Source organism: Leucopleurus acutus, assembly GCF_964270905.1.
Source record: "Leucopleurus acutus genome assembly, chromosome: 6".
NCBI classification, from domain to species: domain Eukaryota; kingdom Metazoa; phylum Chordata; class Mammalia; order Artiodactyla; family Delphinidae; genus Leucopleurus; species Leucopleurus acutus.
This window is the reverse complement of record NC_139149.1, coordinates 7507913-7652091: the sequence shown is the minus strand read 5'-3', so window position 1 is coordinate 7652091 and position 144179 is coordinate 7507913. Positions and strand designations below refer to the sequence as shown.

Here is a 144179-nt window from a genome sequence, read left to right as displayed (position 1 = left end):
AACCATAAGAGACAGAACAGACAAGTGAACAGCGATTGCCCCAGCTTACTGCCTGAAGAGCACCCCCAGGCCTGAGCCTGGAGAAGAGGAACCCAGGCAGAGCTGAGAGAACTCCCGTAAAGAGATGCAGCAGAGAGCCCAGGGAGACAGAGGCAGCTGGACTTCGTGGGACTGGATCCTGGGAAGGAGAAGGTTGCACAGAGAGAGAACCCCGAAGATCAGAGGGTCCGCCTCAAGCACTCAGCTGAGTGCTGACAAGCACGTGCATGTGAGAAACTACTCCCTCGGGGAAAACCACTGGAAATAGCGCGAGGAAACAGTGTCTGGTACCTTCACGGGGCCAAGAATAATGCCGATTTCCACCAGCCAGACTGAGAAATCCCAGGATGGAGGAACGTAAACTACCCAAACTGAACACAGAGGGATAGACTGAAAAAAATGTAGAGAACCCCAGGAACCTGTAACACTATTACAAAATGGTAAAATGTTGACACTGGTGGACTGTGCCTAGGTTATGTATATATGACTGTTTAGAGCAAGTACTAAAGATCTATACAAAGAGGCACACCAAAAACACAAAAACACTACAGATAAAGCAAAGTGGAATTCTAAAAATACGTTCAAGGGTAACATGGGGAGGCAGAAGAAAAAAGAATGATACACACACAGCGTGGACATATCTCAAGAGCATTATGCTGGGTGGAAAAAAAAAGCCAGTCTTAAAAGAGGACATACTATGCAATTCATATAACATCTTTGAAATAACAAAGTTATGTTATAGAGAAGGAAAACAGTTTAGTGGTTGCCAGGGGTTAGGAATGGTTGGAGAGGGGGTAAGTGTGACTCTAAAGGAGTTTTCTGATCCATTAACATGGGTTGTCTCTCCATTTATTTAGATTTTATTTAATTTCACTGAACAATGTTTTGTAGTTTCCAGTGTACAAGTCTTGCCCTACTTTAGATAGTTTATTCCCAAGTATTTTATTCTTTTGGGTGTGATTGTAAATGCACTTGCTTTCTTAATTTCCTTTTCAGATATTTCCTTGTTAGTGTATAGAAATACAATTAAAATTTGTACACTGATCTTGTGTCCAATAACCCTGCTGAACGTGTTTATTAATTCTAATAGTTTCGTAGGGGATTCCTTAAGTTTTTCCACATAACAGATGTCATCTGCAAATATAGTTTCACTTCTTCCCTTCCAAACTTGTTGCTTTTTATTTATTTTTCTTGCCTATTTTCCCTGGCTGGAACCTCCAGTACACTGTTGAATAGAAATCTTGTTCTTGCTGTTAGCCTGAAAGTATAGTCTTTCACCATTAAATATATTAGCTGTGTTTTGTAGACCTCTTTTATCATGCTGAGGAGTTTCCCTGTCTTGCTTCGTTGTTATATATGTTTTATCATGAAAGGGTGTTAGATTTTGTTAAATGCTTTTCTTGTATCTATTGAAAGGATCATGTCACTTTTGTCCTGTATTCTATTAATGTGGTGTGTTACATTGTTTGATGTTCATATATTATTCCAATCTTGCATTCCTGGGATAAATCCTAGGGTAATGGTGTGTAATCCTCTGTACGTGTTGCTAGATTTGGTTTGCTAGTAATCAGCTGAGGATTTTTGTGTATATTCATGAGATGTTGGTCTGTGGTTTTCTTTGTTTTGTGATGTCTTTCTCTGGTTTTGATATCAAGTACCTGATCTCACAGTATAAGTTGGGAAGTGTCCCCTCCTCTTCTATTTTTGGAAGAGTTTGTGAAGGATTGGTGTTAATTCTTTAAACATTTGGTAGAATTCCCCTGTAAAACTTCTGGTCCTGGGTTTTCCTTTGTGGGTAGCTTTTAAATTACTAATTCAATCTCTTTGTTATGAGTCTTTTCAGATTTACTATATTTCCTTGAATTCGTTTTGGTAGTTTCTGTTTCTATGAACTTATCCATTTCATCTAGATTATCTAATTTATTGGTATAGAACTGTTCATAGTATTCTTTTTTTTAATATTTGGTTGTGTGGGGACTTAGTTGAGGCAGGAGGGCTCCTTAGTTGCGGCATGTGAGCTCCTTAGTTGCAGCTCACCGGCTCCTTACTTGCGGCTCACTGGCTCCTTAGTTGTGGCACACAGGCTTCTTAGTTGTGGCATGCGAACTCTTAGTTGCGGCATGCATGTGGGATCTAGTTCCCTGATCAGCAATCGAACCCGGGCCCCCTGCATTGGGAGCATGGAATCTTACCCACTGCACCACCAGGGAAGTCCCCCAGAGTATTCTCTCATAATCCTTTTATTTCTGTTAGCTTGATAGTGATTCCTTTCTTCTTTTTTTTTTTTTTTTTTTTTAGTTGTGGCATGCAGACTCTTAGTTGCAGCATATGGACTTTCTTAGTTGTGGCATGTGGACTTCTTAGTTGCGGCATGCATGTGGGATCTAGTTCCCTGACCAGGGATCAAACCCAGGCCCCCTGCATTGGGAGCATGGAGTCTTACCCACTGGACCACCAGAGAAGTCTTGTGATTCCTTTGTTTCATTTCTGATTGTAGTCATTTGTGTGTGTGTGTGTGAGTTTAGCTAAAGGTTTATCAGTTTAGCTGATCTTTTTAAACTTTGGTTTCACTGACTTTTATTTTTCCATTCTCTATTTATTTCCACTTTGCTTTATTTTGTTTCCTTCCTTCTGCTTGCATTGGGTTTAGTTTTCTCATCTGTTTCTAATTTCTTAAGGTGAAAAGATAGGTTATTGATTTCAGATCTTTCTTCTTTTTTAACGTACACTTTAACAGGTACAAATCTCCCTCTGATCACTGCGTTTCCTTCATCCCGTAAGTTTTTGTATATTTGTCTTCATTTTCATTCATCGCAATGTATTTTCTAATTTCCTTTGTGATCTATTCTTTGACCCTTGTGTTCTTTAGGACTATGTTAATTTCCACATATTTGTAAATTTCCCAAATTTCCTTCCGTTATTGATTTCTAATTTCATTCCATGTTGTCAGAGAACATATTTTGTATGATATTAATCATCTTAGATACTTTGAGGTTTGTTTTATTGGCCTAGCATATGATCTATCCTGGAGAATGTTTCATGTGCCCGTGAGAAGAACGTATATTTTCCTTTTTTGTTGTTGTCGTTGGCTGCACCATGCAGCATGTGGGATCTTAGTTCCCTGACCAGTGATCAAACCCACATCCCTTGCATTGGAAGTGCGGAGTCTAAACCACTGGACGGCCAGGGAAACCCCTGTATTTTGCTTTTGTTAGGTGGAGTGGTCTGAAGATGTCTCCTTCCCTTCTCTGTGTTATTGTTATACACATTACATCCATATATATTATAAACCCAAGAATAAATTCTTATAATCCTTACTTTACATAATCCTATGTCTTTTAAAGATTCTGTGAGAAGAAAGTGGAGTAATTATATATTTATAAAATTATACTAAACTTTTTTTAGCATTTCTGATTCTATTTTTCTTGTGGATTTGAGTTGCCATCTGGTGTCATTACCTTATTCCAAAACAGCTTTGTTCCCACCTCCCTCCTCAGTGCTGTTATTGTCAGATAACATTTTGACAAAATTTCTATAAGTGAAAAGCCTAAGAATACAGTTATATACATATATCCTAGGTAATTACTTTTTAAACAAGAGAAGAAAAGAAGGGAAATATGCAATTATACTGTCTTTTGAAATTATCCATCTTTACTGACACTTTGTTTTTCACATGGATTTGAATTACTATCTTGTGTCATTTGTTTTCAGTCTGAAGAACTTATTTTAGTATTTCTTATGTCAGGCTTGCTAGCAATATATTTTTTCAGGTTCCCTTAATTTTGAAATATCTTTATGTTTTGAAAGACAGTTTTGCTGGATATAGAATTCTTGGTTGACAGGATTTTACTTTAAGCACTTTGAACACCATCTTCTGGCCTCCATTGTTTCTGATGAGATGTCAGCTGTCAATCTTATATGTGATGAATTGTTTTCCTCTTGCTGTTTTTTAATATTTTCTCTTTATCTTTGACTTTCAATGTTGTGACTATGATATATCTCAGTGTGGATCTCTTTATGTTTATCTTACCTGAAGTTCCTTGTGCTTATTGGATGTACAGATTAATGTCTATGATCAAATTTGGGAAAATTTCAGCCATGACTCCTAATAATTTTTATGCCCCCTTTTCTCCCTTTTCTCCATTATGCATATGTTGGTGAACTAAATAGTGTCTCACATTAGTCTGAGGCTCTGATTATTTTTCTTGTTTTTCAGATTGCATTATCTCTATTGAACCCATCTTCAAGTTCACCAGTTCTTTCTTCTGCCAACTCAAATCTGTAGAAAGCCCCAGTGAATTTTTCATTTTGGTTATTGTACCAGAATTTTCATCTCCAGAATTTTTATTTGGTTCTTTTATAATTTCTCTTTATTGGTATTCTCTATCTGATGAGACATTGTCATCAAGTCTTCTTCTTTTTTCTCTTTCTTTTTTTTTTGGCCATGCCGCACGGCTTATGGGATCTTAGTTCCTGGACCAGGGATTGAACCCAGGCCATGACAGTGAAAGAGCTGAGTCCTACGGACTTCTCTGGTAGTCCAGTGAGTAAGACTCTGCACTCCAAATACAGGGGGCCTGGCTTCGATCCCTGATCAGGAAACTAGATCCCACATGCATGCCACAACTAAGAGTTTGCATGCCACAACTAAAGATCCCGCATGCCTCAACTAAGGAGCCTGCATGCTGCAACTAATACCCAGCACAGCCTAAATAAATAAATAAATAAATAAATAAGAACCTGAGTCCTGATCACTGGACTGCCATTGAATTCCCAAGTCTTCTTTTAATTCTTTAAGCATGGTTTCCTTTAGTTCTTTGACAATATTTATAATGGTTGCTTCTTTTCCTATGTATGGGTCACACTTTACTGTTTTTTTGTGTGTGTCAAATAGTTTTTGTTGAAAACTGGATGTTTTAGATATTATACTAGCAACTCTGGATACCAATTCTCTCCATCCCCCAGGAATTGATGCTGTTCTTTGCTTGGTCATTTATTTGTTTAGTGACTTGCTGAACTAGCTCTGTGAAGTCTATTTCCCCTGCAGTGTGAAGCTTCTGATGTCCCTATTCAGATCTTGTCTTGCTTCTCTATTTTAGTCTGGCTTCCCAGGGGTCACCCCTGGGTCAGCATAAGCCACTTATTGGTCAATGGGTGTGCTTAAGCCCCCTTGAACAGTTATATTTTCTACCCTTTACCAGTGGGTGTATGTGTGGTTTGGATGCTGCTGTCACAGCTTGAGGATCTTTTTTTTTCTTGGCCTATGTTCCGCCAGAGACCAGTAGCTTGGATTGTCCCCATCTGATCCCTCCTAAGGATGTTCAGCCTTGGCCATGCACACAGTCTTCCAAACTCCTTTAACTTTTATGTTAAAGCCTGACTTCCTAGGCATTGCCTCTGCATGAAAGTAGCTTATTGTTCAACGAGTGTTCGGTCAGAAGTTCTGCTTAAGGCCCTTGTGCCAAAGAGGCTTCCACATTGTGCTGAGTTTTTGTTCAGACTGGAAAGTGTTTCCAAGACTGCTCACATCCTGCTGTGATTGCCCCTAAGCGGGTGAAGCCTAATGCTTGCATACAGACTTTCTGACACCCATGGTTGACTGTGATCCCTGGTGAATTTTTCTTGGCTATCTCTTTCCCTGGTTTTCTCTATCAAACTTCTGGTTGCTCTGCCGTTTTGCTTGTTGCTACTAGTATCATGGAGCTATGAGTGCCTTCTTAATCGCTCTCAACCAAAATCTCGTTTTCAACAACACGCTTAGCATGAAATTTTCCACCCTCTCCTCCAAATAAAATCAGTCCCCCTCGGACAGAGCTGGAAGCTCTTAGTTCTTATGGTCTGACTCTCCCCTGGAGAGAATCTCTGCACCACCACACAGGATCTAGGCTTAGGGACAGCTACCCACTTATCCTAAACTGAACATGTCTTCTCTAAAAGTGGGCTCTGGGCTAAAAGTAGCTCCTGGTCTTCTTGGCCTGCCCCTCTTGGTGTGGAACCTCCCCCCATAAGCAAACTGGGGTGGGGATTGCGGCCCCAGGATTCTCAGCCTGTGCACCTGGAGTAGAGCCTCTGCTCTACTGGTAGGGTCTGGGGGGGAGTCCCTCCTCTTCTTGCCTGCACCAAGTAGGGTGCCTGGAATAGAGTTTCTGTAAGGTGGAGCCGACAGGGGAGGGAGTGGGTTGTAGCTCAGTTGCCAAAGAAATCTTACTGAGATTTAGGTTTTCTTGAATGAATGTTTCTCCATTTGCTGTATGCCCTTAGGACAATTTCCAGAGGCTTTTAATTATTCTTTTTAATCATTTTCTCCAGTTAAATGGTTGTTTTGTTGGGGGGAGAGTCCACCATGCCCTTCACTCCAACATTCCAGAAACAGATTCACTTCTGGGATTTTTTTACTGTATTTTCATCCAGCAATGTTGAATGCACAGGCTTTACTGGTCTCTCAGCTATTGTGCATATTTCTCTAGTCAAGACTGCCTGATAACTTAACCTGTAAGATGTCCTAGCAGTTTTTTCATATCTAATTTTAAAAGATGGGAGAAATAAATTTGGTCTTTCAAATATTTAAATCATTTAATTCCTTTATATTCAGAATTATTGGTCTTAAAGTGATAATGCAACTTAAGTGGCACAGTAGTACTGAAAATGTTCTATTGCATAAGCTACAACAAACTAAAGTAAGATTTTAGCACTGTGGAAGACAAAATGCACTGGACAGTTAAGGAGATGATTCTATTCAGCCTACTGTGCTAGGGGAAAGGGTTCAAAGAAGTGGAAGGGGGTCTGGGACTTTATAGAGGCAGATAAACAAGGGAGTCATGAAAAAGGGTGGAGGCAGGTCCAATCTGCAAGCACAGGGTGGTCCTTCACAATTAGCCATCTCCCAGAACATTAGGGGGTCAATGTGGTTACTCCCCTCAAATTTCAGTTGTTGCTGAACTCAGAGGCAATCATAAACCTCCTGTGCAGGTGAGGAAGGGTCTAAGTGTTTATATCTCAGGCATTCTTGTTGGCGTTTTGTAAAACCATTTGAACCATCTGTTGGAAGGTGGTGGCGAAGGTCAGTTCTTTCAGGGTCCTAGAGATCAGACTTCTTAAAAGAGGGAAACCTAAATGAAAAAGGAATATAAAAGCTGTATGAAAGTAAGAGCCCCAGATCGAATGCTGAAAGTACCTAGTCCAGCAGATTCTAAGAGATCAGTGGAGGAAAATCTTTCAGCTATGCAGCAGCACTGATTATTCAGCCTCTTAAAGCCCCCTTGCTAGATGTCAATGCTTTTGGTGATGCTGTTCACAGTCTTGGTTGCCTCCATACAGGGCATGTATGACCCGAGCCTTTGGCCCACCTGTCCAGGGAAATCCAGCTCATGAAATGTCTGCTGCAGCAATAACTCCTTCCAGATCTGTAACAAGTCACCAAGCTTCTCCAGATCCTGGGGAAATGGCCAGGCAATCCAGAGACCCAACAGGGATCTAGCTGGTCAGGCTTCAGCCTTCGTGATGCCAAGTTGGGTGGGAAGGAGGAAAACTGGAAACATTCATTTGGAGGGTTGTTGCCAGGTGCTGACACAAACTGGAAACACTGAAAATTCAGTAAGGTTTGACAATTTGGGAAAGGTAGCAGGGTCCAGTTCAATGTGCAAGTAGGTACCAAAACCGATTCTTCCAGTGTCAAGGAAGTCAATTAAATCTCTACCAGATAAGGGCTTCCCTGGTGGCGCAGTGATTAAGAATCCACCTGACAATGCAGGGGACACAGGTTCGAGCCCTGTTCTGGGAAGATCCCACACGCTGTGGAGCAACTGAACCCGTGCACCACGACTACTGAGCCTGCACTCTAGAGCCCGTGAGCCACAACTACTGAGCCCACATGCCACAACTACGGAAGCCCATGTGCCTAGAGCCCATGCTGTGCAACGAGAAGCCACCACAATGAGAAGCCTGCGCACCTCAACGAAGAGTAGTCCCCGCTCACCGCAACTAGAGAAAGCGCGCGCACAGCAATAAAGACCCAACGCAGCCAAAATAAATAAATATATATATATATATATATATATTTAAAAACCTTTACCGTATAAGACAAAGTTTGCACCTCCATCAGTTACCTACAATTTACAAAGGAAGTGCAAAGTGGCTCAAAGGCGATGAACAGGGCTGGAATCTGAATACCTAGAAGAATGTGCAGTGCATAGTTTTCTACTGAAACACAATTTTTGCTCTCGGGTCTCTAATCTCAAAGATACACTAATCTTGCCTGCAAAATAAGTCTGGTCTCATTAGATCTGGCCTGGTGTTTTCACAGATGCAGCAAGAATGGTAATTTACCTTAGGCCTTCCTAAGTTCGCTTTACTGGAAGTTTTCCTAAGGAATCTGAGTGCACTTTTTTTTTTTTTTTTTTAATTGGCTGAGCTGGGTCTTTGTTGCTGTGCACAGGCTTTCTCTAGTTGTGGCGAGCGGGGGTTACTCCTCGTTGCGGTGCGCAGGCTTCTCATTGCAGTGGCTGCTCTTGTTGCGGAGAGCGGGCTTTAATGGTTGCAGTACACAGGGGCTCAGTAGTTGCGGTGCAGGGGCCATAGGGCACGTGGGCTTCAGTAGTTGCAGTACGCAGGCTCAGTACGTGTGGCGCGTGGGGTTAGTTGCTCCACACGGCATGTGGAATCTTCCCAGATCAGGGATTGAACCTGTGTCCCCTGAACTGGCAGGAGGATTCTTAACCTCTGCATCACCAGGGAAGTCCTCAGAGTGCACTTTTTTTTTTTTTTTTTTTTTTTTTTGGCGGTACGCGGGCCTCTCACTGTTGTGGCCTCTCCCATTGCGGAGCACAGGCTCTGGACGCGCAGGATCAGCAGCCATGGTTCACGAGCCCAGCCGCTCCGCGGCATGTGGGATCTTCCCGGACCGGGGCACGAACCCGTGTACCCTGCATCGGCAGGCGGACTCCCAACCACTGCGCCACCAGGGAAGCCCCAGACTGCACTTTTAAAAAAGCTTCTTGAGGTTAGGAAACCAAGCAAAGAACCGCCACCAGATCTCACTGCAGTACCTATAGACTTAGGTGAATTCCTCTCTTCTCAGGGTTCCCAAGATATCTTAAGGTTCCTGGGCCTGCCAGGAAGTGACCTCCTTACTCACCTGTAAGGCCAGGAGACCTGTCAGCCAGGAAACAGGCTGCTGTTCCAACGAGGGTTTTGTAAGCCTTGGCTCCATAAAGTCAACCTTAGCTTCTTAAAAGTGTCTGGTCATATCTGGTTAAATGATCATCATGCTCAAATACGATATTCCAGGCAAGGCTTTGGTTCCATAACCAATATTTCCAGCTACATCCATTAACAAGGAAGACAATCTTACTGAATTTATTATAACAACTTATACTGCTATGAACTTAAGAGAACTCAGTAAGAGTTCCTACAGGTAGGAGTTCCTACCTGTACGGGTCAGGTAGGAAAAACAAGATATTTTATAAACTGCACATTTCTGTTTATAAAATCATAGTCTACTATATTGTTATGAGTTGCAGATAACTTCAAAGAACAGAGGAAGGAGTTCCTTATATATCCAAATAATTTTCAGAAGTTAAAGACTGGATGAGAGTTCATTACAAGAATAGCGCAATTGACAAGGAAATCTGGTTATTTCTGCAGCATGCAAAACAATTAAGTCAACCCCCCCAATTTAGATAAAATAATTGTATACAAAATTAGCCCTATTTTCAAAGAAGAATAAACAAGAACAAATGCTCTGTGATTTTCCAGGTATCCTCAGGGAAATTCAAAGACAGTTTTAGGTGTAGAAGATACCCTGAAGGAACATCATTCTCAAATACGACATTCCAGATGAGATTTTGGAATTTTGTTACTTCATTTTATTATACATTTAGGATTCAATATGAGAACATAAAAATCAAAGTTATCAGATTTAAGATAGGAATCAAATCATGGGTGCCTGAGAAACAATATTTGGCTATGCATTTCAAAGTGACAATAAAACATTAAAAAAAATAGACGGTAATATGATTGCAAAGAACCTTAGCCCATTCTTAAATGAGAAACTCTGTTTTCTACTGATAAATAATCAAAGACATAATAAATGAATATAAACCAAAGAAGGCTATTCTGGTCAGATACAGAATTTTTGTTGTCTAGATAGATTAAATAACAGAATAAGTGATCCTTTGTGTTGTAGGTGAAGGTAATAACCAGTAAACCAAGGAGACAAGCCTATCAAATTGGGCAAACTCTGCCAAGATTTTAACTTCTCAAACTCAGGTATTATAAAGCGAGGTGAAAAAAATTCACTTCCGAACTTAGTCTTTCACTGCACTCTTTCATATTCCGGGACAAATGGACACGGTACTCTAGACCAATCTCAAGGTGTCTTAGCTCATTCAGGCTGCTGTAACAAGATACCACAGACTACGTGGCGTACAAACAACAAGAACGTGTTTCTCACAGTTCTAGAGGCTGGAAGGCCAAGATCAAGCGCCAGTGTGGCGTGGCGAGGGCCTTCGTCCGGGTGGCAGATTTCTCCTTATACATGCACGTGACTGAAAGGGGTAGGGAGCTCCCTGGAGCCTCTTTTGTAAGAGCACTAATCCCACTCATGCGTTAAGCACCTCCCAGAGGCCCTACCTGCTAACACCATCATCTCTGGAGGACAGGATTTCAACATACGAATTTTAGGGGGGCATTTTCAGACCATAGCACTGGAGGTCCACATGGTCAGAACTAATTCTATAATATTACTGAGATATTAACGTGCAATGTGTTCATTGCTCCTACTGTCAAATGAATCAATGAGTAAGCATTTCAAAGTTTTCTCAGTTTCCGCTTCCAGTTTAGTAAACGTCAATAGTTACAACCACAGAGAAAGCTTTTCTCGGTCCTCAGTAAGCTTGAAGAGTGAAGAAAGGGGATGGAGACTAAAAAAAAAAAAAAAAAAAAAAAAATCACTTCTTTAGGACAAAACTACTGTTTTCCTTGAAAAATAGATATATGCACTCAGTTGTATTTCTCCAAAATTCTTTCTACCTAGTCTAAACCACAAATTAATGATACTTTTTAGCAAAGTAACTAACTCCCAGTTGAGAGATAACAGGGTGGACAATTGTGCACTGTCTGTCCCACAGCAGCTCTCTATCGCAGACTAGCAGCACTCGTGAAGACACACAGGACAGCTGTGTGTGGCCTTACACCTCACAAAATGTAAGAAATGAGCGGAAGTGCGCATGTTCATTACAGACCCAAAGATACAGCCCTCTGTAGCAAATAAAAATAAGAAGCAAAAGAATGCAAAATTTAGGGACTTCCCTGGCGGTCCAGTGGTTAGGACTCGACACTTTCACTGCCAGGGCCTGGGTTTGATCCCTGGTCAGGGAACCAAGGCAAGCTGTGTGGCAAATACATAAATAAATAAATTATGCTTAGTAACAACGTTTCAGCATTCTCTTACTTGGAGATGATCTAGGTATTTTTGCTTAATTAACTCAATACACTATAAGTACAAGGATTAAGTTACCTAAACATCTTGGCAATTATCTTCAAGAAAAGTAATTACTGTTGAAATAAAGTTTGTCAGAATAATGATTTGATTTGGTTAGATACAAACAGGTGTTTCATAATCTTCAACACTTAGTATAAGTAATGCTAGCTTATTTGATCACTAAACCTGCATCAATTTAAGAAGAATATACCCAAGTAGAATAAAAATGTAAGCACTTAATGGTCAGAGAAGACATGGCTGTTTTTATTAAACCAAAAATATTAAGCTAGTCTCATTTGCCTAAATAATGTGAACTTATTCTTCAAACATTTCTGAGTTAATTTCTGTAAGAATGTATTTTTTCTTTCTGTTCCTTGAAAGTATTAGAAGTTCCGTTTCCTTAATTTCTGGAAATTTTAAGAATATTGCATTTATAAGGTGCTTATTTATCTCTAAGTCAATGAAAATAGAGCTCCTTTAATTTAAGCAATTTCATAATCTGATCTGGCAATACCACCCAGAGGTAGGAAAACATCACACACTCACATAATGAGAAGTCAAGGCCTTTCTGAATGACAGACACAGACCAAGAGCTTATAGCTCCAATTCTAAAATTTCAGCCCTGGGCAGCAGTCAACAGAGATGAACAGAATTCACTAGTCCACATCAAAGAGCTGTTCTCTTCCCAGTGGATACGAATCTTTAATTGATGAGCTCAAAGTAGATGAACAGAAAAGAGTAACAAACAAGACTTCCTGTCTTCTTTTTTTTTTTTGCGGTACGCGGGCCTCTCACTGTTGCGGCCTCTCCCGTTGCGGAGCACAGGCTCCGGACACACAGGCTCAGCGGCCATGGCTCACGGGCCCAGCCGCTCCGCGGCATGTGGGATCTTCCCGGACCGGGGCACGAACCCGTGTCCCCTGCGTCGGCAGGCGGACTCTCAACCACTGCGCCACCAGGGAAGCCCCCTGTCTTCTTTTACCCAACAGAGACCTGATCTCTATAACCCAACTGGTCAGACCATGAAACCAGGTGAGCGCTCAAAAAGAATCAAAATAAAACCCTTCTGTGCTACTGATGGACACAGTCCAGAGTACAGGAGCAGAAGTCAGAAATACCATCGGTCCCAAATCTACAGTCAGGAATGAAGAGGCTCCCCATGAGGGTGGAGGAAGCAGGGATCCAAGCACAGGCTTTGCTCCTGAACAAGTCACGGCACCAAAACTATTGAACACAAAATGCACTGACAACTAAGTAGGTGGTTTCACTCGGGCGGCTATGCTGGGGAGACTGTTCATTAACGAGCAATGTCTCAAACAGGAAGGGGTCTAGGGTATTACAGAGGCAAGTGGAGAAGGGGTCATGGGGATGAGGGGTGGGAGGGGGCCCTGTCCCAGACATAAAGATTGGATTTGAGACACGGGGATCTCTCAACTGCCACTGCTTCCAGGAGCACAGGGCTCAGACAACGTTCAACGTGGTCAACATCCATAGAGCCGACGAAAAGAGAGCTTCTGTCTTCTTTTCTTTGCTAATGTATAGTTTTGCCTAGTTCTACGGAGCTGACTCCTGTCTTGCAGAGAACAACTCTGCTATACGTCAGTTTCCCTTTTCTGGGATTTTTTTTTTTTTTTTGGTCCGTACCATGCGGCATGCAGGATGTCAGTTCCCTGACCAGGGATTGAACCCGGGCCACCACAGTGAAAGCCCAGAATCCTAACCACTCAAAAAGAAGGGAACTCCCTTTTTCAGCATCTTTAGATGTAGATGGTGCAACTGTAGGTTGAGAAAGCATGCCTCCTATTTTACAGTCAAAAATCCATCTTAAAATATAAAAAATTAGTATAAATGCATTTTGTTTACTTGAGCATAAAATGTTAAATTCTAAATTAGTAACAGTTTTAGATAAAATGTAAATGTACAAAGGTTTCTGACACAATTTTTTTCAATAATACTGCAAAATAAGAAAACAATTTGTATGTACTTGTGTTCACTTAAGCTCAAGGAAAACGTCAGGATTTCACAGGCTATTAATTGGACAATAGTGAGATTACAGAGCTTGTGGCTGGTATACCGGAAGAGGCCTAGGAAGAGCACAGTACAAGGACTGAGACGAACTGAATTAACTGCTCTACGGTCACACATCCACACGCCCAAAGCCCCACCTCAGCAAGTCCTAGAACACACACACACATGCACTCCCGAGCGCAGTCGCTGGCCGCGCAGCCCACTGGGTGCTCCTCTGCCCCTGGCTGCGCCGCGCCTCCGGCAGCTCTGCACCCCGGGGCTGTCCCAGCCGGGCACCGCCAACAGCCACACTGTCACGTCTTCTGCTCCCGTGTCCTGTCGGTGGGGGGCTGTGCTCCTGGTCCCCCGGCATCCTGTGCTCTCAGGCCCCCACACAGATCACCCTGCTTCTTCCGTGCCCACCGAGCCTGGGACACAGGGAGAACCGTGGGCCCCTTCCAGGTGACCAGGTCCCACCTCCACCCTGGGGCTCCGAGTGGGAAATGACCCCCAAGGTCCAGTCTTTGGGATCAGTGGGCGGAGGGACAGGTGGGGAGGGTTAAACCAGCACCCTGACCACCGCCCCTCTGAGCCCTCTGCTGGGCTACAGTCAGACCAAGCTGCAAGTGGCAAATAAGACGTCCTGATGAATCCTTTGACAGCGGCAAGAGGTGCGGTGCACCAGGGCAGCTATGGTCACGGCCGGGCCACAGAAAGGGCCCTCACCTCAGCTTGAGTCTCCCCTCAGCCCTCCTTTGGGACTCGGCAGTGCCACCTCGCTGCCCCATGACACCCAACGAGGGCGCCGGTGCCCAGGGTGGCTACCCAAGGAAACAGCACAAGGATGTCTCTCAGGTCAAGCGAGCTGGACACACAAAGCCCTGCTCAACAGTGAGACACACTGTGATGGGCCCTCATTCCGCACAAGGAACTCCTGAGTAGGAGGGCCTGCTTCCCTGGTCTCCCCCAGGGGAGGGCCCCGACTCAAGTAGCCCTGCCGCGGAGCAGGCAGTGAGGCCTGCAGAGCTAGGCTGAGAAAACACTGTGTTCTCAGATCAGACGGCTCTGCCAGAACCCCTGTGCAAGAACAAGCCAACCCAGCCCAGACGCTCTGACTTTCACCAAAGCCTGACATTGCAGGCACTGTGGAACAAATGCCTCCGGTGCCCGCTGGTCACAGTGATAACCAAAATGCCCATGTTTCCAACGTGCTCCAAGCTGTGCTGTCCAATACAGAAGCCACTGGCCACACGTGGCTCTTATCAATTTGATCATATAATGATGCTATGTTATAATAAATTATATTTTATAAATTATGTTGATAATATAAGTTATAGTATAAATATAATTCATTATAAATAATGAATTAATTAAAATTTAAAATGAAGTTCTTCCAACTCACCAGCCACCTTTCAGGTTGCTCAAACTACATGTGGCTAGTGGCTACAGAACTGAACATTCACCAAGAATCTCTCCCCATCAAATTACCAGGCATTTTTCACAGAACTAGAACAAAAAATTATACAATTTGTATGGAAACACAAAAGACCCTGAATAGCCAAAGCAATCTTGAAAAAGAAAAATGGAGCTGGAGGAATCAGGCTCCCCAACTTCAGACTACATTACAAAGCTACAGTAGTCAAGACAGTATGGTACTGGCACAAAAACGGAAATATAAATCAATGGTACAAGACAGAAAGCCCAGAGATAAAACCACACACCTATGGCCACCTAATCCATGACAAAGGAGACAAGAATATACAATGGAGACAAGACAGCCTCTTCAATAAATGGTGCTGGGAAAACTGGACAACAACATGTAAATGAATGAAATTAGAACACTACCTAACACCGTATACAAAAATAAACTCAAAGTGGATTAAAAACCTAAATGTAAGACTGGACACTATAAAACTCTTAGAGGAAAACATAGGAAAAACACTCTTTGACATAAATCACAGCAAGATCTTTTATGACCCACCTCCTAGAGTAATGAAAATAAAAACAAAAATAAGCTAATGGGACCTAATGAAACTTAAAAGGTTTTGCACAGCAAAGGAAACCATAAACAAGACCAAAAGACAACCCTCAGAATGGGAGAAAATATTTGCAAATGAAGAAAAGGACAAAGAATTAATCTCCAAAATATACAAACAGCTCATGCAGCTCAGTATCAAAAAACAAACAACCCAATCAAAAAATGGGCAGAAGACCTAAATAGACATTTCAGCAAAGAAGACATACAGATGGCCAAGAGGCACATGAAAAGATGCTCAATAGCACTAATTATTAGAGAAATGCAAATCAAAACTACAATGAGGTATCACCTCACACCAGTTAGAATGGGCATCATCAGAAAATCTACAAATAATAAATGCTGGAGAGGGTGCAGAGAAAAGGGAACCCTCTTGCACTGGTGGTGGGAACGTAAATTGGTACAGACACTATGGAGAACAGTAGGGAGGTTCCTTAAAAAACTAAAAATAGAACTACCATATGATCCAGCAATCCCACTACTGGGCATATACCCTGAGAAAACCATAATTTAAAAAGACACATGTACCCCAGTGTTCACTGCAGCTCTATTTACAATAGCCAGCACATGGAAACAATCTAAATGTCCATCGACAGATGAATGGATAAAGAAGATGTGGTACATATATATACACAATGGAATACTACTCAGCCATAAAGAGAAATGAAATTGGGTCATTTGTAGAGATGTGGATGAACCTAGTCTGTCATATAGAGTGAAGTCAGTCAGAAAGAGAAAAACAAATATCATATATTAACACATATATGTGGAATCTAGAAAAATGGTACAGATGAACCTATTTGCAAGGCAGGAATAGAAAGGCAGATGTAGAGAACAGACATGTGGACACGGGAGGGGGGAAGGGGAGGGTGGGATGAATTGGGAGATTAGATTTGACATAAATACACTACCATGTGTAAAACAGATAGCTAGTGGGAACCTGCTGTATAGCACAGGGAGCTCAGCTCAGTGCTGTGATGACCTAGATGGGTGGGATGGGGGGTGGGAGGGAGGTCCAAGAGGGAGGGGAGATATGTATACATACAGCTGATTCACTTCACTGCACAGCAGAAACTAACACAACATTGTAAAGCAATTATACTCCAATTAAAAAAAAAAATCTCTCCCCATCCTCAAGCCAAACTTACTGCTTGGACTCTGGCTAGACTCCCTGCTCTAGGCACTCCTTGCTCATAAATACAGCCCAGCCCAAACCTCAACGGACTCCCTTGTAGCTGCTACAGTTTGCTTTTCCCGAAATGCAATTCCTCTGCTATTCCCGAATAAGTTCAATTTCTGGTAACTTAAGCTTGCCTCGGTTTACTCCTTTATTTAGGGTGACACACATGAGATAACAAATTGGAATGTATTTGAAAAAGCATACTGAAACCAAGCAGGACCCTTCCAGGGAGAGACCTCCCCATGTCTCCACTTCTTGTTTGTAGAAAAGCTTTAGCCTCCTAGGTGTTCCCCGAGTTCCAAAGAGCAACGTGAGAAAATGAAGGAACAAAGGAAGCGGTCAAGCCAGACAAAATAATAATAGTTTAGCCATAAAACAAAGTTGAGGACCTTTACCTTCTCAAGGGCTGTAGATAATATCCTGAACCATACCCTTGAGCTGTTTTGCAGACACTAAAACCTCCACTAGGTGGAGGAAGTTAACTGCATGCTCACCACCAGCACGTAGACCCCAGACCTGTTAGAACCAGAAGGCTGATGACTGAGATTCCTGAAACATCATCCTCTTGACCTCACCATCAACCAGAGAACTGTGCACAAGCTGATCATGCACCCTGTGACCCTCGCCCTCCCACTGTCTTTAAAAGCTCTTCCCTGGGGCTTCCCTGGTGGCGCAGTGGTTGAGAGTCCGCCTGCCGATGCAGGGGACACGGGTTCGTGCCCCGGTCCAGGAGGATCCCACATGCCGCAGAGCGGCTGGGCCCGTGAGCCATGGCCGCTGGGCCTGCGCGTCCGGAGCCTGTGCTCCGAAACAGGAGCGGCCACAACAGTGAGAGGCCCACGTACAGCAAGAAAAAAAAAAAAAAAAAGCTCTTCCCTGAAAGCCACTGGGGAGTGCGGGTCCTCTGAGCATGGTGCTGGGCGCCCTGCAATAAACGCTGCGCTTTCCTCCACCACAATCCAGTGTCAGTGGATTGGCTTTGCTCACATCGGGCAAGTGGAACCAAGTTTGGTTCAGGACCAACAGTAACTGCCAAGATCCAACCAGGAAAACAGAAAGTATTAAGGGGAATTTAATGCGGGAAACAGGTTACACAGGTAACAGGAAGACTGAAAAGTCAGAGAGGACAACAGCAGAAAGCCATTAATATCAACCTTTCCATAGAAGAGAGAACAAAGGGGTGTTACCAGCCTATCAGCAGGAGTTGCCCAGGGGAAGCCAGTACAGCCAAAAGCGGCAGACACGGGGGAGATACCCTGGGTTCACCTCCTGCAGTGCCTCCAAAGCCAGGGATACCGGAAACAGCCTAGAGCGGTCAGCCCTGCCTTCCACTCCCAGTACTTCTGGGGCAAGTAAGCCGAACACTTGTTCTACAAGAGTAGACTGCTGTATTACTTAACTGTATCGCACTTTACAGTACAAAAGGACTTCCATGCCATCATGTTCACGTTCACAACAGGCATTTATAAAGTCTAGCAAAATAGGTTTTTCAACCAATGGCTTCTACATCTACAAAAGAAGTATCTACAGGGGACCTCCCTGGTGGTGCAGTGGTTAAGACTCCGCGCTCCCAATGCAGGGGTCCCAGGTTCAACCCCTGGTCGGGGAGCTAGATCCCACACACATGCTGCAATTAAAAGTTCGCATGCCACGACTAAGGGGCCAGCAAGGGAGCCTGCAAGCCACAACCAAGGAGCCCGACTGCTGCAACTAAGACTCGGCACAACCAAATAAATAAATTATTTTTTTTTAAAAAAGTATCTACAAAGCCTTTCAGGCAGCTTTACTGTACACAAATTGATAACTTGTCAATCTGGTCAACATGTTTGTGCGCTTTTGCGGCAGCCTTCCAGGCCCCAGGAAAAGGGAGATAGATAGAAGAGAACCTGTCCTCAAGCTGCTGGCACTGCCTTAAACCAATAAACTTTCACAACTAGCATAGATGAGAACTCAGAAAAAGTGCACCTAAGCGGAATAGGAGTAAACAGCAGGTGGTGCAGCTCGATCCAACGTCCGGGAATGGGAATTAGGTAGAAACCAGAGGGGGATGAAGCCCTGGCAGAGACCCGGAAAGTTGTGACCTACGTGACCACTGGCTGAAGAACTTCAAGGAGGCTCTGAAAAAGAGCAGGGCTGTGGGAGCTACCTCAGAACACCCAGAAGTGCGAGGAGCACGGCAAGGCGGGCCAAGGATACATGATAAGGGGCCTGAAAGACTCAAGAATATTTCCAGGCCTCTGCTGAAACGGGGAAGAGAAAAGAAGCAAATTGGTGGGAGTGGGGGGGTTAACTCTTCTTCACCTCTGTAGCTTTCCCAAAGAAACCACCTAAGACCTGCAGTCTGAGCTTCTAAAAACATTGAATTCATTGACATAGATTAGCATGTTTTTAAGAAATATGTAGATCCCGTGTACCCATTCCCCATTTTCCCCCAATAGCAACATCTTGAAAAGCTGTAAACACAGTATCACAAGATACTGACATCCATAAGGTCAAGACACGTTAAGTTTCCTTCAAGTTCTTTTATAACCACACCGACTCCCGCCCCCCAACTAACTTTTAATGCTGCCATGATTTATCCAGGCCCTCATAGCGCCTACACCGGACACAGGACAAGGTCCGGGGCTAGGAAGGTAAACGCACAGGGACCAGCAGAGTCCCAAGCCCCGGGTCCAGAGGAGGCAGCTGAAGGAGCGGAGCCGCAGGCCCCGCCCCTTCCGCCAAGGCCGACCAACAGCCGACCGGAGCCGAGTCGCTTCCAACGGCGACCGAGCGAAACCGGAAGTGGGCGGCAGCCCTCCCCTTCCCGGACCCCCCGCCCAAGATGGCGGACCTCCACCGCCAACTGCAGGAGTATTTGGCGCAGGGGAAAGCGGGCGAGCCGGCAGCCGCCGAGCCGCTCCTCGACGCGGGAGAGGCAGAGGAGCCCACGGCCGGGGCCGGGCCGGCGGGGGCGTGGCTCGGCCGCGCGGGCCTGCGCTGGACGTGGGCGCGGAACTCCGCGGAGCCGACGACGGCGGCGGGACCGACGTGCATGCCGAGCGTGACGCGCGCTCAGCGGCTGGCGGCGAGCGGCGTGTGCCTGCTGCTGGCCGCGCTCTGCTTCGGCCTGGCCGCACTCTACGCCCCAGTGTTGCTGTTGCGCGCCCGCAAGTTCGCGCTGCTGTGGTCGCTGGGCTCGGTGCTGGCGCTAGCGGGCGGCACGCTCCTGCGAGGCGGTGCGGCGTGCGGACGCCTGCTGCGCGGCGAGGAGGCGCCGTCGCGGCCCGCGCTGCTCTACGTGGCCGCGCTGGGTGCTACGCTGTACGCGGCGCTGGGTCTGCGCAGTACGTTGCTCACGGCGCTGGGCGCCTGCGCGCAGGTGGCTGCGCTGCTCGCCGTGCTGTTGGGTTTGCTGCCCCGCGGCGCGGGCACCGCGCTGCGCATGGCGCTTCGGCGCCTGGGACCGGGCGCCACCCTCACCAAGGCGCTCCCTGTGTGAGAGGCCTGGGGCCCGCGCCGTCGGAAAGGACGCAGAGTCCGCCCCCGGGACGCGCCGTCGGGAGACCACACGGAGCCGGCCCAGGGGCCCAGCGCTCGCCATGCCAAGGACTGCGCCCGCCTTTCCCAGAGCGCGCGGGGCAAAGGCTGCTCCTTTACTGTGCCAGCGAAATCTGTAAACTGAGCAGCAGTTGTAAAACTGAGACATGAGCTGTTTCGGAAGCTCCTCAAGTTCAGCGTTTTGTGCTATACTCAGCAGCACGTGCTATGAGAACTAAATTTTGTCCTTGAGTTGGTGACATACTGTGAAGCATTTATGATAAATTGCTTTTGCGTTAACCGTGGTCTTCTTAGTTTACACTCAGTTGAAAAAGAAAACGCTAGCTCTTCCGTTTTAATTAACTGCCCTTACTACTTTTCTCAGACTTCTGTTCCACGTTTTGTCACTTTAAAAAAATCCAGTGGTAGACTGTAGTAGCTTAGCTACAGTAAACTTGTTCTCTTCGGCCCTTGGAAATTGTTTTTCCGTATCCTTCAGTGTGAGTGGATCCATAAGAGTTATTAAAATAAATACTGACTTTAGCCACCGGAATTTTTAAAAGTACTTTAGTTAAGACGGTTTATCTCAGTTTTTTCTACTTTTAGTGGAGTTGTAAACATGGTACCTTATAAAATTAAAGGAAAATTGATTCTGTATTAGATGAGGAAAGCGATGGACCAAGAAGCATCCTGTAAGAAATACCCAGTAAGGTGCGTGTAAATGCTGTGAGAGGTCCGTGGGCAGAACTGGGCTAGGGGACTCCTGGGAGACACATGATTCTACGTGCGGTTTCCCTATTCGATGGAAACCATGGATTTCTACAAGGCCTAATTTTTTTCATTCCTAATTTTATGATCTGCTTTTTAACTATAATTTACACTTTACAGTCTGATCTTCATGCAATGTAAGATGCTTTTCACATCTAATTGCCAAATTTCCTTCGTTTTAGGTTTAGCACTTAACTTTTGTTTAGGACCTTCTTACTGACCTTAATTTATTGCCAGAAAATATGGGCTCAATATTCTGAGGAGTCCAGAAAACTACATGTTTTGTCACTAGCTGTATATTAACTAGGAAGTAAACTATTTAAAATGTTTATATCCTACGCCAGTGGTTCTCCGCTCACATGAGAATTACTTGACGACTCAAACCTCAGATCAACTCAGTCTGTCTCTGCGGGGCTGGGGGTGGGAGCCACGCATCAGCATTTTTTTTGAGCTCTCCAGATGATTCCTTTTCCAGCTAAGGTTGTGAACCACTTTTCTGTATGTTGGATTGCACGATTTGAAAATAATTGTCCCCTGGGGCTGGATTCCAGTGTTGCCGAAACTGGGTGTCAGGCAGCAGTCGAGCCTTGCCCCTTTGTCCAGCCTCAAAATTTAGATTTTTATCAGTGTCCTAAGCCCTGCTCCAAGCAGTGGACACTAAAGTGACCGACATCCACACTGTAGACTTACCCCGACGCCCATATTCCCTAAGAATGCGCCCTTGCTCCCCTCTCAGTAAATAGGGTTGCCTGCCTCAAGAGGAACCACCGAGGGGTGTTTGCAAAAGCAAATCACCCCCGCTTCGGGGGGTGATTTTGGGACTGGAAAACTTGTACCATTGGCTGCTCTTTCTACCCCCTTGTTAAATCTGCGTTCTAGTTCTAAATTTCTCTACAGTTTGCACGGCTGAAGATTTCACAGTGTTGACTTTTATGTTCATGCTACTGTATTTTTAAAAATTGTTTTCCCAACATTTTTTCAAGAATTCACTGTTTGGAAATCTAAGCTTTAATAAAATTCAAAGCACAACATCTTGTATGTATTTTGACAGTGAGACTTTAAAATGCATCACTTACTAAGTAATGCATTACTAAGTAATTAATAAATGTATAATCTTGAGTTTTCAGTTTTCTCTAAATGAATTCATTCTCAAAATGTGATCTGGTTATCTGCTTACTGAGGTACTGTGTTTTTCAAGTTAAAGCCTTGGAATGTTATGATAAAGTTCTTACCACATAAATCTCAGAAAAAAAGGAGCCTAAATCTCTGTATGGATTTGCTCTCTGGATCCCTTTTTAGCTTCTTAGAATTTGATTACAACTTCTTTTTAAGCTATACCAGTGGAGGGCAAATAATATCCTCAGGGCTTCCCTGGTGGCGCAGTGGTTGAGAGTCCGCCTGCCGATGCAGGGGACACGGGTTCGTGCCCCGGTCCGGGAAGATCCCACATGCCGCGGAGCGGCTAGGCCCGTGAGCCATGGCCGCTGAGCCTGAGCGTCCGGAGCCTGTGCTCCGCAACGGGAGAGGCCGCAACAGTGAGAGGCCCGCATACCGCAAAAAAAAAAATGAATATCCTCAAACCTAAAGCAATCCTGAGTTTCCTAAACGTGTGTTTAGAGCAAAGTGCTGATCAATAGGATGTTTTAAATCGCAAAGTAAAGAGAAAATCTCTTGTAGTCTCTAGGTTCTAACACCCTAAAAAAGCAGTGTGTGTGGTGTCAACATTTTATCTGCAGAGATAACTTAGCACTTACCATTTTTTACATTAATGGAGAATCAGTTACGAGTTTTTTTATATACTCTCCAATTATGTCAGTATCCCTTTCCTAAGCAAGTACTGACACTTTCCAGCACCACTAAATCTGTCAAGGAAACTTTTCTCCTATGCCAAACTGAAGCTGGCAAAGTAATGAGACGTTAGGGTGGCCACAGGACAGTCCTTTGAATAATAAAAGGTTTCTTTTTATAAAAACAAAGTAAGGGGTCAGTATAGAAAGTATGCTGGGGTTATCTCAAACTGAACTTTTGGCTTTCAATTCAAACTGGGCCAAATGTTCCATTTATTTAAAACTAAAGGAACTTGTTGTGGATGAGAACTTCCTGGCTTACTTTAAGTTGGAACAATCCTCTGCCTTAAACACTGGTGTTTCCACATAGCTAGTGTGGAAGAGGAAGAAATTATTTAAGTTTTTTGCACAACTGTTTTAAGAGATATTTTGATCCATTCCTTTTCAACTTAGAACCATTTGTGAAATGATTTACAGTATTCAGAAGGTATGTGTAGTTGATTTCTGGTTTATGTCAAGTTCCTCTCTTCAGAAAAAGGCAATGCAAGTCTACGGTGTGATTACTAGGAGATGCAGCCAAGGAAGACCCCTACTTGGACATCCAGATTTTTTTTTTCCTCTGGTGTATAATTTTCCATCTGCCAGAGTAGATCTAACTAATTATAAGGCTTTGAATCTACTTCAAACCTTGTTATAGTTTTGAAGTATTTTTCACGCTACTACAAAAGTAAGTGTGACAGAAGGGCTAGATAAGAACTTGTTTAAAAACAAAAAGTTCACAGGTGACTTTAGATGACTTAGAGATTCCCATCAAGTATGCTCACAAATATAAGCAATAATTGTACCCCCCTCAGCAGACCAGATGCAATGGAAGCCAAGGGTTTCCTTAAGGCAAGCACTTGACGACTAGTTGTTTTCTGTTAATTCTTGCGTAAATCACATTCTGTATTCATACAAAAACAACTTTTTCTCTGACAAACTGTACATATAGAAACAAATTTCCAATTGGACATGAACTTAAATTTGTGGAGGTTCCATGTCTTGTGACACTTTAAAAAAAAAAGAAAAAAAAAAATTCCAGCTCTTATCTTCACAAGCCCACATGGGATTTAGGGCAGTGTGGGTGGACAGGACAAAACAAGGCCAGCTACTCTGGGTAGCCAGCTACTGTGGGTAGCCAGCTACTCTGGCAGCAGTCTCTTCACCTTGAAGACATCAGGGGCTCCTGGGATTCAGCTGCCCCAGAAAGAGTTCAGGGCTACACGGTGCAGGTTTCCTTTTGTTTCTCTTGGAAAGTCCACAGACGTTCTTAAATACTGTCCAGAGAGGCCGAGGGGTACTGAGCCCCAACTTCTACCGGCCCCTTCCACCCCCCCTTGAAGCTCCTCGCCTTGGCGGGCCAGAGTTCATGTTACTCCCTCTACCCCAGTTACTGCCACTCCGGCCCCCTCTAGAAGGGGTACCACTGCCTGGAGGGCCCCCAAAAGGTTCATCTCTGTGGTATCCATCATGGTGATCTCCATCCAAGGAGCTGGAACGTCCGGACTTTGGCACTCTCTGAGAAGGTCCGGGGCCCCCTCGGCCTGAAACAAAATAATGGTTTTACATGTGACTTTTTTTTCCATCAGAGACTGTTAACAACTCCTGGTACAAACTTTTACTCTATGATGACAGACAGTGGAACACTTCTTTTTTTTTAAAAAAAAAAACAGAGTTCTGAGGACATGAGCACAGCCCTCAGAGCACTGAAAGCTGTGCCTCTGCTTTTCTGGACCACCATCTCACTCCTGCCCTGTCTTGTGGCTGTGCACCCCTCAGCCTCACCTACACACGTGTTCCCCGAGGCTGTGACGGAACTGACAGGGAGCCAAGAGATAAACACGGAGCACCTCCTGGAGGTCACCGATCATATGGACCATGCCTACAGTCCATGAGATGTGTATCTTCACCCTCCTACGCCACCAGGGGTATTGCAGGGGAAGGTTTGAAAAGCACTGACTTGATTTGGAAGCAACTAAGAAATACAAACTGTTGATGATGTTAATTATTACAAATGCTCTAACCAGGATAAGTGTTTACTATGATTATCCTACAACTATATAGCACTTTTGATTTCCTTTTAAATAATGAGATAAAACATTTCTTGAAAATCAAAAGCACAAAAAGAAAAACACTGGCTTTTAGTGCTTCTCCCAGGGATACTGTTATTTGTATCAGACTTAGACACACAAACCTCTAGGTATCTTAATGACTTTTAAGATTCTGACCTTTAAGATTTTTTGTCTTGAGATGATCGGATTTGGACACATCTCCCATAATGCATTATCAGAAGACTACTGCCAACTTCATCTTAAGTTTTTGAATGGAATTTGAATCCAGCTAAGACAAGGAGGTGAGGAAAGCTAGCCAAAATAGCCAAAGGCATTTTGGCTTCTTTTCTTACAAAGCTCAGCCTAGGTACCCTGGCTGAGTACCACCTGAAGGTACCTTGGCAGAGAATTTGTCAGCTAGGACATCATTTCCACACTAGCCACGTGGCCTCAGCCCTGGACATACAAAGGTGTCCCCAGTGCCCACCCCAACCGGCAACAAAATGAGTGCTTGGGTGGGGGGATCTACTGGTGACACGAGGTAATCTCTGAGGGCTTTGCACTGAGAAGACGGAACTACCGAGAACAAAAGGCAGAACTTTGTAATGAAAGGACTACAGCCACGAGGCAGGTGAACTGAGGAGTGGAGCACAGGTCGAGGCACACAAGTCTTTCCAGCAGCCTCCAAAGTACACCACATGTGCAACGGCCCAGCCCAACCTGAGACCACAGCTGTAGTTAGCATTTGGTGGCTACTGCTCTGGGCTAAAAGTCAGTGCTGCCTCTAAAATAAAGGTCCAAAGTTTCAAGTAGTAGAAATAATCCACTGCTCCCCTGAAAAGAAAACCCCTTCCAGACCATATTCCCCAAAGTTTGTGACTCTGGGCATAAGCCAAATTCCTCCTGGGTTCAGACTCAAAAAAAAAAAAAAAACCACAGAACCTGAGAGAGGACAATTCTTTCTGCCACTGGGGACACCCTTCAAGGTATCAGAGCAGCCACTACCAGAGAGCACAGCTGCCAATTAGAGCGAGAGTCTCACAGATCAGCAGAGAAAGTACTGGGGCAATCTGAAAGAGAGCTGGAGTGGAAAGTGTGAACAAACCAGAGATTCCTGGAAGCAAGAGGAGGAGAACTGCGTAGAGGCTGAGCTTGCAGTCACCCACTGAGAGCTCCAACTGGCTGTACCGCAGCTAGGAACATGTGTCTTTGCACAGTCTAAGCCCTGGAGGGTAGAGTGGAGAAAGGACCCCCAGTACCCCAGTCGGGGACAGACAGAACAGGCACACACTGGGATGGGGCTGGCCCGGAGATGAGGCTCCCCGTGACCCCTGCAGCCTTCTCGGCAGGGCTGTGGCATCCGTAGCTCCTGAGCTGAAATCACCGGCCTCACTTACCTTTGCCTCCTCGATCCTCAGAAGGACCCCCTGGGGCTTCCATTTCTCTATGCTCAGAGGTTCCTGGCCCATCATGCCAGGGGCGCTTTCGGGGTGGTAGGGATGCCATGTCCATGCCTTGGAGAGAAGAGGACCGTTCTCTGCTAGCTGGGGAATGACCGTCGTGAGGGGGATGGTCAGGGCGGGGAGCATCACGGAAATGTTCATGACCTGGCCCTAATATAGAGAACACAGATCCAGAAGGCTAGGAATCTAACCATCTCATTATATCAAAGTACAGCGTGGCTAAAAGCAGACAGGAATTACACAGTTAAGAATAAGTGGCAACTCCAACTACTGAGCCTGCGCGTCTGGAGCCTGTGCTCCGCAACAAGAGAGGCCGCGATGGTGAGAGGCCCGCGCACCGGGATGAAGAGTGGCCCCCGCTCGCCGCAACTAGAGAAAGCCCTGGCGCAGAAACGAAGACCCAACACAGCCAGAAATTAATTAATTAATTAATTTTAAAAAAAAAGAGTAAGTGGCAACTCAAAAACCAATACTCACTCATGCAAGGAACATTTCCTGAACACTAGTCACATCATGAGTACACAAAAAGGGTCAAGATTGGAAATAAACATGCCTCCTGAAATAAGAGGAGGCAGGGAAGGGCCAGAAAAGTGGTTCTCAGACTTTTTAGTTTCAGAGTGTCTTTACACTCTTAAAAATTACTGAGGATCCCAAAGAGAATTCATTTATGAGAGTTCTAACAACATTTGCCATATCAGAAATGAAGACTGAGAAAACTTTAGTTGTTTCCCAAAACGAAACAATTTAGTGAAAAGAGTGGTATTTAGACAAATCTCTTTAATATCTGGTTCAGTAGGAGAAAGCTGGGCTCTCCCATCTGCTCCTGCATTCAGTCTACACTGTGGGTTGAAGATGTGGGTTGAAGACAATGCGGCCTGCCACGGACAGGTGAGTCGCTAAAGAGAGAACCCAGTGGACCCCTGGGAGAGTCCTCAGACCACACTCTGTGAACTGTGGGACCCTAAGCCACACGCAGCTCTACTGCCTTACCTGGCTCTCTATTTCCATCCCAGGAGTCTGGTTTCCGACCTCCTTCAAAGCGAGGGAACTCATCAGGAGTGGGAAGTAAACCCTTCCTTCCTCCTACACAATAGAACACAGCAACGCAGCACTCACAGACTATTTCAGGGGTGTCCACAACAACCTACCTCTCCACCCCTGTCCTTCCCACACCCGGGGTTCTCAGCTCACCTCGTGGGGTACCCCGACCTCGACCTCTGAGATCTCTTCCTCGGGCTGTTTCATCAGAAGCATCAAAATTCTCCTCTGGTCCAAAGTCTTCGGGACCAGGAAAACCATCCCTTCCTCTGGGGGGAGCACGGCCCTCATGTTTCGGGGGGGCTCCTCGTCTGAAGCTGTTAGGGAAAAACAACAGAATATCCACCTAATGGAATACCTTGTAGTCCTCAGTTCATGTTTCAAAGAAGCATAATGATGTGAGAAAATATGATACAATGTTAAATGGGAGAAAGACAAAATAGAAGTCTGTATTTTTTAAAGTACCCATTTTACAATCCCAATATGGCACATAAAAACAGGCAGGAGGGAGAAGTACCAGAATGTAGGGTTATTTTAATTTTGTTTTAGGCTTTTAAGAATAATAGCAGTGAGCATTTTTTAGGTGCTTATATCATGCCAAGTGCTTTACATGTACTATTTCATTTCATTTTATCCTCACAACCACCTTATGAAACGGACACTATTACTTCCCTGGCAGTCCAGTGGTTAAGACTCCGTGCTTCCATGGCAGGGGGCATGGGTTCGATCCCTGATCAGGGAACTAAGATCCTGCATGCCATGCAGCACACCAAAAAATAGAAAGGAAAAAAAAAAAGAAAAGAAACTGACACTACTATTCTACCCATGTGTACATTGGGGCTCAGAGAGGTTAAGTCATTTACTTAAGGACTCACAGTAAGTGTTGGGATTTGAACTCAGCCAGTCTTGACACCCAGCCCAGGCTCTTTACCACTGCCTCCCAAATACTTTTCACATTACCATTTATGTTTTTATAATGAATATTACTTATATAATCAGAAAAAAGGGGGGCACAGATTCATGCCTGCTAACTGTACCCGACTTGTTTTGGGGCATCTGCTCTGCCATCTGCCCCGGCCCACCTCTACTCAGGAGCAGGCCTGGTGGCCATGAACTTCACCAATGGCCCCAGCCCACAGCTGACTGGTGTACTGGTAGGGCCTCTGGCTTATGGGTAGCCCACCTGCTGGCAAGCTGGCAACCTGGTGCCTGGGCTGGTGGACAATTTCACCACCTCTCAGAAATTCTGCACCTGGGACTAAGTCAGCCAGGAGTGTTACTGAAGCAGGACCATTAATGAGGGGGTGCCAGAGCTGTAGCAGAAGCCTGTGGGGAAGCAGGAACAGGGGCCTGCCAGCAGGAAAGGTGTGTGAACACCCAAGAGAGGCCATGGAAACTGGAGAAAGGATCAGAAGGGGGAAAGGGGCTGGGCCATCTGCATGAACTGCCTGCTCGTGGCTTCCTCTCAGGCCAGGCCTTCTGCTTTTTCCTGAGTTTCCACTCAGTTATATTTTACTCCAACATTTTATTTCGAAAAATTTCAAACTTACAGTAAAGATGGAAGTATAGATCAACAAAAGCCCATACATCCCTCACTGCGATTAATCAGTTCTTAAGATTCTGCCACATGAGCCTTTGTCTTTTCTCCATCCATCTATTTATAAATTCATTTTCTAAACCATTTCAAAACCAGTTGTGACATGATGCTTCACCCCTAAATCCTTCAGTAAATTTCTTTAAGAACAAGGACTTTCTCCTACATAATAACACTACTATCACTCTAAATAACATGTAATATTATTTAATATACAGTCCAACTTGAATTTCTCCAATTGTCCTCGAAACGTCCTTTACAGTTGTCTTTATAGATTTCAGTCATCATCACACACTATTATTTAGTGGTCAGGTCTCTTTGGTCTACCTTAATCTACAACAGTCCCCCCACCCCACCCCTCCTGCGTTTTATCTTTCATGACCTCGACTTTACTTATTTTTTTTTTTTAATTTTTACTGAGATAGGCCCCAACATTTTTGAAGGATCCATCCTTCAAAATGGCTCGTTTTACAGAACGTTCCACAATTTGAATTCATGTGATTGCTTCCTCATGATTAGATTCAGGTAAAACACTTCTGGCAAAACGTCTTATACCTTCACAGTGATGCCAGTCTGTCGTTGTTTACGATGCAAAAGTGGTATGGCAACAAAACTTCATTGTTGCAAAGGTACACTTTCTCCTTTGCAATTAAGTAATCTGTAGGGTGATACTTTGGCAGCATGGGTGATTCTCCACAATCTTTTCACTCAGTGGCTTTTAGCATCCCCACTGATGATCCTTGCCTGAATCAATTATGACACTGGGTGTTAAAAGAAGTGATTTTCTAATTCTATCACTCCTCCTCCATTTATAACTTGGTGTTTTACTGTAAAAAGAGCTTTCCTTTTTTCACTCCACCGTTCCAGCTACTAGCTACCTTTTTAATACCCTTCTTGTCCTGAGGTAACTTAATGAGCCATGCTCCTGCAAGCAAAGGGGGTATGACCCAGACGCTGGCTGAAATAACCACCTAAGGTGAGGGTGGAACTGACACGGGGAGGTAAGTGGAGCAGGGAGAGTATCAGCAGAGGGCGCTGTTCCCCCGAGAGGGATTCAGGGGAGACTCCCCACGTGGCAGGACTCTTTTCTTGTCCGGGCAGCCATTATACAACTGCCCTAGCTACAAAAGGACAGGGGGAGTCTAATGTGCCCTAATTAGAAAACAGTTCCTGTTATGGGCTAAATGTTTGCGTCCCCTCCACCAAATTCATATGCTGAAGCCCCATCCCCCAAGGTGACTTTGGAAATGGGCCTTTGAGAGCTATTTAGGTTAGATGAGGTTCTCAGCACGGGGCCCCATGATGGGCTTAGATAAGAAGAGACACCAACAAGAGCCTGCTCACTCTCTTTCCATCATGCAAGGACAAAGGAAGATGGTGGCTGTCTGCAGGCCAGGAAAAAGAGTCTCACCAGAAACCCACCCTGCTAGACCTTGATCTGGGACTTCTAGCCTCCAGTACTGTGAGAAAATTGACTTCTGTTGTTTAAGCCCCCCAGTCCGTGGTATTTGTTATGGCAGCCCAAGCTGAGTAGCACACCTCCTAATGAACTGAACCCTGTCAAATACATCTCCCCCTTTAACAGATTCATTTATTCAACAGTTACTGAGAACCTACAGGGCGTCACCACTACTGCTCTAGTTTCTGAGGACCTGCCTTCAGGAAGCTACCGTGCTTCTGGGAGATACAAGTAATACAGAAATAAGTATACCACTTAATGTCAAGCAGTGCTAAGTGCTATGCAGAACTATAAAGCAGGGTAAAATAAAGGAACAGGAGGAGAGATCTAAGTGGAGTGAGCCACAAGCATCTGGGAGACTGTGCTCCAGGCAGAGGAAAAAGCAAGCACAACGTGAACAGGACACGTTTGGCACACCTGAAGAGGAGCACAAGCTGGACACAGCACAAGAGTCTAGGTGTGGGTCCGTCACTGACAGATGAAATATGACAAACTGAAGCACAGTAAAATCTGAAACTTTGCACAGGATGCAGAGATTCAAGAACTCAATGAAAGTTATGTTGATGCCAAAGCCATTGGAAACGAGGTGCCTGCAGACTTGTGAACACTTGGGATGTCATCAAGAGAGCTCTTAAATCTTTTTATTAAAAACTCCCCTCTGAGAGCTGCTTCCTTTAACCCCTCTAGTTCACCCTCCCTGGCCATTTTATCAGCCACTCTTTTCTAACACACACCGTGAGAACGGAGATCGCCAACCCTTACTTCAATTACCTGCAAGTGACAGTCATGAGAAGTATGATGGGAAAAGAAGACACAGGAGAGAGGACTGAGGCAGGAAAGGCAGGAGTGCTGGACAGCACAGCTTGGGCACTGCAGTCGGATGGCCCAGGCCTGAAGCTGCTCTTACACTTACCACCTATGGGACCTTCCAAAGTCAAGAAACTGCACTGACTCTCCATGTCATCCCTTATCCGTAAATGCTGACGGTAGCACCTATCTCACAACTCACTCTTAACAGTTAAGTGAAGTAACATCTGGCACAAGGTAAATACCCAATTATTATGTCACTGATTACTCTGAGTCTCACTTGAGATTTCACTAATTCTTGTTTTTTTCTCCCTACTACTTCTATTCCTTTTGTTACCCCAAGCAAGTTGAGTGTTCAAGCCTGACCTCAACCTAATTTAACAGCAAGATTATTTTTCAGTTTGATTGGATTTTGTTAAGATCTTTAGGCAATTACACAGAAACTATCTACTCAGTAATTCCTTTATTCTCAATCTAGATATCTGTCTCATATTTCATCATTCTAACCAAGAGAACCTGGAGATTTCTATTCAAATCCAAGAAACTTTACAGTACACTGACCCACCTATCTGTTTAAAAGGACCAAGTAATAAGCAAAAAGAAAAAGATTTCTAAATTGTAGAGACAAAAAAGAACCACATAAATGTTAAAGGCATATACATATTTTTAAGTCTAAACACAAAACCTAGAGGGGGGAGGGTACTCTCTCCCCAAGTGAGAGAGGAAAGAGACTTTTGTGGAGAGAACAGGTGGAAAGCTCCAGGGAAGAAGAAACGGACCCATGAAGTATCCATCCCACCTTTCTTCTCTGCGCCCTCGAAACCGTGGGTCCTCAGGATCCCGGGGGAAGCGCTCGTCTCCAGGTCTGCGGCCTTCCCACGCCCCTGGAGGGCCCCGGGCCGCGCCCCGGCCATCCCCCTCACTGAACTCCCTGTGATCAGGAGGAAACGGAGGCCCAGGGCCCCCACGCCTCCACTTCTCTTCTTGCGGTAAAGGTCCTCCTCGCCCCTCAAATTCACGTAACCGGTGGCCAAAGCGCTTGTCGGGGTGGAAGTCATCTGGTCTGCTGAAGTCATCGGGGAAGTCGGGGTGAGGGCCGCGCCTATCAGGGGGACCCCTGCAGTCCTGGCCGCCCCGGAAAGGACCCCTCTCGGGACCGTGCTCGGGACCGCTGCTCTGCTCGTGCCGTCTCTCTGACATTGGGCCCATGTGATGGTTCGGAGGGCCACGTGAGTCACCTAAAGGAAACAAAACTGATTTTTACCTTGTCTTCCAGGAATCCTGCCGACGTAGGTCTGATTTTCAGCATCTTAAAATTTCAGAATGCATGCTTTTATTAAGAATGTTTTCCCTTTTTGGTTCCCGGCATACTTAAGGAGACAAACGTCCCTAAGGCATCATATGATGAAAAGAACAAGGGTTTTGGGGGTGCAGATTTCATCACTCATTAGCTAAGCAACTCGACCTAGGGCAAATTATTAATCTCAAATGAGATTAGCAACTCAGCTGATATGAAGATTCATTTAGAAAACACAAGAGAGCCTCACCGGTATAAGAACGGGCTTCCCTTCCTGCCCCCATTCCTTCAGTGTTTTTGTTAAGCCCACTCCCCATACCCAGGGAGAAGGCAACAGGGAAAAGCCGGGGAGCCAAGTACAAGGAATTCACCTCTGCGTTTGTAAAAGCCCGCAAGCTCACCACAGGGCCACAGGCCTACACTGCCATGATGGCTCTCCTTTAACTCCTAGTTCATTTAACTTGATTTGTTAACTCATACTTTGATTCTTAACAAAATCCTCTGTAAGGTACATGGAAGCATGGGCCTCTCTAATAACTGCTTTGTGACCAAACAGCCTTGCTGTACGTCAGTTTCAGGGTTTATATAAACACTTTTTCTGTCCCTTTCTATGAATGATATCCCTCGTCTATAATATCATCACCATTCTTCGCAGATAAGAGCTTGGAAACCCACTAAAGATTTTTTTTTAAATATTTTAATATATGTAATATATTCAGAGTACCGAATAAAAATGGAAAGAGGTCAATTACACTGAGTTTAGTCTGAAGGGATTTGTTTTCCTGGCTACTGAATGATTATTGCAGCCATTGTAAATGTACACCTATTTTCTGTCAACATACACTTTAAATCAAATATATTTTTTAATGTAGATGGCAAAGGGACACTCTTGCTTCTAAAACAACTAACTTTTAAAAGTGAAATTCCTCCACTTGCCCAGCTCATGCCTTTTACTGCTTTTCCCTGGCAATCAAGACAAACTTCCTTTCCTTACGGCACAGTCAGCCATAATCCTTACCCTTCTAACAGCCTTCCTCTCTCATTTTTACGCATTTCTCTTGGCCATTTCAATTCCTCCTCACCATTCAACATGTTTAAAATACTTGGAAATCTTAGTATAAAAATACACCATGAGAAGGACTCTCTCTTCTTTCAAGCTTTCTCTGTCCCCTCTACCTTCCCTTCTTTCCTTCCATTAAACCAGTCCTCTCCATGCTGAGGAAAGCGCCTTCGAAGTTGCCTTTTTGTTCAAATACCCCAGGCGTCTTTCCTCCTGGTAAACAGCCCCTCACTTCCCAGTGTGACCCTGCAGCTAATGGCTCCTTCTCTGCCTTCATGTTGCTTGGACTTCGTGTGACCTCAGACACAGCAGACCTTTGACCTGAGGAAGCTGAACACATTCCATTCGAACTTACCTATGAATAATAATCCTCCCATTACCTCTATCTGCTTAAAAGTACCCTGGCTCCTCCAAAGAAAGAAACCCACCACTACAAATCAGAAGGGATGTGGCCCCCGGTGACGGGCGGTGGCGCTGGTTAATCCAGTGGGGGCCGGCAGGGCCACTTTCTCGGCTCTCCCTTCTCCCTTTGGTCCCTGGGAGGAGAAAGGAGGAAGAGAGAGACGGGGGTGTGGTGGGGGTGGGGGTGGTGAAGAGAAAAGGGGAAGAGCAAGGAGGAGAGGGAAGTAGGTGGAGACAGACACAGGGTGGGGGAGAGGGAGAGAGGCAGGCTCTCGGTTTGCTGATGGCTGTACCTTGTGGGAAACAGACTTCTTTTCTTAGGGTCCCCAAATCCAGAATTGGTTCTTGATGCTTTCTTTCTCTTTTTCCCTGTTGGCCACGGCTTCCATAGGATGAGACTAAAATAAACATTTTCCTAATTCCTTTATCTCTCCCTTTCTTACCTCTAGTGACTCATGTAAATTCAGGACTAAGCTTTAAATTCCCAAAGTCCTAGGGCTGAAAATGCTGACAAGGACTTTTCTTAATCTAATCAAATGGGGGCAAGAAACCTAACATGTACCACAAGGTGCTGTGGGCTTAGCCAATTAAAAATTAAAAGGGGTCTAGTTCTTTGTAGTGACGTCTCCACAATGCTCACGATTCTCTGGCTTGTTCCCCCGTGAAAAGGCGCACTGAACGTACAACTCCATCCACCCGCACTCCCTCCCGGTCCCACCCTCTAACTCTCCACCCAGGAGCTGCCCACTCACCGCAGTCCCGCTCCAGCTCTTCCTGCGCGTGTGAGAGCTGAACACCTCGCAAAGCAGGGACTGCGGCTCCTGCGTGTGCCCCCTTCCAACCCTTAGGGGTGACTCAACTTCCACAGAGCCTCACATCTCAACACTGACAATTCTCATCTCTGTGCTTTTCATATCATCGACAGCCTGAGGCACAACACGCTGGTACATGGCTTTCTTCTTTTCAAAGGGTACAGAACAATGTAACCAGCTAAAGAATTCAGTATATGACACAATTTGAGGGGAGGAGGGGGTGATATTAAAAACACCGTCAGGGCTTCCCTGGTGGCGCAGTGGTTGAGAGTCCGCCTGCCGATGCGGGGTACACGGGTTCGTGCCCTGGTCCGGGAAGATCCCACACGCCGCAGAGCGGCTGGGCCCGTGAGCCATGGCCGCTGGGCCTGCGCGTCCGGAGCCTGTGCTCCGCAACGGGAGAGGCCGCAGCAGTGAGAGGCCCGCGTAGCGCAAGAAAAAAAAATAAAAAAAAAACACCGTCAAAATCTCTGAATTCTTTATCCCATCAAAAATTTAAACTGAGCCAGTTCAGCTCTCTGGGATGCTAAAAACATACGCTTGCATTCAGTTAGCACAGGAACCACTCCCATTCCCAGGAGATGAGCAAGGCCGGCCTGTGGCCCAGGCCCTGTTCTTGGTGGTTGTCCAAGGGGTTTCACCGCCCACTTCTGGTAGTAAGCAGCTGTTTCCTCTGGGCAGAATTTGGGCTAACTAAAGCAAATCTACGAAAACAACATAAGACAAAGCTATTGCCTGAATTGACTACGCTCTTATTTTTCCTAGAGGTTCAAATGACCATTCTATCAATTACTTACCAGTAAAACTATTGTTAAGATTTACCCAAAGGAGATAGAATATAATCTCTTATTCAGCCAAGCAGATATTTACCTTTGTTAGGGCCAGGTCCTTGTCCAGGGTTAAGAGGGGGGATGCGACCTTGTGCTCCCTGCTGCCCTAGGCCTGGTATCAAGGGTGGGGGGCCTGCGTTCTGTCCTTCCTGAAAAGATGTTTTTAAAGCGGGGGTGTGAAATCAAAGGCTTGTGCTTCATGAACAGCAATTGTATCATAATGTGACAAGATAAAAACACTAGGTTACCCCAAAGCTTCCAGGAGTAAATATATACCTAGTGACATCATAGCAAAATTGTCATTAAATTGGGGGAAAGGAGATACTTCTCTGACCATAATAAAAGGAAACACTTGTATTTTAAACCTGCTGATAAGTTTTATTTAAAGCTAAATCTTTACTTGTAATGCCAAGCAAGAACCTCAGTGGAAAGTCAGAAATCATAACATAAAACAACAACACTCTGCACACAGGCGGAACTTCTAGCAAAAGTAAAGGCTTGGAAACCCGCCAGGACAGGTAAACTCTGCTCTCGCATCCATGACCCCTTTCCAGCTATAGAAAATATCCATCCTCTCAAGAGGTTATGGCCAGGTTTAAAAGGCGGGGAGCAGGAGAGTAAGAAAGGGGTTCCTGATGAGCAAGGTGTTCACTCACTGCTTTCTCCTTTCACTCCCTAACCTCTACTGTCTAACTCCCCCGTGCTCAGCACCCACTACGCACGCATTCCCAGCTACGTTACCCGGGACATGGGTTCGGGACATGGGTTCATGGGTTCTTGCAGCTTCTGTCTGCAAACCTACTGCTCTGATCCTCTTAACCTCCTTGCTCTGCAACCCCAGCTTGTCCCCAGTCCTAATATTCTGTATTTTTATCTAGCCATGTCTAAATTCAGATTCCCCACACTGCCCAGTGACCTTGGATCTGGTCTCTTGACAAACAAATAATCAAATATATATCTAGTCATTCCTTCATATAAAAAATGCATTTAGTGACTGGACCTACCATGAGAATAGCAGAGTTTCAAAACCATCAATAGCAAAAGTGCTTTCACATTCCAAACTAGCTACAAGAAAGAGCAGCGTTGATGGGACTCATTTATAGCACTGCAGTTAACTTGCCATCATTAAGTCAATACCAGTAATTTCCATATTCCTTTGTTTCTTGTCCCTTTTATTCAAGGGTAGCTCTTATCAACATCTTTCATGCTATCACTGTAACACCTGAAGGCAATTCCATTAAATTTAACCAACTGGTTAAAACAACTGGTTTAAATAACTGACCTGGGGGACTTCCCTGGTGGCTCAGTGGTTAAGAATCCGCCTGCCAATGCAGGGGACACGGGTTCGAGCCGTGGTCTGCAAGGATCCCACATGCCGCTGAGCAGCTAAGCCCTCACCACAACTGCTAAGCCTGTGCTCTAGAGCCCGCGAGCCACAACTACTGAGCCCACGTGCCACAACTACTGAGCCCACGTGCCACAACTACTGAAGCCCGCGCTCCTGGAGCCCTGCTCCGCAACAAGCCACCTCAATGAGAAGCCCGCACACCGCAACAAGGAGTAGCCCCCGCTCGCTGCAGCTAGAGAAAGCCTGCACACAGCAACAAAGACCCAACACAGCCAAAAATAATAAATAAATAAATAAATAAATAAATAAATAAATAAATAAATAGGTGACCTGGTCAAAGTGAAGAAAGTCAGATATCAGTGTAAGAAATATAAGCAAAAAAAAAAGAAAAAGAAATACAGGCAAAGCTTTTTATCAGACTTCTGAGATGTGAAATGCCCTATAATATATTAATCCTCCATTCTCATGCCACCAATATTTCTATAGGTCAATTAAATTTTTAGAGCCACTTTGCTTTTCATGTGTAAAATCTTTTACTATATGATACAATAAAAACTTATTAAATTGTCCCCAACAGACCTGTCCTCTGGAATATGACATGTTTATATAATTTCAGTCACAAGGTGATAGCTAAAGTTCATTATGTTTTTATCCTCCAAAATGAAAACTGTTCATTCACTAACATAAGGTTAGGTAGGTAAATATTATAAACACACACAAATATACTCTGTATTAATAAAACATATATTACTTATAAGTCTTAGGACAGTTCTGGAAGGTAAACCTAGATTTATTAAACATCCTGAACTCTGAAAGTGCCCAATAAGTTCTGGAAATAAACTCAAATGCCATCAGATTCTTCATTGGTATGACATTTTTAAGTTCTGGAAGATGTGCTGAAGAGGAACATATAATCTAGTTATTTTAATTCAGTTGAATCCAATGGTCACCTTCCCATTACAGACTCTCTGAGGTGTTGTGTGTTCTACACACAGCATCCACAGCAGGCCCTCTTCCACAGGAACTGAGTGCCTTGCAACACCAGCTCACTCAGTCACTCACTTCCTTTTGGTCCACGACTGACTTCAAGGACACAAACCCAGTTGTTCATACCCAAAAACGCTTTCAGACTATGAAATTCAGAAAAATGCAGACACCACAGAGCCAAACAGTGTTCAATCCACTCACGCCATGCAGTCTTCTGTAATTCAGCCCAAGCAAACTGAACTCTCATCATACCACCTCTCAAGCACAGCTCAGAGAATGGGTAGAAAAACTTGGCTGACAATAACAGAATCCTCTAAAAAGGGCCAAGAAAATTTCTACAGAAATACTCCCTCCTGTAAACACTTTTATATGTGAGCTAAAAAAAAACAACTTGAACGGAACTTCATCCGAAGGGTCACCATTTGAAAATGCACAATTCTGGACTCAAGAGATCTCTAAAAGCATTCACTGAAATGAAAATAGTGAGATCACAGTCTACAGTATACTCATGAGTTAAACACCCCACACTGTCTTAACAGTAGAGCCGGCAGGCAGATCAGCAGGCAGATAGGGGGTGGCTCAGCTGTCCGGCAAGCCCATGAAACACCAGTCTACGAAGGCAAACCCCAGAAAATAGAGCAGGACAGGATCAGAGCCACCCATGCTCCCTCCTCACCCTCCTCAGGGCCACAGCTCTTTTGGAGCCCTGGGACAATTATGAACTGTATTCAACAGGGACTGCATCATTTCTGGAAGAACCTCTATTCAAAAACATAGGTTGAGAAGTAAAGATTCATATTGCGATGTATTTGGTATCTACTTAATTACTCTTATTTCTTTCTTCAGCCATGATGCTATTCTCAAGCCACCATCACTACTTGAGAGACATCTATACCAGCTGTGACTGCCTTTCTCAGCATTTGGAAGTGCCACCTCAGTGCAGAGTGTATTTTCCCAAAGTGTAATGCCTACAAGTTGGAAAGAAATAATACCTGGTTGAAGGGGGCCCGGGGCCCATCACCTAGCAGAGCTGTTTTCTGCTGCTGGAATGGTATTGGCCCTTGAGATGGATGTGGCCCTCTTGCCGGGTTCTGCTGTCCCTGAGGTCCAGGGGGCCCTTGCATGCCACCCTGGGGTGGAGGTCCCAAAGAGCCCTGGGGCGGCCCCTGCTGACCTTGTGAGCCTGGAGGCCCTCGCAATTCCTGGGGAGGGCCCATCATTGATCCTTGGGGTGGAGGCCCCTGCATGCCTCGCATCTCCTGAGGACCTCGCATCTCCTGAGGGCCATGTCCCAGCAGTCCACTCGGAGGATGAGGTCCTCTCATCTCTTGAGGCGGGTGGCCCAGCATCATCCCTTGGGGAGCAGGACCCTGGTTCTCTCGGGGGCCTGGAGGACCCTGCATTCCTCTTGGATTCAATCCCATCAGAGGTCCCTGAGACACAGGACCTTGGATCCCTTGAGACCCTGGCCCACCTTGCATCCCATGAGGATGGGGAGGTCCTTGCATTCCTCTGGGACCAGGTGGTCCCTGCATACCTTGAGTACCAGGTCCCTGAGGGCCCAAGTGACCCTGGGGACCAGGTGGGCCTTGGGGGCCTATGTGACCTTGTGGGCCAGGTGGGCCCTGAGGACCCATATGACCTTGAGGACCAGAAGTGCCCTGTGGTCCAGGTGGTCCTTGAGGTCCCAAAGGGCCATGAGGTCCAGGATGCCTTTGCATTCCTTGGGGCCCATGCATGTCCTGAGGCCTCGGCAACCCCTGGGGTGGGCCCTGGGGCCCTTGTGGTCCCATGAATCCTTGTGGCCCCCCACCTCCCTGATGCAGTGGAGGACCCTGTGGTCCCATTTGTCCCTGGGGTCCAGGGGGCCTAAACTGTCCCTGTGGACCTGGAGGCCCCATTTGAGCCATGTTCATTGGCATCTGCTGAGATGGATGAGGCTGTTGAAAACCTTGAGGAATCTGAGACATTGGACCTTGTCCTGGAAAGGGCTGGGGTCCCAGGAGAGGGGTGCCAGATGAAGGAGGAGGCTGAATTTGCTCAGCCTGTTTCTGTGCAAGTCTTTCAATTTTAAGTTGCTGGAAAGAAAGGAAGAAAAAGCATGCTGATAAAAATGCCAGAGCCCTTAAAGATGACAATATTGCTATCACTTATTTCATTAGGGGAGTCTCAAAACAAGCATAAGGCACTGAGTGGCCTCTAGAGTCCATATGATATTCAGATGTTCTGAAGGTACTCGGGCTTCCAGACTCTAGAATGCTTCTTTTTAGGTGCTGGGAAACAGCAGTCAGGACTATTTATATCCATCTTGATCAGGGAAAGCCCAACAATTTACTACTGTTTTACCATTCTTGGTAGCTGCCAAAGGTAGGGAAAATAAGAACAAACCACCTGTTCTAGAGCTGACAGAAAGAAATTTTTTAGCCGTGGATAAGTAAATGAATCCAAATTAAAACTATGTTGGTTTATCTTGTCTATTAAAAAACGTATATTCAACTTAGGTCTACTTGCTGCTTGACTGATCTGGTTTTAAAAGTCTAAGAAACACGATTCTTTTAGAAACTAGCTTCCTAATGCAGCAATAAGAAATGATATTGCTCATCAGACCCATCTGAGAGTCCACTCCCTTCTCCTTAAGAGCATATCAATAAACAAAACGTTAATCACTACTTTCTTAGATCATCTCGAATCCCCCAGAAGAGCGTCACACACCTCCAGAAGCTGTGGGTTAGTATACTGTAATGTGGCCATCTCTTGTTCGATTTCTGCTTGTGTTTTTTTCTTCTCTTCCAATTTAATGTCTTCTTTTCTGTCATTCAATACCTCGTTTGGGGCAGGAATTGGGACTTTATTTTGCATCCAAGCCTTGGGAAAGAAAGGAATATTAAAGTATACTCTAAGTGTGTAAATCATAATGACAGAATGAGAAAGCCATTCTATAATGTCAGTGGCTCATTCCAACCTGGTGAATACAAGTCGGCTCAGCTGGTAAACTATCTTTATTTCTAATACTAATTCTTAGTGACACAGGAATGGAGTCAGGCAAGCACATCACTAGGTAGAAATTGTAGTTGATAAAAGCTGCAAGATCTCACATGTTATTAAGATGCAACACCTGCCTGCCTCTTCAAAAGGACACGTGCACTCTGTATTGAGGGAACAAAGTGGAAGACAGACAAAATATGTTGAAGAGGGTCAACATACTCTCCCTGCTCCATGTCTCTTTTTTCCTGCTTCTGATAGCCTGGAATGATAACAAGGAGGTGAGAATAAAAGAAGACCTAGAGAAGATTCATGACAAACTCAGGACTAACTGCAAAGCAACACATGGGAACTATGTCTAATAATGCCTGAAATATGTGAAGAATGCTCAAAAAATGTCTGTAGTACAGAAATACCTTCAACAGATGAGATAATCCAAGAGAAACCTACTTCTGCACTTCAGTTAGACTTACCAAGTGGAGTCTCCCACCAAGTGGGCAGGGGTGCACTTCTAGTTACTCACCTGCTGAAACTGAGCAGGAATAGGTTTTGCATAAGGAACTTTCTTCTGAGGTACTTTTTTCTGATCCTTTTGCATCACCTCCTCCATTCCCCAATCTAAACCTGGAATTGTCATTTCAATTTCGTTTGATTCATCTTTCCCTGAAACCATAAAGAGAAGTAGTTAGCCAAGGAAATAAAAGAAAGTGGTCACTTCATCAATGAACACATTTTCGGAAGAACAGATTCTAAATATCATGCAGTTTACATCACTTTTATCAACATTTCTCAACATACATCATTTTGGCATTTTCAACATAATTTAATATCATGATTATAAGAAATAGGTAAAATTACAGAAAAAGTAAAATTTATAGGTACAACTTCTCTTACCCATCTGTTCTTGTTCCATAGCTAATTTTAGTTGTTCTGGTATTCCCATCCCTGGAATTACTGCCAGGCTATTAGGTTCAAGGTCATCTATACATAGGAATACAGCCAGTGTCAATAGAGATTTTATAAATGTATCAGGCCAATAAAATTAACACTTTATAAAAATGAAAATTATTGCTGGCGATTTATAAATCCATAAACTATAAAACTAAAATTCGTTTTGCAAAATCTTCTCAACACCTAACACTTTTATAACAGAACATCAGATTTCAAAGACAGATAAACATGCAAGAATCTCACCGTATTCCACTCCATCTTCAGACATTCCAGGCAACAGGTTTAGATTGTATCGATCTCGCATTTTATCACCTGGTCGGTTTCGGGTCCAAAATTTGCTGTCAAAATAAAAGTATTTGGAGGGGGGAGGAGAGGAGCATGGTTTCAGTGTATTTCTGGGCACTTAACAGTACTTAGCAGTCCTCTGGCAAAAACAACAAAGTTTTACAATGCCTTATTCTAAACATTTTTAATGTAGAAAGACATTTTTTAAATTAGAAGGCAAAACAAAATTCAAATAAGAAAGTCATATTCAATACCCAATCTCCTTGTAATATACGTATTTATAAACCACTACCAACATGTCCTTAAGAGTAAGTTAGAAAACAAATTAATACATTCCTATATGAATAAAATATACATTTATCTCCTGCTGCTCCATAAATACAGTAATTCCTTGTTATTTTTGACATAAAGCTTACCTAGTATGGTCATTTGAGCCTGAGCAGAGAATATGTCCAAGAGGATGCCAAGCCAGACTCCAAATCATTCCTTCATGGGCCATCTCCATCCCACCCACTTCTTTCTCTACCCTGTAATGGCACCACAGAAAGTAGTCTTTTTCACAAAAGTTACCCAACCCCTCCCCCACCAAGAAAGACATTTTCTTTTAGCGCAACACAAAGCTACCAAAGTCAGTTACTTTAAATCTGGTCAATTCCACATGTTTCAGAGATACTGATTTGTCATCAGGAATACAGTCTTTTATCCAGAGTACCTCAGAGGGGAAATGCTTCAGAAATGACCTCACCACAAGTAACAAGGAAGTTGGTCTTACTCTCCCTTCAAGACTTCCATAGCCAAAAAGAGAGATGCTAAGTTTTCTGTTCCAAACTGGGTTTAGATACAGGACATATGAACACTCAGAAAAAATACAAAACACTATCATTTTTTTCATGTTCAGGTGCTCTCTTCATAAAATTTACAACTTTTTACATAGTAAGTGCCACATACCCAACATGCCAGAATAACAAAGAGCCATCAGACCCTCCACTGGCAAAAAGTCCTTCATGAACAGGATGCCAGGCCACAGCTGTAAACAAAAACACGGAGAGGGACAAAACTATTAGGATCTCAGAACACTACAGGTAATAGTCAAAATGAGAAGCATATCATAGCCGCCGACCTGTAGCTTCTTTCTTATGACCTCGGAAGACTTGAAGCTCTTCTTTCAGGTTTCGGATGTCGAAAAGTTTACAGAGGTGGTCACGTGATGCTGTGAGTAGCCAGTTACCATTGAGATTTAATTTCACTTCCATTACTGTGTTTTTATGGGCATGACTACAAACAAAGTACCGAGAAAATAATCTGTCAGAATTCAAAACAAGTATAAATCAATATAACGGCCATTTTTCTTGAAAAGCACATGGCAGTCAAGATGGCAAGAACTGGGCTTCCCTGGTGGCGCGGTGGTTGAGAGTCCGCCTGCCGATGCAGGGGACACGGGTTCGTGCCCCGGTCCGGGAGGATCCCGCGTGCCGCGGAGCGGCTGGGCCCGTGAGCCACGGCCGCTGAGTCTGCGCGTCCGGAGCCTGTGCTCCGCAGCGGGAGAGGCCACAGCAGTGAGAGGCCCGCGTACAGCAAAAAAAAAAAAAAAAAAAAAGATGGCAAGAACTTTGGTCTAGAAGTAATAAAGCATGTAACATTATAGGACCATGGTTAAAAGTACACGTGAAAGAAACAGGTCAAAGACAGAAAGAAATAATGTCCATTATCTAAGCACAGCTTTCACTAACTAGTTAAAATAGGAGAACTTCAACTGGACAGAAAAGTTTATCTGTGAAGCAGGGGAAGCACTTGAACACATAAATTAATATTCGATAAAGCTCATTCAATTTTAAAAATTCAATGAAGCTTCTCTCATGAAGTCAAAGCAATTTTAAAAAGGACACAAGATAGTTTGAGGGTTAATTTGAACTAAAGACTCTGCAACCGCTGAGGCCTGCACAATGCACATCTCCAAGGAGCACCGTTCACAAGGCGTCCTATTTGGTTGTGGCCACTGGAGCTGTGCAACGAGGCAGCCTTGCTCCAGCCAGCTCACTCTGGGTATGGCTCAATTCCCAATCAGAGGGACCAGGATACAGCTGCTTAGTCAAAAAAACGTTAACAACATATTCATAGAACTGTGAATGTTTACTGATAGTTCAAAGAGAAAATTTTTTATGATGTGGCTGCATCATAACTAAATACCTCAGACAAAAACTGAGAACTGATTCAAATATGAAGGGAAAATTTCTCTATAAGTAGATGTAGTCAGATGGAGAAAGCTGGGCTGTGTCTAACAAATGGCACACGTGTCGGGACTTCCCTGGTGGTACAGTGGTTATGACTCCGCGCTTCCAATGCAGAGGGCGTGGGTTCGATCCCTGGTTGGGGAATATGATCCCACATGCCGTGCAGCCAAAAGTTTAAAAAAAATGGCACACACATCAATTCCATACAAAATGTATTATGATGAGGAAACAGTAAAGCTAGAAGAGTAGCAATAACCACCTCCTCCCCACCCCCGTGATGCCCAAATTAAATTTAGATGTATGTGGCAGAACAAAAATCAAGCCTTATTTTATTAGGAATTTAGAGAGAAATCATATTTAATAAATAAGAAGCCTCTAGGTGTAAGTCCATCTGTTGTCTACACTACTTTTTCAGGAATATATGAGAGGAAAAAAAAGCTAAAAGGTAAAGAATACAGGCAGCTTTGCTCCCCTTGGTTTAGGGACCAAGGTGGGGTTCCTATCACTTACAGTGTTGCAAGACTCTGCCCAGTCTTGGGATCCCAGAACTTGATTGGCTGTTGACTATCTTTACTTCCTGAAACAACTAACCCTTTTGTTGGATGCCAGTCTACACACTTCACATCAGCACCGTGCCCTGTCGGAAACAAGTTAAGATAAAAACCTAATCAGCATAGATATTTCAAACAGGACTCCATTCTAATTTAAACCAAAATAGAGAAACCTATTAAATGTTTTGATCCTAGTATTCAGTCATCTTAAACTTTTAAAACAAACTCTCTTTGGCCTTTGTGTCTGGAAGACTTTTGGGTACAGCAACCTCTCCTCCTATGCCACAATGCACAGGGACCATTCCTCTTCTCCTGGAACTAAGCTCACCTTCTCACGTACTTGCTGGTAGACCGGTCAAGATTTTTGGAAGCCCCTGTAAAGCTGTGCAAACTTTTCATGTTCTTCTATGTATTGTCCTAATTATTAGAAACAATGCTTGTCATTCACTTTAGCTTTCCTGCTTTGAAGTAGTCCCTATAGATCAAAAGTCCTAAATTCAGATTCAGACACCACCACTTTCTAGATGTGACAATACGAAAAGTATTCCATCTTTCTGATCCCATTTACTGAAACGCAGAATGGGAAAAATAATCCCTGCTTCATTCACACATATGTCAGATGAGATGCCAATAAAAGTTAGTCTATCGAGTGCTCACTATATGATAGGCAGTGTATCGAGCACCTCTTTAAATCCTCTCAAAACCCTGAGAAAAGCTAGTCAACAATAACAGGAGCTGGAATCTGAACCCTGTCTGTAGGAATAGAGATAGTTCTCTTAACCACTGTGCTAGAGCATGAGGTTGCTTCAAAAACGCAACAGATTAACCGTTACTAAAAATTACGAAAGTGAAAACCAGAATTTACAAAACTGAAAAAAATGAGCATGATTTTTGAAAACTTGTTGCTGTACAAAAAGAGCCTCAAGAGTATTTTATATAGCAAATGCACTAAGAAGCAGGTGAAGGGGAAGGTAAACAGCATTTGAAATGGCTCCTTCTCTAACCAGGCTCAAATCCAGCTTCTATGGAGTATGAGGTGGGAAGCAGGAAGGATACAGAAGAATAGAAAAACAGGGAAGTAGGGAAGAAGGAAGAGATGGTTCTAGAGGCGCTGGAGAGTGAATGTGCACCATGCAGAAGGGAAATTCGCATCTCAAGTAGGCAAGGACTTATCTAAAGCTCATCCCAGGGCTGGCGCTCGGGAGATACCAACTCTCTGGAGGAGCTTGGCAACGTGTATTAAAAGTTCGGAAAAAGTACGTATCCTGCAACCCGCTAAACTCCACGTCTCAGAATTGATCATCAGGATACAATGGGTGTCCAAAAAGATTGGCATATAATGATGTTGACCGACATAGTTTATTTTTAAATGCTCCTGAATAGGAAATATACTACAGAATAAATTTCAGCATGGCATATGTGCTCAATGGAATATGATGCACCTATTATAAATGATTCTATAGATAATTTAATGGCATGATTAAAATGTTCATGATACTAAGTTTATTAAAAAAAACAAACACCAGTGTGTATAGCATTCCTGATGCCATCACTGTAGAAGGCAAACAAATTAATAACGAGTGACTGTGTGTGCATATCTATATAGAGAAAAAAGGCAGGAAGTCTAGACACCAAGCTGTTATAATACTAAGCTGGATAGGACTTTTGAGGTGATTCTTATTTCTGTGTCTTCTGTTTTTATATTTCCTACAATAAAAATATATTATTTTGTAACTAGGATCTGAAGGTGGGAAAGGGGAAAGAGGTCTCGTTGTTGCCTTAATATTTTATTAAGAACTGAGGATGGAAAAGTTGGACAGAAATATAATTCAGTCCCCCAGCCCCTTGCTTGCCTTAAGAACTTTTAAGGTTATTAACAATTTTATCCTTAAAAGATATGGCCAGGGAATTTTAAAACTTTATGGGCCACTATCACCTGAAATTAAATATTATGTATAGATACGTATGTATTTTTACCAAATTTGAGTACAAAGTGCGTGAGAAAGTATTTTTAAAATGTGATGCACTATGCAAAAATGTTCATATTCTTAGCTGCCACCTCTACCCTCACCTTCTCTGGGACACTTTTATTACATAAAGAAAGTTGAGTTTAGTTTAAAGAAGTATATGCAAAAACAAGAAAACTATCAACCCATAAGAAAAGAACAACAAAATGTATTTTAGCTGCTTCACTTTTGTTTTCGGAAGTTTTCTAAAATATTTCAGTAGAATTCAAAGAAGTGAAAAATCCCATCCATCCCTTTCTGTTAAATGAATTTACCCATCTCCATATATATCACTAATATACATCAAACTGATTGGAACTGATTCGTGGATGTTATTTTATTGGTCACTGTCCCTAATAATAAAAATAATACTACTAGCAAACACATATACTCCTTATGTATGGTACTATTCTAAGCAAAGAATGTATACTGAGTCATCATTTTACATGATTACAAAGCACAGATAGGTTAAAAAAGTTGCCCACGATTATACCGATGATGTGTGGCAGAGCAGACACCTGAATGCAGGGAACCGGCCCCTGAGCCACTGCTCTTAATGCCTATTCTATACTGCCTGATTACGTGTGAAAGGTTACTTTGAGAGTTACAGAAGGAAAACAAAAATATGTACCTTCCTATTTGCTTCTCTGTGCATAAAGACTCACCAAAGGGTGGTACATTGCAGACAGGGTACTGAAATAGAAGGGGGACTATTCAAGCCTTTACATTATTTTACTTTTGAAAAATGTACATGTATTATCTACTTTAAAAAAATTAAATACAAATAAAATAATCTAAGAAAATATGTACAAAAAAGTATGTGCAGGTTGCTAACATTTGTGGCTTAAAAAGAGACACACACACACATACACAGAACACACACATACATTTGCTTAAAAATGCATAAAATAGGGCTTCCCTGGTGGCGCAGTGGTTGAGAGTCCACCTGCCGATGCAGGGGACGTGGGTTCGTGCCCCGGTCTGGGAAGATCCCACATGCCGTGGAGCGGCTGGGCCCGTGAGCCACGGCCACTGAGCCTGCGCATCTGGAGCCTGTGCTCCGCAGCGGGACAGGCCACAACAGTCAGAGGCCCACGTACCGCAGAAAAAAGAAAAAAACTGCATAGAATATGTCTGAAAGAATATGAAAGAATCTGATAATACTGACTGCTACCAAGAAGGGGAATTGGTACCCTTGTACCCTGGGAACAAGGGTAAGGAGAGTTCACTGTATATTATTTGGTAATTTTAAAATATTGAAACACATGAAATGATCTATTGAGAAAAATATTCAATTAAAAAATTTTATTTACTAGATAACAGATTGATTACCTGTATGAAATCTTTACAAGCAGCATATGTCATTTTCATAATTTTTCATGAAAAAGAATAAATAGATTAAGCTGGCATAGAAGCAAATTGATATGCAACTGCTTCCTTCTCCAGGGAAAAAAGTTACTGAATTCCCAATGAAGTGACAAAAACTATTTCAAATGATAAAATTCTACCCTCTCATGTCAATATGATACATTTAGATCCAGAAGAATCTGACTGATAGAAATCTATCCTAAGAAAATAATTTTCAAGGATTTTTAAAAACTCTTATTTTTAAAATATGGTATTTGAAGCCTTGTTCATAAGTTTAAAAGTATAAAAAATTTTAGAAGTGGAATGACTAAATGAACTGTGCCACAGTCCCAAAACAAAAGAAACATACAACTACTACAATGAAGATTCTGGGAACAAAGAAAAACATGCTCATGAAATAAAGGGAACTTTTACAAGCAAACAACACAGGCACAACCTGTGCATATGCTATGAGAATGACTATAAAAATGTACACATATATTTGCAAAAATGTAGATACGAATAAGCAGGAAATGAAAAACATATTGGGATTGTGAGAAAAAAGGTAAAATTTTTCTATCCACGTTTCCTCTAATGTTATACTGTGGTTTTAACCATAAATAACATGGGTTAGATTTGTGTGTGTGTGTGTGTGAACTTTTTGATATGTTTTTAAAATGAGAAAAAAAATGCAAGTTACTTAGCTAGGTAATGTCTTATCCATCAAATTAGCAAAAATTAATTTTGGTGACACCCAGTGTAAGTAAGTTACAGACGCTCTTATGCATAACTGGTTGGAAAGTAAATCAGTACGACTTTGCAGGGAGGCTTTTGGCCCTATCAAAATGTTAAATGCTCACCACCTTTAATTCTGTAATCCCTCTGCTAGGAATTTACCCTATGTTTGTAGCTGTAAAAGCACACCAAGATTTATATACAAAGGTATTTATTACACCGTGTTTGAATTATAAAACTGGAAACAACCTCAATATAAATCAGTGAGGGGATATTTAGAAAAATTAAGATAAATCCATATAATTGAATACTATACGGCTGTTAAAACTGAAGCTGAAACTGAATCTGGAGTGACAGAAGTGTTTTATATCTTGATTATGGTGGTGGTTTCAAAAATGAAGCAGTGAGGGCTTCCCTGGTGGCGCAGTGGTTGAGAGTCCGCCTGCCGATGCAGGGGACACGGGTTTGTGCCCCGGTCCGGGAAGATCCCACATGCCGCGGAGCGGCTGGGCCCGTGAGCCATGGCCGCTGAGCCTGCGCGTCTGGAGCCTGTGCTCCGCAATGGGAGAGGTCACAACAGTGAGAGGCCCGCGTACCGCAAAAAAAAAAAAAAAAAAAAAAATGAAGCAGTGAGAAGGAACTTTCTGGAGGGACTGAAATGTTATGTATCTTGATTATGGTGTATATATTTGTCAAAATTCATAGAACTGTACACCTAAAAAAAGGTAAATGTTACCATATGTAACTTACACCTCAATAAACCTGACTTCTAAATAATATAAGCAGAAAAGCAAGGTGTAATTTAGCCCCATTTGGAAAAAAGAAAACTTAAGCTGTTAATAGTTTTTTAGGGAGAAGAAATGGTATGGGAATAAGAAGAAGTCATTTACTCTTCTGTACTGCTTGAAGTTTTTAACATGCGCTTTTATTACTTTACTTAATGTCAACTGGCTTTGGTTTCCCTCTATTCAAAACTCAAGGGACTGACTGACATCAATTAGCGCCTGTGTTTGTCAATACAGAACTAACCAGTGCCTGTGGTCCCGGGAAGATGTGCTTCAGAACCTCAGTGGGAATGAAAGTTTTCGTTGAAAGCTCTTGGACTCGCTATGGCTGAACTAAGTTTCAAGGATAATATGGGTTTTGTGACCTGGCATGCTATATATAAAAACTTAATCTTATATAAATTATTATCTCATAGAAAAACGACTGAGTCCCAAACACATGGCTTATCAATTTCAACCATTAACCCTAAAGAACGCCTTTACAACAATTTTTATCATTTCAAAGGTCCAGAATTTCAGCATATGATCATTCAAAGTTCTTTGTTACCCCCAAACATGGAAATTTTAAGACTGTAGTATCTGCAGTGCTAAAGCAATTAACACAGACTTAATGGAAAATTCATTCATGTGACAACTGTTTTTTATTGGCCTACTGACCTAGATATTTTAGTGCTAAAAACATCTTTCTAATGGCTCAAGATTTTAGGACTGAAAACTTCTTGCCAATGAAAGACCAAGTATTTTTTAAAGTGGCATTTAAACGTTTCAGAATCAAGCCCATAAAAAATACAAAGATACAACTCTCAACACCACCAAAGCTCCTCCAGATACTATAAAGCCTAACACAGGAAAACGTAGAGCCCTGCAGGGGACTGACAGGAGTCTAAAGGCAGATTGTAGTAAACACATACAATCCTTAGTAGGATGGCAGAGCTTTAAGAAGCCAGTGATGTGGGCACAGAGTTACCAAGTAAAAACTCTAGGATCCCCAGGAAAGGTAACAAGTAGCTCGGCCATACTGCAACTACAACTATGCTTAAAGAAAGATTTCAATATTGAGGTTTGGGGGTACAACTGCCAAATTCTAAAATATCCCAACTGCCAAAATCATCAAATAAAAAACAAGACTGTCATGATAAATCTACACGTGACATTCCCTTTGAATGCTTATAAATATTTAAGAACTTAACCTGCACTGTTCAATATAGTAGCTATTAGCCACCTGTGGCTATTTAAATGTTTTAATTTAGATTAAAAATTAGGTCGCTCAGTCACACTAGCGACATTTCAAGTGCTCAACAACCACCTGTGACTAACAGCTAGCATACTGGACAGCACAAACACAGAGTATTTCCATCATCTCAAGAAGTCCTATTAGACAACACTGATTTAGACTGTAATTAGACATTTTAAAGAAAGTCTCCTTGAATTTCCATAATCACATTATTTTTATTCCCTATCTCAGTTACACAATGAATAGCAACAACAAAAAAATTACCTTCAATTGATACTTGAGCTAGTGAAGACCTACAAAGTTATACAGCCTTGTAATTTTTACAAGAGAAAACTGAGGCCTAAAAGGGTTTAGGCCAGTGGCCAGGTGGCCAGGACTGCCTTCTTCCCGTTCCAATCTTCCCTTCACCTCACTAAATGTAACATCCAACTGAAGTGGCAGAAGAGGTCCTTTTGTTTTGTTTCACTTATCAAATTTTGCTTGCTCAAATGTAACTGAGGGTGTAGAAGGCAAACTTCTACACACCTTTCCATCTCTCAGAACTGTACAAGAAAAGAATTTAAGGGGTAAAATCTAAAGATAAACACATAAAAAAGAATTACTTTTTAACTATCTGAGAAGTAACCAGATTGACTTCGAAGACCAGGGTCCTGTTAAATGTGGCAACCATGACCCAACTCCACCCAAAGAAATTCCAAATTAATCTAACCATACTGGGTTACTCTCAGAGCTTAAGCTTTGAGGGCAATGAGTTCTGCATCATTTCTTTGCTAGCTAAACATTCCCTCAGGGTGCTAGCTAAATGAATAGTGACAGAATTAGCATCTCTGAGACACTGGTGGCATTGCTTTGTGGATTAACCTGTGTCTGACATGCCAGAATTGTTTAGCTTATTATTTCATAATTATTTGCAGAAAGCAACCATTAATTGTGCATTAGAATTTATACCAAATGGAGAGGTAAACAGTAATTTTACTTATTCCACTTGATTATACTTTCACACATTCATCTATCTTTCACTTGTTCACTAATTCAAAATAAGTGTGCTCAATAGCAACATTTATTGGGTTCCTATTATGGGTGCTCAACCTCTAAAATATGTGACCACCAAATGAAATAGAATTGAACACTGGGGAAGTATCTGTGGAATCACACAGTCCAGGTACAATAACTTTCAAAGAAGTTAATACTTAGAATAAATGTTTTCTGAATATAGACTGAAATTAAGCCAGCAAACAATTAATGCAGGTGTTTTAGAGACCCTCTCCACAAAATAAAAACAGAAAAAGAACCTCTTTTAAAAACAATGTTACATGACTATGCTTGAAATAGGAAGGTGCAGAATGCAAAAAATAATAATAATAATATTTTTCCTAATGACAAAATGCTTAATGTGTTGTTGTTTTTAAAGGAGATCCTAGAAATATAATGCAGAGACTCCTTAATAAACCCTAAAATTCTGAGAATAACAGGATAGATGGTTAGGTCCTTAGCTGTTTGGCAAACAGCTCTAGACTTACTTTTGTAGAAAGTGGAGTCTTCCTGTTGATTAGTAATTTCCAATCTCAGAATCGTAAAGTGTAGTGCAGTGAACGCTAGGAGCCAACAAGGGAACAAGGTCTGTTTTTGTACTCTTCCCTTATCCGAGGAGGTTCCCTGGCCTCTGTGAAATTGTATGTAGACTTTGTGCCCCTGTGCATTTTTCAAGAACCTCATCTCTCCTCCACAGCCTCACCAGATCCTAAGGGACCTATCATCCCACACAGGTAAACAGCCCTGCCTTAAGACAATGCATATGCCCCCAAGGCTCGGTGAACAGTCTGAAAATCAAGATACAGAGTTTTATTTGAAGGTCAGAAATAGTGTCCATTTTCCCATTTTATTTTTCCTGGATCAGACCATTATATGAACAAATCTTAAGGAAAATTTCTTTTATACATAGCTTACAAAAAGCACCAAGATTTTCTAATACAGGAAGGAAAAAAAGCAAACAAAATTTAAGCGCCACCTTGTACAACATTAACAGCTGAAGAACTGTTATTCAAGAAAGTGTGTCAAACATTAACAAACTCAAGCTACTTCCAGCCACAAGAACATAAAATGTAACAGATCAGTTCAAGGCAAAGGGTATGTGTAGCCACGGTCCATAGCCAAACACTTCAGTAGGTCAGCGGAATCAAGAATTTAAAAAATTAAGGAGCATAAGCAACTTGTATGTTGGCCAATGAATATGCAATTTATTAACATTTTTACCTTCCTTTTTTGCAGAATGATTTTAAATTTGATCCAACACTGAACATCAACTGGAAGTAATTACTATCTTTGTCATTTAAATCTAGAAAGTTACATTAGTAAAAAACTATAAAATTAAATGGAAAATAAATTTTGGAAAGAGTACACCTCTAGGCAGTGTTTACACAAAGCATATTCCAAGCAACAACAGTGCACAGAATCATGGGGGAAGGGTTTCTCCGGTCAAATAGCTGGGCAATGCTGAATTTTAAAAATTGACAAGTTTCTTTTCATGTCTGAGAGCCTTCAGTGCTTTCAATATGTATTACAAATCTGTAGGTGAAAATCTGACCGCAAGCCTTTTTTTCTCAGAATACTTCCAAGTCCCTCAAAAGACCAATCTGTGAAATTTTGAAATGCTAGCTTAGGATGTGGTCTGGCAATGATGAACCTAAATTCAGGTCAGCAGACACCTCTGGAGCAGGAGAGGAGCAACTAAAGGGACCTTTAACCATATCTGCAATGTGTGTAATGTGTACTTCTTTTTAAAATTCAGAAATAAGTATGGCAAAATGTAAGGATTGACAGAGCTGAGTGGTAACACAGAAAAGTGTTATAAAAAACAGTTAAACATACGGTGTCAGAAAAGCATCCAGTATACAAACAAAAACAAACTCAAATGGCACAGGGGGTAGGCACATCATAAATTTGCCCATCTTCTACTTAACTTATATATTTAATTTGCGTATGCAAGTAAAATGGTTTCTATTTATTTGTACCATGTATTTACATGGTACTGACAAAGGCTGACCTAAATGAAATTGTCAAGTAGGTTAAAAATTGAAATTAAACACACATCTCATAAGATTAATGCCATGTAACTACTTCTGGCATAAAGTGAAAAAAATTATGAATATATGACTAAGTATATAATTTCTGAGTCCAATTAAAAATTTAAAGTATTCAAAAAAGTACAAGGCTATTTTGGAGAATATTTATCAAAGCAGATTAAAGCAAAGGAATGCAACAACCAAATATTCTTTCAGCCTCATTGCTGTTGTACTCCCCCAATTGCTGAATGTTAACAATCAATATATCAAAGCACTTCAGCCATTTGTCTGGGATGGGAGATACCTGGGGTCCCACGCAACGCAGAAACCAGTCACAAAGTCCTTTGTAAGAAAGGGTACGCTGGTGTGTGCGTGTATGTGTGTGTGTGTGTGTGTGTGTGTGTGTGTGAGCACGTGCATAGTTAGTCAAAGTTCTCTAGTAAACATTTCTGCACACATTCATAATTCAATAGTAATATACAGATGACACATATTCTTTTAAAGGATCAAGAAGAAAAGCATATAGCCATTGCTTGAAAAATCAGAAAGAAAATGTAAATCCAAAAAATCCTTTAAAAGAATGAGCAGGGGGCTTCCCTGGTGGCGCAGTGGTTGGGAGTCCGCCTGCTGATGCAGGGGACACGGGTTCGTGCCACGGTCCGCTGAGCCTGCGCATCCGGAGCCTATGCTCCGCAACGGGAGAGGTCACAGCAGTGAGAGACCCGCGTACCGCAAAAAAAAAGAATGAGCAGGACTACCAGAAAGTGCAGTACCTATGCGACATTAATAATAAAGTTATTAGTGCCAGCAGGTACCTTGGCCAAGAATGAACAGAAGTCATGATTGAAACTCCTAATAAAGAAAAAGCAAAACCATTTATAATGATACTTTAGGGTACTTCTAGAGTAAGCCTTCCTTCTGAAAACAAGGTAAAAAATATGGTTCACCCAGTTGGCCATCTTAAGGAGACTGTTTTTTTACACTGAAGTTTAGATACATAAAAGCAACACATAATCTTGGTCAAAGTAGAATTAATTAACCCCATGGCAATCATGGCCATGCACAGCATCAACTGTACTTTGAACCTCTGAGTTTTGCCAGACTATTCTTGGGCATATCTGCACACTTTTGGTAAATGTGGTTCCCTATATAATCCTCTCCAACTGCTACTATTCACCTCTTGGAAGAAAGGAAGGTAACAATGGCAAGATTACAGAAATTTACCTGTACCAGAACAAAAGAGTTATGTGAACCCCTAAACACTGCTGGGGTTAAGTATATATCACATGATTCCCAGCACATTGTGTGATTTCTACCTATAACTAAAACTTTTCCTACAAATGAACATTCTGATATGGCATTACACTCCAACTGGATCTTGATAATTATCTTCATTTCTGTTTCAAAGCAGAAAATAAGATAATGGAGAAAACCTCAACTGGGAGCTGGTCCTATTATCTAGTTTCCATCACAGTGAAAACATATTCCAATAAAATATTCATTAGCCCATACTGATATAAATAAATAATAAATAAGAGGGGGAGAAGAGCTGAATTTCTCATACGTGAAAATTCCAAATAACTTAGGTTCACCCTCAAGGATGTGGAGCGTAATTCCCAACCCCTCTGGTGTGGGCTGTGCTTCACGACTTCCTTTCAAAGAGAACTGTATGGAGAGGGGGAGAAAGAGTAGCCTTACACTGGAGAACTCTGACAAACACTGCTTCAACCTGTTGACCAAAGTCAACATCAAGTCATGTTGATAGCATACACCCTCTTGCTCTGATGTGATGAAAATGGCACTTCACCTCTGTGGTCTACCTCCCCAAACCCCATAAAACCAAAACCAATCATGAGAAAAATATCAGCTAAAACCCAACTGAGGGCCATTCCACAACCACCGTAATACCCATCAAAACACTGGCAGCAAGAAGACAGAGGAACAAAATCTTGATAGTGCTAACGTGGGGGAGAACCTTTGAATCTAGAATTCTGAATCCAGCCAAAGCCTCATTATAAATGAAATGAAGACGTATAATAAGTTTTCAAAATTCTGCCCATAAATCTCAGAAAGAAAAAAAATGTTTGACCGTTCTAGAAATGTGGAAACCAAGTAATACTGATTAGGAAATGTGAAAATCCAAACCAGCTCCAATTAAACTTAACATATTATAAAGAATACCATTATTCCCTCGTGGAGGTGTTTTAAAATCTGCCATCTTCTTGTACTTTGTTGAATGAATGAATGAATATATGATGAAAAGCCCAGAGGAAAAAAACCAAAAAACCAAAATTGTGTTCTTAGGAAAAACAGATCAGTGTTTTAGTTTGCCCTCCTCTCTGAGCAGCGTCGTGAATCACAAAAATTCTCATCTCCACCTACAATCTACCATATACTCCCTCCCTCTGGAAGAAATAACCACGAGACAAAGTGAGCTTTGTCCAACAGGCGCACAGGTACAGTGTCAGAACAGTTTTATTTGGAATCAAGGAAAGGATATGTTAAATATAATTTAATTCATGTAGGTACTATGTTTAGTGTTCATGTGCTATACAATGGTTATTAGTAAAAAGATTTGAAGTGAACTTGATCTGTTTAAACCTCAAATGTCATTTACCATCTTATATAATTTACTTAACCCTTGCTAAGCCTTTATATTTCCATGTGTAAAATGGACTACTCAATCTTTGGATTGTTTCAGGAATTAAATGAAATGTATGAAGCACTTATCATCATGCCTAGCACACATTTTGAATAGTCAAATTTTAAGAACTCTTGTTTTGATCCAATCTCTGCCCTGAAAAAGCTCACCATAAGGACAGCGATTTCCATGTAGAGCTAAGAGCAAGAGCTGTCATTACCGTGAACAGAGTATGGGATAGCAGAAAATGGCTCGATTTGAAAGTACTTCCCAAGTGAAGTACTTCGCTAAGTACTTCGCTAAATTTCAGTCTTCAAGTGACCCAAGATAAAAAGAACAGAGTTCTAATTACCAACATCCAACCTAAGTATTAGACTTGAGCTAACGCCATTTCTCTCTGAGAACTGGAAAACCTACAATGGGGGCCATCACTGCCTTTATTATATTATTTTGACTGTGTTTTAAGTAACTAAGAAAAACACGTAATACTTCTGATGACAGATAATACTGTTAATTCCGCTAGACTAAATGGCAGTCTCCAATACTGAGATAAAACCAATCACTTTTTAAAAATATTTATTAAGTAAATATCTGAAAATTCTCTCTACATTTTTTTCTGTTTTTATTAACACATTTCTAGGAAAAAAGAAACCTATGGGAAAAATACTAGGTTTAACTCAAGTGTCTTTCAGTTATTTTAATTGATCACTTACTCTAAATTCCCCTAAATGCCATGGATTACCTTAAACTAGAAATACATGATTAAAAATTTAAATGTATAATATTTCTTAAGAAATGGAGAAATGACAGAAGTAGGAAGAATACCAGGAGAGATGTAAGGGAAACTGTCTCAAGGTCACTAATGTGAAGAAGGAATTGAGTCTTGGAATAAATCATGATTTTACTACTAAGTTAAATTATGTATGCAAGCCCCTTCCTAAATTACTTTGAAAGATTTACAGTGGATGCACTTATTTCCCACGACTGTCGCTGACCACAAACGTTATGAAAATTTCAAAAAACTTCAACCTAAATGTGGGCAATTCTCCAAAAATAGATGGGCTCAGTGATGAATAAACCATAGCACAGAAATAAAACACAAAATACACAAAGGGCTGTTGGGGCCTTAAAAAGACTCTAGGCTCCAGGACAGCTCAGTGACAAAGGCTGTGATGCTGTAATGAGGGTAATTACAGAACTCTCCACAGAGCAACTTGTCCAGGCCCCTCCTCCTGTCTTCCCATTTATATAGAACAGCTGCACTCAGCTAAAGCCAGACAACGGCTTTCTAAAACAAAGCAATAGTAAGTCTGGGAAGAAATCCCCAAACAGGACTTAAGGCTGGAGGGAAAAGCAGCACAAAGCTTGTGCCAATGCCATACTATGACCCTGGAGGAAGGAAAGGAGAAGGGAGAGGAGAGAAAGAAGGAAAGAGGAGGGGAGATGAGACAGGAGAGGAGGAGGAAAGGAGAGGGGGAAGGGGAGAAAGGAGGGTAGTTCCATCCACCCAAGGGTGAAATAAACTGAGCACTGCATCTCAGAATACAACACACTTACTTTCTTACTTTGGCAATTGTGGCAGGTGCCCGTTTACTCCAAGACTGTCCTTCCCCACACAGCTCACTACACACGCGCACACACATACACACACGCACACAGAGTCCACAGCGAGGTCTATTATTGAGCAGAGAGTCCTTCGGGCCAGTGGACTTACTCAACTGCAAAAGAAATGAAAAACAGCTACTTATACTAACCAACACAAATCTTCATTCAAATATTTGGCCAAGGATCACTGGACATTTGAGAAAAATCAAACAGGAGGAAAGAGAAAGACCAGGAAAAAAACAGATTAAGTGATTCTAGGGAAAACAAATAGGAACAGACTCAACCAAACTAAACACACATATACACTCACACACACACACCTCGATTACTATGGTAAAAGTTTTAAAGGGTATGTGCATTTCAAAAAAACAAACAACAAAACAGGCCACCATGAAAAGTGAAAAGACCAGAGAACCATTAGGGGGTCCTGGAAATTAAACACGGCAGTGGATAAAATAAAAATTTCATCAGAAGGGCTGAATAACAGATTGGGCATGACTGAAGATCATATTCTGGAAGATAAAATAGAAGAAATCTCCCAATACTTGGAGCAAAAGATGGAAACAGAAAATACGAAAGAGGTAATACATGGTAGATACCTCCAAGAGGTCCAACATTCATATATCAAGTTCCATAATACAAGCAGAGACAGTACGAAATGATAATCAAAGAAAAACCCTTTGACTAGAATAAAGATTTGAGATTGTAGATCAAAGTGAGCCAATGAAGATGAAGTTTAAAATCTTATACCTATACTCACAGTAAAAATAATAATAAATAAAATAAGTCCACAGAAAAAAAGAGATCATTTAAAAAACATTCAGAAGGGAAAACTAGGGTACATACAAGATAATGAGAACTGGAATAGCATATGACTTCTCATCAGTAGAACTGACAGAAGATAGTGGAAGCCTTCAAAATCCTGAGGGAAAAGAATTTCACACCTAGAATTTGAAACCCAAACTATGAGTCAAGTATGATGGCAAATTATAGACCTCTCCAGACATCAGAATTTTGAAATTTACCTCTCAAGCACTGTTTCGGGAGGGGGGGGAGGGGGGAGTATATTTTTAACTAAATTGAAAAACAGAACAGAGTGGACTTAACAGGGGAAGGCAAAGAAATCCCAGTATGACTGCGGTCACAGGCACAGAAGACAATCAGTCCAAATTAGAGCAGGAAGTCAGAGAACCAGGTGAAGAATATCTTCAAAAATAAAAATAAAATGCATTTACTATAATTGCAAAATTAAAACTTAAAAACTTGCTACGATAAAGGCTTTTAGTGCCATTAAGAAAGAAGGGAAAGTAATTACAAATTATAAGAAAAACTAAAGCAAACTTAATTATGGCATTACTTTCAACAGTTTATAGGACAATCGATTTAAGAAAACAGAGTCTCACTTGATCGTGATAATCTTCAAGTAGGACAACTTTTAACTGCCACAGAGTTTATTATAAACCTGCTTATACTACTTGTTTCTGAGGTCAACAGGCTCATTCATATTCAAAATTCTACTCATTGGTTTCATTTTTTTTTTTAGAACTGAAACCTTGGTTAAATCCTTGGAGAGATAAAAGGGAGAAAAGTAGAAAAGATATTGAGGGGCATAGATTTCCTTAGGTAACGTAATGGTGAGTCAAGGAACACTGCCTAAAGTTGGTGGCCCCCAAAAGTAAAGAACTAAGAACATTTAAAGCTATATGGGAAACTATCAAAACAACTACAATTCATAACAAAGCCCAGAAGGTAGAAGGCAAGGCTGGTGGTGTAATTACTTGAAATTCTTCACCTTTCATGATAGGTAGTAAAGAGACACTGTGTCAGGTAGATATACCAAGAAATATTTTAAATTCTGATGGTAACCACAGGAAATAAACAAATTAGCTTAAAAGGATTATCCACATTCCATCCCTCTACGGTGCTGGAGAAAATATTTTACCATATGTGCATGTTATTTATAAATTTAAAAAAATAAGCTTACATTTCTAAATGGTGGAAATTTCCTCAAATGTTAAGCCTACGGTATCTCTAGAATTTCTGGCTGGATCACAACATTCTTAAAGTTTATCGTTAATGACTCCAGGATGGTGAGGACAACTCAGAAGTATCTTCCAAAAGTTTGAATGGTCATGCTCTGATCCATCAAGTTTACTGCTAGGATTCTATCCTAAAGGAAAATTTACTTAAGTGGGAACAAATATAAAGGTACAATGAAGCTTAGTGAACAACTTTGTCTTTGTAAAACTTCTTGCAAATCCTAAATGTCTGTCATTGAGAATGGTAAAATAAGCTATGGTAGATACATGCTATGTAATGTTATAGAGCAGTTACTTTAAAAAGACTGGAATAATAATGACACGGAAGAATGATCATGATATACTGTGTTGTGAGAAAAGCAAACAGCAGAAGAATATATGTAGTATAATCCCGTTTCTTTTTGTATATGCGTAAGAGTTGTAGAAACATTCACACCACACTATTAATGGAATAGTGATGACCTCTGAATGTGAGATTGGAAACAGGGAGGGCAAGACACTGACTTGTTTCTTCTAAGTGTTTGAACTTTTTATGAATGTTTATTACCCTTGTAAAAGGCAGAAAATTCTCAAGAAAACATCTTCAACATTAATCCTACCCAATTCTTTCCTTACCTTTCCACCCCTCCATTCCCCCAACACTGATGCATCATAATAGATCTCAGCGTTCCATATGGCACACGGTAGGAATGTGTGAATCCGGACATTACAATTCTCTCCAAATCTCACTTCCACGTGATACACAGAATATACTTGTCGTCATGCATGACTGATGAAAAAAATGCATCTTAAAATGTTGCCTGTGGTCTTCGGCTTGGTTGGTTAGGAAATGGTGCTGCTAATAAAGCCAAGGTTGCAAGTGATATCCACATATAGGTCAGTAATTGTTATGAAGTCAGCCTGCATTTGTACTCATCATCTGTCATCTTTCCGGTGACAGGACACGATGTGGAAATATCAACGTAAACCCATTTGAACTAGTGAGAACACTTCTTAAAAGATACATACGGATAGTGGGCTTCAGTCTCTTGGTTGTATTCTGAACACATTCGTGTAGACGTATGACCGCAGTTTATACATTTCTTTGCCAGTCAACCACACTAAGTTGTGTCATCAGTGTTTCCCAGAGAGAGAATGCCGGTTAACCAGGTATCTGCAGCAACACTGCCTGTCTGTGCTCTGTGGGACCAATGTGATGCTGGGGTGTGTGGGACCACAAAGTTCTCAGTTCCTGGTCTTTAATTCTCATCTTCAGCCTTCATACCAAACACAAAATCAAAGTAATGTGGCAGAGTGAAGGTTTCTCAGCCTTAACCGTGCTTGAAGAGTGATTTTTCTTTTACTACTCGTTTTTAGAAAAGGCAACTATATAAGGAGAAAATCAAAGACTGAAGGAAAACAGAATAAGAACTTCTAATGTGACTGCACTGCTAGAAATGGAGTATGTGATTTTGATCTAACTTAAAATGTCTATTTAAAATGCCCAAATAACTCACACTGCAGAGATTTATCATTTTTCTGGCCGTTATATCCTTTCAAGATATTATAAACCTAGTAAAAAGTAGCAACGGAAAGAAAATTCTGCTGCATCTATAGAATAACTTAGTATAGCTTATATTCACCAAATATGAATCTACCTAACTAGAACTCAAAAAAAACAGCTAGTGATTCTCAGGAAAGATTCAAACGTATTATCTATTCAAAAACCAAACAAGCAAGCAACCAAAAAAAGGAACAGAACTTTGGGGACAGTGCATGGGGAATGGTGGGAGTGAATTATTGCCTTAAGGTAATGCTGTGATTCTGAGATGACAGTGGAAATAAAGTATGAGGACTTATATAAATAAAGCTTTAAAAAATAAGTCATAGTTCCATTTCAATATAATGTTATTTATTTAAATGTGGCTTACAATACAATTAATTTTATCAATGACACATCTAAACCTAAGAATCACTACTGAAATAGGATAATGACAACCCATCCCAATTCTTGATCTAGTAATCTCCTCTTAAATGAACCCTTTATAATATCTTTCCTAATCAATTCCAACTTCCTCTTAAAGCAAATTAACTTATATGTGTTACTTTCTTTACACCCTCCATGCTTTTTGCATCTTTCCTAGCACATATATGACTTAAGCAACATTTACTTCATGCCTACAACATGAGAAGTGCCTTCTTCTGTGTACTTCTGGGACCCTCACAACAACCCTGTGAGGTAGGTACCATTAGCTCCACTTTACAGAGAAGGAAGCGCATACTGAGAGAGATTGACCTGCCCAACAGCAGAGCTGGGATTCAAAGCCATACCTGCTGCTCTCAGATGAGTAATGTTTAAAGTACCCCAGACGAAAAAACAAAGATTGCCCAAGTAGAAACTATGACTGTAGCCAGAATTTTGGAGCAGCTGGAGAAGAGGTTCGACAACATTAATGATTTCTTCTTCCTTGTCACTTAACCACTGTAAACAGCAATTACACTATATTCTCCTATACTTTATTTTAAAAGGAAAAATTTTTTTGGCTGTGCCGCGTGGCATGCAGGATCTTAGCTCCCCGACCAGGGATTGAACCCATGCCCCCTGCAGTGGAAGCGCAGAGTCCTAACCACTGGACCACCAGGGAATTCCTGTATTCTCCTATATTTTAAAGGTAGCAATACACAAACAGAAAATTTACCCCTCCCTTTTTTATAGAAAAAAAAAATGACACATTACAAACAGACTTGCACTCAACATTGACTATAAAAAGACATAGTAAACTGGTACTATTTCACAACAACCCTTATGGTAAGTGGATAGTTACAAAGAAAACATAGATGCAAGTCTACTGGTTATAGTAAATAACAGGAAAAGAGTTTTGTGGGGATCATGAAAATGGGTTGCTGCCCAGATAGATTTAATTTTAAATTACAAAACCTTATCTGGACACTTTAAATCAAGAGAATGTACCACAAACCTTTGTGCCTAAATTACATGAAGATGTATTCTGGCATCTACATTTGGCCCAAATCAACCATATTCTACTGCTACTACTGCTCTACTAAAAGCATCAAGAGTTCAAAAGTTCTGCAATCTAAATCCTTTCTTAAAGGTTTTTGAGATTCTCATGAACACTCAAAGCTATCATGAAGATTTCAATGACAAAATATGATTATATTCTTTATTTCTATAGGAAAATTCTATAGACCAATGGCAAAACCAGTAGTACCACATAAAGAGACTGGTTTGCCTATAGTGTGTCTTGCTTGTCTAATGGAGCTAGACATTTTGAATTCTCTAATCATGTGACACTATCCTAATGTGCTCTATACTTTTAATAAGTACCCATAGTCAAGTCTTAATTACAAACCTAACTTTTCTAGTATTAAAACTTACTCAGTTTTTACCAAATGACAAAAAGATTCAGTATTAAGAATACTCCCAGTTTATTATTCAAGGTAAAGATTCAACAGAAGAAGCCTATCTTGCAGTTTCCTAGGAGACAAATTTTGTTCTGAAGACCCTCACATTTAAAAAACATTATCTCCACCAGACCTGCATGAGCAGATGCTCCACAAATACATGATTTTTAAAAGCTACCACTTTCAAAATCACAAAAATGGTAAGAACTACCTCATTAATCACAGGGATATTTTTCTATGCACTATAATACAATAATACAATGCTTACTTTAGTATATGAAATTAAGATACCATTAAAAGTGATGCTTTGAAACCAAAAATCTCCAGCTATCACTTGTATTGCTCATGAAGACAAGAATAAGTACTTGACTCCCTCCTCCATACCCAGGGCCTGGCACCTAGCTTGGCACACAGTGCACAGCAATTACTTAAATAAATGAATAAATATACACTTCTTTTCAGTGATCTTTGATGCACATGAATAAACTACAGAGTGGAGTTTCAAAACATGGTCCTTTTTTTTGCCTTAAGTCAACCTGAGAGTTCATAAAGAATTTTACAATTATTATAATTATTAATTGTAAGGCTTTTTAAAACAGTGTTCATAGTCTTAAAAACCTTTAAAATCCCTTTGGTGTATACTGCTATGTATTATAATAACAAAGACAACAGAGAAAATAAACAGTTGACTCTTCCCAGATCTAAAGAACTCCTAAAGTATGAAAAAGTAATTCCTAGACACTAAATTTAGTAAAATAAACCCTAAGATCCCCAGAGAGATTAATGAAGCAAAACTGACTCATCTTATTTCTTAAAAAGGACATGTTTTTACCCACTAAAGGTACCCCGTGCTTTTCCAAAGTTCGCTTTACACCACTTTGCTTTTATGAAAGATCTACATTAGTACAGATATACCTCCAAGATACTGTGGGTTCGGTTCCAAACCACCACAATTAAGCAAATATTGCAATAAAGCAATTCACATGAATTTCTGGTTTCCCAGTACTTAAGTTATATTTATACATACTGTATCTATTAAGTGCGCAATAACAGTATGTCTTAAAAAAATGTACCTACCTTAATTAAAAATTAACACTATTGGAAAATGGCGCTAATAGGCTTGCTTGAAACAGGATTGCCACAAACCTTCAATTTGTGAAAAATGCACTATCTGTGAAGTGCAACAAAACGAAGTACAATAAAACAAGGTATGCTTGTACCTGTTTTTGCTAACAGAAAGAAATCCAAAGAGAATTTCTGCTTTTGCAAAAAAAGGCAAAAAGCATTTGTTTTGCAGCAAAACCGAGACAGAGGCAGTGGACACCCTGAGCAACAGGAGTGGCACCACCAAGCTCCTTCGCTAGGAACTACACTCAGCATCTCAGCAGCAAGCCATGGTAGTCTGCGAGCACCTGCACTTTGTCTCGATTTATTTTGTGCATCCGTTGGCAAGCTGAGTCCTACTTTAGGATAGTGGGGGAAAACTAATTACTTCTAGCCAGCTGAAAACTAGCATGATTCCCAACTGCTCTGCTTTGTAAAAATATACCTGTCAGTATCACCGCAGCTTGTTCAAGTGACAGACCCAACAGGTCACTGCTATTAAACCCTGACCTCCCCCAGCTGGTCCCTACATAGTGAGAAGCCAGTTGGACTTAAATGCTATTGCGGTGTGGGGGGGGGGGGCGGAGGGGGGGTGAAGCAGTTGCTGATCTCTGAGAACTAATCTGAGGCTCACAGCTAAGCCTCCATGTTATTAAAAACTGATCCGACATTTACAGCTAAACCATGCTGTTCTCCTGTTGGACAATCTCACTGAACATCTGTATCAAATTAAGTCATTCTGAGATCACGATGACGTGAAACAGAAACAAGGTCCTGCAAAACCTACAAAATACCAAACATCTCTCTTATGCTAAAAGAGTGATAGACCTCACTTCTTTGAACCCTTACCTCAATTACCCAAAGTCCAAATCCTATAATATAATCTTTATAACATCCTCTTACTGAGATACCCCGTGGTTCCCTATGGTCTGTGTTCTTTGCTTACGACGAGTAATAAACCCAATTTGTTCAACTACAGGTATGCTCCTGGTGGTCTCTGACTACAGGCACTTACACTTGTCAATACTAATGGTAGAATAAAACAGACTAAGTGTTCTGGGGTTACAAAATGACTCTAAAACATGCCTTATTAATACACATCTCATAATTCACAGGGAGGGCAGCTTTGGATGATTTTGGCATAAGATTTCTTCTCTTTTGCTTTCAATGTCAAAGCCATGCTAGTATGTGTTGAAGAGTTCAGATAAAATAAAAAGCATTATTGCCAATCATACTGAGAAGGCATAGGAGAAGCCTATCTAGCCAAGATGACCAAGAGAACGAGTTCATCAAGAGTCTATTCAACTGGAGGCATATGCTCAAGTATCTGGGCTACACGCAGATTCAGAAGTATTTTTAAAAAAGGGTTCCAGGAAAATACTCAGCAACAATAAAACCAAAGGTATGTAAGGAAAAGGTGGAAGAAAGTAACTCTGAAAAAAAAAAAAGTGCTCACCATAACTACTGGAAAATCTAGATAATAGGTTAGTATGAGAAGAAAATGAAGATTTTCATATGTACTTTTCCACTGAAAGATTTTTTTAGATGTGCAAAAAATCTCCCAATTTACAGCTGAATGTTACTTTTGTAAGAATTAATCACATCCAGAGGTTAAAAAAACCAAGAATGCCAACTTAAAACAAACAAGTTTCTATAACACAAACAAATCTACTAGACACTAAAATCAGCATTTTGTCAAAAAAAATTTTTTAAAGCTAATCTATTCATAACTATATGTTTAACACAAAAGTTAAAACCTAGAAGTCTTAAAGAACTTGAGGATAATAATTTAAAAAAAGCCCCTCTCTGGCCCAAAGAAAAAACAGAAAACATCTTTTAACTTATCAACTATAAAATCCACTTTAAAAGAAAGAAGGAGGGCTTCCCTGGTGGCGCAGTGGTTGAGAGTCTGCCTGCTGATGCAGGGGACACGGGCTCGTGCCCCGGGTCGGGAGGATCTCACACGCCGCGGAGCGGCTGGGCCCGTGAGCCATGGCCGCTGGGCCTGCGCGTCCGGAGCCTGTGCTCCGCAACAGGAGAGGCCACAACAGTGAGAGGCCCGCGTACCACAAAAAAAAAAAAAGAAAGAAAGAAAGAAAAAAACTATGAAAAAAAAAAATCACCCATTCCTTACCTTCCAGATATAACCGGAAGATTTTCATGTCTAAGGTTGGGGACATGGGTAAATGTATGCTGTTCCCCTAGCGCCTACTGTGTCCTTCCTGGCCACAGAAGATGTAAGTTTGGAGTCTGAGATCCCAAACATGAAAGTCATTGTCTTCAAAGGCACATCATTTCCTAGGAACCTACATTGTGTGGGCATTTTGCGTGAGAGAAAACATTTTTACCACCACTGCCCTCTAACATGTAGCACACAAAGTGCTGCATATATTACAATCTGATTTCCCTTGTTATATAGGCATTACCATTTACTTTTTATGGATCATGAAAACCTGGTTATTCAACAAGTAGAAGGAGCAATGATTTAAACTCATCTTCTGATGCCATCATGCAGTTGAAAACCATGACTTCAATATAGCAATAAAAAATGTTTAAAAGTTTGTTCAAAGACAATATATATTATACCATGTAATGTCTGTGTAACTTACAGTAGGAAAAGGAAGTTTGTGGTAAATGAGGTAATAAAAGATTTTAGGGAACAACGGGCTAAATATTCATAAGTTACATTTTACAGTAACCTCCTCCGTAAATCTCTTCTAAATTTATTTTTTCAAGAAATGCAAATTTATTGCCTGCTGGATGTTAGCACATTTATTTCAAATGTGATTGTAAAATAATGATGAAGGAAACACCACAATACTGACTACTCTCTCTTTACAGTCTAGACCTTAATAACAGTGCCAAGCCTTGTCCTTTACAATTATCACGGTCCTTGGTGAGCCTCCTCCAGGACTGAAACTCTCCTCTACCAAACTGAGTCTTTCAAGCACCTATCATCTCACGGGCTTCAATCTCTAAATATCCAATTCCCAAATCAGAGCTGTGTCAGCATCTTATTTCCTCATGGTGGAAGGATAGCAGATTTTCTTTTTAAAAAAAAAAAAAAGGTACAAAAGCAATTATACCCCTAAAAAAAAAAGGTACAAAATAAAAAGGAAAAAACTACATTTACAACACTTAATTCAAAAAGCTAAAGTATTTTATAGTAACATTTAATGATTTTTCTGCTAGAATTTAATAAACCAAACAAAATGCCTAGTGTACTCTTGAATCTTTGTTTTAATAAAGATTTTATTTTTGCCCAGAAGACCCTTGCTGATTTACATTTGCATGGCACATTAAAACATTAAATCTGTAAAACTAAAAATGTCCTAAAAAATTAGACTAAGCCACTTGAAAAAGATATAAATGGAAGTTTCCATAAATCTCTGAAAACTAAATTAAATGATCTGATTTGACCATTACAAAAAATATGTAAAATATTAAAAACACCAAACTTCTGAAGTATTTCAAAACATTGAGGGCCTACAGAAAGAACATTAGAAGCGGGTGGTGTACTATATGACCTCAAGAAAGAAGCAGGATTTATGTTCAGAAATCATCAAACTTACAATGAATGCTCTTTAACTTCTAATACCTCCTGTAATATCATCCTGTTTGCTCTCAGAATCACTTTATCAGTCGGGCCCATGTCTGCTACATCCTATGTAAGGATTTAGATCCCACCCTGTAACAAACTCCACCAAAGACTTCTGGGATGGAATAGGCTACACGCCCAGCCAGTCGGCTGTCAGCTGGCAAGCTGGATGGGATGGGGACAGAGGATGATCAGGAGGCTGAAACAGTTGATACTAGATTTCTATATTTAAGTCCTGTCTATTGTGATAAAAAATATGTGGAATACACTTTCCCCAAAACTTCTAACTTACTGCTTATCACATTCCTCATCAAAGATGACAAACAGAAATGACATTTTACCAGAGCTATCACTAGCTCACCCAACTTTACTATATTGCTAAATGGAGTCTGAAGTTTAAAACTGTGATCAAATTCAGTCAATAGGAAAAAAATACCTGTTCTTTCCTCAGAGAAAAATAAATGCTGTCCCAAGGAATCAGACTAGACACCAATTACCACAATCTGCTGCAGTGTGATAAGCTGTGAAGACTGCTGGATTTCAGTTATTCAGCACTATTTCACCATAGTACTAGGCCAATTTACAAAACATCTGAAGAAATGAAAGAACTAGGGAAATGCTGAAAATGCTGCTTAAGAGACAAGATCATGCCTTGTAAATATATCAGCAAAAGAATCAAGCACAGCATCTTGACCAGTAGGTAATCATTAAATATTCAATTCATCTAACAATTAAAATAGAATCTTTAAATGTTTCCATATGAGATCTTAAGATCTAAACTTCCCTTTACTCTTTGCCCAATTCTAAGCGCTGAATTTTCTACACCTGAAAACATTGGAAAATCATGACAACTCTGTTTAAACAAGTGTTCATATTTATGGACTACCTGTAAATAAAAACTTGTACTACTGTAAAAACTAATGACAATGGATGAAAAATATTTAAATGAGAAAAGTAGAATACACTTCTGAAATAACCATTTTAATCCTTAAATAGGCAGAGACAGGGAAACAGGCTCCGAAATTACCTTTGGAAATGACATAATAGCTGGCATCCACTGAACACTCTTTATGGCACTAGTTCAGTGCTTCTTATGAATTAACCCATTTATTTCTTGCAACTTAGTAGGTTGGTACTATTATTAATCCCCATTATACACATGAGGACACAACCACAGCAATGTGATTTACATGGCTGCTAACAGCTAAAACTGTGAATCACATTCAGATTGTGATTGTAGTAATACACAATACTATCTCTTTATACACTAACTTCTGTTATGTAACAGGAAATTAGTAAAAGAAGCTAATCAGAAAAAATAGTAAAACATTATTTTCAAAAGAGTAGAGAAGCAAATCAAGGAAAGGAAATTAAGAAAGCTCCACTAAGGGAAAGTGAGATGATAGAAACCACAAAATGACAAAATAAAGAACAGTAGAAAAAAAGGAAAAATAATTTAATGAAAATATCTTGGAAAGTCTAAACTACCTAATAGAAGGCTTAGGTGGAAAAGAGGCAGGAAGGAATCTTTAGAGTGCTGAAAACACTCTGTATCTTGATCTAAGAGGTGGTTAGATGAATGTGTAAATATGTAAAAATACATCATACTGTACACTTAAGATTTGTGTACTTTACTGTATATGCATAATATGATCTAAAAGTATAAATATTTTAAAATATTTTTTATAAGATGAGGTGGCTTTGAGGCTCCATTTATTACTTCAAGCAGTAGGATTAATTAAATGATCTTATGTCTCACCAAAAATATTTTTAGAACAGAAGGTGGCAGTATCTCCTCATGGGATAATATCCCATCCACTTAACCCTTTATAATGAATGTATCCACATGCTTGACTTTCAGGCTTTTGGGTCTGCCTTAAAACATGAAACTACAGTTAACAGACAACCTAATCCACGTTAATTAATTATTATCAAATAGAACCATCCTTCTGAAAAAGGAGTGCGTTCTATAATCTCCGTAACAGTTGGCAAAGCTAAACGTGGCACAACTTCAGCAAAGGAAAGCCTAACAGCTCACAGAATAATAGCCCATTCTCTTTTCAACAAAAAAATTCCATAATTAAATCCAAATATGATGTCCTATTTTCTCCCCATCCCCTTTATTCTAGACATATATACAATAAATCCAATCCTACTTCCATACAAAAGCCTTTAAATATTTGAAAATGACAAAACTTTTCTTCAATCTCTTATCGAAGTTGAATACTAAACTTCCCTTTACTCTTCCTCATGATTTCCAGATCCTTCTCCATTCTAATCATCTCCCGTCAATAATTAAGCCCCATCATTCTGAACATCACTTTTACAAATAGGGGAAGGCATGACACCTCAAGAATTCACACTTATCATCTAACACCCATGATCGTTTTCATATGAACTCTCATAAACCAGTCTAATAAACTCCAGAATTGAGGTTGAAAACCTAAATACAGAACTTTACACTCATCTCTATTTAAAATTTAACATGATACTTTTCTATTAAGTTTAACATCACACTATCTTCTTGAATCCTGATGAGATTCAAGAGGTTCTCTCTAGATGAGAATTTCTGCTTGTAATTTTGAATTACCTGTAAATTTGCAAAGCAAGCCATCTTTAATAAAAAATGTTAAACAGGACAGAGGCCAAGTAAAGGATCTTGCAGCACTCTCTGCACACTTGCCTCACAGATAACAAACATCCAATGAAACTTTTTTGGAAATGACCAATCATGCAGCTATAAAGCCATGATCCTCTACCATGACTCACAGATGAATTCAAAAGATTGACTACGGTTTGACTACAATTTCCTTGACCCCCTCCGGTAATTCTAGAAAAACAGGGTTGTTTTAGCATGACCTATTCCAAACCACCGGTTTTCAATGGAAGCAGTAATGTCCCTTAATGAGCATTTTGTAAACTTTTCTTCTCAGAGCCTGTATGCATGTGCACTGGTGCCTTTTTAAAAAAGTTTAACGTGTAGCAGTTATTATCAATGAAGTTCATTTCAGAAGAGTTAAAACTATTTATTAGAAAAAGCAATTAATAGGCTTTACAGGACCAAGACCAGCTACTCTAACCTTTGATGACTCCTAGTATCAAAAATTACTTTTGTTTAATAATATATAAAAAGTTTCCACTGCAGATAAAATATTGAGCTCCCAGGTATGAAGTTTCTTGGACTCACCTTTGTACTTTGGTTCTGCACTCATGTTGATTTCCCTCAGTACTTCCTAATTGTTTTAATGTGGTAGAATACTTATGGTTTCCACCTTTGACAAAATAAACCTGGAAACTGAGTAGGGATTCCCACAAGCTGTCAAAGGGAGATGCCAGGTGCAGAAAATGCTCAAGGTTTAACTCTTGAACAGATAATTTAAAAAGGAGAAAAAAATACATACATAGCCTGAAAACAGCAACAACTTGGCCACTTTTAAAGCCACATACCCTAAACTGGATCTCTACATGATGTCTGCACTTCTGCCCACTCAGAACTATAGACAAAGGGGCATACACTAGTCGGGGGAGGGCTCTAATAAAGCAGCACACTGGGCTACGGAGAAGCTCCACCTACCCCTGCTCAAAGGCACCTTGTGGTGGCTGGGCCTTCCTTGGGGTTCCCTAGAACCAGTGCAATACTTAAAAACATCAAGTTAAAGCAGGTACAGTTCACTGGGCTAATGCAAGTAACACGATATTCTAAAATCATGCTAAGAAGGTAAACTTCTCTCAAAGAGAACTATATTAAATTATATTCAGCGGAAAAAAACATCAAGAGGGCTCAGCAGATTGATTCTGAGACATAATAGTGTGTTCTGGACAAATTAAGACTATTTTATGACACAATCTGTAAAAAAGGATAAATGACCAAGAAACTACCATTTCTTCCTTTAAATAGAAATTCTTCTAGTCTCTTTATAACTAAAGAGATCACAGCATGGCAGGTGCTTCTTAGAAATTCCTGAGATATGATTTAAATCAAATTTTAAGATGGTTTTCAAATATATAATAAAAAAGTGAGTAAAGGGAAAAAATGACTATGAAAAAAACAATATTTGTTTTGGTACTTAATGTCCCTCACTGGCAAATAACTTATTTGTGGTGATACCATATTTTAATCATATACTTTTATTAAAGGATCTACCCAGTAGAAATGAAGAAGCCAAAAGGGTATTATATATTTATCTACTTTTATCAGCTCTTTCCAAAGCTCTGAAATTTAACTTTAAAAACTATCAAAAACTTGATTAGCTGAGAAGCTCTATAAGAGGGTAACTAATTCCTCAGCAAATAGAAATTTAAGCCTCACTCAAAATAAACTGAAGCAATTACAGAATATTTACTAAATGCAAAGATGAAAACTGACTGCCTAGATTACGAGTCATAGTGATTTGTTGCTGTCAAAAAACTGGAATCTCTATACACAAAAGAATGTCTGGAAATAACTCGACTCTTAATTATAACAGTGGATAAGACAGTAACAGTGTGTAGCACTGGCATCCCAAGAAAGCTAAGATCTATTTTCAACAAGTTTTTGCCACATTTGTGCAATATCTTAAGTGTAGAGTTAGAAAGGACAAAACCCGGCATAAAAATCTAAAACAACTCCTGTAAAACTGTGGATGGATTATATAAAATGACTATTTCAGGACACTACTACACTAATTTCTTCAAATAATTTGCTTTAGAAGTACATATTAAGTCTTCTTCCCTCTCATGATATACCCAGATAGTTATTTATCAATACATAGGAGAATCTACCATGATCCAGTCTGTTCAGTAGAGCAGAGGAAAAAGAGCCTTAAATAAACACTTCCTCAAAATAAGGGATCACAGATAAGAGAAAACAGGTGTCAATCAATATATATATGGGCCCACATGATTGTTTGGATGATTATATAAGATGTGCCTGAAGTACTTTTAATATTAAAACATGCTATGTTAGTGGAAGGAGTTATTCTGCTATAGGCTATTTATTTTAAAGGAAGCTGGGTGTTTTTCGTCTTGGAGAGAACAGAAAGGATTTTGTGGAATGTTCTGTACAAATACATTAGGTCCATTCATCATAAACTTCATGGTTTGCCAATTTTACTTTAAATAAGTAAAATTATTTCCAATGAAAAGCATCAGAGGGGACTTCCCTGGTGGTCCAGTGGCCCACACTTCCACTGCAGGGGGCATGCATTCGATCCCTGGTAGGGGAACTAAGATCCCACATGCCGCAGAGCACGGCCAAAAAAACAAAAAGAAAAAAAAAAAAAAATCAGAGATTTTTTTGAACACTCAGACTTTGTAAACATGTCTTTACACAGTTCAAAAACACACTTTTTGAACCAAAAGATCTTTGCAGAGGAGTTTATCTCATTAAGAACCACAGCCAAATACAATCAGGCACGGATAAGCAGAGATTTAGTAAAAATACTAATAGTATTCTTTTCCATAAGCTGTGTGTACTCAGGTTCATTTCCTCTCCATGAGTGCTATATTTTAAAACTGAAAACAGATCTTACCTCCTGAGTAAATCTCAGTACAACTCCTTATGTCCATGTTCTATTTATATAACCTAGCTTATAACTCATCTGCAGTTTGAACTATTCGTTGTGGTTTAATTTTTTTGGTTGTTAAATATACATTGAAAACCTATAGCCTATATGGACAGCTTTAAAGAAGAATGGTAAAATAAACTTGAGTACCTAAATTCTCTCTACCCACACTTCTCTCCTTTCCCCCCAAAAATCTCGACAATTCTGTCATCACAGCTCAGGAAGACATTATTACATCCATGCTGATGATATTTTTAAAACATAAAAGAGGCAGTTTAACATAATGAATAAGAGCATGAACTCTGGAGTGAAATAACATCGGTTCAAATCTGAGCCTCACCTCTTACAAGTTATATTACCTCGGGGAGGTTTACTTAACTTTCTTGTACCTTGGTTACTGATTTGTAAAATGTGGAATAAACAGTATTTATCTCATAGGGTTACTGGTAAGAGTAAATGAAGTACTGGTTACTGGTAAGATTAAATGAAGTACTTAAAATATGCCTGATACATAGTAAGTGTAATGTGTCAGCTACTGTTGTTAAAATCAAGAAGGTAAAACAAAATTAAAGCATGCTAAAGCTGGTAAACTGGATTCTTTTTAAGTTATATATAATATACATGTTATATAATATATAATTATGCTTCTCATTAAAATTTACTCCGTATTCTTACTGATTCTACATTTTCAATCTTTCACATTTTCATTTTAGTCACAAGTGATCTGCTTCTAACTTTACACTGATAAAACTACATTTTTTTTTTAAACCACTTCTAATACTCTCATGACTCTTCTCCCCTAATATCCAACAATATTGTTTGTGACAATATCTTACCTTTCCTACTAAACTTTAAGAAGCAAGAGGGTAGGAGGTCATCATACCTTATTTTCTTTTAAATTTCTTCTACCTATGATAGCATGCATATAATATATGCTAATTAAATAAATGGATTTTAATGCCTCTATTTCTCTTAGAGTCAAGTGCATAAACACCTAGAGGCTCATTTAGACTCATGTATTCCTGGTGCTTAAATGTTATTTTAATCACAGTCCATAATTTGAGTGCTGCAATTCATAATAGAAAAGGATAAATGTGTATAAATTATGCTGATATGCATATGCTTTGGAAACGGGTGGACACATACATGGTACTTCTCAATGTTGCAGTATATTCAATTTCACAAGTGTTTCCTCTTCCCATCTATGGACCAAACATTACAACTTCAAAGTAGCAAATCTGGCAATAGATCGATGCTCATTTTTTGTTAAAAATACTGATTATTTTCTCTTGTGCAACTTCTTCTTTTTCCAAGAAGCATAAGAATAATCTCAGTAATGACACTAAAAAGCAACTGTAAATTCTGCACTCACAGGGATCCTGTAAGCTTATAGCTGAAATACTGCATTAAGAAGACATGAGAGCTGTCTTCAAATACTTAAAGGGCTGCTATGTAGAAGAGTACAGACTTGATTTTTTGTGTTCCAGAAGGTAGGACAAGTTATAAGAAAGTGGGTTTCTGATATAAAGAAAGAACTTTCTGAAAATCAGAGCTACCTAAAATTGAAAAAGAGATTCATGTGCGGTAGTGAATACTGTATCACTAAAAATGTTTTGTGAGTAGAAAACTGGTTTTGGGGAATGATGTAGAAAAGTATTAAAGAGTTGGACTACGTGATCACAAACATCCTCTTCAATCAAAATGTTCTTGGATTTTCTTAATCCCAAGTGATGGTCTGATGCACAACACTAATATGCCTTAGGAATATGCCTACCTGCCTGGCGTCACACAGCCTATGTAGGCTACATGAACATCACCCCCTTTCTATAGGGCAACTGACATTTTAGAGGCCACCCTATTTGCTTAACTCTGTGATCCACCTTTCTCTCTACGAACAGAACTAAATTAAGTTCACTTCAAATTTTATTTGAAGAATTTCACATCACCCGTTGAGACAAGTGGAGTTCCATCATCCCGTGATCACCAAGTGAAGAATAGAAAAATTATAACAACATTGGTTTCACTATTTTATAATCATCTCTAAAGTTCAGAAAATTTAGAAAAATGAGGCATGATAGAAAATGGATAATTGGAAAAACCCGTCTACTACACCAGATCCACTATCAGAACTACTACTTGGGTGGTATAATTAACTTGGCTTATATATTTATACTTCTCATATACTCACTGAGGTACAAAGAAAAAAATCATGACCATAAAGCAAGTAGAATACTGTTTAAAGGAAGTAAAAAACATGAATAAGCTAGAATACAAATCCTAAAAGTACATGCAAGTTCATTATACTCTTGTGCATGTTTGAAATTTTCATAGTGAAAACTTAAAAAGAACACCCACATAAAAAATAAAATTCAACTCTCAGTATAGACATGATATTGGTGTATTTTTAAGCTAGGAGAAGAACAGGTAATGACCCAGCATCCACATTATCCAAATCCACCTGGACTCAAATCTGAAAATATTTAACTGCTGACTAATAACTCATGTACACTACATTTCAGAAGAAAAGTTCCTAAGCACTATTTAGAAACAGTTTCATTACCAAAACTGAATAACACTTCATTGGAATTTGGGATCGAAAATGCTATCTTATAGTAGCTTTTCTTCTTCTTCTTTATTTAATCCAAGATGCAGAGTGGTTTTGTATCAGACTTTACAGTTATTATAGTCCTAGGTCACTGTAAAATTAATGGTTTTGATCCTTTAGAATTACTTTCAATAAATAAAATTATTTGGTTTCCTCTATATTTCTTAGGATTTTCAAAGGCTAGAAAAAGTTGTTTCCCTTATCACTGTTTAGCAGCTAAGACTTCTACTAATAGTGAGGAAAGATGCAACATTAGTGTAGCATTAGGCCAGCTGTCAAGTGACAGGATGCTAGTCCTGGCTCTGAACTTCTTTTACCTTGAACAGGTCACTTAAGCTTTCTGGGTCATGATGCTCATCCATACAATAACTCAGATTAGATGATTTCAAAGGCTCCACCTAGTTCTGAAGCTGTACAATATTATGACCTCATTGTCAGGACACCCCTTCACTATGACAGGTGAAGGTGCTATATCCTTATGCTAGCTATCACAATACGTTACTGTGGGTAAAACCCACACAAAATGTGCAAAGCCAGGAATGTTTAAAAATTGTGATTAAAAAAATAACACTGGCTTGAAATATGGGTTAAATATCAAGAATACTTAGCTTCTTGTCTAGAAAGCATCGACACTATATGCTGTAAATAAAGCTCTGAAAAAGGTATAAAAAACTTGTAAGTCAACCAAGGTAACTAACTCTGCCGACTCTTGAACAAAAAAGGCAATCTCTGAATAGTAATTGCTTGACACCCAATGTCTGTGGCACCCATTCTCCCACCCTGCATTTATGTGTCAGAGGAAGATGTTACTTTTATGGCATATTGGAATGAAGAGTATGCAACAGAATGTACGCCTTGTTAAATCAGCATAGGTTCAAATTAAGCACTTGAGAAAACTACCTTCCCAATTAATAATAAACTAATGAGATTTAGTTAAAAGCGTAAATGTTTTTTGTTTCAATGTTTGTATTGAATATATAAAACACACAGTTAATTTCCTTAACTTACTTTAACAGCACTGAATTCACATAAATGGTGTCGATGTACTGTGAGTATTTCAACAGCCCCACCTTAGGAAGTCTAAAACTAAGTTAATCCAAGTGAAAATACGGATTTCTTTTCTAGGATAGAGTAATTTATAGATGTTAGTTTATAATTATGAAATCAATAAAAGTAAATAAAAATGCCTCCAAAGCTTAGTAACAAGTGGGCCATGTAGCACAAATGTGGTATACTGAAAAACCACCTCCTTTCAGAAATACCAATACTGAGAAGTGTAGCTAGTGAGACCTTGGTTAATGCATATTGTAAAAGGCCTGCCAGGAGAATGTGAGTTATATAAATAAAATTATCGTGTCAGTATGTTGGTGAAAGCTATCCTGGGTACAAGGCAGGAAAAGGAATATAGCCCAAACAGATGCATACAGATAAGTAAGTAATTGGGAGGAGAGGGGAGAAGAAGGGGAACATGTGTATTTAATTTATAGCTCAAAGAATTCAAAGGTAATATTAGTAGTAAAAATCTACAAAAATGACTGTGAACCAGAGAGTTCAGTTTTCTTTAAAGAGCCTGACTGAGGGGGTGTGTATGTAAAACAACTGAATGAAGATGTAAGCTGGTATTGTGGTATTGTGATGATTTAAACCACAAATGCCTTCCCTATTTAAATATTCCAATCAGTACTGTTAGTACACGTACCTCGGAGAATTCTTTCCTCATGGCAACGAAGAAAGTCCCAGATTCTAACAGTGCCGTCATCAGAGCATGTAGCAAATTTATTATCCGTGGGTGAGAAACTGTTACATGAAGACACACAGCAGGGGAAAGAAGTCAGCATTTAAGAGATTATCTGTGCTTCTCAGACAGGGAAAAATAAAAACACTGTGCTGCGTTATAAACAGGAGAGGGAAGTATCCACAGTGAAGAAGCCCTTAAAGAGAATGTTGTCAGCTAACAAATGTATCTCATCAAAAGAAGAATTCAACAGAGTAGCTGCTTCTTAGTTTTCAATCAGCAATATTCAGAGAACTTTATGAGTGTATTATTAGTACTAATGTTACCCACACTCTCCAGTATAGTATTTCCTATGGTACCAACAGAAAACATGGAGCAGATTTAAGTGGAGAAACTAAACAAATTCTATCTTTGCAATATTCCTGTAAAGTCTTTTAAATCACATAGGAATACTGCTCAAAAATTTAGCATCAGCTTCTGCTTCAAACTTCATAAAAGTTTCAGACAGGCTGTTTAAAGACTGGTTGCTACACATCCCTATATATGATGTTTCTGATTTATGTAAAAGGTCTGTGGAAAACGTTCACACCTTCTTCCAGGCAAGCTATCCCATGAATGTTGCACTTTTTGAAGAAAACTAACATGGGGACCTTCTGACTGTTTAAAGCCAAAGAATATGCTTGCAAAGGAGGAATCCATTTTTTCCTCCCTGTAAAAGACCATCAAGTTTCTCATCTAAGAACTCCCCTGAACTTCTGAACCCTTTGCCTAAGAAAGGACCAACTGCGAAAACTCAATGTATGGTCAGGACAATAAGGCAAAGTCTTTGCAGAAGCGTGTTTATCCAATAACTTTTGTTAAGATTCTGAAAGTAGAAACAAGTGACTGCAGTGGATGATGTTTCTATAAAGATGTCAACCTCCTCCCACACGTGGGTGGCACAACGGTCAAGAATGCTGCTTAGCTTTCTTTATTCTTGAGGCTGCAGCAATTCTTCAGGCTTGTTTTTGAAACTTTTTTTTTCCATTTCTACTATACATATCTCACTGATATGTAAAAATATACAACTCACTGAAAATATTTTAAACTCCCACTTATGATACATTTGCATTACTGATGTTATCAACAGTGAATCAGAAGGAAAGTCTTCTTGACATTGGTCTGCTTACAGTTTCAAAGCTTGAAAGAACCCACTCATTAATCCATTAATGTTTGCCACATCCAGAGTTACTTGTGAGAGTTTTTAGTCCTATACTTTCCTTTTGAAGTCGTGGCATAACCAAGCCAACCAGGGTCTTCACTTAAGCCTTTTTTATCTTGTATTTTGTGTGAACTCTGAAGGTGTTTTCTGTAGTCTTTAGATTTTATTCAGTTGTATAATTAAAGACTGAATTCTTTATTTGGAATGAAATATTCTTGTCTTACATAGTAGGTAATAAAAATGAATAACGTATACACATTATTAACCATAAACGAAAAGAGAAAACCAGTGCAAAATGCGGCAGACAATACATCTCTAACATATTGCAAAGGCTGATACCGGGACAACACTACTTCAGAAAAGTGCCAGCAAAATGGTGAATGTGTGAAAACAAAGAAAAATATTGTGTTTATAGGGTGCAGAAAGTTTCCCAGAATCTGACAGAGCCCATGCATCTCTGCACCCAGAATACACTTAGAGAATAATTTAACCATGACAATAGGGACTACAGAAAATGGTATATTGTGTATAAACCTGGCCTCTCTAATCGCCTCCTTATGTGCCTGGAACATCTTGACGTTGTTCATGTTCGACTGCCAATATTTCACATATCCTCCGTGGTCCGCTGTCAACATCCACATGTCATTATGTGACCAAGTCATGGCTCTTACTGGGCTATCGTGAGCCTGTGAAAACACAAAACATTTGTAAACATTATATAAAAGAATATATGATGGAAGCCTTTACAGGAGCATATATTAACTCATAACAATAAGCTGTCCAATTGTAAGTTTAAAATGCCAAGAAAGTAACTATATATCAAGTTCTTTACAGTAACAAAGGACGATGCTACCATCTGATGATTACTGTTACCTGTAATATTGTTTCAAAATTGAAAGTGAGTCCATTCCACAAGGTGAACTCTCCACTAGAGGCTCCAGTGACTAACCGTCTTCCTTCTGGAGTCCACTGGGGAAAAAAAAATGACATTATACAAGGTCACGAATCCTCAACCTTAATTTTTAAAACACTTAGAAAGTCTTTATTTATAAAATATCCAATAATTGACATTAAGTGGACAATACTGACTTTCACTTAAGACTATAGCTCAGATTTATAAGCAAGTACTTTGTCAGAAAAGAACTTGTATTAACACAGTGCAAGGAAAGCTCTAGCACTTTAGCTCATTAATTAAAATTAATAAGTGCTTTTTTTTTTTTTTTTTTTTGCGGTACGTGGGCCTCTCACTGTTGTGGCCTCTCCCATTGCAGAGCACAGGCTCCGGATGCGCAGGCTCAGCGGCCGTGGCTCACGGGCCCAGCCGCTCCGCGGCATGTGGGATCTTCCCGGACCGGGGCACGAACCCGTGTCCCCTGCATCAGCAGGCGGACTCTCAACCACTGCGCCACCAGGGAAGCCCCAATAAGTGCATTTTAAATACCTGTTAAGTTACACACACCTAGGCACTCTAAAGAGCATTTCAAAACAAAATACGCAAAGACTTAATTTTTCTAGAATACATGGCAGACCAACATAAATAAGATGGTCAGTCACCAGAAAAATTCAAAGACTAAATGTATAAAGGATATGGTTTATTACAGCTGCTAGTGAACCAATTCAGGCAAAAATGTTACCAGTGTCTTGTGAAAAAACAGTATTACATACCAATTTAAGGACATCAAGGCTATCAAACTTTTCCTGGAAACTAAACGTACAATATATACTATATACATGTATATATATTTTTTTAAGTTCTTCGTTCACAGTAGTAGGCAGTGACAGGTCTTATGCTAATCTAGTCTCCAAAAAAATGTAATACAACAGAGGCATGACTAACAGTACCCCAATATTTCAATGTCACAATTTGCACACTGAAGGGAATCTGTGATATATGCTTATCAACTCAAAATGCAACATATTTTTTCTTACTTTTATTTTCAAGTTTCTATGATAGATTACACGTTCATTTTCCTTAGATGTAAATACATGAAATATTAATATAAGAATCCTATTAGTAAAAAGTGTGACACAGAGTTGAAAACTACAAGTGTGTTTACAGGATGAGATACACGAAATGAAGTCTGTTTGGTAAATTTCACAGATATATATGACAAGCCAGCCTTTTACTGTTTACCTGCAGATCATGATTTTGATTTTTATTAATAAAATCCTCCTACTTTCCTAGTTTCTGTTATCTGCTATGGATCCCAACCCAGTAGACACTACAAGCAATCAAACTGCTGACACAGGACCCACAGTCTTTATGTCTTTAATACCTTGTAATTTGGACTTGCCTCTACTACGTGCAAATTTCTTAAGACCTTATAGCTTGATTCCCAAATGAGAAATTTACCCATCTAATAAGATACAGGACACAGAATGCTTAGATTTTATTCATTCCAAAAAGGTTTTGTGTTATGCTAACAAGATATTAAAATTAGCTGCCATCGTACTCCTTTTCCCAAATTCCCTGGCAAGCAAAATTACACTACATACTGGTTGGCTCTCCTAATACAAAAGCCATTCAAATAATGTTTCTTTACTAATGGTTTCTACTCTAATAGGCCTCTGAAGCAAACAGGAGGCCTAAGACTGACTACCACATTTGTATGGAACTCAAGCCAGAGTCTCTTCCAGCCCCTCTCAGTTCTCCCGGCTGTCTATCACAACAACTCCCTAATAAGAAGACCTGCTTATTTTGCTCATTTGCCACAATGTTTGCCATGACTGTTTTTTCTCTGTCCCATTATTTTTTTCAATTCTTATTTGCTCCACTTTGACTATTAACTTTCCTACATTTCTGGACTTGATATACTGCTAACCAGCAAGTGCATTCTTACTAGCAGACCACAAAAAAATGATTATTCCATTATCTATGGAAATATTAACAGGATGCCTGGGAGACAGAGATGGGAAGACTTTTTTATTGCAAACCCCTTCAAATTTTAATAATTTGAACCATGTTAATATATTATTTATTTTTAAATTATATTTTAAAAATTCTAGTGAAAATGTATAGAGTACCTACAATGTACCTTCATGGAGCTGACAATTATGGTCTACCATTGGTCTTCAGCTCTTCTTAGGTGTTTTCCTTCCTAGTAACCCTAAGAGTTTTCATTCGCCTTGAGATGCTGCTCTCTAAACAGTAACAAAACAATCCTATTCAAGAGCAAGTCAGACACCTGCTGCAATATATATGTATCCATGGCCAGCTCAGAGAGAATTCTATGGAAATTGCAACATGAAGAAAAGCAATCCAAAAGTACTACCTTACTAAATGTGGATATAGTGGATAAATGATTGGATATTTCAAAATAAAAATACAAGCAATACACTGATTTTTATCCCAGATATACATTTAAAATAATGTTTAATTTTCTTTGCAAATATATTTGCAGGCTAACTCAGAGTTAATTTATCCAAAAAATATCAAATACTTACCCTAACAACAAATACTGGACACTTTACTTTATTTGTTGATGTTCGAACAAACTTTGTTGTTACGGCATTCATAGGATTATTCAACATCCCAATAGGTGGAACCAGCTAAAAAAAAAAAAAAAATGGGGTTTAAAGATCACAAACAGGGCATAAACCAGGGACATGACAAGGTAATTACTTCAACATTTAAAGACAAATTCAGGACCATATAGGACTTTCAAAACACTATTATAATAGATTACAATTAGTCTATAGTAATTAAATGAAGAAAAAGGAGATACAGGAAAGTTAAATGCCCATAATTACTAAATAAACAATAAAATCAAGTGCCAGATTTCCCCCAATTACTTCTCAAAGTCAACACAATTAAACACATTCATAACAAGCCAAGTTTAAAATTAACTTTCTTGTTACAGAGACTCTGAGGCAGTGCAATCTTTTGCTGGACACTGCTTTAAACCCCAAATCAAAAGTTCATCCGTTACCAGATTAAAAGGAAAATTTAAATTGAGATTTAAAAAAAAAAAACCCATGGTTTACACAGATATGTTATATTATCCCTTTAGGAATGTTTTGTTTTAATTATAAAAATGTAAAAAGAAAAGTCCATGTTTGAATTAGAGATCCCATAGTTCAAATGTCCAAGCAAAGAGGTTTCTATTAAGCTAGCATGACATATCTTATACTTACATCATTATAATAACCTGCATCAGGCTGAATTGCCCGCATATCTCTCTGGTCTCTTTGCCATATTCTATTCTGTTAAAAATAAATTAATCAATCAATCAATATATTGTCTAATTATACTCAATCTGAAACATAAGTAAATATTTACAAAATGCAAGCTGTCGTTAAATGGGGAAAAAAGAAGACTAAAACTTTTTCATTATGTTCTAAAACAGATAATAGTGGGTATCTTAAGAGATTTCCCCTCTTATCACACTGACACTGCTTAGAATTTCCCTCCTTTCTTTACTCATATTATGCCCAACCAATCATCCAAGATGCTGCTGACCCCAACACATTCTCACTGACCATACCTTAGCAAAAGGAAAAAGGTCAAGGGGTCGACAGACGTTCCCAATTCCTTCAAAATCCTCAGCACAAAACAATTCCTCTTATCTTGGTGTTGGTTTTCTTAATTCCTCCCAAACTTTCCTAGGCTAGTTTTCCAACTGAAACACCTGAAAAAGCCTAAATCTGTCTTTACCTCTGAATGAATATTTTTGCTATGTGCCTGCAACATACTAATTATGCCCAATATGCATATAGGTCTTTTAACAACTTGTCTCAGGTAATGAAAAGCAGACAAATTTTCTTCACAGGAGGCAGAGCAGACCAAAACCTGATTAACGTGGAGTTAGCAATGAAAAAAGCAAATCACAGAGGCTTAAGACAAGAAAGGTTAAGGCAAGTAAATAAAGAAGTCAAAGGGGAGATAAGCCAAGCTGACACAGGTTTAGGCAGACCCCTACTCCGCCTTTATTTGCCATGTCAGAGTTGGTTTCACCCTGTAAGACTGTAGTAGGTGCTCAACCCTCCAAGTAAATAGAGCCCTTTTCCCTGAGGGGTTTGGAGAGTCGTGTTCTGATGCCAGTGTCTTGGACATGCAAGTCACTATTCTGAACACATGTTCTAATACAAATATTCTTATGTTGGTAGTCTCTTAACATTTCATATACACTGTGGGTTTAACAAGTGTTTTAAAGTTGGCCTAGTTGGACAAAAGTACCCTCTTCTGAAATACAGTGTGAACCTTTAGAACAAAACCTATTTTTAAGTTGGAGTCTAATAATTTTTGAGATTATTCATGCATGCAAAGAGTAAAACAAAAGTACTCTTTTTTTATTGAGGTGATTGGCCTCATTTGAAATTCTACTTCATCCTACTAATTCAAAAAACACAGGTATACTTATTACCCTGCATTATAAAAACTTTCTTCTTTTTAAGAAACCAAAGTTTGGTCATCTGAAGTACATTAACTGTACTTACCTCCAAATACTTAATTACAGATGGATTATAGTCTATGGTTTTTCGGTTTACTGCTTTTCTCATTCGTTTTCCATCAAAGGTAAGCTGTTGCATTGCTTGCTGCTGTGCAAAATCAGGTCGCTTATAAAATAGCTGTCGAGGTGCCTGGTGTTGGAACCTTGGCATATGGAAAAAACGAGGAGGAGAACCAATTTCTGTAGCCATGGTGATGTTTTCCTTCTAGGACACTAGGGTAAGGAAAAAGTACTGTCACTACAAATATATCAGCACTATAACACTGCCTGAAAATATTTTTAAATGAACATTTTTTTACACTTCTCTTCCTTTTCCTAATATGCACCATTTTTAGCTTTTAGTCAACCTATTTCCAAAATGAACTATTAAATTTAATGGCAGAGACCAGTTACACATTTGAAAAAGGTCAATTCACAGAATAAATGCGAATAAGTATTTGCTGTAAAATTTAGCCTGATGGAAGGAAAAATCACTGTTTATAACAGCTTGGGCAATTGTGTTGTGCACGTGTGGGGTGGGTAAATTGTGGAGGGTAAGGAAGGTAAAATCACTGAGAACTGTTCACATTTTTAAAATGAAGTTTTCATTAGATGTTTGATAGTAAAACACATCATTTTAAGTTTATCGTAAGACCCCCATTTTATACAAGAGTCACTAAAAAATTTTAAAACCTGACATTTTGTCCTTTTAAATTTCCTAGGATTAGTGTAAAAAGTGGAATAAACTATCTTACTTCATATGAATGCTAAAAGTATGTATATCTAATTTCAGGCTCAAAGTAACTACCACAGAAACTTATTTCTCAATATGTGGATTTACATATTTATAAGGCAATATTAAGCTAACATCTGAAAAAAAAAATGTTAAGAGCTTACAGCTTTTCAACTTTAGTGTTCTCCAATTAAACTTACATTCCAATAATACAAATATGCATGATTTAAAACCACATTTTCAAGCATATTTTAAAACTCAGACCATGAAAAAAAAAATCAGACCATGAAAAAACACATAAAGGGTGTTATAACCATTTTGGTAATTTTGTTTGAAAATGAGGAATGATTAGACTCTCCATTATTTTTCTATATTCTTACATTTGCCTTTCTTCATTCAAGACACTAAATAGGGCTTCCCTGGTGGCACAGTGGTTGAGAGTCCGCCTGCCGATGCAGGGAACACGGGTTCGTGCCCCGGTCCGAGAAGATCCCACGTGCCGCGGAGCGGCTAGGCCCGTGAGCCATGGCTGCGGAGCCTGTGTGTCTGGAGCCTGTGCTCCGCAAGGGGAGAGGCCCCAACAGTAAGAGGTCCGCGTACCGCAAAAAAAAAAAAAAAAAAGACACTAAATAAAGGACCTGAAAATAAATCTGTGATTTCCTCTGGATGAAAATATTCTTAGTACTAGCTAATTCACCCTTGTCCCTTTAGTATCTCCTGAAACCATTTAATAATGATAACAGAAAGGAAATGGGGCAGGAGGGGTAGGGGTAGGGGTGGGGGTGGGGGTAGGGGTGGGGGTGGGGGTGGGGAGATAAGTCCTGACTCCCAAGACACCAAAAGTAAACAGTGCAATTAAACGTGCATCTAATACATATTACTCCCACTACTCTGGAGCAATCCCAGAAGACCCCTGACAAATGTTCATCTGTAATGAGATGAGACACATTCTCAGGCTGTGTGTATATTAAATTAGAATGCATTTGCCTCAATAAGGTTGGTGAAGGAATCTGTTTACTCAGCTATCCCATAAATCCAACCAAGTTTCAGCATGCAGATTTCAATTAACGGCTTTAATTCAGATGTCTACTCCAGTAATTCTAAAAGGATGCAGCTTTGAAAAGTATATTTTAAAATTACTATTTTTTTCACTTTATAATCATCAAATTTCTAATTTTATTAGAATAAAATTATCCTAATATTCTAGTTTCTAATATTATTGATATCAAATGAGAATAAAGATTTTTACATGTATCAAAAGAGGCTTAAAAATTATTCAGCCAAAAAAACAAGGGAATGAAGTGCTGACACATGCTACAACATGAATGAATCTCAAAAACACTACCCAAGTGAAAGAAGCCAGACGTAAAAGGTCACATATTGTATGACTTCATTTATACCCAAATCCAGAACAAGCTAATACATAGTGACAGAAAGCATATTAGTGGTTGCCAGGGGCAGGGGAAGGGCAGAATGGGCAATGACTGCTTAATGGGAATGGGGTTTCCTTTGGGGACGATGAAAATATTTGGAACCAGGCAGAGGTGGTGGCTGCACGACACTGTGAATATACTAAGTGGTGCTGAATTACACACTTTAAAATGGTTAAGACAGTGAATTTCATGTTATATGACTTTTACCTCAGTTAAAGAATGGGGGGTTTAAACTGCTGGAAAAACTTTTATATGGAGAGTAGATGAAACATTATCAGAAAGCTGATGGTATTAAAGCTGGGTGACGGGTACCTGGATGTAAAGCACTAACCAAGAGCCAAACCAAGGATCTACTGTACAAATATGAGGAAAATGACTGAAGTCAAATACAAAACAACCAATGTGTTATTACTAACACTCTTGAATAATTCACATGTTAAAGCTAGAAAAAATATTACTCCTTCATTTAAGACCTTTCCATTTACAGATCTGTTGAGCAAAACTTGTTCTGTAAAAAAGGCCTTTAACTTTTCCTTGAATGGTCAAGTACCACTTGTGTTCTAGAAATAAAGGTCCGGCATGGGGACTTACTTCCCTGGTGGCGCGGTCCACATGCCGTGGAGCAACTAAGCCCATGCGCCACAACTACTGAGCTTGTGCCCTAGAGCCCGCAAGCCACAACTACTAAGCCTGAGTGCTGCAACTACGGAAGCCAGCGCGCCTAGAGCCCGTGCTCCGCAACAAGCCTGTGCGCCACAACGAAGAGTAGCGCCCGCTCGCCGCAACTAGAGAAAGCCCACGCACAGCAACAAAGACCCAACACAGCCAAAAAAAAAAAAATTAGAAAGGTCCGGCATGAAGAAAACGAAAAAAAATATTATATTCTAAATCAAAATCCAGCCCTAAAATAAAACAAGAAAAGCTCCTAACAATACAGTAACCAGTCTTCATAAATGCCTTACACACTTCAGCTTCATTTCTGCAAACCACTGTAATCTGCCCAAAGTCAAAACAGAGCCTCTTAGTGGCTGTTATGAGCTCAACTGTGTCCCCCCCAAAATTCGTACACTGAAGTCCTAACTTCCAGTACCTCAGAATGTGACTGCACTTGGAGATAAAGCCCTAACCCTTGTGACTGGCATCCCAATAAGAGAAGGATATTAGGACACAGGCATGCACAGAAGGAAGGCCATGTGAAAACATGGAAGACGAAAGCCATCTACAAGCCAAGAAGAGAGGTCTCAGAAGAAACCAACCCCCTGCTCACACCTTAATCTCAGATTTCTAACTTCCAAAACTGAGAAAATTAATTTCTGTTGTTTAAGCCACACAGTCTGTGGCACTTTGTCATGGCAACCCTAGCAGACTAACACAGAGGCAGAGGCAGAGCAAAATACCTGGACCTCCTGACTCTCCTTCAAATCTTCCTTTGGGTTGCCAAAAGATTTCAGCAATAATGATATAGCAGCTTTCAATGACTGAAATAGCAGAAAACTTGAAATATGAGGTTGAAAAATGAATGACCCAGATAGAAAAACCATCAATCAAATCATTAAAACTATCCTTTTCAGGCTTCACTCAGGACTATACTTCAAGGAACTATATATATAACCAAATACAGAAAAAGAAATAAGAGCTTTATCTTTCATAAAAATAATTACTGTAATTTCTACTCACTGAAGTACTCACACTTGAGCTACACTAACAGAAGAGAACAATTTAAACCAGAAGGCAGGGTTGTCCCCAAAGCATATTCATCTCATATCTGGGGTAGAGCGGGAGGGAGGGAGATAAGAGGGGATGGGGTGGGGAGAAGGGGGCTGTAGGCAACACAGAAACTGAGGCAGAATGAGCATAAGTAATTTGCATATGATTATTAAACACATACTAACAATAGAACCAAATTGCTAAGGAAAAAAAATCACCTGAAACATTGAATTCATCATGTCTTTCTCATACACACAAACCTTCAATGTTTAAAAACATCAGCACAATTTTATCAAATGCCTACTTTTTATTACACCTAGCACAGGGTACAACATATTGTCGTAATTCACTGAATATCACTTCTAAGTTCATAGATTTCATACTTTGTGTTTTTTGGTCCCCATCTCTATTTTTCGCAAATACAAAGACTCCTCTGAAGTCACAAAAGTCTGCAGCATATTCTTAGCCTTCAAGCTTAAAACTACTCTCCAAAATTAGGCAGGTCATACCACTTCTCTGCATCTGTTTTCTCAACCTGGACAACAAGTCTAATGTAGATAACTTCAAAGATCCTTTTTGCTCAAAGATATTATTTTGCATGAAATATATTATTCTTTTAGCCAATGTACTGACTAGTCTGTTGAACAAACTGGAATACCCAGACGCGTTTGTGTATGCAAATCCATACAAGCATTATAATTCTGCTTCTTGTCCCAACTATTACAAAATAACCTTTTATAATCTTAGTCATGTGATACTACCAAGGTTATAAATGAAGATAGGGAAAAAACCACAAATGCTTTTTTTTTTTAACAGCTTTATTGGGATGTAATTTACATACCATAATTTCAACGCTTTCATGTATACAATTCAGTGGTTCTTAGTGTAACCACTAAAAGACTTGTGTAACCATCACAACATCCAATTTTAGATTTCTGTCCCCCCACAAAAAAACCCATTACACATTTACAATGCTTTTTCATTCTCCTCAACCCTCTCAGTCCTAGGCAATCACCAATCTACTTTCTGCCTCTACAGATTTGCTCTTCTGGGCATTTCATATAAATGGGACCATACAATACGTGATCTTTTGTGAGTGGCTGCTTTTACTTTACATAATGCTTTCATGGTTCATCCATGTTGTAACATGGATCAATATTTCATTCCTTTTTATAGCTGAATGCTATTCTATTGTACGGATATTCCACATTTTGTTTATTCATTTAACAGATTGACATTTGAGTTTTTCCCAACTTTTGTTTGTATAAACATGCTTCTGTGAACATTCATGTACAAGCTTTTGTGCAAACATAAGTTTTTATTTCTGTTAGGTATATATTTAGTAGTGGAACTGCTGGGTCATACAGTAACTCTATGTTTAACATTTGGAGGAACTGTCAAGCTGTTCTGCAAAGTGGCCACCCATTTTACATTCCCACCAGCAATGTATGTGGGTTTCAATCTCTTGTCTTTTAGCCTAGCATGTCATCTATGCTGGAAAACGTTTCACATGTAGTTGAGAAGGATGCGTATTTTACTGTTTGGTTGAGTGTTCTGTAGACATTTATTAGGTCTTGATAATTCAGAGTGTTGTCCAAGTCCTCTATATCCTTGTTGATCTTCTACCTAATTGTTCTATCCATTATTGACCGTGGAGTACTGAAGCCTCTACCTAATGTTGTGGAATTATCTATGTCTTCCTTCAATTCTTCGTGTATTTTGCTATTTTCTTCTTCATGTATTTTGGTTTTATCTTATTCAGGACACATATGTTAATACTTTTTGTATCTCCCCTTTTTTATCATAAAATGTCCCTTTTCATATCTAGTAATTTTTTGTTTGTTTTAAAGTCTATTTTTTCTGGTATTAGTATAGCCACTTCAGCATGCTTATGGTTGCTATATGCATGATGTATATTTTTTCATCCTTTTACTTTGTACACATTAGACCTTTGAATCCAAGGAGTGTCTCCTACAGAAAACATTTTTTTAAACCCAGTTTGACAATATATGACTTTTGATTGTATTGTTTAATTCATTACATGTAGTTTTTATTGTTGATATTGTAGGATTTATTTATGTTTAACACTTTACCTTTGGTTTTCTACATGTCTCATGTATTTGTTTTTTGTTATTGTTCCTCCGTTTTCCTTTTTTTTACATATTAATTTTATGATTAATAACATGATTGTCATGTTCTAACAAATAAACAGACAACTTTTATATATGAATTGCCATTACAGCAAATCTCTAGATCACTTTGGGAAGAATTGATATATTTAAAATATTGATAGTCATTATTTACAAAGATATCTTTTTTAACATCTTTATTGGAGTATAATTGCTTTACAATGGTTAGTTTCTGCTTTATAACAAAGTGAATCAGTTATATATATACATATGTTCCCATATCTCTTCCCTCTTGCATCTCCCTGCCTCCCACCCTCCCTATACCACCCCTCTAGGTGGTCACAAAGCACCGAGCTGATCTCCCTGTGCTAATGTGGCTGCTTCCCACTAGCTACCTATTTTACGTTTGGTAGTGTATATATGTCCATGCCACTCTCTCACTTTGTCCCAGCTTACCCTTCCCCCTCCCCATATCCTCAAGTCCATTCCCTAGTAGGTCTGTGTCTTTATTCCCATCTTGCCCCTAGGTGCTTCATGACCTTCTTTTTTTTTCTGAGATTCCATATATACGTGTTAGCATACGATATTTGTTTTTCTCTTTCTGACTTACTTCACTCTGTATGACAGACTCTAGGTCCATCCACCTCACTACAAATAACTCAGTTTCGTTTCTTTTTATGGCTGAGTAATATTCCATTGTATATATGTGCCACATGTTCTTTATCCAGTCATCTGTTGATGGACACTTAGGTTGCTTCCATGTCCTGGCTATTGTAAATAGAGCTGCAATCAACATTTTGGTACATGACTCTTTTTGAATTATGGTTTTCTCAGGGTATATGCCCAGTAGTGGGATTGCTGTGTCGTATGGTAGTTCTATTTTTAGTTTTTTAAGGAACCTCCATACTGTTCTCCATAGTGGCTGTATCAATTTACATTCCCACCAACAGTGCAAGAGGGTTCCCTTTTCTCCACACCCTCTCCAGCATTTATTGTTTGTAGATTTTTTGATGATGGCCATTCTGACCAGTGAACCACAAATGCTTTTCTTAAAGAAAAGTCATTACAAGTTTCACATTGTAGAATTGTGCTAAACAATAACTCATTTTATTGAACCTAACTTCTAATTAAAGTAATAAAAGCTCTATACTAGTAGTAACACTAGCTCAAAAATCAGAGCAACAATAGCAGAATGAACAGAAAGAGATTTATGAGATGTAAGACTTAAATTGAAAATTATATAGCAAAAGTTATTAATAATGAGCAGGCACCACCAAATTCACTGAGGCAGTTACTAGTTACTAGCTATGAATACATACTTAGCAACTGTTGAATTTGTTGAAAAAACCCTGTGACATGGGGAAGCATAACAAGAAATGTAATTCATTTCAAGAAGTAATCAATGAGCACTAACTACTTGACAGGCTAAAGACAGAGACACACATAAAGTCTGTCCTCAAGACTGACAGTTCATCAGAACAGAAGAGCTCATCAAGAAAGCAATGTGAGAATACTACTATATTGAGAATCTACTATGCTTGTTTACCAGGAACTATTCATAAGCAATAGGGATATAACACAGGATGCTTACTGCACAATTCAGCCTCAAGAAGTTTAAATTCAGGGTGGGGTGGGGGAAGGTTGGAGGAAAAGACAGAAGAAAGAAACAAAAATAAGTAACATTCATTCATTCAGCACACCACATCCTGAATAATCTTTTCCCCAACCAAACGTAATCCAAAATAATCTTCCCCAAGCAAACATTTCTGACTCCATGAGAAAAATTTTACCATCACAGCCAATCTGCAACTAAAACACAGGCGGAAATGTGTACAGTTGACTCTTGAACAATGTGGGGTTAACCTGAGTATAACTTACAGTCAGCCCTCCATATCCACGGTTCTTCGCAACTTCAGATTCAACCAACAAATGGACCATGCAGTACTGTAGTATTTACTATTGAAAACTATCTGTGTCTAAGTGGACCTGCACAGATCAAACCCACATTGGTCAAGGGTCAAATGTATTTTTTATTGGAAAATAACATTGCTAAACCTTAACTAACTCGACAAATTCAATCCAAAATGAATTTACTAAATGCTTCACACAATTGAATAAAAATATCTTTACAATTCAGGAGGGTAGATCTGAAAAGAAACCTCCATGGCCTGAAAGTTCATCAATTGCTCTGAAGTAATGTTTTTCCTTTAAACCAGAAGTCATATCCTATTGGTGGTTCCTAAAATCAATGTGGCTGACAACTAGTATTACTTTAATAATTTAAAAAATAGAACAGACAAGATTGAACCACAAATTTTAAAGGAAAGAACTGCTTCTGTAAAACTTGTTTTGGTTGTACATGTGTGTACACTAGGTCACAATGTAAAAAAGTATTTCCTTCCTGTTAATTTGTCAAAAGTGAAAGCAGGGCTTCCCTGGTGGCGCAGTGGTTGAGAGTCCGCCTGCCGACGCAGGGGACATGGGTTTGTGCCCCGGTCTGGGAAGACACGGAGCGGCTGGGCCCGTGAGCCATGGCCGCTGAGCCTGCGCATCCGGAGCCTGTGCTCCGCAATGGGCGGGGGGGGGGGTGGCCACAACAGTGAGAGGCCCGCATTCCGCCAAAAAAAAAAAAAAGGGGGGAAAGCAAATGGTTTAATGTTAACAAACCGTTCAGTGAAGACCACAGTTTCTTAGTTATGCTATCTTCTGCTTATGATGACTTAATTTCTGCTGCCACTGAGAATCCATAGCCAAATAAGTTCAAATACAGCATCTGTCTAGTGTGGGTACAGTGCCTGGCTACAGTAGCTATGGCACCAGAATCTGGTTGAACTATGAAATATAACAATTCTTACCGTGTCAACCACTAATCAGAGCTTTCTGATCAGCACATGAAAGCTTGTTTCCCCAAACTGAGAGGAAAGAATTCTAACCGAAAGCAAATAGTTAGGATAGCAAATACAATTACTGAAGGGCTTTTAAAAGTAACAAAAGATTTTAAGATCACCACCCTCATTAACACAAACCTGGTCCCCTAGGTCAGAACCTCAGCCTGGGAACCTCTACTGAAGATTATCACCAGACCATTAGGTCCTGAGATGGAGAATCTACCCTAAAAGAGATCTGATACCTAATCTGCCATAGAACTTTGAGGGGATCTACACGAGTGGTAAAGAAAAAGGCCAATAACACAGTGATCAATACGTTCTCTCTTCAATGTCCAATCACTGATAAATATGAATCCTGAACAAATCAGGAGACATTATGTTGAGACCATTCCATCTTTTTTTTTTTTTTTTTTTTTTTTTTGCGGTATGCAGGCCTCTCACTGTTGTGGCCTCTCCCGTTGCGGGAGCACACGCTCCGGACGCGCAGGCTCAGCAGCCATGGCTCAGTGGCCATGGCTTACGGGCCCAGCTGCTCCGCGGCATGTGGGATCTTCCCGGACCAGGACACGAACCCGTGTCCCCTACATCGGCAGGCGGACTCTCTACCACTGCGCCACCAGGGTAGCCCTCCATCTTTTAAAGAATAAACAAGAAGGCAACTGTTTAAATAAGTAGTTTTTAAAAGTTCACAATTCTGTATCTTGCTGATGACTAAATCTGACATTAAAGATCAACTTTACTTAACTCTCAGTGTAGGAGTTTTCCAACTTTTATTGCTTTCAGCCTCAGATTTACCTGCATAATTCTTTGTAACTTGGGGTAAGCAGCTTTGGTTGTATACTTAGGTACAAGGGTACTGAAACATTTTAGTGGCTACTGCACTCGACCAGTTTAATATACATGTTACCTGATACTGTATTTGGGCTTTTACATTCAGTTTTCTGTGCCATTTCAAAAGCTAACTTTAATATTTAATGTACATATGACCACAAATCTGACTATCTACTCAACTGGAAAGTAACAACTCAATATTTCAAAAGTGTGATTCTGGGATAAGGGACCTGTACCATCAACGGTTTTCAATGGAGATAAAGTCAGTGGTTATTGGATATGTTTATTTCCCCTTGTCATTAGCATAGAAAGAGGATTTTCCATTCTTAAACTTTTCAAACTGCATTGCAATTTATCAACTGTCTAAACCAATAAAAACTGGACAAACCAATTCTCACTGGATTAGCGAACTACCTTTGTAAAAGTAAACAGAAACCATGCCCCATTTTCTAGATAAGGTAAGTAATCATAAAGTGACCTCCTAAATTAAAGATAAGGAATTCAAAGATTCAAGTGTGAGTTGAAGTCAGCAGTTCCTAAGGCCAGACTTTAAGGATCTCATCTTCATTCTGATTTAATAGTATGGGATATGAACTGGGCAGCAGAGTTTTAAAAGCTCCCAGGTGATACTTTAGTGTGGCAAAATTTGGGAACCACTGGACAAAGTAACTTGGATAGCTTACTTCTGAAAGTTTCTTTTTTTTTTTAGCTGCACCCTGCAGCTTGTGAGATCTTAGTTCCCCAACCAGGGATCGAACCCCGGCCACAGCAGTGAAAGCGCCAAGTCCTAACCACTGGACCACCAGGGAATTCAATGAAACAGTTTCTTTATAGCAGCAAATTCTTAAAACTTTTTATTTCAGGACCGCTTTACTCTTTTTTGTTGTTGTTGTTTTGTGGTACGCGGGTCTCTCACTGTTGTGGTCTCTCCCGTTGCGGAGCACAGGCTCCGGACGCGCAGGCCCAGCGGCCATGGCTCACGGGCCCAGCCGCTCCACGGCATGTGGGATCTTCTCGGACCAGGGCATGAACCCGTGTCCCCTGCATCGGCAGGCGGACTCTTAACCACTGCGCCACCAGGGAAGCCCTACTCTTAAAAATTGAGGATTTCCCCCCAATTTTTGTTAATTGTTGTATTTATATCCATAGATACTTGCCATATTAGAAATTAAAACAGAAAAATCCAAAGTATTTATTAATTTAATTTACAATAATGATAAACCTATTATAATAACTATTTTCTTTTCACCAGAAACAACTAATGAGAGACTGGCATTGTTTTTTACATTTTTGCAAATCTCCTTAATGTCTAGCTTAACTGAAAACAGCTGGATTCTCATGTCTGCTTCTGCATTCAATCTGCTGCAATATGTTATTATTTAGGTTAGAGTACATGAAAAATATCTGGACCCACAGAGATATACATTTGGAAAAAGGAAGATTTTTATTTTAATAGCCTTCTCAGAAAACTATGGGTATTCTTTGATATTCCAACAAAACTTGACAAGTGATAGTTTATTAAATATTAACTGTAATGCAGCCTCTGAAATCACATCAATAAGCTTTCTGTACTCTATTATATTAAAATACACTGGTTTATCTTGCACTTTGGAACTTTAAACCATGCATGGTTTTTCAACACCATGCACTCGTCACTTGGAAAACACTGGTTCCACAAAATCAGGCATTTCATCTGTCCCACTTCTTACAAAACATGTAATAATCATTTTTATTAAAATCAGCATTGATCTCATCATAAAAACTATTAACTACTGGGAAACTCAACCTCACAGACACAAGTTTTCCAAAACTCTAATTCTTGCTTGAAAACTCAATTTTTATCACTGGCAACAAATACTAAGTTTCTTTCCTTGAAGCAACAGTCTACTTACATTCATCTTCAAGAAAAATATTTAACATATACTCAAGAAGTCTGAATGCCATAGCTTGTCATTCTTTTCATTTAAATTTATTTAATATTTTTATATACTTTAAAAAATTACAGTTGATTTACAATATTGTGTTAACTTCTGCTGTACAGCAAAGTGATTCAGTTACACATATGTATACATTTTTTTGTATATTCTTTTCCATTATGGTTTATCACAAGATATTGAATCTAGTTCTCTGCGCTATACTGTAGGACCTCGTTGTTTATCAACTTTACATGTAATGGTTTGCATCTACTAACCCCAAACTCCCACTCCATCTCTCCCCCTCCCCTCCTCCCCCTCTGGCAACCACAAGTCTGTTCTCTATGTCTGTGAATCTGTTTCTGTTTCACAGATAAGTTCATTTGTGTCATATTTTAGATTCCACATACGATAACATACGGTATTTGTCTTTCTCCTTCTGACTTACTTTACTTAATATGATAATCCCTAGGTCCATCCATGTTGCTGCAAATGGCATTATTTCATTCTTTTTTATGGCTGAGTAGCATTCCACTGTATATATGTACCACATCATCTTTATCCATTCATCTGTCGATGGACATTTAGGTTGCTTCCATGTCTTGGCTATTGTGAATAGTGCTGCTATGAACATAAGGGTACATGTACCTTTTGAATTATAATTTTAACTGGATATATGCCAAGGAGTGGGATTGATGGATCATATGGCAACTCTATTTTTAGTTTTTTGAGGAACCTCCATACCATTTTCCATAGTGGCTGCACCAATTTACATTCCCACCAATGGTGTAGAAGGGTTCCCTTTTCTCCACACTCTCCAGCATTTGTTATTTGTAGACTTTTTAATGATGGCCATTCTGACCAGTGTGAGGTGATACCTCATGGTAGTTTTGATTTGCATTTCTCTAATAATTAGCAATTTTGAGCATCTTTTCATGTGCCTGTTGGCCGTCTATATGCCTTCTTTGGAGAAATGTCTATTTAAGTTTTCTGCCCATTTTTCGATTGGGTTTTTGTTGTTGAGTTGTATGAGCTGTTTGTATATTTTGGAAATTAATCCCTTGTCGGTCACATAGTTTACAAATATTTTCTCCCATTCCACAGGTTGTCTTTTTGTTTTGTATTGTTTCCTTTGCTGTGCAAAAGCTTGTAAGTTTGATTAGGTCACATTTGTTTATTTTGCTTTTATTTCTATAGCCTTGGGTGACTGACCTAAGAACACTGATACAATTTATGTCGAAGAATGTTTTGCCTATGTTCTCTTTTAGGAGTTTACGGTGCCATGTCTTATACTTAAGGCTTTAAGCCATTTTGAATTTATTTTTGTGTATGGTGTGAGGGTGTGTTCTAACTTTATTGATTTACATGCAGCTGTCTGACTTTCCCAACACCACTTGCTGTAGAGATTATCTTTCTCCCATTGTATGTACTTGCCTCTTCTGATGAAAATTAGTTGACCTTAGTTGTGTGGGTTTGTTTCTGAGTGGTCTTTTCTGTTTCATTGATCCAGATATCTGTTTTTGTGCCAATACCATGCTGTTTTGATTGCTTTAGCTTTGTAGTAGTCTCTGAAGTCTGGGAGGGTTATCCCTCCTGCTTTGTTCTTTTTCCTCAGGATTGCTTTGGCAATTCTGGGTCTTTTATGGTTCCATATAAACTTTAGGATTATTTGTTCTAGTTCTGTGAAAATGTAATGGGTAATTTGATTGGGATCACATTGAATCTGTAGATTGCTTTGGGCAGTATGGCCATTTTAACAATATTAATTCTTCCAATCCAAGAGCATGGGATACCTTTCCATTTCTTTGAATCATCTTCAATTTCCTTTATTAGTTTTATAGTCCTCAGCATATAAGTCGTTCACCTCCTTGGGCAGGTTTATTCCTATACACTTTTATCTTTTAAAGCAGTTCTAGGTCCACAGCAAAAGAGAGCAGAAGGCACAGAGTTCCTGCGCACAGTACCCCTCCCTCACAACATTCAGCATCAGACTGAAAGTTAAAATCAGTGTACCAATATTAACACATCACTATCACCCAAAGCCTAAAGTTTATATAAGGGTTCACTCTCGGTGTTGTACATCCTATGGGTTTTGAAAAATGTATTCAGATTGACTTCTTTCACACAGCAGTATGTATTTAAAGTCCCTCCAGGTCTTTTCCACAATAGCTTAGCTCATTTCTTTTTAGCACTGACTAACATTCCATTGTCTGGATGTACCACTCTTTGTTTATCCACTCACCTATAAAGTATATCTTGGTTACCTAAGTTTTGGCAATTAGTAATGAAGTTACTATAAACATTCACATGCAAGCTTTTTCTATGAATTTACTTTCAACTAATTTGGTTAAACACCAACAAGTGCGATTACTGGATCCTCTGGTAAGAGTATACTTCATTTTGGGACTTCCCTGGTGGTCCAGTGGTTAAGACTCCACACTTCCAGTAGGGGACCTGGGTTCGATCCCTGGTCGGGGAACTAGATCCCACATGCCGCAACTAAGACCCAGCACAGCCAAATAAATAATTTTTTTTTAAGTATACTTCATTTTGTAAAAAACTAACAAACCGTCCAAAGTGGCTGCACCATTTTGCATTTCCACCAGCAATGAATGAGACTCTGTGTTGCTCCACAGCCTCACCAGCATTTGGTGATGTCAGTGTTTTGGATTTTAGACATTCTAACAGGTGTGCAGTGGTATCTCGTCGTTTTAATTTGCAATTCCCTAATGATGTATGATGCTAGGCATCTTTCCATATTCTTATTTGTCACCTGTATATCTTCTTTGGAGAGGTGTCCAGATCTTTTGCCCGTTTTTTAAACTGAGTTCTACATTTTCTTACTGTTAAGTTTTAAGAGTTCTCTGCATATATTGGGTAACAGTCTTTTATCAGACATGTCTTCTGCAAATATCTTCTCTCAGTCTGTGGCTTATCTTCTCATACTCTTGATTAATTTATTTTTAAAGTTACATGCAAGGGACTTCCCTGGTGGTTCAGTAGTTAAGAATCTGCCTGCCAATGCAGGGGACACAGGTTTGAGCCCTGCTCCAGGAAGACCCCACATGCCACGGAACAACTAAGCCCGTGTGCCACAACGACTGAAGCCCATGCTCTAGAGCCAGCATGCCAAACTACTGAAGGCTGAGCGCCTAGAGCCCATGCTCCACAACAAGAGAAACCACCGAAGTGAGAAGCCCACACACAACAAAGAGTAGCCCCCGCTCGCCGCAACTAGAGAAAGCCCACGCACAGCAACGAAGACCCAATGCAGCCAAAAATAAATTTATTTTAAAAATAAAATAAATAAAATATACCTGTAAAAAAAAAGCTACATGCAGCAAAATTCACTTTTTGGTATACCTTTCTAAGTTTTAACAAATGCATAGAACCATGGAACAATCAAGATGTAGAACAGTTCCACCACCCCCATATATTCCTTCACACTGGCCCGCTGTTACAGATCTCCTACCACTACTCCTAGCCGCCAGCAACCATAGGTCTGTTTCCTATCCCTGTAATTGTGTGTGGGTTTTTTTTGGCCGCTAGGTGCGGCATGCAGGATCTAACCTGTGACCCCTGCAGTGGAAGCATGGAGTCGTAACCACTGGACCACCAGGGAAGTCCCCTCATCACTGTAGTTTCTGTCTTTTACAGAATGTCATATAAATAGAATCATACATTGTGTATAGACTTTTAAGTCTGGCATTTTCTATTCAGCATAATACTTTTGAGATTCGCCAACGCTATTGCAAATTCCTTTTTTTACTGTTGAATTCTATGGACATACCACAACTGCTTAACCATTTACCAATTCAGGAACATTTGGATTTTTTGCAGTGCTTGGCAATTTGAACAGAATTGCTATAAACATTCACACGTACTTTTTGTGTGACCTAAGTTTTCATTTTTCATGGGTAAATATCTAGGATTGAAACTGCTGGGTCATGTTAAGTTTATGTTTAACTTTATGGAAAGCAGCCAAACTGTTTCCCAAAGTGGCTGTACCATTTTGCATTCCCAACAGCAATGCATAAAAGTTCCAGTTGCTCTACATCCTCACTTATACTTGGTATAGTCTACTAGGGGGAGGACATGGTTGTTTGTTTTGCTTTTTAGTCATTCTAATAGTAGAGAAGTAGTATCTTGTTGAGGTTTAGTTTGCATTTCCCTAGTGACTAATGATGTAGAAGCCTTTTCAGATATTTGTCACACATGTATCTTTACCAGCAAAAGCTTCTTTTCAAATCTTTTGCCTATTTTTAAATTGGATTTTAGTTTTTTGGGCCACGCCACACTGCTTGCGGGATCTTAGTTCCCTGACCAGGGATTGAACCGAAGCCCTTGGCATTGAGAGGGTGAAGCCCTAATCACTGGACTGCCAGGGAATTCCCTCCGGTTATTTTCTTACTGTTGAGTTCTGAGAGTTCTTTCCATAATCTACACACAAAATCTTTATCAGATATGTGATTTGAGAATATTTTCTCTGAGTCTGTCACTTCTTTTCATTCTCTTCACCATTTCTTTCAGAGTAGAAGTTTTTCGTCTTAATGCAATCAAACTTATCAACTGATTTCGTACTTTCGATTACATCTAAGAAGTCTCTATCTAAGCCAAGCCTACAAAGATTTTCTCCTGTCTTCTCCTCTGTCAATTTTATTGTTTTACATTTTCCAATTGTACTGTAAACAATTATAAAAAAGACTCATCTTTTTTCTCCTGAATTGTCTTTCACATTTTGTGGGGGGTCTACCTCAATATCTTGATTACTGTAACTGTAAAGAATATCTTGAAATCAGCCAGATCTCATATCAGATTCTCCAACTATGTTCTTTATCAAGTGTTTCAGCAATCTGTGCTCCTTTGCCATTCTATGATTTTTTAAAGCAGCTTATCATTGATTACCTACAAAAAATGCTCCTGGGATTCTGATCTGGTGAATCAATTTGAGCAGAAATTACACCCTAATGTTTAGTCTTCAAAACCACAAAAAGGTAAACTCTCTACAATTCCTTGGGCCTTCCTTAATTTCTTTAATCAGTTTTGTAGTTTTCGGCTCACAGATCCTGTACACATTTTGCTAGACTTATATCTATTTTTTGGTGCTTTTTAAATGGTACCATTTTTTACATATTTTCATTGCTGCAATTCCAATTAATTGTATTTCCATACTGAAATACAATAATTGTATACACTGTCTATATAACCTGAAATCTTGCTAAACTCACTTATTAGTTCTAGAAGCTTTCCTGTAGATTTCTTGGGGTTTTCTGCACAATCATGTCATCTGCGAATAGGGGCAATTTTATTTCTTCCTTTCTGTTCTAAAAGCCCTTTGTATTTCTCTTTCTTGCCTTATTGCACTGTTCTTAATTTCAGGGGGAAAAGCACTGTCTTCCACTATTAAGTATTCACTATTAAATATGACATTAGCTATAGACTTTTATAGATGCCCTTCATGAGTGAAAGAAAATCCCCTCCATTCCTAGTTTGTAAGAATTTTTAGCATGAAAGTATGAAGAATTGTATCAAACGCTTATTCTCTATCTACAAAGACTAGTATATTAATATGGTAGATTACCCCAACTGATTTTCAAATGTTGAACAGCCTTTCATTTCCAAAATAAACCGCATTTATTGTGACATATTATATCCATTTTATAATTAGCTGTATTTGATACAGTCACTAACATTTTGTAACTCTTCCATCCATGTTCGTGAGGAGTATTGGTATAGTTTTATTTTCTTGTATATCTTTATCTGGTTTTGTATCAAGCCTCATATAGTGAGTTGAGAAGTGTTTCTTCTAATATCTCCTGGAAGAGACTCTATAGAACTTGCATTATTTCCTCTTTTTTTTTTGGCTACGCAGCATGTGGGATCTTAGTTCCCTGACCAGGGATCAAACCCATGCCCCCTGCAGTGGAAGCACGGAGTCTTAACCACCGGACCGCCAGGGAACTCCCATGTATTATTTCCTCCTTACGTGTTTGGTAAACGTCACCTGTGAAACCATCTGAACATCAAGTTTCTTTTTTTGAAAGGATTTTAACTATGAAATCAGTTTCTTTAAAAGATATAGGACTGGGACTTCCCTGGCGGTCCAGTGGTTAAGACTCTGTGCTTCCAACGCAGGGGGCACAGGTTCAATCCCTGGTCGGGGAACTAGGAGCCCACGTGCCACGGAGCCAAATAAAAAAAAGAGAGAGAGGGACTTCCCTAGTGGTCCAGTGGTAAAGAATCCAAGCCAGGAAGAGAGCTCTCACCAGAACTTGACTATGCTGGTACCGTGATTTCAGATTTTCAGCTTCTAGAACTGTGAGAAAACAAATTTCTGTTGTTTAATCACTGTTTCAGTCTGTGGTAATTTGTTATGGCAGCCTGAGGAGACAAATACGTACTGTGTGATGAAATGGGAAGTGTAGATAAAGTGCTTTTTCTCACTTACAAAAGTATGTCATTTCTCTTGAAGGACAATTATGTAATGATAATACTCACTTTTTTTAATGGAACCCATTTTTTACTTAAAAGAATGACAGACTGTTCAGACAGAGGTGGGGAGAGTATAGAGAAGGAGGTGCCCAAATGAACCATCAGGAATGAAAGAAGGGCTATCACTACAGAGCTTACAGACATTAAAATGATAATAAGGGAATAATATGAAAATTCTATGCCCTAAAATTTAATAACTTGAGTGAAAATGAACAATTCCTGCAACAGCACAAACTACTAAAAGTCACTCAAGAAGAAACAGATAACCTGAATAGTCCTGTCTCTCTTGCTTTTTTTTTTTTTTGGCTGTGTCAGGTCTTAGTTGTGGCATGCGGGATCTTTGTTGAGGCACGTGGGATCTTTCATTGCGGTGAGGGCTCTTCATTGTGGTGCGCAGGCTTAACTGCCCCCACGGCATGTGGGATCTTAGTTCCCCAACCAGGGGTTGAACCCATGTCCCCTGCATTGGATAGGGCAGAGAGAAAGAAACAGCAAGTTCTCTGGTGTCTCTTCTTATAAAGACACTAATCCCATCATGAAGGCCCTACCTTCATGATTTCATCTAAACCTAATTATCTCCCAAAGGCCCCATCTCCAAATCCCATCACTGGGAGTTAGTGTTCCAACATACGATTCTCACAGGGACACAATTCTGTCCACAGTACACTACACTGTATTTTAAAACACACATTCAAGGTTTAACATTTAAACAAATTAATTATTTTTACTGCTTGTCAATGACATTCTTAAGTAAAATGCTTTTTTCATTTTAACTACCAGTGTGAGGTGACAGTAAACATACAGTGACTACTAACACAGTTGGTACCACTGCCTTGAATCATGTTAAGGAGCCAGCATTTTTATCCATTATTGCTTTTATACCATAAGTGCAAATGTCAACACAGTAAAAAAGCCTAATAATATCTTAGCATTATTATAAAAATAGTTCTGGCCTCACCTTGAGAATTCACCACTGCCCTACAAAGTTAAGTTCAAATAACTACCACAGAAAAAATTTTTACAAACTGCAATATTTATTAGGAATTTAAGATATTCACATAGTATTCACAATAGATACAACTAATATTAAAAACTTGATCCATTCCTAAATTTTCCAAATTCACTGATGAAAATGATCAAGCTATGCTTTCATTTGATGAATGTAAACCTTAGAAGGAAATATAAAGTTCTACAGGATCTAAAAAAGAAGAAACTACCTTGGTTGGCTATCTTGGTTGTGATAAAGCAAACAAAAAAATAAATAAAGCAGGCCATTTGTAAGCTATGAGCACACTCATGTTTTTATAGGATTATATCACTTACAGACAGATACTCCAGAAATATTACCAGTGATGACCTCAGGAAGGGAATTAGATGACTTAGGACAAGAAATTTAGTTTATGTTCTCTTCCAGTTTTATAGGGCCATGTCTTATATTTAGATCTTTAAGCCATTTTGAGTTTATCTGTGTATATGATGTGATGGAATGTTCTAATTTTATTGTTTCACACATAGCTGTACAGCTTTCTCAACACCACTTGAAGAGACTGTCTTTTCTCCATTGTATAGTCTAGCCTCCTTTGTCATAGATTAATTGACCACAGGTGCATGTGTTTATTTCTCAGCTCTATTCTGTTCCATTGATCTATGTATGTGTTTTTGTGCCAATACCATGCTGTTTTGATTACTGTAGCTTTGTAACATAGTCTCAAGTCTGGAAAAGTTACACCTCTAGCTTTGTTCTTTTTTCTCAGGATGACTTTAGCAATTCTGGGTCTTTTGTGGTCCCATATAATAATCCCATCTATGATTATTTGTTCTAGTCCTGTGGAAAATGTCACTGATATTCTGATAGGGATTACACTAAATCTGTAGATTGCTTTGGGTAGTATGGCCTTTTTTTTTTTTTTTCCTGCGGTATGCGGGCCTCTCACTGTTGTGGCCTCTCCCGTTGCGGAGCACAGGCTCCAGACGCGCAGGCTCAGCGGCCATGGCTCACAGGCCCAGCCGCTCCGCGGCATGTGGGATATTCCTGGACCAGGGCACGAACCCGTGTCCCCTGCATTGGCAGGCGGACTCTCAACCACTGTGCCACCAGGGAAGCCCTACTATGGCCATTTTAACAATATTAATTCTTCCAATCCAAGAGCAAAGAACATCTTTCCATTTCTTTGAATCATCTTCAATTTCCTTAAACAGTGTTTTATAGTTTTGGGCATATAGGTCTTTCACCTCCTTCGCTAAATCTATTCGTAGGTGTTTAAGTTTTTTGACACAATTTTAAACAGGATTGGTTTTTTTCTTTTTATCTTTCTGACATTTCATTATTAGTGTACAGAAACACCACAGACTTCTGCATATTAGTCTTACATCCCATTACCTTGTTGAAATCATTTATTAGTTCTAATAGTTTTTGTGTGGAGACCTTAGAATTCTCTATATAGAGTATCATGTCATCTGCAAATATTGACAGTTTTACTTCTTCCCTTCCAATTTGGATAGCTTTTATTTCTTTTCTTGTCTGATTGCTGTGGCTAGGACTTCCAACACTATGTTAAATAGAAGTGATAAGAGTGGGCATCCTTGTCTTGCTCCTGAATTTAGCAGGAAGACTAAACTCCTAGAAAAAAACATAGGCAAAACATTCTTTGACACAAATCATAGCAATATTTTCTTCGATCAGTCTCCCACAGCAAAAGAAATAAAAGCAAAAATAAACAAATGGGACCTAATCAAACTTACAAACTTTTGCTCAGCAAAGGAAACCATCAACAAAGCAAAAAGACAACCTAGGAATGGGAGAAAATATTTACAACCCATGCAACCAACAAGGGATTAATTTCCAAAATATACAAACAGGTCATACAACTCAATATCGAAAACAAACAACCCCGTCAAAACAAAATGGGCAGAAGATCTAAATAGACATTTCTCCAAAGAAGACATAGATGGCCAACAGTCACATGAATAGATGCTCAACATTGCTAATTATTAAAGAAATGCAAATCAAACCACAATGAGGGGCTTCCCTGGTGGCACAGTGGTTAAGAATCTGCCTACCAATGCAGGGAACACAAGTTTGAGCCCTGTTCCAGGAAGATCCCACATGCTGCGGAACTAAGCCTGTGTGTCACAACTACTGAGCCTGTGCTCTAGAGCCCACAAGCCACAACTACTGAGTCCACGAGCCACAACCACTGAAGCCCACATGCCTAGAGCCTGTGCTCCACAACAAGAGAAGCCACCACAATGAGAAGCCCACACATCATAACAAAGCATAGCCCCCGCTCGCCACAACTAGAGAAAGCCTGTGCGCAGCAATGAAGTCCCAAAGCAGCCAAAAATAAATTAAATAAATAAATTTATTTTTTTAATAAAACCCACAATGAGGTATCACCTCACACCAATCAGAATGGCCATCCTCAAAAAGTCTACAAGTAAAAAAATCCTAGAGAGGATGTGGAGAAAAGGGATCCCTCCTACACTGTTGGTGGGAATGTAAATTGGTGCAGTCACTATAGAAAACAGTATGGAGGTTCCTTTAAAAACTAAAAACAGAGCTACCATATGATCCAGCAATTCCACTCTCGGGTATACATCTGGAAAAAATGAAAATTCTAATTGTTGAAAATATACATGCCCCCCAATGTTCATAGCAGCACTATTTACAATAGCCAAAATGTGGGTGCAACCCAAGTGCCCATCAACAGACAACTGGTTTAAGATGTGACACAGTGCTCAATCATAAAAAAAAGAATATTACCACTTGTAGTAAGATGGATGAACCTAGAGAATATTATGCTTAGTAAAATAAGTCAGAGAAAGACAAATTCTGTATGGTACACTTACATGTGGAATCTAAAAAGTAATACAAATGAATCTATATACTAAACAGAAACAGATTCAGATACAGAAAACAAATTTATGATTACCAAATTTATGGTTACCAAAGGGAGAGGGGAAGGGACAAATTAGGAGTATGGGATTAACAGATACAAACTACTGTAAATAAAATAGGTAAGCAATAAGGATTACTGTATAGCATAGGGAATTATACTCGATATCTTGTAATAACCTACAATGGAATATTATCTGTGAAAAAAATTGAATCATTATGCTGTACACCTGAAACTAACACAACACTGTAAATCAGTTTAAAAAGAAAGAAATTTAGTTAACACATTTTGAATTTTAGACTATCTATATTACCCCAAAAGTAAATGAAATTTGTTTCACAGTTAATACATAATGATTTCGTACATTAGAAACTCAATTTAAAACACTGTAAAATTTCACCCCCTCACTCAACTTGGGAAACAGAAGCCAGAATTGTTTTGTTTTTAAGAAAATATTTTTCTATTCCATAAATGGTATGTGTATAATTTTTCTACAGCAAAAGGGGTCTGACTGGATCTCCTTTAATGACTGGATAGTATCAATTTATAAGTGACAAAAACAAATTCAGTTGCTTATTCTACGTTGGATTAAGTTTTCAATCAAAACCCTGAGATAGTTCTCAGCTGGAAGGTCTGTTAAGACTGAAAGGCAGGGCTTCCCTGGTGGCGCAGTGGTTGAGAGTCCGCCTGCCGATGCAGGGGACATGGGTTCGTGCTCTGGTCCGGGAAGATCCCACATGCCGCGGAGCGGCTAGGCCCGTGAACGATGGCCGCCGAGCCTGCGCGTCCAGAGCCTGTGCTCCGCAACGGGAGAGGCCACAGCAGTGAGGGGTCCGCGTACCGCAAAAAAAAAAAAAAAAAAAAAAAAGACTGAAAGGCAACATACATGTCATATATGTGGATCAGTCCCTCCAAGGAGAATTCAGTCCAGTATATTTCTGGAGAACTGACAATCAGCTTCATCATAACATTATTTTAAACAAATGAATAAGACACAAATCTAATATCTAGAGTCTATCTTAAACACTTTTAACTAAAATTAACTTAAAACAGGAAATACAACTTTCAAAACAACAGCTGTCCTTTCACATGTGCTTAAGCAATACTTCCTATTCCCAAACTGCAAGCTACTAATAATTTAAAAGCCTCTGGAGATTGATGGCTATCAGTACAAGGGGAGTAAGCTATAAAACAGTGTGGAGGTTTCCACCAAAATTAAAAACAGAACTACCATACGATCCAGCAATTCCATTTCTAGGTATTTATCCAAAGAAAACAAAAATAGTAACTCATAAAGATATATGCACCCCATGTTCACTGCAACATTATTTATAACAGCCAAGATATGGAAACAATGTGTCTATATATATATGTGCGTATACATTACAGACACATATATATGTATCACAAAATTATTCTCAGCCATCAAAAAGAATGAAATCTTGCCATGTGTGACAACATGGATGAACCTTGAGGGCATCATGCTAAGTGAAATAAGTCAAAGACAAATATGTATGATCTCACTTACATGTGGAATCTAAAATACAAACAAAAACAGAACTCATGGAGAAAACAGACTGGTGGTTGCCAGAGGAGGGGCGTGTACAGTAAGTGAAATGAGTGAAACGGATCAAAAGGTACAAACTTCCAGTTATAAATGTCATGGGAATGTAATGACTAACATGGTGACTACAGTTAATACTACTATATTGCATACATGAAAGTTGCTGAGAGAGATCTTAGAAGTTCTCATCATAAGAACAATAATGTGTAACTATATAAGGTGACAGACATTAACTAGACTTATTTGGTGATAATTCTGCAATGTATACATAAATCAAATCATTATATTGTACACCTGAAACTAATAAAATGCTATACGTCAGTGATACCTCAACTTTTTCAGAGTTCAGAAAAAAAATAAACTGAATGAATAAGTGAAAACCATGCTGTACACAGTTTAATCTCTCCCTAATGACTATCAGAAGGCACTTGAAGATCCTGTTCCACCTCAGTGTCACATTAATACAGACACTAACGATATTATATATACTGTGAGCCAAATCTGTATTACCTATCCATAATTTGCATGTTTTAAACCTTGGTCCACTGTGAAAACAATACATGGTAATGTTAGATATCTGGGAAAAGAGGAGAAAGTAAAGAGGAGTGGGAGCAAGTAAATATAGTCAGCCCTCCATATCCACAGGTTCTACATCTGCAGATTCAACCAACTGTGGATGGGAATAAACCTTTTTTAATTCCAGAAAGTTTCAAAAAACCTGAATTTGCCACAAACCAATAACTATTTGCATAGCATTTTTCTTGCATTTACAACTATTCACATAGCATTTACATTGTATTAGTTATAAGTAGTCTAGAGATGATTTAAAATATAGGAGAGGATATGTGTGGGTTACATGCAAATACTATGCCTTTTTATATTAGGGACCCCCACCTCCTCCAGGGATCCTGGAACCAATCCCCCATAGATAGTGAGGGACGACTATATGGCACCATTGTCACTTGTTAACTGTATGTGAAATCATGGATTACACCTAAATTTTTACTCTTTTTCCCCCCTTAATAATTACAGCTTAAGAGTTTTGCATGTTACAAAACTATTTGCAAGTGTTTACAACTTCCTAAATGTTCCATTAAATATAACATGATTTACTTAAGACAGTAAAAATGTAGAAAGACCAAGCTGGTTTCTTGGGTACCAGTTTCTTAAGCAGTCCAAATCTAAGCTTAGAAGAAAAGTTTAGCATTAAGCACCTTTACCTTAATGCTAAGTTCCAGCATTGCTCTTGCCAAGAGTACAGTGCTTGAGTCACAGAAGGCATAATTAGTTTGAAGAATTCAGCCTTACATATCAAAATAGATTTTGATATATAAATGAGTTTTGTGAGGTGACGGCTGCCTCTATTCCTATAACCATTTCACCTGGACTGTCTAATCAGTCCTATGAATACATACCTAAACGTGGTTTTTTTTTGCTTTTTTTTTTTTGCGGTACGCGGGCCTCTCACTGTCGTGGCCTCTCCCGTTGCGGAGCACAGGCTCCGGACGCGCAGGCTCAGCGGCCATGGCTCACGGACCCAGCCACTCTGCGGCATGGGGGATCTTCCCGGACCGGAGCACGAACCCGTGTCCCCTGCATCAGCAGGCGGACTCTCAACCACTGCGCCACCAGGGAAGCCCTAAACGTGGTTTTTCTGAAAACCAAAAAGCTGCCTCATGACAATTAAGTACATGTTATTTATGGAGGAAAAGATATTAAATTTTGAATTGAGCATGTAGGCTCCCTAGTCAATGACTTTAACTTAAATTGTATGTGTTTGTAAAGTGTTCATTGTCCTACATCAGACTTATATTAAATAATTCCATCCACTTATGGAGAAGAGGATGTAGAAGAGGTAGAAGCTGGGCACCAGTTCATGTGCCTATGAGTCAGTAAAGATGGAAATAATGTCCAAGGTGGAGTTGGTTATTTTGAAATATGATAAAGATTATCATTGAGGTAAAAATTCTATTAACTGGAAGATCACAGGATATATCCATCATATTTTTCAGGACAGGTAGTTTTTCATGTGGGGCAAATAGGTAAAAATTATACTGTATGGTAATTGCAATAAGGTTCTAAAGAAAGAAAAAACTGCAGAGAAATCTATGCAATATATAATTTGTCCAGATTGGTTTTCATTTGGGCAAAGAAGTTCTGAAAAATCTGCAAAGCAGTTTACTCATCAACTGAAAGTCTTCCAAAAACAGAACTATTGGGAAACCGTGGTATGTGGGGATGGAAAAGAAAAGCTCCCTTAGTTTTTTGGAGAGAATAACTTTAAAAATACTTCAACAGCTATGTTTACTCAGTTCAGTTAATATTAAAATCTGTTGATTTTAACACTGCTGTTACATCTGAAACAAACTTATGTAATATTCTGGGTAGAAAAAAAAATTATATATATATATAATATAAACATGATTTACTTAAATGTCCCACTGTTGGACATTTGAATTGTTTTTAAGATATATCCTACTAAAATGTGATTCAAATGAACATATCTACGAAACAGAAACAGACTCAAAGACACAGACAACAGACTTGTGGTTGCCAGGGAAGAGGGGGGTGGGGGAGGGAAAGATTGGGAGTTTCCGATCAGCAGATGCAAACTAGTTTGTGTAGGACGGATAAACAACAACGCCCTATTGTATAACACTGGGAACTATATTCAATATCCTGTAATAAACCATAACGGAAGAGAATATATATACACATATCCATGTATAACTGAGTCACTTTGCTGTACAGAAGAAATTAACACAACACTGTAAATCAACTCTACTTCAATAAAATTAAAAAATAAAATAAAATACATCCTACTAAAATTCAAATCACACTGATCATCTTTGTACATAAAGCTTTTTCTGTAGAACCATTTCCATCATAAGCAAGAGGAACTACTGAAGTCACTTTTTTTGATACTTTAGGTTTAAAAAAGAAAAATCACTTTTTCTTGGTTCTTTTTTTAGTTTTCCTGATTAATAAGTTGACTACTTTTCCAGTTTTCAGTTTTATTAACCAGTTTTACTCCCACCAGTGTAAAACTCCCAGTTTTAAAACCAGTGTAAAACTCTCAGTTTTTAAAAGCAGTGAAATAAAACTCCCAGTTTTACACTGTCATGTCTTTCGAATACCGTTTTTGGGAATAAATCTACATTTAGGTCTTTATTGTTTGTCTCCTACATGATTAGGTTCAGGGAAAAAACTTTCAGTACACATTTTAGTTGTTTGGATTCTGAACTTAAAAGGCATACTTTTTATACTTCTGGAATTTTTATTGTTTCCCTGTGCTCAAACTAGAGTGTATCCTCATTATTCAAAGATTCGGTATTTGCAAATTTGCCTAATAGTTAACTTTTTCTGTAGCCCCAAAATCAACATTTGTACTCTTTGGCAGTCATTTGTACATCATATGCAGAGTTGAATCACCCAGAACTCAAGTTCCCAGCTGAGGTATACCCTCCCCTTCCCCAAGTGTTGTGCTCAAGTGCTGTCTAGTGTTCCTGAGTGCAAGAAAGCTGTGATGTGCCTTATGGATTAAATACAGTTAGATACTAAAGCTGTAAACAACTAATGCTGTTCACCATGAGAACAATGTTAATGGATCAGCAATATACATTAACTAAGGCATCTTTAAACAGAAACACAGGGCTTCCCTGGTGGCTCAGGGGTTAAGAATCCGCCTGCCTATGCAGGGGCATGGGTTCGAGCCCTGCTCCGGGAAGATCCCACATGCTGCGGAGCAATTAGGCCCGTGCACCACAACTACTGAACCTGCGCTCTAGAGCCCGTGAGCCACAACTACTGAGCCCACGTGCCACAACTACTTAAGCGCATGAGCCACAACTACTGAAGCCCACGCACCTAGAGCCCGTGCTCCGCTACAAGAGAAGCCACTGCAATGAGAAGCCTGTGCACCACAAGGAAGAGTAGCTCCCACTCGCCACAACTCGAGAAAGCCTACGTGCAGCAACGAAGACCCAACACAGCCAAAAATAAATTAATCTTAAAAAAAAAAAGTAACTATCCTTAAAAAAAAAAAAAAGAAACACATAAAATAAGGTTATGTTTTGGCTGACTGACTCAAATACTGTCACAGAGGCTCACAGGAATCTAAATTTCCTAGGAACAACAGTTCAGTATTTGCTAGTTCAGTGTTTGTGGCAACTTTATAGAACATAACTACCATGAATAACAAGAATCAACTGGAGCTGGCAGCACTTACTATGTGCCATGCAGGATCTTAGTTTCCCAACCAGGAACTGAACCCGGGCCCTTGGCAGTGAAAGCACAGACTCCTAACCACTGTACAGCCAGGGAATTCCCTCTCATTCTCTCCTTTTAAATCTCCTTCAACTGAAGAACTCCTTCTTCACGCTACATCTTAAAAGTAAGTTCAAGATAGACTGCAAAGTTGCACCACTCTAATACTATTCACAACTCCTCCACAGAACCCCTAAGCCTTGGGGGAAGGGGATACTGAATCATTAGAGAGCAAAGAACAACAAACTATGGAAGCTAGGACTCTATTTAAGGCTCTCCTATCCTGGAGAAATTTTTGACACCTCTGGGTCTTTGTTTCCTAGATCTCTAAAATGAAGGAACAGGATTAAGAACCATTAATACCACTCAATACTTAAAATGTGTAAAGCACAGAGTGATTATGACTTGTAATCTTATATTTGATATTCAAGGAAACTTCTGCAATTTTTAAACCATGTTACAACTAGCTGTGATTTCCAGAAATACCTTTATATGTTTATATATGTTTATAAATTTCAGAGAACCATTTTATATATATATAAACCTTTATATGTTTATATATGTTTATAAATTTCAGAGAACCATTCTATGATTTAATAGAGAACTACGTGGGCAACTAAAAAATCCTGTCTTGCAACAAAGTCTTTCAGTTCAGTTCACAAGCGTAACAGGCAACCAGAGAGGAATGACTAAATTACTTCTGTGTATCTATATCACGAAATTTTATATAATTAAAAATGTTTGAAATATTTTTAACGAATTGCACATGATCTAATACTATGTGGAAAAATCAGATTATGAAACAATTACAATTATTTTAAAAGAACTATACACTTTTGCTCAAAAGCCAGAAAATGGGAAGAAACACATAATGAAGGTAATAAGAGCATGGACTTATGGTAATATTTTGTTGACTTTTTTTTTTTAATTTATATATTTTTGGCTGCGTTGGGTCTTAGTTGCTGCGCGTGGGCTTTCTCTAGTTGCAGTGAGCAAGGGCTATGCTCCATTGCGGTGCGTGGGCTTCTCATTGCAGTGGCTTCTCTTGTTGTGGAGCACTGGCTCTAGGCACCCGGGCTTCAGTAGTTGTGGCACAAGGGCTCAGTACTTGTGGCTCACAGGCTCTAGAGCACAAGACTCAGTAGTTGTGGTGCACGGGCTCAGTTGCTCTGCGTGCGGCATGTGGGATATTCCCGGACCAGGGATCGAACCCGTGTCCCCTGCACTAGCAGGCGAATTCTTAACCACTGTACCACCAGCGAAGTCCCTTGTTGTCTTCTTTACACCATGGGTTTTTCCAAGTTGTCCACAACAGACAAGGTCTGTATAAGGAGCTAGGAGTAGTGTTTTTCTGTTTTTTGTTTTAAATGCTATTCTGAAATCTCTAAGTTTGCCAAACATTCTCACAACCTTTGTTGGCATATTCCTAATACTTTTTTTTTCAGTACGCGGGCCTCTCACTGTTGCGGCCTCTCCCGTTGCGGAGTACAGGCTCCGAACACGCAGGCTCAGTGGCCATGGCTCACGGGCCCAGCCGCTCCGCGGCATATGGGATCTTCCCGGACCGGGGCACGAACCCGTGTCCCCTGCATTGGCAGGCAGACTCTCAACCACTGCGCCACCAGGGAAGCCCAATACCAGTGTTCTTAATTACTTTTATAAATTTATGCTTATTTATTACACTCAATCTATTCAGCAGTCTGCACTTCTAAAGTATATTATGCATAATCATGGAAAAGCATGTATCATACTGGTAAAAACCACGTATCTGCCTTTCTGTCTAAACTATAAATTCCTTGTAGGCAAAGACTGAATGTTTCTAATCTCTATATTCTCAGTGCCTTGCATACAGCCTAGCACACATGAAAACGGTAATAAATATATATCAAATAAAATATATGCTAACAGAAAATTATCATTGGAACACCCATTAATAGTTGCTACTACAGGGTCTACCAATGGATGCTAAAAATTTGAGAACGAACAGTATATTTACACAGTTTCCAAGATACTTACAAAAGAAAAAATACTAACTATACAGTGAGAAGTACAGCAAACACAGTATTTGCTCACAGAACAAACAATTTTTGTGTTTCTGTATTACAGGTAATGAGCTAAGAGAATTTTCACCAAATTAAAAGGGTCTGTTTGCAACGATCTAATTTAAAATACAGAATGTGTAGCATACACAAAATAAACATTTAGAGGTAAGAGGGCAACCCTTAAGACGTACAGAGATAAAGTCCATTCTCCAGAACAACTATAACAGAGAAAATATAACAGCCCTCTTAACTGTCCATCAAGAGACATGCCTTCTGTATTAAGATTCTTGGACAGAGAAAGCAAATGGTGGTTTCAACTAGTCTTAATCAGGTTGGCAGAGCACAGAGGCTTGTTCTGCAACTGCGACACTGTAAGTCTTAAAAAAAAAAAAGTATATATATAAAAAATAAAAGAGCAAAAAGACTGCTCCAGTTAAACATGTCCAAGGAGACAACCAAATGATTGTCTGGTTTGGGGGAAAAAAAAGCTATTAAAGACTGTTTGGGGAAAAAAAAAAAAAAAGACTGTTTGAATGTGGACCATATATTACATAATATTAGGAAATTATGGCGAATTTTCTTAGATGTGTTACTGCATGTTGATACTGCATGCTGAAGCGTTATTTGTCATGTATGCAATTACTCTCAAATGGTTAAAAAGTATGTATGTATGTCTGTATGTATACAGAGACAGATTGTTACTGGTTGAATTACATCCCCTCAAAATTCACATGGTAAAGTCTTCAACACCACCACCACCCCGTACCTTACTGGGAAACAGGGTCGTTGCAGGTATCATTAGTTAAGATGAAGTCATATTGGAGTAGGGTGGGCCAGTAATTCAATATGATTGGTGTCTTTATAAAAAGGGGAAATTTGGACAAATGTAAAGATTGGAGTTATGCTGGCACAGGCCAAGGAACTACCAAAAACTAGGTAGGAAAGGTCTGGAACAGATCTGTCCCTAGCACCTTCAGAGGGACCATGGCCCTGCCGACACCTTGATCTCAGACATCTAACCTCTATCTGGAACTGTAAGACAATAAATGTCTATTGTTTAGCCACTCAGTCTGTGGTATTTTGATATATCAGCCCTAGCAAGAAAATACAGCAAAACTATAACAAATGTTGAATTTAGGAGGCAAATAAATGGTATTAACTTCTTTCTTCAACTTTGTGTATATCTAAAATGTTTAATACTGTAGGGTAATACTTTAGAATTGTGTGAATATTCTGTTCTCTAGTAACCGCTCATTTAACAGGCATTGATGAAACTTATCTGACTAAAAGGAGCTTTGTTTGTTTATCAACATCCACAAAATAACTTGCTGGGATTTTGATTGGGAGCATGTTGAATCTATAGATCAAGCTGGGAAGAACTGACATCTTGACAATACTGAATCTTCCTATCCACGTACTTTACATATTTTGCTACGAGAGAGAATGCCATGGGAAGAAACAAGAACTGAGTGGGGGAGCACTGATGTGAAACAAAAGTTTCAGATTAACTAACTTATAAGGGTAATAAAAGAAAGTATACACCAAGTGGAGAAGGGGAAGAGGAGCAATTCCAGGCCGAGGAAACAGTAAGTAGAAGTAAAAGAGAACTACTTTTTGGGTTTTTGTTTTGAGATATAATTGACATATTGGGTTGGCCAAAAAGTTCGTTCAGGTTTTTCCATAACATCTTATGGGAAAACCTGAACGAACTTTTTTGGCCAACCCCACAACATTCCATTAGTTTTATTAGGTGTACTCAAGTTTTTTTAAAAATGGTTCAAGGACAGGGTAGTGGGGAGAGGGAGCAGCAGAGGAAGAAGCTGAAAACCTGAGTTCATACAGTGGGGCTAGATTCTGAAATGTCCGTTATGCCAATCTAGACACAAGAGTTCATATGTGTCGAATAAAGCAGGAGGCCTTAACTGGGGTCTATGGATACATAAATGGGCAAAAGGATTTAAATTACCTCTCCACCTCACAGTTCCATGCAGAATTCTAACATGGATACTCACATTTTTTATAATGGGAAGAAGTATAAAACTTTCATAAGATTCCTATGGGGTCCAAAAAGGACATAAACCACTATCATAGGTAATGGTGAATCATCCCAGGAATATATATCACATGAAAATTATCAAAAAGGGACAAATTAGTGATTTTAAACTCTCGTTGCTATGCATGCTACACAATGACTCATCGTTTACTGAGAAGCAACAAAACTCAAGAAGGCAAAAACTATGATAAGGCTTCCCTGGTGGCACAGTGGTCAGGAATCCTCCTGCCAATGCAGGGGACGCAGGTTCGAGCCCTGGTGCGGGAGAATCCCACATGCCCCGGAGCAGCTAGGCCCATGTGCTGCAGCTGCTGAGCCTGCGCTCTAGAGCCGGCGAGCCACGGCTGCTGAGCCCGCATGCCACAACTACTGAGCCTGCGTGCCACAGCTGCTGAAGTTCGCGTGCCTGGAGCTCACGCTCCGCAACAGGAAAGGCCACCGCGATGAGAGGCCCACGCGCAGTGGCGAGGAGTGGCCCCTGCTCACCGCAGCTGGAGAGGGCCCGCGATCAGCAGTGAAGACCCAACGCAGCCAAAAATAAATAAATTTATAAAAATTAAAAAACTATGATAATACAAGTGGTGGTTTGGTGCGAAAGAAACCACCATATTCACACACTGATACTGCACCTACTTTGACCAAGAAATCCCACTTCCATGAATTTATCCCTAAACATGTGCTCAAACATGCACAAACACATATGCATAAGGTTATTCCATGGAGCACTGTTTTTAATAACAAAAGACTGGAAACCACCCATGTCTATTAAGTAGAAGACTAGTTAATCATGGAATACCCATACTATATATATAAGTTTTTGTTTTTTTTTTGCGGTACGCAGGCCTCTCACTGCTGTGGCCTCTCCCGTTGCGGAGCACAGTCTCCGGACGCGCAGGCTCAGCGGCCATGGCTCATGGGCCCAGCCGCTCCACGGCATGTGGGATCTTCCCGGACCAGGGCACGAACCCATGTCCCCTGCATCGGCAGGTGGACTCTCAACCACTGCGCCACCAGGGAAGCCCAAATTTTTAAACAGTTTGGCAGTTTCTTTTCTTCTTAATGTTGCGTATATTATTTTTTATTTATTTGTTTTGGCTGCATTGGGTCTTTGTTGCTGCGCGGGGGCTTTCTCTAGTTGTGGTGAGCGGGGGCTCTCTTCCTTTCGGTGTGCGGGCTTCTCATTACGCTGGCTTCTCTCATTGCAGAGCACGGGCTCTAGCACGTGGGCTTCAGTAACTGTGGCACTCGGGCACAGTAGTTGTGGCTCGCAGGCTCTACAGCACAGGCTCAGCAGTTGTGGTGCATGGGCTTAGCTGCTCCACGGCAAGTGGGATACTCCCAGAGCAGGGATCAAACCTGTGTCCCCTGCATTGGCAGGCGGATTCCTAACCACTGCGCCACCAGGGAAGTCCCCCCATACAATATATATTATGCAACTACTGATATTATCAAGAAGGTAGCTCTATTTAGGATCTCCAAGATATACCGTTAAGTGAAAAAAAGTACAAAACAGAGTATAGACTACAACTGTGTAAGTGAAAAGCAACAAAAAAGGGACACATATACATCTGTAGTAAATACATTTGCTATATAGAACCCAAAACATCTCTGGAAGAATTTACAACGAACTGATAACTTCAGCTACTGGATAGATGAAAAAGGATTAGAGAATAGCCATAGGGAAGAGATAGATCACTGTATATCCCCTTGTACTTTGTACTTTTTTTCTCTTTTTTGGTAATTCGTTTATAAATAAATGAATGAATGAATAAATGCATAAAAATAAAATAACTTACATAAGTAATGCTACTAAGTAGTGTTATGAACACAGGCACAGAAATAGAAATGACTAATCTGGGCACAAAACTGCTGTAAAAAACATAGTTGCAAATAAGCATCGTGGGTAGAAAATGTGGGTGGAAAAAACCTCCCTCATACTATCAACTATAGTTTGAGTACATAAAACACATGAGGGAGGCACCTTGCTACACACTTGGGATGTGGTGTGTGTGGATAAAATCTACCAAGAGGGAATTCCCTGGGGTCCAGTGGTTAGGACTCTATGCTTCCCCTGCAGGGGGCACGGGTTCAATCCCTGGTCGGGGAACTAAGATCCCACAAGCCTTGCGGCACGACCTAATTGACTAATTAATTTTTTAAAAATCTACCGAGAAACATTCTGCCAAATCCTGTAATTATCTGGCAGAGTTAAAGGCTGAAATCATTAGGTTACTAAAATAGAAACATACCGAAGTCCCAGTTTGATAATCAATTTTGAACAAAGCTAGATATGTCAAGTTCAGGACCACAGAATAATGTCACCACTTACTAACTGATGGAAGATTTTCCTATTTCAGACTTTTCTGGCTATGTAAACTTATAATTTTAGCTCTCTCCCAAAGACGATGAACCAAAAAACTATCCCAAGTTACACTATGAAATGTTCGGGGGTTTGTTTTTTGTTTGGTTTTTTTGTAAAGGTGGAGAAAAGAACACTAAACTGGTACTTAGGTGACCTGGATTCTTCCACTAACTGTGATTACGAACAAATTTAATCTCCTCAATCCTGTTTCTTTAAGGGTCTAGATCCGATGACTTCCAGAAGTAAAATAATTCTAAAATTTCAAGATTATACAGGGAGTAAGCAACGATTTTCCAGTTTCTTTCAGCTCATTTTTAAACTTGGCTTAACAACTAAATTGAAATGTAAAAGCATTTAACAAAATACGTAATCATTACCAAAGGAAGAACCCTAAAGAGATAGTCTTGAATATTTCAAATTTGTCAACAGCAAGATGAAACTGACAAACTTAAGGCTCTGAGTGCCTCTTGATTTTGGAACAGTGGTTCTCAGTTTCTGGTTTTATTACCCACACTGGCCTAAAAGCCTAATTAGTTCCTCAGTCTTTGGCATTTGTATCTTTACCCTATGACACATACTGTCTTAGTTTGGTATTTCCCTCCAAACAAGTCAGTCTGGATTTCAAAAGTACAGTGATTATTAAAGATATAATCAGTGAGATTTAACCAAATAACCTAAAAGTGAAGTTAAAAAAATTTAACCAATGAAACATATATCTTTTTTTTTTTTTAAACGAAGAGTTTTCTTTTTTAACATTTTATTTATTTATTTTTTGGCTGCACCATGTGTTAGTTGTGGCACGCAGGATCTTTGTTGAGGCGTGCGGGATCTTTCGTTGCTGCGTGCAGGCTCTCTCTAGTTGTGGTGAGTGGGGGTTACTCTTTGTTGTGGTGCGTGGGCTTCTCACTGCAGTGGCTTTTCTTGTTGCAGAGCACGGGCTCTAGGCACGTGGGCTTCAGTAGTTGTGGTGCACGAGCTCAGCTGCTCTGCAGCATGTGGGATCTTCCCAGACCAGGGATTGAACCCGTGCCCCCACATTGGCAGGCGGATTCTTAACCACTGCGCCACCAGGGAAGTCCCTGGAATGATTTCTTGGATATATTGTTAGGAAAAAACAAGGGTCCCACACACACAAATGGGACTATAGCAATCTCAAAAACTTTTGTGCAGTAAAGGATACAATCAACAGAGTGAAAAGGCAACCTACAGAATGGGAGAAAATATTTGCAAATCTGATAAGGATTTATCAGATTTATCAGATTTTATCAGAATATATAAAGAACTCCTACAACTCAGCAACAAAAAAAAATCAAGTAACTCACTTAAAATTTGGGCAAAGGGCTTGAAGAGACATTTCTCCAAAGATGATATACAAATGGCCAACAAGCATATGAAAAAGATGCTCAACATCATTAATCATCAGAGAAATGCAAATTGAAACCACAATGAAGTACTGTAACTTTTGAACACAGTTCTCTGTTCATTTTTCGTAGAATACATTCTAAGGAAAAAAAGGACTGAAAAGAAATTAACTGCACTCAGCAGGATGTAAACTGAATCTACTTTCTTTGTAGCAAATCCCAATAATAACGTTATAATATAAACTGATGATTTTTGAAAACATGTTTCCTAGCTCTGTCCACTGAAAGGAGCCTAGAAGCAAAGACACTCTAGTAACAGCGCATATACTACCTAGCACTCAAATTTTAATTTATAAATATCACTTTCCTTCAAAAGAAAGCAGAGCTTTCTGGAGAAATAGAAAAATATAAAAAACAAGAAGAAAGGAAAACACAAGAAAGACCTGGGTTATTCTGTTTTGCAAAAACCAAGAAAGGCCTCAGAGATTAATCAGTCTCAGTCAAAAAGGACATAAGAGGGAATTCCCTGGCGGTCCAATGTTTAGGACTCTGCATTTCTACTGCAGGGGCCATGGGTTTGTTCCGTGGTAGGGGAACTAAGATCCCTGGAAGCCGCATGGCACAGCCAAAAAAAAAAAAAAGTGACACAAAAACCAGCTCGAAGAGGGACTCACACTGGCCAAATCTGGAACAACTTAAGCATCAAAAACAATAACAGGGGCTCCCCCAGTGGCGAAGTGGTTAAGAATCCGCCTGCCAATGCAGGGGACACTGGTCCGGGAAGATCCCAAATGCCGCGGAGCAACTGAGCCCATGTGCCACAACTACAGAGCCTGCACTCTAGAGCCCAAGAGCCACAACTACTGAGCCCACGCGCCACAACTACTGAAGCCTGCACACCTAGAACCCGTGCTCCGCAACAAGAGAAGCCCCCTCAATGAGAAGCCCGTGCACTGCAACGAAGAGTAGCCCCGGCTCGCTGCAACTAGAGAAAGCCCACGTGCAGCAACGAAGACCCAACACAGCCAAAATTAAATAAATAAAATAAAATTTTTAAAAAAACAGTAACAACTACAACATACCAAAAAACAGTATTAGTAATTCTCCAAAAACGAAAACAAAACTAATAGACTATACTCTAAAAATAAGTCATTAAGGCTTCCCTGGTGGCGCAGTGGTTGAGAGTCCACCTGCCGATGCAGGAGACACGGGTTCGCGCCCCGGTCCGGGAAGATCCCACATGCTGCGGAGCGGCTAGGCCCGTGAACCATGGCCGCTGAGCCTGTGCGTCCGGAGCCTGTGCTCCGCAATGGGAGAGGCCACAACAGTGAGAGGCCCACGTACCACACACACACACACAAAAAGTCATTAAAGAAAAAAAGACCACAGAACTGGTCTTGATTAAAAACTAAAGAAATATGACAATCAAATACAATGTTCAATTTTAGGTTGGATCCTAAATAACAGGGGGGAAAAAGCTCTGTAAGGGACGTTATTGAGACAACTAGAGAAACTGGAATATGAAATTTGAATATCAAATACCATATCAATGTTAAATGTGTAGAATTTGTTAATACTGTGGGTATTTAAGAGAATGGTGTTCTTAGGGGAAAGATGCATGGTGTCTGTGAAGGACTCCAGATGGTTCAGAAAAAATACATGGGCTGGCGGGAATTCCCAGGGAGCCCAGTGGTTAGGACTAGGTGCTTTCACTGCCATGGCCTGGGTTCAATCCCTGGTTGGGGAACTAAGATCCCGCAAGCTGCTCAGCACGGCCAAAAAACAACCAAAAACATGGGATGGGGAAAAAGAAGGGATGGAGGAAAGGAGGGATAAAGCAAATGTGACAAAAAGTTAACAACTGGTGAACAGGGATGAAAAAGTATGAGAGTTCTTTGTACTAGTATTCCAACTCTTCTGTAAGTTCGTATTTATTTCAAAATTTAAAAGTTTAAGCAGAGCGACTTCCCTGGTGGCGCAGTGGATAAGACTCCGCGCTCCCAATGCAGGGGGCCCAGGTTCAATCCCTGGTCAGGGAACTAGATCCCACATGCATGCCACAACTAAGAGTTCGCGTGCGGCTGCTAAGGAGCCTACGTGCTGCAATTAAGGAGTTGGTGAGTGGCAACTAAGAAGCCCTCCTGCCGCAACCAAGACCCAGTGCAACCAAATAAATAATAAAAATTTTTTTGTAAGTTTAAAACATGAAAGAGGGGGAAGCTCTTTTTTTTTTTTTTTTTTTACAGAAAACAGCTAATAAATGTAAAGAAATAACAGAGCCATGAGGAGAATTTTTGTAGAAAGTTCACTCATTTAATTTTCATAACCCCCAATTAAATAAATGACTAGGCCAACAATCAACCACCAAATGACGGAGAAAATGTACCTTTTCAACGAAGAAACCTGATGGACACCACACTAACCAAGTAAACTCAGCATAGTAAACAATGGGGCAAACTAACATCTGGTAATCCTCACCACCTTACTGATCACTAGAAACAGGAGAACCAGACATTCTGTCCTTCCTGATGTAACACAATGTAAATTACATACCATCATCTATGAAGTATTTTTGCCAAAAATATCTGACTCAAATTTAATCAAACCTCTCTAGATCTAACGTCCAATTTATAGGAAATTTTAAAAATAGAGAAATAAGTTAAATGCCATTTTAATCATTTAATCAGAAAATCCCAAATGTGGAACATTCTTTAAAAAGTCCATGCCAGAGACTTAATGCTAACTGTCTTAAGCATAATAATGGTTACTGTTTTTATATAGTCTTAGCGGGAGGCTAGTTTGCAATAAAAATACATAAAGTGTAGAAAAATGGCATTACTTTAAAGAGATCCATCCTGAGGTATTCAGGGGACAAACAGCATGATATCTATGTTTAATTTCAACTGGTTGCTGCGGGGAGAGGTATAATGAGAACTAAAGCGAAATGGTTAAATGTTAGTAACAGATAAATCTAAATGAAAGGCAACAGGTGTTCACTGTGTTACTCTTTCAACTTTTCTGGATGTTTGCAGTTTCTCCTAACATAAAAAGATAGGAAAAAAGTTACCAGATTATCCCACATACAAATAAAGGGAAACTGCTCCTTAGAAGTATCTTACTAAGTGGGACAGTAAATAGAGCAAGTGCCTATAACAAAGTCAGCCTTCAAGCACAGTTGGGCATTTGTCAACCCACCCAACAATCTGTTCAAAACCGTTAAGGCATAGTGCCCGGTAGTATGAAGGCAGTCACACAGACCTTAGATTAACCGGAGAGACAGCTGTAAATAAATAAATACTCACTGAGGACCTCATTAATGGGAAGAGATTTAGTTGGATGTTGAGGAATGGACAAGATATGCATAGTCTGAAAGAGGTCACCAGTAAGGGCCAAGGAGCAGAATAATAAACCAGGTCTGTGTGAAATATGGATCCCAACAGAGTCATGAAGAGAATTTTTGAAGAAAAATCAATCATTCATCCATTTTTATAATGCTTAGGCTTTATGAACATAAAAAAAATACAAGGCTCTGAAACATCTGCCTTCAAAGAGCTGACAAAGTAATGGAAAAGATACTGCTTCAATCAAAATACATTAAAGAGAGATATACACAAAATTCTTTAATAACACAGGGAAAGGAGTAATCAGTTTACCAGAGGAATGAGATTATCAGTAAGTTTTCAACAAAGATATCTGAGTTAGTTTTTAAACAGTGAGAATGGGGAAGGTAGGAATGGGCAAGATGGATGAAGGGGGGCCAAAAGGTGCAAACTTCCAATTCTAAAATAAATAAGTTATAAGGATGTAACATATGACATCGTGACTATAGTTAATAACACTATACTTCATATTTAAAAGTTTCTGAATAGATCTTAAAAGTTCTCATGGCAAGAAAACAAAATTGTAACTATGTATGGTGATGGACTTATTGCGATGATCATTTTGCAATATACACTAATAGCGAATCATTATGTTGTACACCTGAAAGTAATACCTCAATTAAAAAAAAAGTGACCTCATCAATTAAAGTCACAGAAAGAAAAATGCCAAAAATTACTGAATGCTTACTATGTACTAGACACTTTCTTTTACCTTTGAAATAAGTACTATAATTAACATTTTTATATATAAGAAAACTCAAGTTCAGAGAGTGTAAATGACCAAATGTAGAAAAGCTAGTTAGTGGTGAGCCTGGCATTCAAACCTAGGTCTGTCTACTGCTAAAACCCATGGCCTTTACAATACTACCCAGCTCTGGGAATTTACAAGCACTCAAGTTATGAACATAAGGTACAATACAAACGTTATAAAGTCAGTCACTACCAGAAAATACTAAAATGTTTTAGGGCCAGAAAGGATGAGAGTAATGTAAAGATTTTCCAATACTATACATACTTAAGAGTCTCAGAAATACTTCCACTATTCCAAAAGAAAAAGTTTCAGCACAAGCAAAAGTGTCAACACAAATAAAATCCTGGAATTACAAGCAACAGTTTCAACACAAAATCCTGGAATAATGTTTGGCAGAAAACTACGACAATCTGGAGTCTTAAACAACAAATCTGGAATGCTTAAACAACTGGTAAGTTTATGACATTTAATTAAACATACTTTGATAATGAAGATTTCTAATCTGCAGGCTCTAGCTAATGAATACTGCTTTATCTAAAAGTCCTTTTTTCTTTTTTTTTTTTGCTGAGCAACCTCAAAAGGATTACATAAATAGATTCTTAAGTGAAAAGCTTTCACTGATATCTTTGTCAATATATTTGTTACAGTTACAAAGCTTTATTTTACCTTACCTTCTTCTTTCTTATTCTGAAATATCAAACAGTTCGAACTTCAGCAATAATCAAACAGCACGTTTTTCCCAAAGTAGTGTGAAAAATATACGGACTTATTACTTAGCAAAGAGAACTTTGAATAAGCACCTTAAGTGGTTACTAAAAGTATAATTAAAGCCTTAGGTCGGGGTAAAACTGTGATGGCAAAATCTGTCGTCTTAGTATTTTTCACCAACCTAAGAATGCAGGTTAAGCCATCAACTTCAGGGATAAGGATTTATTTTTTCCTAAAGCACTGTGATGTAAGGCCAGCTTTCTATGAAAATTCTTCCCCATATACACAAAGATAAAAATTTTCCCTAAACTTCAAGAAAAAAGGCCAAATACGAAACTAGACGCCTCAACAAACTGAAACCGATACAGTATTTTGCCGCCTTCTAGGCAAGGAGACCAATTAAAAAGTGCAAAGGTATCTCATGGTTATAAAAGATAGGCGTTAAAAAAAAAAAAAAAGATAGGTGTCAAAAGCAATTAAGATTAGGAACAGAAAAATGCCATCAGGGGAAGAATGAACATGTTTCCTTTTAACTAACAGGCTCTAAAAGTTTTGTTTAAATTAAACAGATCTACCACTGCATCACGTTCACAGGCAAAAAATGCTGCGTGCACTGAATCTCCAGAGTGTTCTTGAAAGTCAACTCAGTGCTCCCAAGAGGTATTCCTTTTAACATAAGCTTTTTGTTCATACTCGTCTTCGAAATTTCCCGAACAGTCAACTGCATGTCATCTGTGTGGAAATTACTTCAAAACATTCTTGACAGGCTTTCTACAAATAATCCGTGCTTTTCTGACTTGATTTAAACAGGTCCAATTATGGAATTCCCTATCGACCCGCCTTCCTTCTTCTTTCTCCGGAAGGACCACCAACCACTAGGGTTTACAACCAAGTAACCAGTTTTTTCCTTTCCGTAAAAAAAAGAGAATGCCTTCTAAGAACCTAAATATCTAGTTGCCAGAAGTCTTAAAATCGGAAACGTGCAGGGAGTTCTTAAGGGACACTTGCAGGGACCATGATCTAAACCAAACAAAATACTAATGTAGCTATTCCAAAGGAGCAGGGGATTTCTGCCTGTCAAGCTGTGGACTTAACCCTGTTAAAATACCGACTTCCAGCCACGATAATAACGAGGTTAAACCTTCCGCCGTTTTACAGGTTTCCCATTAACTAACTTCCCGTGACCCCTTCACCCAACCACTCAAAACCACACTCCATTCCACTCTCGGCCCAACCCCTTCCACTCCCGCCCCAAATTCCAGTTTTAACGCGCTTCCCTCCTCCAAACTTCCAGTTTTCTCCGTGGCCTACCCTACCTACGTCTTCTCGTCGCCACCGGTCCCCAGTCAGGGCCTTGGTCCTACCATGCCTGCCTTTCCCGGTCTGCCTCAAGCCTCCAGCCCCGTCCCCTAAGGCCCGAACCCGCCTCAAAGAGCCCTCGGGAGTTCGATCCTCCCAGCTCTTCCAACCCATCCCCAGGCACCCCCCAGGCCCCCAAAGCACGCAACGGCCGAGCATGAAAATGGCGGAGAGTGCCGCCGCCTGCTGCAGGCGAGCGGTCCCGTGCCGCCGCCGCACTCACCCTGTGGCGCTGAGCAGAGCTCCTAATGACTAGCGAGCGAAATGTTCGTCTTCACAGTCAGGAGTATCTCTCCTGTCTGGCCTCCTCCCTCCCCTCTCAATCCCACTCCTCCAAAAGAGCAGCCGCCATCTTCCCCTATGAGCCACCGAGCGCACGCCCCTGCGTCATCACGCACCGGCGTACGCTACTACGTCACGCGCGCCGGGGCCGCCGGGCTCCCTAGGGCTCAATCTGCGCCTGTGCATAGGTGAGAGGCGGGGCCTGACCGGAGCCCCACGCGGCTTAGCTGAGCGACTCCTTTGTTCCAGCTGAGACGAGGACGGAGCCGCAGCCAGAGGAGGGACCGGGAGAGGGTGGTGCTGCCGTACTTTTTTCACATTGTGAGCTAACCTTGATGCTCTCAGAAGTACCCTGTTTTCGAAAATTGAATGAGAAATTTGTTCGAGGGCGGTGCTGCAGTTGCTAAGTCTGTTTATTCATCCGTGGAATTGGGGGTATATCTTAAGAATTTGAAGGAAAGCGCCGAGCTGAGTCAAGCACACAGAGTTTGCGCGTTCCCGGTGCCTCTGAGTTATCGCCTTTCCTCACTGAGTGGGGACCAAGTTATAAAAACTGAGCCCTAGGGTACGACCACTTTGGTAAACTGTTTCCAGTACTAAAACTAAGCCCTCCCTTGAGACTCAGCAGTTCCCCTCCAAGAGGACTGAGTGCATGCGTCCACCAGAGACTTGCACGGGCATGTTCATAGCAGCTTTTTTTGTGATAACCAAACACTGGTAACCCCAATGTCCATCAGCAGTTGTACTGGTAAATAAATTGTGGTGTGGTCATGCAGTGGGCTGCTATGTAGCGACAGGAAATTCAGGCATGCCTCGGAGGTACTGCGTGTTCAGTTCCATACCACCGTAATAAAGCCAATATTGCAGTAAAGTGAGTCACACGATTTTTTTTTTTCATTTCTCAGTGCATATAAGTTTATGTTTGCACTGTACTTAGTCTATTAAGTGTGAACTAGCACTAAGTCTAAAAGAAATACATACCTTAATTTCAAAATGCTTTATTGCTAAAATATGCTAACCATCATCTGACAATGCAGGCTTGCCACGAACCTTCAATTTGTAGGGAAAAAAATGCAATATCTGTGAAGCGCAATAAAACAAGGTATGCCTGTAATTACTGATAAATGCAACAGACTGGATGAATATCACAGATACTGTTAAATCAGGCACAAAAGAGGACACGGATGATTCCACTTATATGAAGTTCAGAATACAACTTCAAAACAAAAAAGTTGTCTTCTAACTTTAGGAAAGTAATTTGGCAGTATGAATCAAGAATCTTAAAAATATTTATTACTTTTGCCTCTAATTCCTCTTCTAAGAATCTATTCTAAGGATGGTCACAGAAGTGTGAAAAATATATATATACAAAACTTCATTTAAGTATTATTGATGATAGGAAAAAAAAAAAGAGAGCAACTTAAATGTCCAATAGCAGGGAATGGCTAAATGATGGTAGAGTATCTGTACATTACAGAGTATCTATACAACGTTTTTATGATATCAGAAATGCTTATTATCTGATTTTAGTGGAACATGAATATGAAGAACTATAAATATGTGTATGTAATGAGAAATAGCCTAAGGAAATAATATGGTGGGATTAAGGATGACTATTGTGTTCTGTTTTTGTAATCACTGAGGGGGAAAGGGTGTGTTTTTTTAAAGCAGTAACAGGTTACTGACATGGTATATTAAATTATTATTAAATGAATCTCTATTTGTTAACAATTACAGTTTACAAATTCCTGTTGATTAATTAACATCATACGACATTTAGGAATTCTTTCTCTTTCCATTTTTTTGGACTAGACTTAGAAGTTCACTGGGCATTATTAACAAATACCAGAACCCCACACCTCCCCAGGTGCCAAAAGTTTAATCTTCATTCCTTCAATTCCAGGAAGGCAGGGATTATCAGAAACTTGGAAGCAACAAGCAAAGATTTAGGAAAGAAGGATTTTACTCCAGGGTAGTGTTAAAAAACAAAATTCGACTGAGTAAATTTTAAAGATCTTATTGGTTTTATTCAATGATTCATGCATCAGGCAGCATCCAATCTAACAGATGGAAAGGAGCTCCAAGGAGAGTATAGGCGGAAGGGTCCAGGAACAAGGAAGTTCTACTAGCAAAAAGTAGATTGGTCACTTTGCTTTAAGGGCTGGGGTTATCAGTCAGGTTACTTAACTAGAGCTGATTATGCGATTCCTGATTGACTGGTTTAAGATTGCATTTCTGGGAGAGCTGAAACTGTAATTAAGTCTCAGTTTGATGAGGTGGGGCTTAGCATAAGTGACTCCATTTTGGGCCTGTTGTCTTGTTTTTATCAATTCCCCCCAAACACTTCCTTTTTTTCTTTTTTTTGGCCATGTCATGTGGCTTATAAATATATGTATGTAATGAGAAATAACCTCTTAATTCCCTGACCAGAGATCAAACCCATGCCCCCTGCATTGGGAGCACAGAGTCTTAACGCCTGGACCTCCTGGACCTCTCTGTGGTGTTTACAGGTCGCTACATTGGGTTCACGTTCTTTTAAGTCAGTCGTTCTCTTCGTTCCTTTTCTGATGTTCTAGTTTTAGGGAGATCTTTTGCTCTCTGGTTAGTGACTGCAAACATGCATTTGAAGGTTTTGAGAGAATACCAAGCCTCAGGAAGACTACTATGATTATCAAAAGCAGGATAATTCCCAATATCTGGCATGTACTTTGGAGCCATGATCCCCAAGACCCAAATCAATCAGAATCAAATAAGTCAGAGAAAGACCCCATTGAAGGAGTCACTCTCTTAAGACAACTGGCTTGTTCACTGATCTTATGTAGCTGAGTCTCAACTTCTTCAGAAGTGTCAATCCAAGTGCAACAAGTGGTGTTAGCCGTAGCACAAACACCTCCTTGCTCAGTTAAAAGGTAACCAAGGGTTATCCTATTATCAAAAACAACTTCAGCCAGAGATTCTAGGGATTTTCGTTGGGCAGCTATTGCTTTAGCAGCAGATTCTACAGTACAAGAGTTAAGGAGAGTTTCCTGATCACAGCCTCATTTGCGCTTACTCCTAACCAAGGAAGTAGCGACCTGCCAAAGGAAGTGAATTTTGAATCATAAATGCCTTCTGGTAATTCCCATTTGGGTCTGTGGCTCAGGACTGAAAAGGTGATAGCCATGGAGCTCAGTAAAATTTAAGGGTCTGTAAACTACACAGGCAGTTCTCTTAATCCATTCTGATGATCTCTGTCTGGTAATTAATGTTTTTTTCCTTTTTTTTTTTTTTGCAGTACGCGGGCCTCTCACTGTTGTGGCCTCTCCCGCTGCGGAGCACAGGCTCCGGACGTGCAGGCCCAGAGGCCATGGTCCACGGGCCCAGCCGCTCCGCGGCATGTGGGATCCTCCCGGACCGGGGCACGAACCCGAGTCCCCTGCATCGGCAGGTGGACTCCCAACCACTAGCGCCACCAGGGAAGCCCCTGTAATTAATGTTTTAAGGCCATCCATATTTAAAGTGATTATTGAGATAGTTGGATTGATATATACCATATTTGTAACTATTTTCTATCCTTTGCCCCTGTTCTCTCTTTTTTGTCTTCCATTCTTTTAAACTATTTTTTGCCTCTGATTTTAATCAAAATGTGATTCCATTTTTTCTCTTAACATATCAGTACTACTTCTTTTAAAATTTTTTAAACGGTTTCCCTACAATTAACCATCTAAATTTACAACTAACCTAAATTCACTTTCAAATAACACTGTCTTTCTTTCTTTCTTTCTTTTTTGATATTTATTTACTTATTTGGCTGTGCTGGGTCTTAGCTGCGGCAGGCGGGATCTTCGTTGCCATGTGCGGGCTCTTTGGATCTTTAGTTTCAGCATGCAGGAACCCCAGTTATGTCATACAGGATCCAGTTCCCTGACCAGGGATCGAACCCAGGCCCCCTGCATTGGGAGCATGGAGCCTTAGCCAGTGGACCACCAGGGAAGTCCCAACACTGTATTTCTTCATGGTTATGTAGGTATCTTATAATAGAGTTTTCCCAGTTCCTCCCTTCCATCCCTTATAAAATTTCTCTCATACATTTCACTTATCTGTAAACTATTATCACCAAATGTATTTTTGCAATTATTAATTTGAAGACAGTGAATCTTTTAGATAAATTAAGAATAAGAAAAGTAAAAACTAAAAAATATTTTATTTTGGGACTTCCCTGGCCGTCCAGTGGTTAGGACTCCACACTTCCACTGCAGGGGGCACGGATTCAATCCCTGGTCGGGGAACGAAGATCCCACATAGCCGCAAGGCGCTGCCAAAAAAAAAAATTTGTATTTTACCTTAATTTATACCTTCTCTAACACTCTTCCTTTCTTTATGTAGCCCCAAGTTCCTGACCTACATCATTTTCTTTCTCTGAAGAACTTTCTTTAACATTTCTTGCAAGGCAGGTCTACTGGAGACAAATTCAGTTTCTATTTATGTTAGAGTCTGTATTTCATCATCACTTTTGAAAGAGAAATTTGATAGATACAGAATTCTAGGTTGGTGGGACTTCCCTGGTGGCGCAGTGGTTAAGAATCCACCTGCCAATGCAGGGGACATGGGTTCAAGTCCTAGTCTGGGAAGATCCCACGTGCCACGGAGCAACTAAGCCCATGTGCCACAACTACTGAGCCTGCGCTCTAGAGCCCGCAAGCCACAACTACTGAAGCCCGCACGCCTAGAGCCCATGCTCCGCAACAAAGACAAGCCACTGCAGTGAGAAGCCCGCGCACCGCTTGAAAAGTAGTTCCCGCTTGCCGCAACTAGAGAAAGCCCACGGGCAGCAACGAAAACCCAACGCAGCCAAAAATAAATAAATTTATTAAAAAAAGAATTCTAGGTTGGTGGGGTGTTTTTTTTTCTTTCAACACTTTAAATATTTCACTCCACTCTCTGCTTGCTTGCATGGTTTCTGAAGAGAAAATCAATATATTTCCTATACTAGTTTCTCTACACGTAAGATTTTTTCCTTCTGCCTTCTTTCAGGGTTTTCTTTTTGTCTTTGATTTTCTTAAGTTTGAATACGATATACAAAGGTATTGATCACTTGGTGTTTATGCTGCTTGGTGTTCTCTGTGATTCCTGTGGTTTGATGTATGTTAAATAAAAGTTTCCAGCCATTATCAAGTATTTATTTTCTTTCTTTCTTTCCTTCTTTATTGTTTTCTTTCTTTCTTCTTGTATCCCCTTTACACAGATGTTACCCCTTTTATAATTGTCCCACAGTTCCTGGATATTCTTTTCTACTTTATTCAGTCTTTTCTGTCTCGCTCTCTTTTTTTTTAGTTTGAAAAGTTTCTATTGATATATCTTCAAGCTCACTGATTCTTTCCTCAGTCATATCTAGCCTATTCGTGAGTTCATCAAAACATTCTCCATTTCTGTTAGTGTTTTTTATTTCTACCGTTTCGTCTTAGAATTTCCGTCTCCTTGTTTACACTGCCCATCATGTTCTTGCATGTTGTTCAATTTTCCGTTGGAGCTCTTAGCATATGAATTACACTCATTTCATTATTTATTTTTAATTTATTTACTTATTTTTGGCTGTGTTGGGTCTTTGTTGCTGCGCATGGGCTTTCTCTAGTTGCAGCGAGCGAGGGCTACTCTTTGTTGCGGTGCACAGGCTTCTCATTGCGGTGGCTTCTCTTGTTGCAGAGCACAGGCTCTAGGCACGCAGGCTTCAGTAGTCGTGCCTCGCGGGCTCTAGAGCACAGGCTTAGTAGTTGTGGTGCCCGGGCTTAGTTGCCCCGCGGCATGTGGGATCTTCCCAGACCAGGGCTGGAACCCATGTCCCCTGCATTGGCAGGCAGATTCTTAACCACTGCGTCACCAGGGAAGCCCAAATCACACTTACTTTAAATTTCTAGTCTAATATCCCAGAATCTCTATCATATTCCAGTCTGGTTCTGACGCTTGCTCTGTCCCTTCAAATTGTGGGGGGAGAGGGTGGTTGCCTTTTAGTATGCCTTGTAATTTTTGGTTGAAAGCTGGACATGATTAGTGTATTGGGTAAAAAATACACCAAACTGAGGTAAATAGGGCTTTAATGTAAGTTTTTTATGTTCTAGGAGTGAAACCATGTTTACTCTTTGCTGCTAGTCATAGGTGTCAGAAGCAATCATTTTCTCTGGGGTGCTTTGTTTTTTGCAGGTTTTTGTTGTTGTTGTTTATTTTGTCTTCCCTGTTCTTTTTGTGATGATAGTTTGCCCCGTGACCTCATCTCTATGATGGATTTAGGAAGAATTGTTGATTTTCAGTTTGTTCAGCTTCTCTTCTTCTTGTGGTGACAGGCATAATGATCTCTAATCTCCATACATATTGGACCACAAACTGGAAGTCTTTTAACCTTTTATAATTAAAATGAACTAATTTTAGCTTGTTTCCCCTTCATCCCTATTTTTGGAAAAGCAAAGAAATGTAATTCAGGGAGTCGTTTTACTTTTTTAAAGCAGGATGTCACAAACTGCTCAGGGATATGTCACATCCTAGAATTAAAGCTTTCCTTGCTTGAGCTGGTTGAGAAGCTCTAATGCCAGGCCCATTCCCTTTAGGTGAGATTTGTGTGTAGGTAATTTGCCTAGGCCTTTAAAAGCAAAAAAGTAAGAAAAGAAATTGCTACATTAGAAAAGACTAAACGTGTAGGGTGTGGACTCCTGGTGTACACTCAGGGTGATCCAGCCCCTCCAGGTCAGAAAGTGGGGTGACAATTCCAACAGGCAACAATGAGCCTCTGTCTTTATCCCCCCCCCCCCCCGCCCCCGGCCTGTCTTATCCTGGACTTGCACTGAGCTTTAAACTCAAAGTACACTTTTTTTCTCTTCGTTTTTGGCCGCACCGCACGACTTGCGGGACCTTAGTTCCCCGACCAGGGATCAAACCCGGCTCCCCGGCAGTGAAAGCCCAGAGGCCTAACCACTGGACCACCAGGGAATTCCCAAAATGTACTTTTAATATTCAGAAGTTGGCCAGTCTTTCTAGTCATCAAGTTGTGCTACTCTCCACACCTGCTGAGCTGGGCCACAGGAAACTTTAAACAGGTCTGACTTCCCGATCACGACTCATACACGTCAGTGCTTTCCACACGATCTACAGAGTACAGACATGTGAGAATTATGCAAAGCAGCAAGACTAAGGCTTAATTATAAGTTACAGAGAAGACCCAAGGGTTCTGGGAGAAAAAATGGTGAGAGGGGAGGAATCTACTGTAGGCAGTAGGAGGGATCCCGCCTGCTCCATGGCTGGAGGGGACAGGACAGGACAAGGACCTCTTACAGACAACAGCCTCAAACTACCCACCTTAGGGGAAAACTGCAGAATACGGGATGGGAATGCTGTTTCTCTGGGTGCCCAGTTTGTTCCAGGATCACAGAGGTCAGGCCTACATGTGTGTATCACATTGAAATGGGGCCCATACGAGGTCCAGCCTGGGAGGAAGGTAGACACTGACTACTGCTCCAGGAAGCTATTCAGTCAGGCCAGCATTCGCCTCTTAGACCCCAAGGGAGTGCCTGGATCCCGACGTGGAGGAAAATGACTTGGTTGCCCCAGTGGTTTTGTGTCCCACCCTGGACAGATGGTAAGGGAGCCATAACAGCAAGGTTGCTCATCCTTGTGCCTACTGCAGAGACAGGGCTCCTAGGGGTTGAGACGGGGATGGACGTGCCCCTAAAGGTAGCTTTGCTGGCAGTGGTACTGGGCCCTTGGCTGGAAGGATGGCGGCTCTACTGGGGCATGCCCCTGGGAATGTGACTTAAGATAGGGGCAGTAGTGCCTCCAAACACAGGGCTATTCTTAGTGCTGGGTCCTGGGGGTCACCTTGGGGTGCTCTGACCAGGGGGACTCAGGTATTCAGTCCCAGACTTCCCCCATAGCAGTGTGCTATAGTCAGCAACCCTCCACCCCTCGCCTTGTGTCTGCTATAATGCTGAGTGCTCCAAAGGGGCAGCTTAGATCTGGGGTAAAGCCCATAGGTGCTACTGAAACCCTCAACCTGAAGGGAGCCGGGCTTGTGCTGCCAAACTCCCGGCAGGTGCTGGCCCCCAGTGCCTGGGTGGGGCTGAGGGGCAGAGTCTGCCCAGGTAATTGCCCATAGAGCACTTGGGGAAGTCAGCCTTTGGATAGAGAGCTAGGCTTCAAGCACTCTTCTTCCGCCGTCAACCTCCAAAGCTCACACTGTCTGGCCTGCTTCTGGGACACAGCTTGGGAATGTGTGAGTCAAGAATGGGCGTGGGTTCACGGAACCCGCCAGCGCAAAAGTCCTGGAGGGATGGCTTGTGTGCAGAGGACGCGCAAGGACCTGAGGCAGCACAGGTGCAGATTCACCTCGGACCCTCTGGCGCTTCCCAGTCCTGGGGTCTGAGGGTTGGAGGTTTTTGCCTTGAGGGTGATGAGGTTATTGGCAGGGCAGTGGCCCCTTCTCCCCTAGCTGGGAGAGCTGTCGGGGAACTAACTGTACAGGACATAGTCCCCGGTCCCCACCCAGCAGAGGGGGAACTCTGGAAAGCAGGGTTCCTGGTTCAGCAGCTCCTACACAAGGTGGCAGCTTTGGGATCAGCAGCTGTGTGTCCTCCTGCCCTTTCCCTCGGTGCCCATACCACCCATATCCTGTTCCGGGGGCAGCTGAAGTGGCATCCAGGGCAGTTTGGCAGGGACATATATAACATATATATTTCCCAGTGTCTGTGGGAGGGTAGGAGCCTGACTTTGATGGTTACCAAATAGCACACACAGATGTCCTAATCACAGAGAAAAACCATTGCAAACTCAGGAATAACTCAATGTGCTGGACACACCCCATAGATCAACCTCACCTCACACTTAAAACTCTCCACCTCCTGCCTTTGTGTTCAGAGAAGCTGAGCTCAGACTGAGTTCTGGTCTCTCTTATTGCAGTAGTCTTGAATAACATCTTCCTTGCCTGTTTAACATTCTTGGGTGAATTTTTGTTTTGACAGAAGTAAAATGTAAGCCTTACAGCAATATAGATTCTTTTACTCTTTGTTTTTTTTTTTGCAGTACGCGGGCCTCTCCCTGTTGTGGCCTCTCCCGTCGCGGAGCACAGACTCCGGATGCGCAGGCGCAGCGGCCATGGCTCACGGGCCCAGCCGCTCCGCGGCATGTGGGATCTTCCCGGACCGGGGCACGAACCCGTGTGCCCTGCGTTGGCAGGCGGACTCTCAACCACTGCGCCACCAGGGAAGCGCTTACTCTTTATTTTCTATGTTATAGTTGTTGTATTACATCAACACGAATTGAACCCCACCCTCTGAGATTCTCGTATAATTTTTTAATTCAGAAGTCATATGTATATTAAAAGAATTTAAGAAGAGAAAAAAAATAGACTATCTCATTTATCTAGATACTACCGCTTCTGTTGCTCTTCCTTTATCCCTGAAGTTCCAACTTCACAAACTCTTGTGTCATTTCACCTCAGCCTGAAGAAATTGCTTTCACATCATTTTATATCTAGTTAATCATCAGATATGATTAACGCTTCTAGTTTTCTTTCATGTTCATCAGCCTTTGTTTTGCCTTCAGTGGTAAGGATATCTTTGCCGCATATAATGTCCTGGGTTGGTAGTTTTTTCTTTCACTACTTTAAAGATATTATTCCAATCTTTCCTGGCCTCTGTTTTCTGATAAGAAATTACAGGCTTTTGAATTGATATTCTTTTATGGATAATGTGTCATTTTTCTCTGACTGCTTTCAAGATTTTTTTCTTCACCTTTGGTTTTTAGCAGATTGACTCTGTGTTTGAGTGAAGGTTTTCTGAGCTTCCTAGATCTCTGTTTTACATAATTGTGAAGTTTTTGTTTGCCATTTTCCCCTCATATATTTTCTTCTGCACTAACTTCCTTCCTCCAGGAACTCCAGTGGAATGGAAATTATAACTTATTTTCTAAATGAATTAGAGTCGATTTATAGTGTTGCATCAGTTTCAGGTGTACAGCTTAGTGATTCAAGTTTGGGTTAGTTTTTTTTTTGCAGATTATATTCAATTATAGGTTATTACAAGATATTGGGTATTAATTCCCTGTGCTATACAGTAAATCCTTGTTGTTCATCTGTTTTACATATAGTAGTTTGTATCTGTTAATCCCATTACTCCTAATTAGTTCTTCCCCCTGGCTTTCATAACCATAAGTTTGTTTTCTATGTCTGTAAGTCTGTTTCTGTTTTGTATATAGATTCATTAGTATTATTTTTTTAGATTCCATGTATAAGTGATATCATATAGAATCTGTCTTTGTCTGACTTATTTCATTAAGCATAACATTCTCTAGGTCCATCCATGTTGCCGCAAATGGTAATATTCATTCTTTTTTGTAGCTTTATATATATTTATGTATGCCATAAAAATTTATTTATTTTATTTTTATTTTTGGCTGCATTGGGTCTTTGTTGCTGCATGTGGGCTTTCTCTCGTTGTGGAGAGCAGGGTCCACTCTTCATTGCAGTGCGTGGGCCTCTGACTGCGGTGGCTTCTCCCGTTGCAGAGCACGGGCTCCAGGCGCGCAGGCTTCAGTAGTTGCGGGATGCGGGCTCAGTAGTTGTGGCTCACGGGCTCTAGAGCGCAGGCTCAGCAGTTGTGGCGCAGGGGCTTGGTTGCTCCGCGGCATGTGGGATCTTCCCGGACCAGGGATCGAATCCATGTCTCCTGCATTGGCAGGTGGATTCTTAACCACTGTGCCACCAGGGAAGTCCCTGCAGTGTTTTTATAGATTCCTGTCTCCATGAGCACCTCCAGGGTGGGCACCAGACACAAACCAGGTTATTCAAAGCCCTTCCCTGGGATTTCTGAATCTGGGTCCAAACAGAGCCTGATCCCAGCCTCTCTCCGGTGGCAGAAGGTCAAGATAACGAAACCCATGAGCAGTTAGAAGCCTGTTCTTTGCTATATGGAAGAAGGTAGGCGGGAACAAGAGAGCAGAGTTGATATAAAGAAACAAGCAGAGGGAGACTTCCCTGGCGGTGCAGGGGTTAAGAATCCGCCTGCCAACAATGCAAGGGACATGGGTTCGAGCCCTGGTCCGGGAAGATCCCACATGCTGCGGAGCAACTAAGCCCATGCACCACAGCTACTGAGCCTGCACTCTAGAGCCCACGAGCCACAACTACTGAGCCTGTGTGTCCCAACTACTGAAGCCTGCACGCCTAGAGCCCGTGCTCCGCAACAAGAGAGGCCACCGCAATGAGAAGCCTGCGCACCACAACAGAGTAGCCCCCACTTGCCACAACTAGAGAAAGCCTGCGCACAGCAACGAAGACCCAACGCAGCCAAAAATAAATAAATAAATTTATATTAAAAAAAAAAAAAAAAAAGCAGAGGGACTTCCCTGGTGGTCCAGTGGCTAAGACTTCACGCTCCCAATGCAGGGGGCCCAAGTTTGATCCCTAGTCAGAGAACTAGATCCCACATGCTGAAACTGAGTGTTTGCATGCCGCAGCTAAGACCCGGCGCAGCCGAATAAATAAATATTTAAAAAGAAAAGAAAAGAAAAGAAAGAAACAAGCAGAGACCAAGAGGAGACCCATGGCATGTGTTCCTGCTCTTCCTGAGGCTTGGAAGTTCAATTTCATTTCAATGAAGCCATTACCCTATTAAGAAGTCCCCCTTTTTGTACTTTTGTTGGGTTTCTAGCACTTGTAGTAGCTTTGTATGGACAGCCTTAGGGCTTTCAAGACGACTGACTACATTCATCCCCCTGGTCCTTCAAACTGCCACTCTCCAAAATGACTATTTCATACCTTGTCTTCTCTCAAACCTCCCTCTCTGGTAAATCACCTGTTCATTGCAATAGCACTGTCAAGTTTATGAAATGTTCCGTATAAAGCTTGGAGACATGGATACGTGCTGACACGAACACACACTGTGGATAAAGCAGAGTGAGGCCCACTAGTCACAGTGATATCTGTATTAAAAGGAACCCAGAGACACTTGTCTTGGCAGAACCAAGCCTAGGAGCCTACAGGGCTGCCCTCTGTGTCCCCGTACTCTGCCTGCCTTCTTCTTCTTTTTTTTTTTTTTTTTGCGGTACGCGGGCCTCTCCCGTTGCGGAACACAGGCTCTGGACGCGCAGGATCAGCGACCATGGCTCACGGGCCCAGCCGCTCTGCGGCATGTGGGATCCTCCCGGATCGGGGCACGAACCCGTGTCCCCTGCATCGGCAGGCAGACTCTCAACCACTGCGCCACCAGGGAAGCCCTCTTCTTTTTTTTTTAAATAAATTTATTTATTTGTTTATTTATTTGAAGAGTAGAGCATACAATGAAGAGTAGCCCCCGCTTGCTGCAACTAGAGAAAGCCCACGTGCACAGCAACAAAGACCCAACGCAACCAAAAATAAATAAATTAATTAATTAAAACAAAAACTGAACTGAAATAAAACAAAAACTGAACTGAAAATAAATTAATTAATTAAAACAAAAACTGAACTGAAAGCCAGAGTGAAGTTCCAAGTGACACGACAGCAATCTTGGCTGGGGTCAGAAAGGTGGCATGAGGTCTGATTAGCTAGAGGCTTCGGGTTAGCCTCCAGGTGGGCTGGGCCCCCTCCATAAAGCCAGGAACTTGAAAGACTGTCACGTCAGTAAAAGATAGGCTCTGCCCAGAGGCCCAGGAAGACAAGGATGCTTGTCATTATTCATGGCTCCAGGTTAAAAGAGAAAGTCTCATCTGAGGAATCAAAACCTGAAACTTGTGCCACATATGGGTTTGAATTCAGATTTATATTGCACGTTCCATGTTGTAGGAATCTCTAAGCTGAGAGATTATTGGAAGAAGTATTCCCAGGCTATTGATACTGCTGGCCTGGGAGAAGTGCAGACCCCTCTGTTAGAAACACTCCTACAAACAAACGCAGGCACATTTCCATAGTAAAAGCAATCCCCATTAAAGAGCAAAATAATTACAAAACGAATGGGGAACAAGAACTTGGGATAACCAGTCCGAAAGGGAATATAAAGTAAATATGTCTTAAGTTATGAAAGAAGAAATAGAAACCATGATGAAAGAACAAGACACTATGGAAAAAAGAACACTCTGATTTGGACCCGAGTTGAAATACATGAGATAGAAAACTATAGTCAAATAAGAATCAGTGGACAGGGCTGGGGAGGGTGGGAATAGGGGAGGGGAAGTGACTGGTAATGGTACAAGCTTCTCTTTGAAATAATGGAATGTTCTACACTCAGACTGTTGTGATGGCTTCACAGTTCTGTGAATATACTAAAGACCATTAATTTGTAAACTCTAAATGAGTGAACTTTAATGGTATGTAAATTATACTTCAAAAAAGCTGTTAAAAAAAAAACCTCTGTGGGTAATTCCCTGGCGGTCCAGTGCCCCAGGCAGCTGTTTGATGAACCAAGATCCCAGAAGCTGGTTGAGGAACTGCACGGCACAGCCGAAAAAAAACAAAACAAAACAAAAAAAAATCAAGAGGGAGAGAGGAGGGAGCATGGAAAGAAGGCGCAGTTAAAGTGGCCCCAAATCACAGAGGACACGAATCCACAGGCAGAAGCAACACAGTTCCCAAAGAGAGTAAATAAAACTGAATCCATTCCTAGACACCTTGTAGTGAAATTATAAAACACAAAAAACAAGAAAGAAATCATGAAAGCAATTAGAAAAACAAATTATTTACAAAGGAACATTAAGACTGTCAGAAATCTTACCAGAAACAAATAGCATCGTCAAAGTACTCTGGAAAGTTCGTGTCTATGTAGAATATGGAATTCTACAACTACTACTCAAAATCAGGGTGAAGGACATATTTGGCCAAAGAAAGGCTGAGAATGTTTACTCTCGTACTCTTATTCAAAAACTACCAAAGGAGCAGCTTTGTGAAAAATAAAACTGAACCCAGGAGGAAGGGGAGATGCATAGATGCAACAATGAGCAAATAAGTTGGTAAAAATGTGGATAATGGGAAAAGAATGTGAAAAAAGAATAGATACATATGTATGTATAACTGAATCACTTTGCTATATACCTGAAACTAACACAACATTGTTAATCAACTATACTACAGTATAAAATTAAAAGTTATTTTCTGAAAAAAAAAAAAAGCTTTCATTTTCCAGTGGGATTGCCCTAGCAACTTTATCTAAAATCATTTAATCATATATGCATGGGTCTCTTGTGGATTCTATTCTGTTCCACTGATCTATTTCTCTACCCTTTACCCATATCACTTTGTCTTGAGACTATAACCTTATAATAAATTTTAAAATCAGAAAAAAAAAGTGGATAAATCTCTGCATTGACTGTAAAACATTGTGTGTGTGTGTGTGTGGGGGGGGGGTAATTAAAAACAGAGTCAAACTAAAGTCCTGGACAAAAAAAAAACTACAGCATAAAGAGAGGTGGGAGTGGGTGCTCAGGGGTGATTTTGTTGGTCCTTTATTTTTATTTTTTTTAGTTTTGGCTGCACTGGGTGTTTGTTGCTGTGTGTGGGCTTTCTCTAGTTGCAGCGAGTGGGGGCTGCTCTTCGTTGCGGTGCGTGGCTTCTCATGTTGCGGAGCATGAGCTCTAGGCGCTCAGCCTTCAGTAGTTGCAGCACCCGGGCTCAGTAGTTGTGGCTTGCAGGCTCTAGAGCACAGGCTCAGTAGTTCTGGCACATGGGCTTAGTTGCTCTGCGGCATGTGGGATATTCCCGGACCAGGGAGTGAACTCATGTTCCCTGCATTGGCAGGCGGATTCTTAACCACTGCGCCACCAGGGAAGACCTGATTTTGTGGTCCTTGTATTACTCAGGAGTGTAAAGACTTTAAGCACGAAGTACGTTTTTATTTGTCCCACTGAGGCAGCACTCTGAAAGCTGGCATTCTTTGTCTCTGTATCCTCATGTGTACAGAATAGCAACTGACACAAAGAAGTTGCTCACTACATGTAAATAGAGGGCATTCTTTTGTACATTTTTTTCTTATAAATTTATTTTATTTATTTATTTTTGGCTGCATTGGGTCTTTGTTGCTGTACACAGGCTTTCTCTAGTTGCGGTGAGTGGTGGCTTCTCTTGTTGCGGAGCACGGGATTCAGCAGTTGTGGCTCGCAGGCTCGGTAGTTGTGGCTCGTGGGCTCTAGAGCGTAGGCTCAGTAGTTGTGGCACACGGGCGTAGTTGCTCCGCGGCATGTGGGATCTTCCCAGACCAGGGCTTGAACCCGTGTCCCCTGCATTGGCAGGTGGATTCTTAACCACTGCGCCACCAGGGAAGCCCCTTTTGTACATTTTTAATGAGAAGAACATCACCTCATTTTAGATACCTTTGAAAACTAATTAGGGTGAATGTTTCCCCATTAATTTGGTAATTGGATGTAACTTGTGTCGATATGCTTTATCCTTTTTGAAATTGGGGTCCTAAGATTTTAAAATTTATTTTTAAAAGCTCTTTATAAACATCTTCACCCTTTGCTCATCTTCTCTGCTATAAATTTTCTCTCAATTGCCTTTCTAGTGATTTTACACAATTTAAAATTATGTAATCAAGTCTTTTTTATTTCTTCTATCATTAAGTATAGAAAGTATTGCTTGTCTGATATCTTCTAATTTCAATTGCCTTTGAATATGGAGAACTGTTAAGTTCCCTATTAACAAAGGGAATGTATTTAGGACACATGCAGACACGGGCTGGTGTTGATATGGCTCAGAAGGTAGAGGTTAGTCTGAATTTAAAAGGACATCAGTCTGTGAATCTGGGAGTAACCTGTGCCTGGACCATATTTATTAGTAGAATTACAAAATATAAATATCAGAAGCCTTGAAAGGTAATAAACCTTGGAGTTTTGCTTTTTTAAATTCAACGAACAAGTTATCAGCCTACTGAAAAGGCAGAATTAATTAGGAAAGAGGTTCTCACCACAAGATGAGGCATTCATCTTTTCACTATTCCCAAATGTTTCCTTAAAATAATTTTGTCCTTGAGCATAAGTACTAAAGAGGCAGATTTTTAAAAAGAGAATTTGTATTATACACAAAAATTGGATTCAGTGATACATAGAAAGTGATATACATCTTTAGACTTCCAAACTCTGGGGACCCCATTTGGATGAATGCTCTCCCATTATTACTGCTCCTCCTGTGAGCACTGTCAGTCTTGCTGTAACGCTCAGTGGCTTGCAGGACATTTGTGTTGGGAGCCAAGAGCTGTGTTGTCCACTACAGTAGCCACTAGCTACATGTGACTATCTAAATTTTTAAATTTAAAACTTAAATAAAATTTACGGTTCATGGGACTTCCCTGGTGGTCCGGTGGTTAAGACTCCCAGTGCAGGGGGCTTGGGTTCGATCCCTGGTCAGGGAACTAGATCCCACAAGCTGCAGCGAAGAGTCCACATGCTGTAACTAAGACCTGGTGAAGCATGCATGCATAAATAAAAGCTGCTTGCAAAGAAGGCTCAAGCACAGCCAGTTCTGTAAATGCCTCTATCCCAACTGAGACAGCTAGAAAGTTGACTGAATGGAAACTAGCCTATGTGACCAATTCTTTCTGTGTTGCTGTCTACTTAAGTTCAGTTCCTCAATCCAGTGACACTAGCCTCAAGTGCTCCAGGGCTACCTGTGGCAGGCAGCCACCGCACTGGACAGTGCAGATAAGGAATATTCCTACCTTGCGGAAGGTTCTGTTGGGCAGCTCTGCCTTGTCTTCCAAAATTCCCAGGTGTCTTCTGGGCTGCTTCCCCACCTCCCCCCCACCCCCTCACAAAGTCCTCTCCTTCAACTGTATTATTTCAGGTACATTCTCGTTCTCCCTGCACTCCAAGTCGACCTTCGGCAAACGGGGGCAGTGTATTTACTCAACACTCACTACTTAGCACCCCCTGGGAGCCACGCAAAGGGAGCGAGGCGCACAGAACCCAAGTCTGAACGTGATTCCAGTAGACAGACCTACCTTCACCCTGCTGTCGCCACTCACACTTTCTGCCT

The 144179-nt window shown here is 40.3% G+C and overlaps 2 protein-coding genes across 7 annotated transcripts; one reads left to right on the top strand and one right to left on the bottom strand.

Annotated features, from left to right (window-relative positions):
• The first annotated feature begins 19453 nt into the window (after positions 1-19453).
• On the top strand, positions 19454-21796 carry SFT2D3 (SFT2 domain containing 3). The gene has a single exon (XM_082841407.1). The coding sequence runs from the start codon at positions 19565-19567 to the stop codon at positions 20219-20221; it is 657 nt and encodes a 218-aa protein (XP_082697533.1). The 5' UTR covers positions 19454-19564; the 3' UTR covers positions 20222-21796.
• Positions 21797-23841: 2045 nt separating this feature from the next.
• WDR33 (WD repeat domain 33) lies at positions 23842-127285 on the bottom strand. Of its 6 annotated transcripts, XM_082841840.1 has the most exons (24): positions 127164-127285; positions 85080-85306; positions 83778-83846; positions 83088-83192; positions 80517-80612; positions 80178-80329; positions 78407-78504; positions 44961-45087; positions 43340-43494; positions 43168-43246; positions 42636-42746; positions 42178-42272; positions 41878-41964; positions 41507-41646; positions 40714-40866; positions 38994-40079; positions 35707-35815; positions 34318-34422; positions 34051-34158; positions 32065-32503; positions 27559-27722; positions 27358-27450; positions 26302-26517; positions 23842-24397 (listed from the first exon to the last, which is right to left on the bottom strand). In XM_082841840.1, exons 2-24 carry the CDS (start codon positions 85281-85283, stop codon positions 24168-24170), a joined length of 4221 nt encoding a protein of 1406 aa, XP_082697966.1. In that variant the 5' UTR covers positions 85284-85306; positions 127164-127285; the 3' UTR covers positions 23842-24167. The 6 variants fall into 6 exon arrangements, with proteins under 6 accessions (XP_082697966.1, XP_082697961.1, XP_082697962.1 ...); XM_082841835.1 differs by lacking the exons at positions 34051-34158; positions 34318-34422; XM_082841836.1 differs by lacking the exons at positions 34051-34158; positions 34318-34422 and having other exon boundaries at positions 26302-26418.
• Positions 127286-144179: the final 16894 nt, after the last annotated feature.

Excerpts from the sequence above, each read along its gene's own strand:
- SFT2D3 (XM_082841407.1), top strand. The coding sequence starts at position 19,565 with ATGGCGGACCTCCACCGCCAACTGCAGGAGTATTTGGCGCAGGGGAAA.
- WDR33 (XM_082841840.1), bottom strand. The coding sequence starts at position 85,283 with ATGGCTACAGAAATTGGTTCTCCTCCTCGTTTTTTCCATATGCCAAGG. Across the intron at positions 42,747-43,167 it reads TTGTTATTCTGGCATGTTGG|GGTAGAGAAAGAAGTGGGTG; the intron begins GTATGTGGCACT and ends GTGCCATTACAG. Across the intron at positions 34,423-35,706 it reads AGGACCTGGCCCTAACAAAG|TCTCATCCTATGGAAGCCGT; the intron begins GTAAATATCTGC and ends TGTTTATTTTAG.